At 41.7% G+C, this 142,835-nt stretch overlaps 4 protein-coding genes and 1 long non-coding RNA gene across 10 annotated transcripts; 4 read left to right on the forward strand and 1 right to left on the reverse strand.

Moving 5' to 3' along the window:
- The first annotated feature begins 1,409 nt into the window (after positions 1-1,409).
- Positions 1,410-50,062, forward strand: TFCP2 (transcription factor CP2). Of its 3 annotated transcripts, none has more exons than XM_052639589.1 (15): positions 1,410-1,641; positions 33,511-33,662; positions 34,224-34,300; positions 35,190-35,295; positions 37,153-37,259; positions 38,322-38,474; positions 39,189-39,299; positions 41,000-41,088; positions 42,941-42,989; positions 43,344-43,437; positions 44,297-44,387; positions 45,872-45,993; positions 46,433-46,575; positions 48,181-48,232; positions 48,635-50,062. In XM_052639589.1, the coding sequence occupies exons 1-15, from the start codon at positions 1,520-1,522 to the stop codon at positions 48,670-48,672; spliced, it is 1,506 nt and encodes a 501-aa protein (XP_052495549.1). In that variant the 5' UTR covers positions 1,410-1,519; the 3' UTR covers positions 48,673-50,062. The 3 variants fall into 3 exon arrangements, with proteins under 3 accessions (XP_052495549.1, XP_052495550.1, XP_052495551.1); XM_052639590.1 differs by having other exon boundaries at positions 48,638-50,062; XM_052639591.1 differs by lacking the exon at positions 38,322-38,474 and having other exon boundaries at positions 48,638-50,062.
- Positions 50,063-56,779: 6,717 nt separating this feature from the next.
- Positions 56,780-72,360, forward strand: CSRNP2 (cysteine and serine rich nuclear protein 2). The gene is made up of 5 exons (XM_052639989.1): positions 56,780-56,902; positions 62,309-62,546; positions 63,821-64,080; positions 66,997-67,293; positions 69,012-72,360. Exons 2-5 carry the CDS (start codon positions 62,396-62,398, stop codon positions 69,933-69,935), a joined length of 1,632 nt encoding a protein of 543 aa, XP_052495949.1. The 5' UTR covers positions 56,780-56,902; positions 62,309-62,395; the 3' UTR covers positions 69,936-72,360.
- A 1,368-nt stretch (positions 72,361-73,728) lies between these two features.
- Positions 73,729-81,204, reverse strand: LETMD1 (LETM1 domain containing 1). Its single transcript, XM_052639990.1, has 9 exons — positions 81,072-81,204; positions 80,083-80,234; positions 78,343-78,458; positions 77,621-77,703; positions 76,104-76,290; positions 75,880-75,981; positions 75,627-75,779; positions 75,095-75,191; positions 73,729-73,936 (listed from the first exon to the last, which is right to left on the reverse strand). Exons 1-9 carry the CDS (start codon positions 81,191-81,193, stop codon positions 73,866-73,868), a joined length of 1,083 nt encoding a protein of 360 aa, XP_052495950.1. The 5' UTR covers positions 81,194-81,204; the 3' UTR covers positions 73,729-73,865.
- Positions 81,205-81,658: 454 nt separating this feature from the next.
- LOC128048883 (uncharacterized) lies at positions 81,659-82,246 on the forward strand. The gene is made up of 2 exons (XR_008199409.1): positions 81,659-81,770; positions 81,957-82,246. It is a non-coding gene; the product is annotated as an uncharacterized LOC128048883 (long non-coding RNA).
- Positions 82,247-107,527: 25,281 nt separating this feature from the next.
- Positions 107,528-139,331, forward strand: SLC11A2 (solute carrier family 11 member 2). Of its 4 annotated transcripts, none has more exons than XM_052639689.1 (17): positions 107,528-107,612; positions 117,574-117,645; positions 119,369-119,520; positions 120,216-120,341; positions 121,123-121,242; positions 122,660-122,766; positions 123,296-123,366; positions 123,475-123,542; positions 124,799-124,954; positions 125,610-125,768; positions 126,621-126,707; positions 127,599-127,718; positions 127,873-128,022; positions 128,551-128,624; positions 129,442-129,595; positions 131,215-131,268; positions 137,644-139,330. In XM_052639689.1, the coding sequence occupies exons 2-17, from the start codon at positions 117,612-117,614 to the stop codon at positions 137,719-137,721; spliced, it is 1,710 nt and encodes a 569-aa protein (XP_052495649.1). In that variant the 5' UTR covers positions 107,528-107,612; positions 117,574-117,611; the 3' UTR covers positions 137,722-139,330. The 4 variants fall into 4 exon arrangements, with proteins under 4 accessions (XP_052495649.1, XP_052495647.1, XP_052495650.1 ...); XM_052639687.1 differs by lacking the exon at positions 137,644-139,330 and adding an exon at positions 132,274-134,066; XM_052639690.1 differs by lacking the exon at positions 107,528-107,612 and adding an exon at positions 108,120-108,171 and having other exon boundaries at positions 137,644-139,331.
- The last annotated feature ends 3,504 nt before the right edge of the window (positions 139,332-142,835 follow it).

Genomic DNA, 142,835 nt, shown 5'->3' on the forward strand with positions numbered 1-142,835 from the left:
AGTTATGGCGAATTTAAGGCTTCAGCCTCCTCTCCTTATTACAAAATGACGGTTATTAATACTTATATTTAGAATTGTAAATCTAGTTACAATTGTTTTCAGGATTACTGATAATGTAAAAAAGTTCCTTGTATATAGTTGATGCTCAATAAATAATGGACATTATTTAAACCTCAAAGGAGGAAGATGGAGCACGTGGAAGAAGGTGGAGCACGTATGGTTTTATCCCCGTTTTTCAAACATAAAAAAACTATATCTCGGTAAGATACTATTCTGGTCACCAAGCCAGTAAATGAAGACGCCAGCACAAACCCTCATTTTCAGATCACCACCTTTTAAAAACCACAACACTTTTACCTATCTCATGCTTTCCTGTTGAAAAGCATTAAAGGAGAATTCGGAAGATAAAAAGACTATCCGGGTAAGCGGAACTTAAGTAGATTCTTGACCCCAGGAGAGGTGAGTTTAAGAAGAGAGTATTTAGAAGCATACAAGCACTAGTTAGGAGCGTTTGGGTAACAACCAAGAATCAGCCAAGGCGGGGTGTAGGTTCAGTAAGACTAGAGTTAGAGCTCCACCCACGTCTTAGGGTTTTGACTAGCTACTTAGCAGACACCAGAAGCCTGGGAAAAACTAGGAAAGACGTTTAAACCCGGCCACCTGACGCACCCCAGTCCTCTCCCAGATAGCCCAGTCCATCTCAGGAGGCGGAGAGTCGTGGCGTCGCTAGCCTATCATCATTGCCAAGCTCAGCGGAGTCGATTCTTAATTGGCTACTGTTAGGGTGACGTCACACTCGCCGCTCCGGCGAAGGAAGAGGACGCCATGATTGGTTGGCGCTGGGACGGCGGGCGGTGGAGGAGCCTAGCTAGCCTGGGTTTCAAACCGGTGCTGGGCTGTCTCGAGCCATGTTTTGAGGCCGTGGGGGGCTGCGGAGGGCGGGGAGTCGGCTCCGTGGAAACCTGGATTTGGTTTTAAGAGCCGTGGAATTGAGAAGAAGTGACCGGAAGTGACCTTGGGACTGACCGGAAGCGAGGCCTGGAGGGGAAAGGGAGAGTGGTTCCCGGGAGGGAGGGGATTTCCAGCGGAAAGGGGCGGGGGAAAGGTGCTAAAGCGGCGTGGGAGTGCCGGCTAGGCAGCGGGTCGCTGCTGCTGGTTTGTTTGGAAAACAGCGAGTGACCACCGCGAGCTCAAGGGGAGATCCCAAAAAGAGTGCGAGGAGTCCAGGGTTGCCTCTGGATAGTCTGGAAGAGTTAAGCCAAAGGGCCCTCGTGCTCTAGAGACCTGGGTGCGGGGGAGGGATTTTGGAAGTCGGGGCAGCCGAGAGCGAAGAGCCAAGGGTACGGGAGATTAATTGTGTGGGCAGTGTGGGTGGGGCTTGGGGGTGGCTTGGTGGGTGCTGCGTGGGAGATCTTGGTTTGGAGTTTTCTACAGTCTTGCAGTCTTGCCCCGGTTGGGTAGAATCACGCTACTCGCCTTTGTACAAGAAACTGTCTCCTGGGGCAAGGAAGGAGCCAGAATGGCCTGGGCTCTGAAGCTGCCTCTGGCCGATGAGGTGATTGAATCCGGGCTGGTGCAGGACTTTGATGCTAGTCTATCCGGGATCGGCCAGGAACTGGGTGCTGGTGCCTATAGCATGAGGTGAGTGAGATTTTCCCAGACCCTGCACCTTCTGAGTAACAAAGGCAGGATAGAGAATAACGGGGGAGGAAAAGAGGTGTGTTGGGTTAGAGAAGCTCTCCGCGTTTAGAGAAAAGGAACTTGTTTCTCTTTTGAGTGGTGAGCATTGTGGTAGAAATGGAAAAAGAGATTATGGAAGTGTCAAGAAGAATGGCTCTTGATTAGCAACCAAGTGAATGTTGAGAGGCTGTTGTGCCAGTGTGGGTGATTTGGAGACTTGGGGGGTGGGGGGGTGTGTGTGTGTCTGTGTGTGTCTCTGTGTGTGTGTCTGTGTGTGTGTCTGTGTGTGTCTGTGTGTGTGTCTGTGTGTGTGTGTCTGTGTCTGTGTGTGTCTGTGTGTGTGTGTCTGTCTGTCTGTGTGTCTGTGTGTGTGTGTACGTACGTACGTACGTGTGGGTAGGTTGCACTGGACTTGTGTGAGTAAGAGGCCACATTGAACATGTGAGATGTTTAGGGAGTTGGGACTTAATGATAAATATTGGTTGACTGCTTTTGGGGAAGAAATGTGAGATCCTAAGTCCACACATCTGTATTTTAACCAGGTTTCAGGCTTTACTTAATTCTGGGGTTTCTGACTTTTGAAACATAAGCTGTGAAATGAAAAAGTGTCAACAAGAACTTTTAGATGCTTCTAGACCTACATGTATCAAGCCAAATGTTGATAATAAATAAAAATCTCCTGTGAAAGCAACATAACCTGCCATGTAATTTATTTGCATGCCTTAGGAACTTCATTCCCCCAATATAGTTTGTTTCATTTAAAAGATGTGCAAGAGCCAAGTCTGGAAATGTTGAAACATCTGCTTCTTAATGTTTGATGGAATATAACTGGGTTTCCAAATGGATAATAAGCTTAATCTAAATAAGTGAGTCAAGGAAACTTTAGAATTTAGCACTCTTAATTAGGTTTATGAGCTTATAATGGGAGGATGCCTTTTATGGTGAAAGTGGGCAAATTTTGTATTCTGTTAGTGAGCATCTTTGAGAATTATAAAAGTGAACTTCCTTTCTTTAACCCTGCTAAGCCAAAGTGAACTTTCCTCACTGAAGTAAAATTATGAGTTAGAACTTAATACTTCATTTTCAGAAATCTTTGCTTACAGTTAGAATAATGAAGGCCATCCTTGAATACATATTTTATTAATTTTCACGGAAATTTGAGTTCTATCATGCAGTGCTCTTAGCCTTGAGAAATTTAATTTTGTCTGTTCTTGTTAAAATAAGTCTTACCATAAAAATAGAGATTAACTTGGTCTGAAAGTAAATGTCCTGACCCTGAGCTTGTGCGTCAGTACTGACATAATATTTGACAATTTATGGAGGTGTTTGTATAAAGATTACTACCACAAAAAGTTAAGTTCCGTCTAGGTTATCACAGTTAAGGATGGAGATAATTGAATATAGCTGTACTTGGTATAAAAATAGTTTAACATCATTAGCAAACATTTGGGTATCAACTGTGTGCTCTCTCTACCATGTGACCTTACCTTACATTTATGAATGCTTTCCTATTCATACCCTGAGTGCTCCTCACATGTATTAGTAGAATGCCTTGTATATTTACATGTTTGGAATTTTTTCCAACATTAAATCCACAATAGTTTTCAAACATCACTTTGTTTTTTCTCAGTAGCACAATGTGTAAAAAATGTTTTTCAAGTATTCTTTTCTTTGTCCTCTTTCACCTTCCTCTTTTTCGTGCACTTTGCTATTGTCATGATTTTCTCTTGTCTCTAACATACATTTAATCATTTGCATTAATTTGTGTTAAATAGATATTAGTTCTCAAACTGTAGTATTTATGAGAGTCATCTGGAAACTTATAAAAAAATAGTTTCCAGCATCCCATCTTTGGTGATTGTCTGGGGCACAGACTAAAAATCTGATTTTTTACAAGCAAGTTCTTCGGTGATTTTGATGCATGTAGTCCATGGCTCACATTTTGAGAAACACTGATTGGAGGAGGTTTTATTCTCAAAGACAATGATTCTTTGCTCTCCCTTTTTCTTCTTTTAACTAAACTTGTGATTGCTTTTCCGAAATCTTTGTTAGGGAAATCTCTCTGACAGCAATTTTTAAAAGAATTTTTATGTGTTTATTTATTTTGACTGCTCTGGGTCTTTGTTGCTGTGGGAGGGCTTTTGTATTATAGCTGGGGTGAGCGGGGCCTACTCTCTAGTAGCAATGTGCTGGCATCTGTTTACGATGGCTTCTCTTGATGCAGAACTTGGGCCCTAGGGCACTGCAGGCCTTAGTAGTTCAGAGGGCAGGCCCAAACAGTTGTGGCCCACAGTCCCTGCTACCCCAAGGCATGTGGGATTCTCCTGGACCAGGAATCGAATCTGTGTCCCCTGCACTGCCAGGTGGACTGCCAACCCCTGGACCACCAGGGAAGTCCCAACAGCAGTTTGTTTTATAAAATATTTTCCTAACATATTTGTTTTACCCTGACTTGCTTATTTCTACTACATCTTAAAACGGTTTCATTTATACATCTGTTGGTTTATACTTTATAAATGATTTACCTTAGTTGGATGTTTTGATTCTTCATCTGCCATTGCATTCATTAACTATATTATTTTCATAAAGTGAAAGTGAAGTCGCTCAGTCGTGTCTGGTTCTTTGCGACCCCGTGGACTGTAGCCTACCAGGCTCCTCCGTCCATGGGATTCTCCAGGCAAGAATACTGGAGTGGGTTGCCATTTCCTTCTCCAGGGGATCTTCCTGACCCAGGGATCGAACCCAGGTCTCCCGCATTGCAGGCGGAGGTTTTAACCTCAGAGTCACCAGGGAAGCCCATTATTTTCATAAGTGGTCCTTTAATAGTCTCCATAATTTTTCCTTACGTCTTAATACATGGCACACACTTTATAATTAAAGGAAGTTCTCTGAAAACATGCTGAATAAAAGCAGCCAGTCACAAAAGACTACATATGATTCTGTTTCTTGGGAATGTCCAGAATTGGCAAATCTATAGGGACAGAAAGTAGATTAGTGGTTGACTAGATAGTGAAGGACAGGGAAGCCTGGTGTCCAGGGGGTTGCACTGAATAATATATTTTTGTATCAGTTTACTTATCCATTCAAATACTGAAGGGCATCTTGGTGGCATCCAAGCTTAGGCATTATAAATAAAGCTGTTATAAACATCTCTGTGCAGATGGTTTTCATCTTTGAGCAGATAGCAAGGAATGCCATTACTGGATCATATGGTATGAGTATGTTTAGTTTTGTAAAAAACTGCCAAACCATCCTCCAAAGTGGCTGTACCATTTTGATTCCTACCAGCAATGAGAGGGTTCTGGTATTACTCCACAGCTTGTCAGAATTTGGTGGTGTCATTGTTCTGGATTTTGGCCATCCTAAAAGGTGTGTAGTGTATACTTAACTTTTTCAAGATCTGCCAAGCTGTTTTACACAACAGCTAAACCATTTTGCATTCTCACCTGCAATGTACAAGGGGTCATATTTCTCTGCATCCTTATCAATACTTGTTTTCTGTGTTTTAAATTAAAGTCTCCCAGTGAGTGTGAACTAGGATCTGATATTATTTGTTTTGCATTCCCTTGATGACCATGATGTTGAACATCTTTTCATGTGCTTGTTGGCCATTCATGTGTCTTCTTTGGAAAAGGGTCCTTTGTGAAAGTGAAAGTTGCTTAGTCGTGTCCGACTCTTTGCAACCCCTTGTGCTATACAGTCTATGGAATTCTCCAGGCCAGAATACTGGAGTGGGTAGCCTTTCCCTTCTGCAGGGAATCTTCTCAACTCAGGTATCAAACCCAGGTCTCCTGCATTGTAGGCAGATTCTTTACCAGCTGAGTCACAAGGGAAGCCCATTTGAGTCCTTTGCCCAGTTTTAAATTGGGTTGTTTGCACATTGTTGAGTTGAAGAGTTCTTTGTGTATTCTGATTACTAGATCGATAGGCTTCCCAGGTGGCTCAGTGGTAAAGAATCCTCCTCCTATTGCAGTAGATGTGGGTTTGATCCCTGGGTGGAGAAGATGCCTGGGAGAAGGAAATGGCAACCCACTCCAGTATTCTTGTCTGGAAAATCCCGTGGGCAGAAGAACCTGGCAGACCACACTCTATGGGGTCACAGGAGAGTCAGGCATGACTTAGGGGCTAAACAGCAGCTACAGCAAGATTATTATCAGATGTGTGGTTTGTAGATACTTTCTCCAATTCTACGTGCTGTCTTTCACATTCTTGACAATGTTCTTTGATTCACCAAAGTGTTTAATTTTTAAAAAATGTTTATTTTTATTTATTATTGTTTTTGACTGTGCCGGGTCTTACTTGCAGTATGCAAACTCTTAGTTGTAGGAAGTGGGATCTAGTTCCCTGACCAGGGATTGAACCTGGAACCCTGCATTGGGAATCCAGATTCTTAGTCATTGGACCACCAAGGATGTCCCCAACTGTGTTTACTTTTTATGAAGTCCAATTTATTCCTTCTGTTGCTTTATGCTTTTGATGCCAGCTCTTAAGAATCTGTTGCTAAATTCAAGTTATGGCTATTTACCCTGTGGTTTCTTCTAGGAGTTTATACTTTATGCTCTTATGTTTAGGTCATTGATCTATTTTGAGTTAATCTTAATTTAAAGTGAGATAGGGGTCCAGCTTCATTTGTTTGTATTTGGATAGCCAGTTGTCCCAGCCATTTGTTCGTTTCCATTGAATGTTCTTTGTAGTCCCATTGAAAATCAAGTGGCCATACTTGTAAGGATTTATTTGTGGACTCGATTCTGTTGCATTGGTTGATAGATCTTTTTGCCAGTACCACACTATTTTGATTACTGTAGCTTTGTAAAAAAAAGCTCTGAAATTGGGAAGTGTGATTTCTCTTATTTTGTTTTTCTTTTCCATTATTGTTTTTTGCTATTCAGGGCCCCTTGTAGTGCCATACAAATTTGAAGGTAAGCCTTTCTGTTTCTGCAAAACAGGCCATTGGGATTTTGATAGGGATTTCATTAAATCTGTAGATAGCTTTGGGAGTATTTCCATCTTAATAATACCAGGTTTATCAGTTCATGAACATGGGGTGTCTTTCCATTTATTTCGGTCATCTTTAATTTCTTTAAGCAGTGTTTTGTAGTTTTCAATGTACAAGTCTTCCACATCCTTGGTTAAATTTATTCCTACATATTTTATTCTTTTAGAGGTTATTATATGCTTAGTTGCTCTGCTGTGTCTGATTCTCTGTGGCCCTATGGACTGTAGCCCACCAGACTCCTTTGTCCATGGAATTTTCCAGGAAATACTGACAGAATACAGCATTTCCTACTCCAGGGGATCTCCCTGACTCAGGGAATCAAACCCGCATCCCTTCCATCTCCTATACTGGCAGGCAGATTCTTTACCACTAGCGCCACCTGGGAAGCCCTGGAGGTTATTGGGATTGCTATTTTTTCACTTAGCATAGTGACTTCAAAGGTGGTTTTCAATGTTTCATGAAAGGATGTTGAATTTTGTCCTGTGCCTTTTCTATCAAAATGATCATATGGGGTATTACATTGGAATTTCCTTATCAGAACTATCCTTACACTTCTGAGATAAATTTCACTTAGTCATAGTTTAGAATCATTTTAATGTACCAGTGGATTCAGTTTGGTAGTATTTTGTTGGGGATTTTTGTGTCTTTATTCATAAGGGATATTGGTCTGTACTGTTCTTGTATCCTTTTCTGGCTTTTGGTATCAGAGACTGTTAGGAAGTGTTCCTCCCCCTTTTTGGAAAGAGTTTGAGTTAGAATGGTGTGAGGGACTTTCCTGTTGGTACAGTGGATAAAAATCGCCTGCCAATGCAGGGGACATGGGTTCGATCCCTGGTCTGGGAAGGTTTCACAAGCCATGGAGCAGCCAAGCCCATGCACCACATCTACTGAGCCCATGTTCTAGAGCTCACAAGCTGCAGCTGTCACTGAAGCCTGCACACCTAGAGTCTGCGCTCCACAGCAAGAGAAGCCACTGCAGTGAGAAGCCTATTCGTCTCTAGAAAGAGTAGCCCCTACTCACTGCAGCTGTGTCTTTGTATGCTTTGTAATTTACAACAGGGGAAGTGCAGTTGATTTATAATATTGTGTTTGCTTCTGGTATGCATCAAAATGATTCAGTTATACATATATATATTTCAGATTATTTTCTATTATAGGTTATTATAATGTATTGAATGTACTTCCCTGTGTAATACAGTAAATCTGTGTTGCTTATCTATTTTATGTATAGTTTGAATCTGTTAATTGCATACTCCTGATTCACCCCTCCTTCCTCCCTTTCCCCTTTGCTACCTAAAGTCTGTTTTCTTAGTGAGTCTATTTTGTATATAGATTTATTTGTATAATTTTTTAGATTCCACATATAAGTGATACCATACAGTATTTGTCTTTGACTTATTTCACTTAGTATAATATTCTACAGGTTCATCCATGTTGCTGCAAATGGCAGTATTTCATTCTTTTTTATGGCTGGGTGATATTCCATTAGTGTATATATGTATATATATATAATATTCCATTGTTTTATATATGTTTTGATATATATATGTGTGTGATATATATGTCACATCCTCTCAAACCAATCAATCATCTGTTGATTGGTACCTGAGTTCTTACCATGTCTTGGCTTTTGTAAACAGTGCTGCTATGAAAATTGAGGTACATGTGCTTTTTTGAATTAAAGTTTTTTCTTTTCTGGATATATGTCCAGAAGTGGGATTGCTGGATCTTATGATAGTTCTATTTTTAGTTTTTTGAGAAACCTCCATTCTCTTTTCCATAGTGGCTGCACCAATTTACATTCCCACCAACAATGTAGGAGGGTTCCTTTTTCTCCATACCCTCTCCAGCATTTATTGTTTATAGACTTTTTGATGACAGCCATTCTGACTGGTGTGTGGTGATGCCTCATTGTGGTTTTGATTTTAATATTTCTCATAACTAGCAATGTTGAGCATTTTTTCATGTGTCTATATGCTTTGTAATTTTTTGTTGAGAACTGGACATTTTGAGTATTATAATATGGTAACTCTGGAAGTCAGATTCTGCTCCCTCCCTAGAGATTACTGTTGTTACTGAATGAAAGCTGAAATTGTTTATTTAGTGACTTCTCTAAACTTTTTTTTGTAGAGAGTATATTCATTGCTCTATATAGTCACCAAAGTCTCTTCTGTTATGTCATTATGTCCACCCTATCAGTGACTTGACAAAGATTTCCTTAAATGCCTGGATCCAATAAGAAGAGAAAAGGGGGAAAAAAGAATGTTCTATCTTTAAATCTCTTTGTCTCATTTTGCTAGGGAAGCTACTTCAGCCATGGGCTGAGACAGTGGTGAGCCTCTTTGCCAGCTCCTCAGCAATCAAAAACAGTGATCAAGACACAAAACTCTGGGAGTTCCCTCATGGCCTAGTAGTTAGGATTCTGAGGTTTCTCTGCCATGGCCCAGGTTCAAGCCCTGACTGGTGAAATAAGATCTTGCAAGCTGAGCAGGGTGGCAAAAAGGAAAAAAAAAGACACATAACCTTGAGACAAGATCCATATTGCACATCCTAGCACCAGCAAGCTACAGTAGGATCTTGGGCTATTTATTGTTACCACTGCTTCCTGCCATGGGACTGGGAGCTGAAAAATGATAGGTACCATGCCAAATGCTGAAATTAACTAAAACTTACCAGCCTCTTTCTTCATCAAGCACTCCCTTGGATGCTGAAAGTGTTGACGAGATTCCAGAGTTTCAAAATAATTGCCTCAGGCATTTCTTGCCAGCTCAGTTCTTTTGGTGAAAGACCAATTCCTAGAGCTTCCTACTCTGCTATCTTCCATGACCCCTGTCCTTAATCTACAATAGCCTTTTAATTGGTTCAGCTCTGTTTCTAACTCTGCACTCACCACCATCCCCCCACCTAATCTGTTCTCTACACTGAAACCTTTGTAAGTGTGTGGGTATTTTGTTCATTTGAATAAAAAATAATTTCAGACTTGTGAAAGATTTGCAAAAACAGTCCAAGAATTTGTGCATACCCTTCAACCAGATTTCTTAAATGTTAACATTTACTAAATTTGCTTTATCTTTCCCCATCTCTCTCCACACACCTACAGTGATTTTTTTTCTGAACTGCCTGAGTTACAGATATGATGCCGCTTAACACCTAAATACTTCACTGTGTCATCTTTTGAAACAAGAAATTCTCTTACATAACCACAGTACAATGATCAAAATCAGGAACCTGACTCTGACACAATGCTATTATCTACCCATGAAACTTTTTCACATTTTGCCAGTTGTCTCAGTCATGTCCTTTATAACAGAGGAATATCCAAGATTATGTGTTGATTCAGTTGACTTGTCTTTCTTGTCTCGTTTAATCTAGAATGGCTCCAGAGTCTTTCATTGTATTTTCATGGCACTGACAGTTTGATGAGTACAAGCCAGTTATTTTGTAGAATATTCCTCAATTTAGGTTTGTTGTTTCCTTATGATTAAATTCAGTTTATACACTTTGTGGTTTAGTTGCTGAGTCATGTCTGACTCTTTTGTAAGCCCATGGACTGTAGCCCGCCAGGTTACTCTGTCCGTGGGATTTTGCAGGCAAGAATACTGGAGTGAGTTACCATTTCCTCCTCCAGGGGATTTTCCTGATCCAGGGTTCGAACCTGAGTCTCCTGCATTGGCAAGCAGATTCTTTACCACTGAGCCACCAGGGAAGCCCTCAGTTTATGCACTTTGGGTAGTAATACCTAAGAAGAGTTACTTATTGGAAAAGACCCTGATGCTGGGAGGGATTGGAGGCAGGAGGAGAAGGGGACGACAGAGGATGAGATGGCTGGATGGCATCACCGACTCGATGCACATGAGTTTGGGTGAACTCCAGGAGTTGGTGATGGACAGGGAGGCCTGGGGTGGCAAAGAGTTGTCGACTGAGCGACTGAACTGAACTGAACCTAAGTAGTGATGCTGAGTTCTCTGTGTATCATGTTACATTGTTGTTTTTTAGTTGCTAAGTTGTGTTTGACTCCTTTATGACCTCGTAGGCTATAGCCTACCAGGCTTCTCTGTCCGTGGAATTTCCCAGGCAAGAATACTAGAGTTGTCATTTCCTTCTCCAGGGGATCTTCCCAGGGATCAAATCTGTGTCTCCTGCATTGGCAGGCAGATTCTTTACCACTAACCCCACCTGGGAAGCCCCATCATATTACACAGCACATGCTTGATCGATTCTATTCCTGGCAGTGTCAACTTTGGCCGTCTCATGAAGGTGACGTATACCAATTTTCTTTTTTGGAAATTTATTGTCTTTTGTAATTGATAAATATCTTGTGGGGAGATACATTGAGACTATGTAACTATCCTATTACTTTTCAAACTTTCATCTATCAATTTTAGTGTTTATTCTTGCCTTAATCAGCTGTCGTTACGATGGTTGCTAATAGATGATTTTCTAACTGTGCCTTTCCTTCTAAATATGTTCGTTGGTTTTGTATGAAAGAGCTTTTCCACATACACGTACCCCTGTGTTCATAGAAGTGCTATTTATAATAGCCAAGACATGGACACAGCTTAAGAATGTCTTACAGGTGAACAGATAAAGAAGATGTGGTATGTATGTGCACAGTGGAATATTACTCAGCCATAAAAAGTGAAATAATGTCATTTGTGGCAGCATGGATGGACCTAGAGATTATCATATTAAGCAACGTAAGTCAGGAAGAGACGAATACCACATGATACCGTTTATATGTAGAATCCAAAATACGACGCAGATGAACAGAGGCAGGCTCACAGAGAGCAAACTTGTGGTTGCCAAGGGGACAGAGGCAGGGGGAGGGCAGTGTTAGGAGTTTGGGATTAGCAGATGCAAACTATTATATATGCTGGATAAGCAACAAGGCCCTACAGTATATATAGCGCAGGGAACTGTAGTCAGTATCCTGTGAAAAACCGTAATAGAAAAGAATATGAAATATATGTATATATCTGTATCACTTAAAAAAAAATGAACTTCTTATTTTTATCAGTATAGCCTCATTACTTAATAGATTGTAATCATTTATTGATACTATCACGATATATTTTGATCAGTTCCAGATTTGGCTGGAGGAACCCCTTCAAGTTGGCTCCACATAGCAGCCTTTTAAAATGAAAGTCTTGTAACAAGCCTTTTGTCCTAACGTAACTATTGATAGCACCCTCCTTCACTCACCCAAGTGTCCCTGTTTGAATGATAAATTATATGATTGTCTTACTTGAAATGTAGATCAGATTGTGCTACTTTTCTCCTAAAAACTCTCCAGTGATTTTGCATCTCACTTTGAATAGAAGGTTCAGTTCTGGCATTGTTCCACCTGTGGTGCCTCTGTATCTTGTCCATATCGACTCTTCCCCTTGCTGCTGACCCCAGCCACATCTAGCCTTCTTACAGTCCCTCAAGTGCTACGTGCACTCCCACCTCGGGGCCTTTTGTATCTGCTGTAACTCCTCCTGAGATAAGACTTATACATTCCTCACTTCCTTTAGGTTTCTGCCTGCTGCTGCTAAGTCACTTCAGTCATGTCTGACTCTGTGCGACCCCATAGACGGCAGCCCACCAGGCTCCCCCGTCCCTGGGATTCTCCAGGCAAGAGCACTGGAGTGGGTTGCCATTTCCTTCTCCAATGCATGAAAGTGAAAAGTGAAAGTGAAGTCGCTCTGTTGTGTCTGACTCTTAGCGACCCCGTGGACCGCAGCCTACTAGGCCCCTCCACCCATGGGATTTTCCGGGCAAGAGTACTGGAGTGGGGTGCCATTGCTTTCTGCCTAAATATCACTTTATCAGAGAGGCCATCTCTCACTACCTTCAAAGAACATAGCAGGCACCTCCTTCCTCTCACCAGCACTTTGCCTTCGCTAGTCGTTTTTGTCTTTTCCCCAATATCTGATGAGTTATTTATTTGCTTACCTCTTTCCCCGACTAGAATAAATGCTCCTTGAAGGCAGAGACTTTGTTCTGATTTCTGCTATATCCCTAGTACCTCAGAAGAGTGTCTAAAAAATAGCTGCTGATCCGTTGAGTGAATGTACTGAACTCACTCTCTTTTCTGTTTCAAAGGCAAGTTCAGTTCAGTTCAGTTGCTCAGTTGTGTCTGACTCTGCGACCCCGTGAACTGCGGCACGCCAGGCCTCTCTGTCCATCACCAACTCCCGGAGTTTACTCAAACTCATGTTCGTTGAGTTGGTGATGCCATCCAACCATCTCATCATCTGTCGTCCCCTTCTCCTCCCACCTTCAATCTTTCCCAGCATCAGGATCTTTTCAAATGAGTCAGCTCTTCGCATGAGGTGGCCAAAGTAGTGGAGTTTCAGCTTCAACATCAGTCCTTCCAATGAACACCCAGGACTGATTTCCTTTAGGATGAACTGGTTGGATCTCCTTGCAGTCCAAGGGACTCTCAAGAGTCTTCTCCAACACCACAGTTCAAAAGCATCAATTCTTTGGCACTCAGCTTTCTTTATGGCCCAACTCTCACATCCATACATGACTACTGGAAAAACTGTAGCCTTGACTAGATGGACCTTTGTTGGCAAAGTAATGTCTCTGCTTTTTAATATGCTGTCTAGGTTGGTCATAACTTTCCTTCCAAGGAGCAAGCGTCTTCAAATTTCATGGCTGCAGTCACCATCTGCAGTGATTTTGGAGCCCCCTCCAAAAAAATAAAGTCAGCCACTCTTTGCCCATCTTATTGCCATGAAATGATGGGACCAGATGCCATGATCTTAGTTTTCTGCATGTTTGGCTTTAAGCCAACTTTTTCACTCTCCTCTTTCACTTTCATCAAGAGGCTCTTTAGTTCTTCACTTTCTGCCATAAGGGTGGTGTCGTCTGCATATCTGAGGTTATTGATATTATCTGAGGCCACTGTTTCCATTGACACTGATTTTTGTTCTTTTTTGTTGTGCTGCTTTTCCAGTACTGTTTACTTTCACTTTTCCCCCTTCAGCTGCCTTCTAAATCTTCATCTCTTTGTCTTAAGAGTTGATCCCGCTCCTTTCCTTTCCCCTTCATTCTGAGTCTTTTATGATGGACATTGTATTTAGATGAAATCCCTTTATTTGTCACAAAATTTATCCACTACTTTTTAAAAAATGACCTCACTGTAAAAATACAAAGAAATGACTAAGCATGTTTATCTTCAAGTTTGGGATACTCTTGCCTCTTGGAGTTGACTGAGGGATATAACTGAGGAATAAACAGAGGGCTTTAACTATAAATACTCTATTTCTGAAGCTAAGTTGTATATACACAGGTATTTGTTGTACTTTTTTTTTTTTTAACCTTTTTATAAGTCTGAAGTACTGCATAATTTTGGGGAAAAAGTCTCTACTGCATAATCTGTTGCTGGCTAACTTCCCACATCTTTTAAAATTGTCCTATCCCATTTGTTGGTTTTGTTCCTAAAGGTCTGTAGATGTTTCTTTGCTGTCTTAGTTTTCTTGCCCTCTTTTAATTCTAATGGAAGTTGACCTACAACCCAATAATGTTGCCATTCCTTACTTATCCCACTTGTTACATTCCTTTTCTTTTTTCCACCTCCTCTTATCTCCTGCCTTTATCTAGCTTGCTGGCAGTAGTTTCCAGTTGTAGCCAGAGGTTGACTTCTACTATGCATCATCAGGCTAGAATCTGGGAGAAAAATTCATTTGGGACTGTTTTTTTTAAGTCTTTGTTGAATTTGTTACAATATTGTTTCTGTTTTATATTTTGATTTTTTGATGTTGAGGTATGTGGGATGTTAGTGCCCTGACCAGAGATGAACCTGCACCTTTTGTAGTGGAAGGCAAAGTCTTAACCACTGACCACCAGGGAAGTCCCCTTTTGGGACTTTTTAAAAGTCATTTTTAAAAATAATTTTATATATTTAATTTTAATTTTGGCTGCTCTGGGTTGCTGCATGCAGGCTTACTCTAGTTGTAGCTAGCGGTGTCTACTCTGCATTGCGGTGCGCCGACTTCTCATTGTGGTGGCTCTTTTTGCTCTGGAGCACAGACTCTAGGTGAGTGGGCTTCAGTAGTCACAGCACGTGGGCAGTTACCCCGCAGCATGTGTAATCTTCCCAGACCAGGGATCAAAGTCGTGTTCCCTGCGTTGGCAGGTGGATTCTTAACCACTGGACCACCAGGGAAATCCTCATTTGGGACTTTGGATACACAAATTGGTGTTCTGATTTTCCTTTCATCACTAGTCTTTATAGTAATTTAGAATATATTTTGATCGTCATCTTTTGTCTTTATTTGTATAGCTGTCATCTTCTCCCAATTTATGGCTTGTAATTTCATTTTATGTGTCACTGGTTCCAAAGGTTTTAATTTGGTATATTGTAGTTGATCAGTCCTTTCCTTTATGGTATATAATTTTAATGTCTAGGAAATTCTTCCCTAGTCTAAGGCCGTGGAGTTATTCTTGTTTTCCTGGCTGTGCTGGGCCTTCGTTGCTGCATGAGCTTTCTCTAGTTTTGGAGAGCAGGGCTACTCTAGTTGCAGCGCACAGGCTCTCCATTGGCTAGGCTTCTCTTGTTATGGAGCGCAGTCTCTCAGGCATGCGGGCTTCAGTAGTTGCAGTTCCAGGGCTCAGCAGTTGTGGCGCATGAGCTTAATTGTCCCCAGGGCATGTGGGATATTCCCGGACCAGGAATCAAACCCATGTCTCCTGAATTGGCAGGCAGATTCTCTACCACTGAACCATAGTGTTATTCTTTTTTATTGTCTTCTAAACATTTTACATTTTTGCTTTTTACACTTAAATCTTTAATCCATTTAGATATATATATTTTTGTCATACCACGTGGCTTGCAGGTTGTTTGTTCCCAACCAGGGATTGAACGCAGGCCATAATAGTGAAAATGCCAATGCCTAACCACTGCACCACCAGGGAACTCCCAGAATTGGTTTTTTTAAAATTGTATTTTGTATTGGGTGTTGATCCAATTTCATTTTTTCCCATGTAGATATCCAATTTTTCCAACATTGTTTATTAAAAAGTTCGTCCTTTCTTCACTGATCAGTGATACTAGCTCGGTCATAAAATAGGTTTTTGTATATGTGGAGTCAGTTAATGGATTCTGTATTCTGTTAGGTTAATTTGTCCATCTGATCAACACCATGCTATCTTAATTACTAAAGCTTTGAAATAATGTTTGATATCTGACAGGGTAAATCTCTTTTATGTTTTTTCTTCTTAAGGAGTAGCTTGGCTATTCTTGGTTTTGCTAATTGATATAAGTTTTAGAATCAGTTTGTCAAGTTGAATCTGTTAGGATATTGACTGGGATTGAATCTGTAGATCAGTTTGGGAAAAATTGACATCTTTAACGTATTCAGTCTTTCAGCCCTTGAACATTCTATAACTCTCTGTTTAGGTCTTACTTGAAGATTTCATAAATTTGAAATGTTTCTACTTTCATTACTGGTTTAGACTTTCATTATTATTTACCCAGACTGTTGCCTTATCTTTGAACTGATCTCCCTATCTATGCTTTTTTTTTTTTTTGGCCATGCTGTGTGGCATGCAGGATCTTAGTTACCCAACCAGGGATCAAACCTAAGCCAGTTGTAGTAGAAGCTCGGAGTCTTAACCACTGCACCTGCATGGAGGTCCTCCTGATCTCCTTATCTCTAGTGTCTTTTTACCAAGAGACAGTCTACCACAGTGAGATCTGGAACTAGATTTAGGAGTTTGAATTCTGGGTCTCTCAGGATTGGACAAGTTACTTAAGCTCTGTTGCTATGATTTAAAATAGAAATAATAATAGTACCTACCTCATGAGGTTCTTATGAACATTAAAAAAATTAAGACATGTAAAATAATTAAAACAATGTTAGGCAAGCAGTAAATGCTCAATAAATGCTAACTGTTATTATTGCTTTGATTTAAATTCTAGTGTCTAACTTCAGAGCCTGTCTTAATTCTTGTACTCCACTGAAGAGAAGATGAACTTAAGATACATTTTACAGAGAAAAATTGATAGGACTTGTTAATGGGCGTGAAGATAAGGAAAAAAGTATTGATCTAGGATGCCTTCAAGTGTTCTAGTTTGAGCATTTGGATGAATCATTTGCCGTCTGGTACAAGGAGGAATAGGGGGTGGAATGGTAGGTTGGGAAGGTTTGGAGGAAGATCGAAAGTTCGCATTTGGACCTGGCTCATTTGATATCCTGGAGAGACATCAAAGAGGCAATATTAGATAGATATTTAAATAGGGGATCTGGAGTTCAAAACAGAAGTCTGGAACTAGGTGTGCTTGGGAGTCATCAGATTACTGTGATATTTAAATATATGGGAATTAATGAGATCATCTGGGAGTGTAGAAAGAAAAGAGCCAAAATCACATCCTGAAGTTTTATGGAGGAAGGGTTGCTACAAGGCAGTTGAGGAGGCATTGCTGGTGAGGTGGGAAGAAAATTAGGAGGCCAGCGAGGAGAGTAGCCACTGTAGGAGTTAGATCTCTGTTGAATGCTGCTGAAGGTTGAAGTAAAATGAGCCCAGAGAAGTGACAGTTGAGTTTGGCTCCAAGGAAGTCATTGGTGACCACGACAGTCACTTTTTATGAGGAGTGAAAGCCTACCTGTCGTGGTTTGAGGAAAGAATCAGAGATGAGAAAATGGACACTGAATATATATAGATAATTTTAGTTGTGAAAGGTACAGAGAAGCGTAGTAGTAGCTGAAGGGAGATGAGGGAACATTTTTTTTTTTATGAATGAGAGCTAGTCAAACATGAGTATGTGCTAATGGTTATAATCCAATAAAAGGTGATTGATGGTACATGCATGGGGACAGTCAAAGGAATAACGTTTTTAGGAATTAGGAACATGTGGATTCTAACTCCATGGGTAAGGATTAGCCTTTTCCAGCAGAAAGAATTTTGCCTTCATTGTATCAGGAGCAAAAAAGAAGATGGTTTCATGAGTAAGTAGGTTTGTAGGTTTGGTTGTTAAAAGATGCTTAGAAATATTGCATGAGAGATTTGATTAGTAAAATTGTGTGTGGAGAGGCAATTGTAAGTAACATGGAAAGACTCAGAAACTCTTTGCAGGAGTGATGGCCAGCCAAGTGCTCGACAGCTTTTTTTAATTTGTGTATATTTATCGGCTGTGCTGGGTCTTTGTTGCTGTGCGGGCTTTCCTCTAGTTGCCGAGAGTGGTCGCTGCTCTGGTTGCCGCGCACGGGCGTCTCATTCCCGCTGCTGCGCCTCTAGCTGCTGAGCACAGGCTCTACGGCACACGGGCTCCAGTGGTTGCAGCCCGAGGGCTCGGTACTTGCAGTCCCAGAGCTCTGGAGCACAGACTCGGCAGTTGTGGTTTAGTTCACTCTTCAGCATGCGGGGTCTTCCTGGACCTGGGATCAAACCTGTGTCTTCTGCATTGGCAGCTGGATTCTTACTGCTGAGCCACCAGGGACGCCTGTCGATAGCGATTTCATAATAAATGATAGAAGCATTTTCTGGACTATTCATCCACAAGTATAACCCTGTCATGTTTGCTGAGTAGCCTAAATTATAAAGACCTGGATTTTCTAATGGGATTATTACTATTCCTATTATTATTGTTGTGGTACTCATTTAAACAATATTTATTGAGTACCTACTATGGCCAGGCCTTGTTAATACTAGGGTGACAAAACAAAAGAGGTCTGTGCACTCTTGGAGCTTGCATTCTTATGAGGAGGAGTAAATAGGTATATAGTAGCTAAGTAGGTAGACAGATAGACAAGGAAGTGCCTTGATGGAAATGCATAGAATCTATTTAGGTAGAGTGACCACGAATGTTTCTCTGTGGATGTGACAGTATAGCAGAGACCTGAATGATGCAAAACAGTCTGGAAGTTTAGTTTATGGACAGAGGAATCAACTGTTGTAAAAGCCCTGAGTCCTTTTAGTGAAATCAGTTCATTGATACTATCATTCTATTAGTATGACTTGCACAAATAGCCATGTGTAGAGTGCTGGTGTGCATCACCTTAAGAAATATCTTTGGATCACTGAATTGATTACATTTTCCTCAGGAATGTTTTAAACAAATGCAACTTTATGCCAGGCATTGAGTAATAATAAAGAAGGATAAAACTTGGATAAAATTTGCTTACTATTTCTTTGCTGCCTGAAATGGTGCCAGGCCTAAAATGCTCACAAAATATTGAATGAATGGATGAATAGACTTAGATTTATATTTGCTATTTTCTAGCCATTTAACCATGGGCAAATTTTTTTAACATTTCAAATTACTTCATCAGTTTCTTCAACTGGCAAATAAGGAGAGGGACACAGTTGCTCCTTGTGTGAATTAAATGCTAATTGACATGTAAAAAATCAGTGGTGGTAGTGGAGTTAGAGCAAGGGAAAGGAGCTATATTTTGTCAGCTGGAATTGTTAGAAGAGGGAAAAGAGAGATGAGAAGTATAATGAGAGATGAAACTGAACAAGTAGGCTGGATCCAGTTTGGAAGGGCCTTGAGTGCCCTGTTGAGCTAGTGTTTTATCAACATTTCAGTGGGAAGCCTCCGAAGCATTGTAAACAGAGTAGTGACATTTTAGATTTACATTTTTAAAGGTTACTCTTGACTGTAGATTGGGGGATCATGATAAAAAGCTAGGTATTGTTCCTGAAAAGGATTGAGGCTTAGTGAACTGGGTGTCTTCTGTTCTGCATATCCTTAGAACTGCAGTTTAATTCTCTATCTATCATGTTGTATATCCATCTATCTACATACTTACCTATCTGCTTGTCTGTCTATAAAAGAAAGGGAGCAAAAGCAGTTCTGCTTCAATTGCATCATCAGGCCTAACTTGGGACATTTCCAGGGAGTATGTGGCCCTTTTAGAAGAAAAGACCTTCATCAAAGGTGTGGTCTGAAGGATAAGGCAGAGAACTTTTCATAAGCCCTGCCACTGTAAGCATAAAGGGGAGAGAGGTAGCTAAAGTCTTTTGGCCATTTTGTAGGATAAGTATTGTGATACTTTTAGGATTTCCCCGAAAGTTATTAGTGGTTAAAGCATTAACAAACAGGAAAATGCCTGTCTTTCACTGCAGAGAGGAGTGGGGGACTAGCTAGGCTTGGTAGTGGGAATGGCATGGGCAAGGAATAAGAACCCCAGCAGTGGTGAGTGACGCTTGCTAATGAAAAGGGAGGGAAGTCTAACTGCATGCAAACAAGAAAATCAAAAGAACTGGGAGACATTTGGGACCTGAAAAGACGCTTTGAAGTTTGGCAGTATAAGGGGCTGAGTGTGGTTTCCCTTAGTCACAGGAAAACAAACAAAAAGGTCTTCACAGGTGGGCCATAGTGTAATGCTGGATATCAGATCTTTGAGTACTGAAAGTGGAGCTCTATTTTTTCTATCAAAACTGCCAGATTCTCTGGAATATATAACCCATGGTTGTCATTCATCACCTAAATGGGAAGAGTCAGTGATTTCAGAAATTTAATAAAAGAGCCTGGTACTAATCATGCCACAGGTGATGTTTTCAATTAGCAGTGTTTTAATGAGATTTGTAGGCTGTAAGAGCTAATCCTGTAATGTAGGAAAAAAACTGAGAAAGCAGGGCTATATCTGGCAAATCTCCTGAGGTAGGGCTTTGCTGATTCTGATTTCTTTGATTAAACTTTTAATATCTTACAAGCTCCCTGAAAGTAAATTTGATTCTGATATTGGTCAGATTCTTTTCCGCCTCTAAAAATAAGTAAAGCTTCTAGACAGATTTGAAATAAGAAGTTTTTAGTGACTAAGTTAAAGGAAGATAACACATTGCTAAAGAAGGAAATAAATGGTAATTGGCAAATTATTCAGCAAAGTAGAAATGAGGGAAATTCAAAGATTTGGAGGGAGAAAAGAAATTAGCTTCATTTGGGGGGAAACTTTGAGATGTACTTGATAAATGACAACAATTCAAATCTCTGATCTCTCCTAACTGTGCTGAAGAATGGTTTATTCCCAGAAGCAATTCTTAAAGCGCTTAAGGAACCTTAAGCCCAGTACTGAGACCTGGGAAAAAAGGTCTAGAAACACTGTTCATAAAGAAAGCCTGTTGGATGGTCCATCTCTCTTTCACAGACAGCATCGCATAAAATCCACTTGGGGTGGATTTATCTAGCTCACTTGTGTTTCGAGGTCACACCGAACAGTCTCTGTTCCAGGTTTGAAGTTCAGATTTGAAGTTCCAGAAGCGTAGAGTTAAGCTACCGAGGGCAGAATTGTATATAAAACACCTACTGTAAATGTAGTAGGCCCCTTTGAGTTATATAATCTTTATTTTTAAATAATTCATTTATGCTTCCTCAAGTGTTAGTCGTACTTTAAGGGCAATGAACTGGAATGTAGAAAAACGGTAGTTGTTTGTAGAACAGTAAGATTGTTGATGTGCAGAAAGAGAAATTTAGATGATAATGATGCTTTTTGCTCTGTAAGAGGATCTTATCTATATCGTGTTTATTACTATCTCTTCCACCTAAAAGAGGGCCCAGAACATAGTAGGTGTTCAAAGACTAGTGAAAGTTGCTCAGTTGTGTCCGACTCTTTGTGACCCCATGGACTATACAGTCCGTGGGATTCTCCTGGCCAGAATACTGGAGAGAGTAGCCTTTCCCTTCTTCAGGGGATCTTCTCAACCCAGGGATCAAACCCAGGTCCCGCATTGCAGGCAGATTCTTTACCAGCTGAGTCAAAGACTATTGGCTGAATAAATGAAGGGAAAAAAAAAGTTTTAAAGAAATTTACTAATTCAGTGTCAAGGTGAGTGCTTTCTCTCCAGTAGTGGTGATGGATTTGCACAAATCTGAACAAACTCCCTTACCCTTAGTGCTGATGTTTCAAGATGGCTTGCTGAGGTCCTCTGTAAAGTCGAGTCTTGGTGCAGAAAGTTGGTCATCCTAGATGACACTGAGATCAAACCCTTTTTTGGCTTAGACTCGGCACTAAGTAGATAAACTCACCAAATTCTCCCCCACCAGTTCAGATTTAGCTGGCATGGGATATGGCCTGGAAGGGAGTTTTAAAAGCTCCCCAGGAGATTCTTAATATTCAGCTAAGGTTGAGAGCTAGTGATGTTCATATGCCTTCCGTACAGATCTTTGATTTAGTAATGTAGTCTACAAATGTGATAGAAGATGACTTGAAAACTATCTTATATTTCCAATATTTTTTTCTGACTTACAAAGCAAGATTTGGACCACAATTTTTAAGGTATCTTCAGTGTGAATATGTTGGCTGTTAGATTTAGCAGTATCCTTAGTTGCTTTACATTGGAGAGTTATGTACTATATGAGTTAAAAAATGAGAGAGAGTGAGAGGGCCAAAAGTGACCCAATAAGGATGAGCTCAAAGAAGAATGATTTTTTGTTGAGTACGATCTGTTTACTCTCTGTGGGTATTTGTTTAACTAAACAAATTTAATTTAATTTGTTTATTAAAGTAGATAATATAGTATTTAAATGGCAACCCACTCCAGTATCCTTGCCTGGAGAATCCCATGGACGGAGGAGCCTGGGCTACAGTCTATGGGGTCGCAAAGAGTCAGACTGAGCGACTTCACTTTCACTTTCACTTTCAAGCAGTTAGATGAGAGTTGTTTTTTAAATAGAGCTATTCTAAGAAAGGTTGATTTAATATCTTCCTGTATATAACCACCACTACTATGAAGTTTTATTGTAAAGAATTCTTTAGAAACATTGGAACAAGGGCCTGTTCCTTTCTTTGTCTTATTGCGTAACTAACCACTCCCCAGATGGAGTGATTTGAAACCATTTATGACTTCTCACGGATCTGAGGGTTGATTGTGCAGATCTGCCTCATGTGGTGTCAGCTGAGGTTCTGTGGTCATCTAGGGCCTGGGCTGGAACATCCCAGTCTAACGCTAGGCTCTGTGGGACCCTGGGATGGCTGCATTACCCCCACCACTACCACATCCTACACCCCCACCCCTGCACCTGGCTCCATACGTAGCCTCAGAGCCTCTCTCTCCACTAGCCACTCCCTGTGATCTCTCCAGCAGGATGGTGGTGGTGGTTTAGTCACTGAGTTGTGTCCGACTCTTGCGACCCAGTGGACTATAGCCAGCCGGGTACCTCTGTCCATGGGATTCTCCAGGCAAGAATACGGAGTGGAGTTCCATTTCCTCCTCCAGGGGATCTTCCTGACCCAGGAATTGAACCTGGGTCTCCTGCATTGGAGGTAGATTCTGTACTCACTGAGCTACAAGGGCAGTCCAGCAGGGTAGGCAGACTTCTTATGTAGACCTCGTCTAACCAATAAATAAAAGCAAGGAAGGCAGACTTCTGGTTTATTTGTTGGTTGTGCTGGGTCTGCCTTGCTGTGGGCTTTCTCTAGTCGTGGTGAATGGGGGCTACTCTCCGTTGTCATAAACGGGTTTCTCTGTGGCAGCACGGGCTCTCGGGCAGGTGTGCTCAGTAGCTGAGGCTCCGGGGCTCTAGGGCGCGGGCTCAGTAGTTGTGGCACATGGGCTTATTAATAGTTGCTCCATGGCGTGTGGAATCTTCCTGGACCAGGGATTGAACCTCTGTCTCCTCCATGGGCAGGCAGGCGGATTCTTACCCACTGTACCACCAGGGAAATCTGGTAGACTTCTTACCTGGCGATTCAGTGTTCCCCAGAGCACAAAAATGAAAGCTGACAGTCTTTCTTAAAGATTGGCTCCTAAGCCAGAGCTGGCACACAGCTATTTCCTATACATTGCCTATGTTAGAGCAAATCACTAGCCCAGATTCAAGGTGTAAGGAAGCCACTGAAGGGTGTGAATACCCGGAGATACCCATCATCAGAGACCATTTCGGGAGATTAGTTACCAAAGGGACATTTAGCAGCCTAATTATGACATCTCTTCCAATTTTACTGGTTTGTAAAACTGAAGGCTACACTTGGGTTATTTAGATTTTACTTATTTTCATTTTTTTCACCAAACTCTGTTTCAGCAGTTGCCCTGTTACACTTAGATAGGGACTGTCTAGCCACTGTTTAGCTAAAAGTGAGATATAAATGAAAAGAACTTAATAAGTTGTAGACTGCTTAGGGAAAAGTGAGTACAGAATGGGGAATAATGTGATAAATTTTATGTTAGAAAAATTAATAATAAGTTTTCCAGCAAATTTGGAAAACTCAGCAGTGGCCATGGGACTGGTAAAGGTCAGTTTTCATTCCAATTCCAAAGAAAGGCAATGCCAAAGAAAGTTCAAATTACTGTACGCAGTTGCACTCATTTCACATGCTAGCAAGATTATGCTCAAAATCTTCAAGCGAGGCTTCAGCAATACTTGAACTGAGAACTTCCAAATGTACAAGCTGGATTTAGAAAAGGTAGAGGAACCAGAGATCAAATTGCCAACATCTACTGGATCATAGAAAAAGCAAAGCAATTACAAAAAAAATCTGCTTCTGCTTCATTGGCTACAGTGAAGATTTTGACTGTGTGGATCACAACAAACTGTGGAATATTCTTGAAGAGATGGGAATACCAGACCGCCTTACCTGCCTCCTGAGAAACCTGTATGCAGAACTAGAAGCAATAGTTAGAACTGGACTGGAACAACAGACTGGTTCAAAATTGGGAAAGGAGTATTACTCGTCAAGGTTGTATATTGTCATCCTGTGTATTTAACTTATTTGCAGAATACATCATACAAAATGCTGGGCTGGATGACTCACAAACTGGAATCAAGGTTGCCAGGAGAAATATCAACAACCTCAGATAAGCAGATAGCACTTTAATGGCAGAAAGTGCAGAGGAACTAAAGAGCCTCTTGATGAAGGTGAAAGAGGAGAGTGAAAAAGCTGGCTTAAAACTCAACATTGAGAAAACTAAGATCATGGCATCCAGTCCTGTCACTTCATGGCAAATAGATGGGGAAAAGTGGATACTGTCAGATTTCATTTTCTTGGGCTCCAGAATCACTGCAGATGGTGACTGCAGCCAGGGAAATTGACCCTTCCTCCTGAACCTCCCTGGTGGCTCAGATGTTTAAGAATCTGCCTGCAGTGTGGGAGACCCAGGTTTGATCTCTGGGTCAGGAAGATCCCCTGGAGAAGGGAATGGCAGCCCATTCCAATATGCTTGCCTGGAAAATCCCATGGACAGATGAGCCTGGCAGGCTACAGTCCATCGGGTCACAAAGACTTGGACCCGACTGAGCAACTAACACTTTCGTTTTCTCTTTCCTCCTTGGAAGAAAAGCAATGACAAACTAGATAGCATATTAAAAAGCAGAGATATCACTTTATCGACAAAGGTCCATATAGTCAAAACTATAGTTTTTCCATTAGTGATGTACGGATGTGAGAGTTGTACCATAAAGAAGGCTGAGTGCTGAAGAATTGCTGCTTTCGAACTATGGTGCTGGAGAAGACTCTTGAGAGTCCCTTGGACTGCAAGGAGATCTAAACCAGTCAGTCCTAAAGGAAGTCAGTCTTGAATATTCATTTTAAGGACTGATGCTAAAGCTGAAGCTCTAATACTTTGGCCACCTGATGCGAAGAACCAGCTCCTTGGAAAAGACCCTAATGCTGGGAAAGATTGAGGGCAAGAGAAGAGAGGGGGCAACAGAGGATGAGATGGTTGGATGGCATGGACATGAGTTTGTACAAACTCAGGGAGATAGTGAAGGACAAGGAAGCCTGGCATGCTGTAGTTCATGGGAGGGCAAAGAGTTGGACACTACTTAACGTCTGCACAACAAGAACAACAAAAGAGATACCATTTATTGACTGCTCTTGGGCTTCCCAGGTGGCACTAGTGGTAAAGAGCCCATCTGGCAATGCAAGAGACAAAAGAGATGTATGTTTGATCCCTGGGTCAGGAAGATCCCCCAGAGGAGGGCATGGCAACCCACTCCAGTTTGCTTGCCTGAAGAATCCCATGGACAGAGGGGCCTGGCGGGCTACATACAGCAGTCCGCAGGGTTGCAGAGTCAGACTGAAGCAACTTAGCACTGAAACATAAAAGTCCAAAAGAAAGAAAAAAATAGGAAAGAAGAAAAATAATTTTATTTTAAAAGTTGATACGTAGTTTTTAGTACTTAGAATAATCTGTCTGACGCTAGTAGATACTTAATAAATATTTGAATGAATGATTGAAGTTTTCTTTTTAAAGAGGGAGTTATCAATACTTCAGGAAACATGTTCTACTTGCTAGCTAGTTCATACATAGTTTAGCAGTAGAAGAGTGTGTTCCAAGTAGAATTCATTAGAATCATCTTTGGCCAAAAGAAAGTGTAGATTTTGTTTAAGAATTGAAACTCTTTTTATGTCTTTTACCAAGAATATAATTTTTAGGAATCATCTATGTTAGGGAAAACTAGACTGATGAGTCTTTGGATGTGTTATAAGGAAAATTTAGCATGCCTTGATGTTATCTCTGCCTTTATTATGATTTGTGTAGTACTTGTTTTGTCATGGCGAATACACAAAGGTAAAAATGAAAAATTGTAAAAATATGTAGGAAGGTTTATAAGCCAGTTGGTCTAGCCAGTAAACAGGCTTTATAGTTATCATTTGGTCATTGCTTTCTGTAGCAGATGATACAGAGTGATATGCTTTGGACTCTAATCGCAGTGAACCTGTGATGTTTCTTCTTCTAGAGGGCACTATATGCTGCATAGCCTTTTCTAATAACACATCGCCTTTCTAGGCCTATCCCAGTCAGCTTCTATAACTTGAGCAGGCTCAAGACATTTCATCCTTTTAGAATAATAAAACCATTTAATTGACTTTGTGGTTTATTTTTGATTGGCCTAATTTAATGTTTAAAATAAGGGCAACTCTGAACTGATCAGTCCTAAACTGATCATTGAATCTCTTGGTAGACCTAACAAGACTTCTTTGCTTCAAACATCATTGCCTTGACTTACTCTTCAAACAACATAATGTTAGATCCCCTCATTTATTCTCATCTATTTCCTTAGATTTTAAAAATCTTTTTAAAGTTCCACATTCAGAGCTAAGCACAGTTCTCAAGTGTAGGCAGTTTGCATAGAGAAGAAGGCCGTTTCCCTCCTCAGACTTTACTTTTAATGAAACATGATTATCAGCATAGGGGCAGCCATAGCACATTTTGTCTCACTGAAATAGATTTTTTTAAGTCCTAGTCTTTCTCACATATATTGAGCCGTTTTGTTGATGTTAATTCTAAGTGCATGACTTTATATTTATCCTTATTAAAGTCTATCCTGTTGGATATCCTGTTAGTTTACCCTGTTAGAATAGCCTTCTATTCCAGCCACTTAGGATTACTTTAAAAGTTGATTTTATCATATATGATATTGCTTTCCCATCCCAGATTCCTGTCATTTGCATATTTGATCATCATCCAAGTCATTTATTTATAAAAAAATGTTGCAGAGGACAGGTTTCCCTGAGGTCTGATGGAGTATCACTAAACCTTCTTCCAGACTTGCTCTCACTGTAGGTGCAGTTTGCATATAATAATTATCTTAACCACTTAACTTACAGAGTTCATATTTTTCACCTTCAACAAAGATCTCAAGAGACTATTTTATACATTGCTGAAATCCAGAAATATTTATGTTTATAGCATTCCTTTGTCCAACCACATTTAAAAAGGAAACTGAGACAGTTTGGTTATGGTTTCTGGCGGTTTTTGGTGCCCTGCCTGGACACTCATAAACTATTCTTTTAATGGGCTTCCCTGGTGGCTCAGCGGCACACAATCCCACTTGCAGTGCAGGAGATGCAGGTTCGATCCCTGGGTTTGGAAGATCTCCTGGATGAGGAAATGGCAACCCACTCCAATATTCTTGCCAGGCAAATCTCATGGATAGAGGAGCCTGGAAGGCTGCAGTCCCTGGGGTCTCAAAGAGTCGGACACGACTGAACAGTTGGGCATTCTTTTAATAACTGTTTCTGCAGTCTTGCCTTGGATTTCATATCAGATCACTGTGGTGTAAGGTGTGAAGAATATACTCTCTTTTCATGTTGAAAATTGCTACTACAGACAGAAAAAGCTAATGTGATGCTTGGCATTATCAGAACCATGAGATTTGTCTGAGTTTACATACTGAGTGTCACCTACAGATCTCATCTTCTCATTCTCTAATTTTCCTGGTATACCGTTTCATCCAGGTATATAATTTCATTCCTGGCACTTTTTGATAGTCTCTTTATGTATTGTGATCCATTAATCCCATATTTGGTCTTCTTTTTCTATTAAGGTGGTGTTTCTTTACAGAAAAGACAGAAGGAAAACCAGGGATCGAGATGTTCTCCTGTCTCTTTTTTATATTAATTTTGTGTCATATACAACAAAAAGTGGACCTGTGCTTTCCCTTACCTTTTTTTGCAGGTCTCAGCACAGTCTGGGCTTTAACTCAAGCTTGTTCCTTTTATATATTGTTGCCACTTTAAAAAAAATAATTTTTCCCTTTTATATATATATATATATTTTTTGTCCTTCTAATTCTGTGTTGATTGGTGAGCTTTCCATCCACTCTGTGTAGATACCTCCCTTCTTTTTCCGCTCTATCTCAGATAACATGGGATTGGCAGATTTCATTTTTGAGGACTTTTTTTCATCTCAGACCATGAGCTTGGGTCCTGTCTTCTTCACTGTTTGAACCCTGCTCTTAACTGTGTTCCTTATTCTTCTTCCAGCTTACCTGGCTTGGTTGCTTTCATGTGAGGCTCCCAGCACTTCCTCTTTTGCAATCAGTTTCTCTTTCTTGGTCAACGTAGATTCAGAATTATAATTCTTACCTCTTCTGCTGTCTGGCTGGTAAACAACTTGCCAGGCAGGTTTTTTTTTTTTTTTTTTTTTTTTTTTTTTACCATGTATGCTGCTTTTTAGTTGAAAAATTTTCACCAGTTGTTCAGGTAGCAAACATCTTTTATCACTTGTGACAGAGGGCTCTTCCCAAGAAAGTTAGCTGATTTCACCATTACTCAGTAGTTAGGGCATCTCACTGGCTTCAGAGTAAAACTTTCAGGGCCATCTCTCGCTGCCAGGTGTCCTCCCTTATCTGCCCTTCCATCCTTCCCACACATCCAAAGAAATCATTCTGCTGTCCTCTCCTCTTTAAAAGTGTCATAGCCAGTTATTTACTGGATACTTTCTCCCTTTTTATTTATTTATTTATTTTTACTTTTTTTCTTTTGAAGCTGACCTCAGAGTAGGGTGTATAGGCTTTTCGGTTCTTGTCCTTTCATGCTGTAACTAACATAGGAAGACTGGCATGTTTTCTTTCATGTTTTCTTTTCATCATGATGGAGTCTAAAGTATTAGGGAAGTTAGACGTTCATGGCATCTTACTGTCCCGAGTTAGTTTCTAATTTCCTTAGTTGCTGTGGACACCTTTCTGTTTACCTTTCTTACTCAAGGTTCAGTTCAGTTCAGTTGCTCAGTCGAGTCTGACTCTTTGCAACCCCATGAATCGCAGCACGCCAGGCCTCCCTGTCCATCACCAACTCCCGGAGTTCACTCAAGGTAAAGCTCATCAAACCTCTAGAAGAGGGAAGAGGGTTCAGGAACCAGCAGGCCTGAGGGAGAAGGTTAAACTATAGGAGTGCACTAGTACATTCAGAGGCTGCCTTATCTCAAAAGGGTAATTTATACTTCAGGGGACCATGAAGCAGCTCTTCATGGAATCCCAGTTACAAACAGGAAAGATCCTACCTGATACTGTTTCTGTTCCTCAGTGACTTCCAAGCAGATGCTTTCTGCTAGGCCTCTACACTCGGGAGTGGTTTTCTACTTAGTGGCACACATTTTTAACATGCAGTCAACTTGAACAGGTAAGGTTTCTGTATCCTTAGGTTTAATCAGAGATACTGTGAAATGTTGAAAATTCAAAAATGATCAAAATATATTAGGACTGGAATATTCTGGAGAATGCAGGCAAATAAACAAAAATGTAAATCATGTCAACAAGTATTTCAACACACCAAGGAGAAGTTATTCCCTTTAAACAGCTCATGTTTCACTGGAATGAATTAAGTATATGAGGCAGAGAATACAATAAAATGCTAAATTGGTAACAACCACTTAGAGTTCACTAGAGTTGGTTTTCCAAAGCTGCATTCAGTTTACATCAGAGAAGGAACAGACTTCTGTACTTCAAAATTGTTTCCTGCTGAATTGTTATTGTTGTGGGATAAGCAGGGGCCTAGAGCTGTGTTTATCAGTGACCTTTAGCCTTCACTTCTCAGAATGTGGAGCTGAATGGATTCTTGCTCCCACAGCAGAGTAAAAGCAGCTCAGTGTGGCAAGAACATGAGTGATTATATTCAAGGATTTTAGATTTTAAAATCTCTAATGAGAGAGTACTTGGGTTGGCTATACTGTTATGAGTTGATTTTAGGGGTAGCAGTTTTAGAATTCTAGCCTTAATTGACAGCCCTTTGCTTAGTCACGAGGGGCTAGGTGTAATGCCACATTATATTAAGAAGACTAGAAACTGTTGTTACATATTAACCTTACTAGGCACTGATAACTTGAGAAGAACAAAACAACACAGCCACCCTACTTTCATAGTGTTTCAGCTGTTGTTATATTGCAAAATCTGATTGGCCTTAATTTGATTCTCGGTAATCATCAGTCATCTTCCAAGGAATCATCAGGTATGATGCATTTGGGAATGATAAGGCAGCTAAGTCTTCTGAAGACTGACATCATGTTTCTTAATTTTGCTTTATTTTCCATACTGTTTGCTGTGGGAGCAGTAGTAGCTTCCTCATTTTCCTGAGAAGAACTGGGACAGAGTACTTTTCTAGAAACCCCAGTGCTTCTGTGTTTTATATTGTTATCTCAAGGGTACCATAGTACATCTCACCTGACATTAATATGGACAGAAAGGATTCCCTACCTTCTCCACCCTTAACACCACAGTGTGTGCAAAGCACACACACCTCCAGACCAGAGGAAAAGGAAAGCACAGTTTGTTTTTCTCGCCTTTTAAATTCTTTTTAGCTGTAAGAAACCTGTGTTTCATGAATACTGGTTTGCATCTTGGCTTCCTGGATTCAATTCATAATGCATATAGCCTTGCTAAACATCAGATGTCAGTTGAAAGAGAAATTTCTTTCTTTTCTAACCCTCCTTTTTTTCTTTAGCATTTAGACCATCAAATTTTTATTATACTATGTGTATTCTTAGATCTTGCTTGTTTTATATTCCAGTAAGACTTATGATGTTTATGTGATTTGCATGACTATAGTCATTTTTCTGTAAATGATTGTTTTTGCCTGAATGTAATAATTTTATAATGTTGGGGAATAATGTAGGCTGCTGAGGGATATAGGTACACATAAGGAATTGCCTTTCCATCTGTGCTTAGTAAAGTTGATATTGAGCTCTTTTTTATAATATAAGCATAATATTTAAATTATAGGTAAAAGTTTGAGTGTATTTCATTTTGAATGTGGAGAATGTTGTTAAGTCACTGCATCCCTGACCTCTAACCTTTTAGTTTCAACTGTTTATGTCATGTATCTTTTACCTTTCTCTTATATGTGCAAGTACACTGTGGCCTATACATATTTTTTCTATTAAAAAACTTTATTATAGAAAATTTCAAACATATATTAAGAAAATAATGATTTTGTATGTATCCTCTTGTACATATCCTCCAGCTTTAAATATTACATATTACGACTTTTTTATAGATTGTTTACTACCAGCACCACCTGGGAAGCCCCTACCATTTCTCATTCTCTGCTTACTAATTTTTTTTTTAGTAAAATTTATATATGTTAAAATGATTTTCAGCTGTACTTTACAACTGTGTAATCCATATACCTAACATAATATAGAACACTTTTATATTCTAGAAAGTTCCCTGGTTCCCTGGCATACCTTCACAGTTGATCCCTACCCTGGTAGGAATTCACTGTACTTTTAAATTTTGCTTGTTTTAGAACATCATATGTCATGCATTATATTGATATATTCTTGTTTTGATTTCTTTGGTTCAATATCACATCTGTGAGATTGAACCATTTTGTTGAATTCCTTGTTGCTGAGTAGTATTATATTGTATGAGTATACTGCAGTTTGTATTAATGATCCATTTTCTTAGTTATGAACATTTGGATTCTTTCCAGTTTTTGCTTGTATGCTATGGATATCTATGTGTAAGTCTTTGGCTGTTCTTAATCGTTCATTTCTCTTGGATAAATACCTATGAGTAGAATTGCTGGATCAAGGGGCCAGTGCATGTTGACTCTTGGAAGAGACTGCCTACCATTTTTCTAAAGTGGTTGCATCATTTTACATTCCTACTGGCAAAGGATGAGAGTTCTAGTTGCTCTACATCCTTGCCAATACTTGGGTTCTTCTTCTTCATTTTAGCTGTCCTAGTCAGTATAGGTACATAGTCTTTAAATTAAAGTACATTTTATTTTGAGAATTTTGTGGCATGTCTTGAGATAATAGAAAATGCTCTTTAATTTGATTCAGCTCTTAAAATCCTTTTAAAGTTTGATCTGTACTGAATGCTGATCACAACAGTTGGTCTCCAGGGCCCAGGATATTCTTTCTCACTAACCATGGCTAGAAGTTCTGAGGGAAAATTATTGGTAATCTTTTACACCCATTTTAGCCCCTTATTTCCGAAATACTTCCTCATATATTTATCCTTGACAGCAGATGTGGTTCCCATTTTATAGATGAAGCGATGAACACTCAAAAGAACTTGCCTAAGATTTGCCCCAGGGTTTTAGAGACTGAAACCCAGGACTTCTAGCTTGGTCCAGTACTGTTTAACTAGGACATCAGAAGGAGTACAGTTCAGTTCAGTTGCTCAGTGATGTCCGACTCTTTGCGACCCGATGCATCGCAGCACGCCAGGCCTCCCTGTCTATCACCAACTCCCGGAGTCTACCCAAACTCATGTCCATCGAGTTGGTGATGCCATCCAGCCATCTCATCCTCTGTCATCCCCTTCTCCTCCTGCCCCCAATCCCTCCCAGCATCAGGGTCTTTTCCAGTGAATCAACTCTTCGTGAGGTGGCCAAAGTATTGCAGTTTCAGCTTCAGCATCAGTCCTTCCAATGAACACCCAGGACTGATCTCCTTTAGGATGAACTGGTTGGATCTCCTTGCAGTCCAAGGGACTCTCAAGAGTCTTCTCCAACACCACAGGTCAAAAGCATCAATTCTTCGGCGCTCAGCTTTCTTCATAGTCCAACTCTCACATCCATACATGACCACTGGAAAACCATAGCTTTGACCAGATGGACCTATGTTGGCAAAGTAAAGGAGTAACATACTAGAATTCATCAGATCTGTGTGTTTGCAAGTTTAGATAAACTGATGGAAATAGAAGCTTTTTCTTGGAGGCGGTTGCTAGTGGGGATATCTCCATGTTAGTTGTATTCCATAGAGTGTGAGCTGACCTTGAAATATGTACTGGTCATTGATTTGTGCTCTTTTCATTTGGTTTCTTGGAATTTTGATTCTTGTTTAAATCCTTACAGTAGATGAGCTGATGTGGTTATAAAAATACTGTAGTTGGTGCCTTTCTGAGAACAAATACATCACTGAGCATCCTAAATTGACATTTTGGAACCCTGCATACAATTTTCAGAGCCGTTTTAGGAACCCCTGTCTGTGATTCCTAGAAACGCTCTTTGGACACTTAAGTGATTTTTAGCAGTGAATGTCTGTCACTGCCCACATTGTTGGGATCAGAGGGATATCCCAGCAGGTAACCTGAACTGGATGGTTAGGAAGAAACTTCATGGTGAGTAATGTTTATGGTTTTTGAAAGCAAACTGCAGTTACAGGTTTCAGTATAAATCTGCTCTTACACCATTGTCAGATGTTAAAGTAAGGCATTTGTTTTATTTTAGTGATGTCCTTGCACTGCCCATTTTTAAGCAAGAAGAATCAAGTTTGCCTCCAGATAATGAGAATAAAATTCTCCCTTTTCAATATGTGCTTTGTGCTGCCACCTCTCCAGCAGTGAAACTCCATGATGAAACTCTGACATATCTCAATCAAGGTTAGATGTGATCTTACTCATTAGTATTATTTATAGACCTACTGGATTTGTGATATTTAATTAGGTACACTTATGTGTAAAAAAACTATACGTTTCTAGTGTGACCTGTTAAAGTCAAAAACTTACTTTAGAAATTTGAGTTTCAGTGTTGTATTTGATAAATATTACTGGTTTCTTTCTTCTACCTGCCCATTTTAGTTCTAATCTCCCCTTTTCTAATCCCTGTTCCCTGAACATCCCCGTTTGTTACTGTCTGAGAAGTATTACTGTATCCAGCTCTTTTATTTACCAGTTGTGTGACCTTGGACAAGTTGATTAGACTCTACATTTCAGTTTCCTTATATGTGAAACTGAAATTGATAATACCTTAGAGAGTTGTGTCAATTAAATGATATAATTTATGAAAAACATTTAGCATTGTGCTTAGCATATAGTAAAGGATTAAAGTTGTTACTAATAATGTTACACTCTTGTGTATTCATCTAACTGAATTTTATTCTTTTTGAATCTTGGGAAGTTAACCTATGATAAATATAATATATAGTTACTTTTTCCTTCTAGGACAGTCTTATGAAATCCGAATGCTAGACAATAGGAAACTTGGAGAACTTCCAGAAATCAATGGCAAGTTGGTGAAGGTAAAAAAAAAACAAGTACTGACCCTTTTTGGATTAATATTTTTTCTTTCCTAAGGGGCTTGGTGGTAATCTCTCACCTACTGTAGTTTGTTGGCAGAGTGGTAAACTGCTGTGTTATTTCTTAGGGGCCAGAATGAACCCACCTATTCACCTGCATTTTTCAGAGCTGCTGAAAGAGAAAACTTAGCATACCAGGCCTGGAGAGTCTCATGACTCAGTGAAGTTCTTTTTGGGTGGAATAAAGTAGCCTCCTTGAGATCATTAGAGAAGTTCCAGTGTGTCTTTGGATACTTGGTCTAGTAGCAAGGAAACCAGGAGCTACTGTTGATGAATAGCAGCTTTCTTAGTCTGGACTGATAGTAATGAATTCACAGTATAATTGAGATGGAGGAGTTTGGTCAGCTGCTGTAGAAGGTGATGAGAAAGATGTCAACAGGCACATCCACAAAGTAAGAGTAACAAAAGGAAAGTTGACGGAAGCAGCCCCTGCCTACCCTCAATGTTTACAGGTTGTGTGGTGGGTTAGCAAGCAGGGACGTGGTGAGGATTTCATATACATCTAAAGATCTGAGCCAGACATTGCATGGTAACAGTGGACACATGTATTAATGCTTCCAGTGGGAGTTCTTTATGCCTAGTTACCAGTCAGGGCTGATGTTTAAGCCAAGTTTTAATTATGGTACTAGTTAACTATGAGGATTATATTTGAGCAGTTATCAAGTTTGCCTGGAAATATAGAATGGTTTGGGTTTTAAAGTAAAACAGATCTCAGGAAAAATAATTTTAGGTGTGTCTGGAAGCCAACTGGGGGTGACTCCTGCTAGTTTTCTTTGTCAGCACTAATTTTCAAGGGATGCTGTTATCATTTGATATTGTTGCTTTCTTTTAGAGTATATTCCGTGTTGTGTTCCACGACAGACGGCTACAGTACACCGAACATCAGCAGCTGGAGGGCTGGAGGTGGAACCGACCTGGAGATAGAATTCTTGACATAGGTAAGTTAAGAGAATCCATTGCTTAGGAAGTGCCTTTAACTATGGTCTGTGAATTGGTTTTCTTTACTTGACATTTGCCTTGACTCAGAATGCTCCAGGGGCTCAATTAACATGAACTAAGCATAAAATATTACTGGTGTAATGATTTCAGAATTCAAGTTGAAAGTGTAGACACTTCAGTTCTGTAACAACTGCATCCGTTACTAAAAAGTGCTTTTTGTTTTTGTTTTTTAAAGTTAGTTGTGGTAAAATATACATAACATAAAATTTACCGTTTTAACCATTTTTAAGTATACAATTCAGTTGCATTAAGTACATGCCCATTGTTGCACAAACCATCACTACCATCCATCTCTAGAATTTTTTTCGTCTCGCAAAAGTGAAACTTTGTACCCATGAAACAACAATTTCCCATTCCTTCCTCTCCCCAGCCCCTGGCAACCACCATTCTACTTCTTATCTGTATGAATTTAACTGCTGTAGGTATCTCATATAAATGAAATCATTATTTGTCTTTTTGTGCCTGGGATATTTCAGTCAGCGTAAACCTCAAGATTCATACATATAGTAGCATGTGTTACAGTTTCCTTCTCTTTGGGAACGCTTATACACTGTTGTGGAAATTAAGTTGGTATAGCCACTGTGGAAAACAGTATGGAGGTTTTTCAGAAAGCTAAAAATAGAACTATCATATGACCTAACATTTCCACTCCTGGGTATATATCCAAAAGAGCCAAAAACACCAATTCAAAAAGATAGATGCACCACGACATTCATAGCAGCATTATTCACAGTTGCCAAGATTTGCACACAACCTAAGTGTCCATCAGGAGTTAAATGGATAAAGAAGATGTGATACACACACACACACATACACATACACACACACACAAATACACATTCAAGCTCTACAGCGTTAGCCTCTCTTCGTGAATATACTTTTAGTTCTGGCATCTGTCCTTGATCTCTTATTGGTTATTATCTCCTAATGGTAAACATGGTTGCTAAACAGACCTAAGTATTACTAATTTTATCTGAGAAAACACTGGTTCTCCTACGGATATCTTGATATCCATTTGATAAACTGACTTTAGGATAAATCCAACACAGCTAATAGTGTGGAGTGGGACCCACTTAATGCTTTCTTGTTTGAATCATTGATATTAAAACAGTAGAAAAAGTAAATAAATAAAACAGTAGAGAAGTTATAGCACAGTTATAATAACAAATATTAGCTGGCCTTATCCCTCAATTTGAATTATTAATAGCAGTCAGGGAATAATATTTAAATACATGCCGTATGGAACAGAAAGTTCTAAAGTCTGTTCATTTTCCTCCTCTCTTGACTATATGTTGTGTCATTCTATTATAGGGTTCTTTGATGACTTCATGAGTCAACTGTTACGTTAAATTTACCCACTTATATTTGTGATGCAGTGATTTCTGTCTTTATTCAGACACTCTGCTTTATCCTTCTATAACAATCCTCTTAGTTTTTCTCTAGCAATAACACTGCCTTTAAAACTGTAAGTGAAGCAGATTGTAAATTAAATTTTTCATGACACTAGACCCAGCGCATAAACTAAATTTAAGTAGAATTCTGGCAAATTAAAAGGAAACTACTCATAAATTGTCTTATTTTTAAAACTTTTTAAAGTGGAAAAAAGATGTTCAAAGGAAAGTACTTAGGTCAGTTTTAGCTCTAATTGAACTCTTCTTTTGGCAAAAAAAAAAGTAGTTTAGGGTATGATACACAAAAATCTTGGTAATTCAGGACCAATGATAGAAGAATTGGTGCTTTCTTATTTAAACCCAGTAGCACCCAGAATTGTTCAATGATCACCATTTATTTCTCAGATATCCCAATGTCTGTGGGTATAATCGATCCTAGGGCTAACCCAAACCAACTAAACACAGTGGAGTTCCTGTGGGACCCTGCGAAAAGGACGTCTGTGTTTATTCAGGTAAGACGCTGTGGACAGGGCTCCAGTTTTTTTAAAAGGATTCAGGTAAGACACTGTGGACAGGGCTCCAGTTTTGAAAAGGATACCTTACCATGAGTTTGGTCCTTAAAGGATAAAAATGTATTGAATTTGAAATCTTTCCAGGTTGCAACCTGTAAACTTCTAAACAAATGCAGACTTCTCAACATGTGAAAGCAAAGAGGAGTTTCTGAGTTGCTCTTCTAATTTCCCCAATTTATTTATTTGTTTCTCTCAAAAATACTTGCTAATGCATGCATAATATTTTATTCTTGAGATAAACTTACCTAACAGTTGTCTAGCATTGAGATTATCCTCATTTTTCAGTACTACCAAAGAAGTTATTTTGAACATCTTCATAATTAGAATTTGATTTGCATATCTGATTATGTCCTTTGGGTAGACTGCCTGAAAACTCATATTTGTAGTAATGATAGCCAGTAGTTTACTGAGTGCTTCTCATCAGATAGTCACTGTGTTAACACTTTTTACCCATGATTTTAAGACTTTCGACAAGAATCCTGTGGAGTAAGAATATTCCTTGAGTCTTAGATAAGTTAATAACTTACCCAGGCTAGTATTTGGTCAACCAGGGCTCCACTGTGACGATTTGTCAAGATCTTGAACTTTATATGCAGTAGCCTAGCAAACAGTTTTCTTCCTATTGCTTGTGAGCTTTCATATTTACTATTCTCCCAGCATGGATGGTGCCTCTGTTTTCTAAAATCTACTGTAAATTTCAGGAAAGTTTCATTAACAGAAATCATTTCTCTTCTATGTTAACTCTGTCTTTTCTGAAATAATTAATGAATTCCTCAGAGCAGCTTTTTGTTAACATTAGACCTGTACATTTATTTTGTTTGCATTTGTAAATCATTGAAGTTTTCCTCATTTCCTCATGAGAGTGTAAACTCTTCATGATCAGAAAGAGAGTGTAAGGTTGTCTTGTAGGTGTTTAAAGGTTTTGCTGTTGCCCTAAAATGTTGCTGACCGGTTTGGCTCCTAATAGAACTGAAACCTGGCTGGATGGTGTATTCTTTTCAGGTGCATTGTATTAGCACAGAGTTCACCATGAGGAAACATGGTGGTGAGAAGGGAGTGCCATTTCGAGTACAAATTGATACCTTCAAGGAGAATGAGAGCGGGGAGTATACTGAGCACTTACACTCAGCCAGCTGCCAGATCAAAGTCTTCAAGGTATTCCTGGGCTTTGCGCTGGTCCTTGGACTTTTTTTCCTTGTCTTTCATTTGCAACATTAGTCACCAAGTGAGAAAGTCAGCTTGTCTCTTTTCCAAAACTATGAAAGCCCAGCCTAAATTAGAGTTACTGAAATAAGTACTGAGCTGCCCAGTAAAGAAGTTTAAATAGGGATGGTGGGAGAAGGGGAACTTGGAAAAGGGATCATAGGGATATCATGTGGATAAATATCTTCTCATTGCAAGACTCATTAACATGAAAGTATTTGGAGCATGACATGAAGTCCCTCTTTAGCACTCTTGCCCTGACCCCCAACCCCTCCCCAGAGGTAACCAGTCTCAGTAATTTCATATGTATTCTTATTCACTTCTAATTCACTATGTACACATGTACATAGATATACACATATTTTCCTTTCTTTGAAACATAAACAGAATTGTATTGTATGAATTGCTTTGAAGTGTGCTTTTTTCATAACTTAACTATGTGCTTTAGAGATTTTTCCATGTCTGAAGCTATAGATCTCATACTCGCCTTCAATTCTATTACACATTTAAGTATCCCATTTTCAGACTTAGATTTAATGATGGCTCTTGTCTTTACCTGATTGTATATACCTTTTTGTTTCACAAGTGATTATTCTAAGTTTGTAGAAGTAATGTTGAATCGAAGGGTAAGTACTTGAGTTTAAAATGGAATATTTCTCCTTTCAGCCCAAAGGTGCAGACAGAAAACAAAAAACAGATAGGGAGAAAATGGAGAAACGAACACCTCATGAGAAGGAGAAATACCAGCCTTCCTATGAGACAACTATACTCACAGAGGTAAAAGGATTTCTTTGGGTGACAGTTTCAATCAGTATTTTTTACTCTTAAATAGCCAATTATTTTGTAACATACTATTGACCCTTGAATAACACAGGTTTGAACTGCATGGGTCAATTTATACATAGAATTTTTTTTTCCCCTGCTAAATATGTATTAATACTAAGGGTTCCCTGGTGACACAGTAGTAAAGAATCTGCCTGCTGACGCAAGAGACCTGGGTTCGATCCCTGGGTTGGGAAGATTCCCCTGGAGGAGGAACTGACTACCCACTCCAGTATTCTTGCCTAGAAAGTTCCACGGACAGAGGAGCCTAGCGGGCTACAGTCCATTGGGTTGTGAAGAGTCAAACATGACTGAATACGTACACAGCTGTGGACTATAGTACTACATGGTTTGTGACTGAATACAGGGGTGCAGATACAGAGGACTGACCATCAAGTTATACCCAGAGTTTTGACTGTGGAAAAGGAGATGGTGCCCCTAACACCTATATTGCTCAAGGGTCAACTGTACACATATTATCGTTATGTTGTATACCTAAAACTAATATTATAGATATGTCAGTTATATTTCAATTTTAAAAAAAAATAGAAGAAACATCACTTCTAGTCTGATCAAAACTTATTTGTCCTCTTAGTTGTGAGGACTTATGAGGAATTAAGATTTACTAATCAAGATGTGCTTTTTGAGGGACTTCTCTGCCAGTTCAGTGGTTAAGACTCCATGCTCCCGATTTAGGGGACACAGGTTCAATACCTGATTCGAGAACTAAGATCCTACATGCCATACGGTATGGCCAAAAAAAAAAAGGTGTGCTATTCGACAAATGAACTTATCTACAAAACAGAAATAGAGTTACAGATGTAGAAAACAAACTTAGGGTTACCAGGGGATCAGGGTCAGGAAGGGAAGGGTGACTTGGGAGACTGGATTGACATATACTGTGCTGCGCTGTACTTGGTCGTTCAGTCGTGTCTGACTCTTTGTGACCCATGGACTGTAGCCCGCCAGGCTCCTCTGTCCATGGGGATTCTCCAGGCAAGAATACCAGAGTGGGTTGCCATGCCCTCCTCCAGACATGTACATACTACTACATATAAAATAGATAACTGATAAGGACCTTCTGTATAGCACAGTGAACTTACTCAGTACTCTTTAATGGCCTATATGGGAAAAGAATCTAAAAAAGAGTAGATATATGGTATATGTATAACTGATTCACGTTGCTGTACACCTGAAACTGATATCACATTGTAAATCAACTCTGTGTGTGTGCGTGTGTGTACATGCTTAGTCTCATCCAACTCTTTTCAACCCCATAGACTGTAGCCCGCCAGGCTCCTCTGTCCATGGAATTTTCCAGGCAATAATACTGGAGTGTATGGCAAAACCAGATACAATATTGTAAAGTAATTAGCCTCCAATTGAAATAAATAAATTTTTTAAAAATGTGTAGTTGAATTAAAAAAGAAAAAAATACTGGAGTGGGTTGCCATTTCCTCCTCCAGAGTATCTTCCCAACCCAGGAGTTGAACCTGCGCTCTCTTGCATCTCCTGCATCGATAGGTGGATTCTTTACTACTGTACCACCTGGGAATCCAAAAAAAAAAAAAAAAGATGGGCTATTTAAGTAACAGTGTTTTGGTGGAACTCTAGAGTCATGTACTTTCTGCCTGTAAATTGTCCTTTGTTTTTAGTGTTCTCCATGGCCTGAGATCACATATGTCAATAATTCCCCATCACCTGGCTTCAACAGTTCCCATAGCAGTTTTTCTCTTGGTGAAGGGTAAGTCTAGAAAGTGAAATTAGCTTCTGTTTGTCCTAAAGATATATTATTTCATTATGTCTCCATAAGCAAAATCTTTGCAAATCAGTAAGAACTTCTGTTTGGTCAGTCTTTGATGGACTTATATATTAACTGAGGTTTGGATTATCTTAAAAAGAGACTAAGTTTTATGTAGCCTTTCCCCCCCACCCCATTATTTTATTTATTTATTGGTCATGCCACAAGACTTACAGGATTTTAGTTCCTCAACCAGAGATTGAACCCAGGCCTCTGGACCTCCAGGGAATTCCCTTCTCTCCACTCTTAAATAGCATTATGATCAGTGTTTAGTGATTTGCGGACTGATTTTCTGGACTTTTCCCTTCTTCCTCTTACTGCTTATCTTGAGGTTATTTTACTTCCTGATTATAGCATGGTCATTGGGAACTGAAACAGTTGTACAGACACTAAAATCTGTTTGGTTACTTATTTAAAAATGGTCCTAACACCTAATTTATTATAAATCTTTGATAATTGGGGGAAGAAAGTAAAGGTGAGAGCTCAAATGAAGTTTTGGAATTATCTGTGGGATTTATTTAGTCTTGCTTTATTGTCTTTGTTATCAGAGATAATTGAAAGTTGGCATAGATGCCTACTCCAGTTAAAAAAAAGTTGTCTTATAGCCCCAGCATTCAACACATTTTCTACATAGGCCATATTGAAATTTGAAATAGGTTGTGAAATGTGTGACTAGTTTGATTGTAATGTTTGCTTTTGAGTTTATTTAGGCTCTGTGTTCATGCTGCTTCTGAAGGTATTTAATTAAGATAGCTTAGAGAGTTCCCTGGTGGTCCAGTGGCTGGGACCCCACACTTCCGCTGCATGGGGCGCGGGTTCAGTCCCTGGCTGGGAACTAGGCTCCTGCAGGCTGTGCAGCACAGCCAAAAAAAAGGGAGGACGGTTAGCTAAAATATTCAAAGTGTAACTAACAATTAAGAATGAAACTAGATAGCAGTTTCAGAAGGAGTAGGTAGATAACTAAGGCCCTAAGATAAGTTGATTACTAAATTTGAATTTTGCAGCAAAGGCCAAAATTTTAAAATAGAAAAAGATATTTTTTGAAAGAAAAATCTGTTACTACCCTATGGATTATACTTAATAGAGAATTTAAAATATTATGTAAAACTTAAGAGTTCTAAAATTTTCTCTTTGTCATGTAGTTCAATATTAGGCTCTAATTTTTCTCCCATAAAAGAAGTAAGCATTAGGGAAGAGGGACAAACTACTGAGCAAAAAGAAGTGTAGGAAAAACCCAAGGGTGTGGAGATAGCCCTTGGATAACAAATTAGCACTAATTTTTGAAGCTTTTAAAAAAATAATTATTAAGTGTTTATTACTTAATAAACTTACTTAAAAATATATATATATACTTAAAATATACTTATTATTAAGTATAAAAGTATGTGATCACATTTTAATTTTATACTTTTTATTCTAATTTTTCTTGTATCTATTTGTGTATATTTATATGTTTCACATAATAGTAATATTTTGATTACTTTTATATTTTGATATTTTTAGTTTATAGTCTAATAAGCTTATGTTAGTATTATTTATGCCATAATTTAATCAGTCCCAACTTATTGGATTTTTTTTTCAATTTCTTCGATAATAAAAAATGACATAGTTTCTACTGCTCCCCACCCCAAAGTCTTTGTGCTAAAATAATAGAAATGTTGGATCCAAGAGTTAAGAATGTTTTATGAGATAGTACAAATTCCTGTAAATCTCAAGACTTACAATGATGCAGAGTAAGACAACAAACCCTACAACGTTTCATGGACTCATCCTTTCATTTTAAATGTTTCTTTAGAAATGGTTCACCAAACCACCAGCCAGAGCCACCCCCTCCAGTCACAGATGTAAGTCCAAAGTTAAATGTCAGTTACTGGCCATGTCTAATAATACGTTGGTGACTGTGTGATTCAGTAGAAATTCTCAACTTTTAGAGAGTAGTATTCATTCTTTCACTAAGCAAACATTAAATTTTGACTAAGAACCAGATACTGTGCTGTATTTAAGGAACTTTTGGTCTAGTGGGGAGGATAAAGATGGAATTTCATGGATATCTTGCATAGTTAGAGGAAGAAGACCTGACGTATAAACAGCTTCCGCGCAAACTCCGTCTGAATGTGGGTGTATTTGGCTCTTGTAATGTTTACCTTTTTAAAGTTGAGTCTATTTGGTTACCAAAAAAAATACTTTCCCTTTTTCAGAACCTCTTGCCAACAACCACACCTCAGGAGGCTCAGCAGTGGTTGCATCGAAACCGTTTCTCCACATTCACGAGGCTTTTTACAAACTTCTCAGGTTAAATTTGCTTGTCCTTTGTTTTGCCAGCATGGGATTTCTTTTATACTCTAGGAACTCCTGATATTCCTGTGCTGTGTGTGTGTATTGGGGGAAGGAGGGGTGGCTCTTAATGCATTTTTCTGATTAAATGAATTTCATTGAACTCTTCAGATTTTCTCACCAGCTGCAACTGTGCTGTGAAATACTCAAAAAGAAAACCCTCTTAAACTCATTTTAAAATATTTATTCTATACAATACCTTTAAAATATATTATCCATACAGTATTTTATCAAGGAGCATTGCAGGTAGTCTGAAATTTCCCCCAATATTACTATCTTTTCTTTGCACATTCCACTTTTATTTAGCATCTTCTGTGTACCACGTATGGTAGGAATATATAAGTAGATAAGGCATAGTTCCTGTTCAGTCACCATCTAGTATCAAAGAAAATCCAAATCAAAATAAAACCTTGAAAGAAGGAAAACAAATAGTTGTGATGCATTAGATAAATGTAGACAAAGTGAAGCATTTGGAGAAGCGTCTAGAGTTAGGGAACATGTGTGATGCATGAGGTAAATCTTGAGGGCTGAGGAGGAGTCTGTTAGACAGCGGAAGAATATTTTAGGCAGGAGGAACAACTTACTTATTAGGCATGATCAGTATGATGAAAGCATAGGGTTGAATGAGTAAGTTAATTGTGTCGGAATTGAGAAGGGAGAGGATGCAGAGGCCAGGTCATGGAAGGCTTTATATACCATGCAAGAGATTATGACTATAGCTTACTGGTAATGAGGTGTCCTTGTAAGAGTCCATTTTAAAAGTCATTAACAAAGAGAATCTTTGCCTTTATCACCCATTTGCTTATATTTATTACAGGAGCAGATTTATTGAAACTAACTAGAGATGATGTGATTCAAATCTGTGGCCCTGCAGATGGAATCAGACTTTTTAATGCATTAAAAGGCCGGTATGTAATTAGTGTTAAAATATCAGTGGGGTTGGATTCCAAATGGATTTGGATTCAGGGACTCTTCACAATACTCTTTGTGCAGCTAAATACATCTTGTCAAAACATTCTATTTGAATGCCAGCTGTGTGCCAAATAAAGATGAAAATTGTCATTTCCTGTACTTGATCCAAGAAATTCCTCACGATATTTCATTTTTCATTTCCAGGTAGTTTTTTTCATTTAATTAAATATTCATTGTCCCTATTATGAGCCATTAGGTTTGGTGATACATTGATGAGCTTTCTGGAGAGAGAGAGAGAAAGATGATATACAATAAGTATTTTGAATAGTAATAAGTGTTTTAAAGAAAAACAAACAAAAACAAAGTTGTAGCTTGTAGAGTACTCAGAATATAGTCAGGAAAGACCTTTCTGCAGAGGAGATATTTAAACTGAGTTATGAGAAGGATGGACGCTTTGGAGTCATGAGGGAAGAAGGTTCTATGGAGAAGAAACAGCAGGTACAAAGGTCCTGAACTCAGTTTTACTAGAGAAGAGATCATTCTTAGGTTTCGGCAGGAATTCATGGAATGTCTGCTTAATACAGAGTAAGAGTAATGCCTGAGAGTAATTAAGCAGACTAATTAATGTCTGCTTAATTTCAAGTCTCTGTTTGGGATTTACAATTTAAAGTAGGTAGTAGTAATATTGATGGGAAAAAAATATAGGTCAGTGCCATAGAACCAAATCAGTGACTAAATAATGAAATAAGATTATGAAGTATTTTTGTTTATTATTGGAGATATAAAATCAAGTTGGAAACTTTTAAGCAAAGAGGTGAAATTCAAGGGTTGATTACTAGGCAAAAAAGAATGGATCATTCATTTTTAAATGTATTATCTACAGAGCATTTAGAAGTAGGAAGGAATAAGGTGATCAGAGCAAGAGGTGATTCAGTATGGTTGTCTATGAAGAAAGAACAGAAGAAAGGCTAAAGCTGACTGGGAGGCAGTCGTGAGGGAAATGAGATTTTTCTAGTCTGTGGCATTGGTGCTCTTAAGTAAAAGGTATATCTTTGAACCGTACAAAACAGTGGCTTACACATACTGAGTCCTTCTAACCTTTACATCAAAGGTTACAAACTCTGACTACAGAGGCCACATGTAAATGGGTGGCAGCCCAGTCTAGGGTGCACGGAAGAATGCATGTGCACCGTGCCTGTGGGACAGCTGATTGGGTTCTGTTTTGTAGAATGAGGACCTTGGCTTTTTCAAGGAAAACCAAAGATTCAGAGGTTGATGATGCCTTCTGTTGGAATGAATTCAGTTAGACACAGATACACACCAGTGAGGAGTAATAATTCATAGCAAATGAGCTACACTGGTCCAAGGGCTGCCAGTTTTCAACCTGTGCTCTATCGTATTAGACACAAAGGTTCTTCCGTAAAATGTGCTCACCATGAGAAATGTGACTGACGGTTGGTTTTTCTCTCCTCCTCCTCAGGATGGTGCGCCCAAGGCTAACTATTTATGTTTGTCAGGAATCCTTGCAGCTAAGGGAGCAGCAGCAACAGCAGCAGAATCAGCAGAAACATGAGGATGGAGACTCAAATGGTACTTTCTTCGGTAGGTCGTTTTGGACAGGCCAGGACAGATATGAAGAAAAACGAAGAGATGACTTATGAGCATGTCTGATGGGAATTTATCAGGCAGCAGAGTCAGTATTTGCTAAAAGTAATGGTAATTGCTCCAATGTTTATTGAGTTCCTAATATACACCGGGCACTATTCTCAGCATTTTTACAGGTTTTAATTTTTACGGCTGGTGTCTCCTCATTGCCATATATTTTATTGTTCTTCCCCAACATTCAGGTGAGGAAAATGAGGCTTAGGGATGTTAAGTAACTTGCCCCAGGTCGCACAGCTAGCAAGTGATTGAGCTGGGATTTCCGTTCAGGCAGTCTGCTTCTGCGTCCTTTAGAAAAAGTGGGCATTCATAGTGATGAGATTGCCTTTAAGAGCAGAGAAACTCTGTGCTGACTGTCTTTGCTTTCTCCCTTTTGCAGTTTACCATGCCATCTACCTAGAAGAACTGACAGCTGTTGAACTGACAGAAAAAATTGCTCAGCTTTTCAGCATTTCCCCTTGCCAGATCAGCCAGATCTACAAGCAGGGGCCAACAGGCATCCATGTGCTCATTAGCGATGAGGTAGATTGTTAGCACAGCTGAATCACCAGATGACAGTGATCTGTCTGGGCATATGACGGGAGCAGGAGCTGTTCCATGGGGGCAGCACGCTCTGCTTTCCAAGACAAGACGTTTTCAAACATTTTTGTTTGTTTACCTCCTAAGGTTTTTTTAAAACTGTGTATCCCCTTGCACATTTTAGGCTGACTTAAGTTTTTAAGTTTAAATAGTGGGGAAAATGTGTCCATTTGGGGTCGTATTATAGGACATATAAAAATGAAATGATTGCTTCACTTTTCTAACTATGTTTCATGTAACCTGAATACAAGAGTAATTTAATACCACTGTCATTTGTTTAAAAAAATACATGAATATACTTTTTAACGGAATATTTATATCATTTGTTTTCTTAAGCTGATATTTTCATTCACTTCCCCCATAGAATTTCATCTTACCATAGTCTACTTTTATGCTTGAATGCCTTTTATTAGTTTTTCCTACTATATTACTTTGAAACAAAAACTTGTTTCAGTAAAAATTTAAAATTATTTGTTCTGGATAGAATTATCACCATAATTATACAATTGATTAAAGCAACATAAATGTATTATATATTTTGATAAGTAATTGTTAAACATTAAGAAAAAATTTATTAAAAGTACATCTGGGAAGTTCCCTGGTAACCTCATGGTTAGGATTCCGGGCTTTCACTGCCAAGGCCTGGTTCAATCCCTGGTCCAGGAACCACAAGTCATGTAACTTGGCCAAAAATAAATAAATAAACACAATACAATGAAAGTGCATATATTAATGAGATGGATGAGATTAACTGATTCCTTACCCTTTCTCCCAGACACAATTAATTCATAGATAAATACTGCCTATTACTAGAATGAAATAGAGTTCAACATCAATTCCATCCTGTTTTTTTCCCCCTAGATAAGAAGTACTGTGGAATCTGATTCACATAAATTGATAGATAGGAATGGATGAAGTTTGCTATAATAGCATTGCTGGATTTTTTTTTTTTTAACTTCTGGGTTATGTGCCAAAAATTACATAGTGATGGTATCAAAAATTATTTTGAATCATCTGTCATTTGACAGTTTGTGGTTAGGTCACCCTTCAAGTCTGGTGAAAAGAATTGAAAACTTCGTGGCCCCACGACTGTATCACCTCGTCACTCTAGTTCTCATTTGCAGTTACACTTTTGCATGCTGCAGGCTTTTGTAGCCTAGGGCAGTGCATCTCCGTAAGCTTTCAGGAGGGTGAAACTCTTGCCTTTACTTTATAAAATGGGGAAAAGGAGTTTGAAAAGGGAAGTGAGAAAGGAAAACAAGAGGTTCTCCGGTGGTTTTAGGAGAGATATAGATGTGTAATTCCTCCCATATGGGCCTGTCTGGATCTATGTGCCCCTTGGAAAGTCTGGGGGTTAACCCAGGAAAATGTTTTCTCGAACTAAGAAAGCTATTTGAGCTTTTAAAGCTTTTGAAAACTAAACAGGAGAGAAAACAAAACAAAGGATTCTTTTTCATTTATATCTACTATAATAAAAAGCCACATAGGCAAAATAAATACAGAAAACCAAGGTTTTTAATGATCAGCAAAATTTCCTGCTCTTTTCAGATGATACAGAACTTTCAGGAAGAAGCCTGTTTTATTCTGGACACAATGAAAGGTAATAAAAATTAAGATAAATGCCTTTTTCAAAGGAGTCTGAGGGTTTTTTAAAATAGTAATTCTTTGAGGAGAGAGGGAAAATATTAACCACCATATTTGAGATAAAGAATGTGACATTGGAGATTGCTTCTTTGTGTGAATTGGCTTCTTGCCATTGTCAGGGCAGACGAAGTGTGACTTTCTGCCATCATCTTTTACCTTCCATGGACAAGTGATGAAACTGAGGCAAAATGTTGTTTTTCTAGTGTATATTTATTACATGTATTCTGTGATAATTAATAAGTATACTACACTTTGTCCTCCTGTTTTTTTCTTTCTCTAAAGAACCTTAGCACATATATTTTTCTCCTTCTGTGTTTTGGAGGTGACTAAAGATGACTCTCTTTTCTTTTTCTTACAGCAGAAACCAATGATAGCTATCATATCATACTGAAGTAGATATGGCTGCTGCTTCCTTCACCCATGGGAAATTCTCCTCTTGGAGGGGATCACAAATGGAGATTTGAACGGCTGTAGGAACCTGACCTGTCTGACTATGTGGGGGAGTCAGAGGCAGAGCCAGAACCCCAGCCATCTGTGTTGGGGCACACATGGATTTCTGCCTGACAGGCATTTCTGCAACTGTTTCTTAGTTAACATTTCTGGATTCTACTGTTGCTGAATATCAATAGAAACTCCACATCATTTAGGGGGTGTGTGTAGGGCATAATGATGATGAGAATTGTGTGATGTTTAATGGAAAGATGTTAAATTTTGTGGTATGCAGCCCATGTAATTTTTTTTCTAACATAAAAGCAAACATCTGTATTCCATAAGACCAGATCCTCAGTCTTTTTTGCCTGTGGAAACTTCATCAAAGAAGAGAAATTTGGAGAAAGAACAAAATTCTTCTTTTAATTCCCCCATAATTCGATGATGAATAGTAATTTTGGCTAACATTTATTGCACATTTAGTTGTGCCAGGCAGTGTGATAAATTCTTTAAATGGATTATCTTGTTTAAATCCTCTTCATAACCCTGTATGAAGTAGGTAATAATGATCCCTAATTGAAGATAAGGAAATGGAGTCACAGGGTGGCTAAGGAGCTTGCTGAGTAACAGGCAGCTAGTAGATAGTGACATGAAGTGCAAACCCAGGCAGGCTGACTCGTCTCACTGCTGCCCATGACTGCCACCCTCACAGTCCTCTGTGCATGCCATCCTTTCTTACTGTGGCTCCGCTGGTGAATCACACGTAACAGTGAGCAAGAACTGACAGGTTAACATCCAAAGGGACAAACCACACCTGAATGATGAACCAATCAAGAGATACAAAAAATGAAAACACAGACACTTTCAAAGCATTATTAGTTGTCAGAGTCACAGAATTTAAGGCAGTGAAAACCAGAGATTATCTGTTATTCCCCAAATTCACTATTCTTGAATGACCTCAAACTATTTATTAATGGGTTAGACTAACCTCTGCTGTCTCTGTCCCCTCTGCATCTTGTCTTGGGATAGGAAGTTCTTTTACTCATGTAGCGTTCTTTTATATAAGCTTTACAATTCATTCCCATCCCATTCACATTCTTACCATATACTTTAGTTCTTCTGATTGCAATTGTGTGCGCTTGTGTGTGTGCATGTGTAAGACTGTGGGTCATTTTTTCACATGTGAAGTTTTATCCAGAAATCCCTCTACGTGTTATACTGAGGTGAAAAATGATAATGTTCAAAAGATTCTGTATTGGATTTGGATCTCTGTGTGTGTGTGTGTGTGTATTTTTAAGCATTTGATAAAGTTTAAATGTTTTTATACAGAGATTTTTGTTGTTGTTCATTAAAATCAACCTGCAAAATGGTCTTGATTTCTTTTGATTTGAAAGAAATTGAAAATTTTGAAACTGGAAAATTAAGTCAGATGACTTTATTTAAAATTGACCTGGACAGCTTGACATATTAAGCCAAAATACTTTTTTAGTGACTGATTACTGGATGTCTCTATTTTTCTTTGTGAGGGGAGACATTTCTAATTGTATTATGTTCCTAAGACTGGTTCTCAGCCTCAAGGGAGTCAGCTGTCTCCCCAGCAGGATGCTAATTTTTATTTTTATTTATTTATTTATTCCAATCCTCTGAATGTTAGGCTGGGAGGGTTGGACTTTTAAGGTCCTTTCTAAATCTGAATCTGTGACTCTTGTTTACTGTAAATGATACACAGAATTCTATTAATATATTTACTATAAATTTTATACTTGCTAATTTTTACTTGGGGTTAGAGGATTTTTTAAGAGTAGTTCTCAGATTTATATAGAGATGAATTTATATGTTTGTAATCATAGATCCTCAAATTAACTAGAACATCTCTTAGGCTTTCTTTAGCTCCAAAAAAATATTTATAGTGCCAATGCTGTATAATTGGTAAGAATTGGTATAGTGATAGAACATTGTAATTATTCAGTTTCCTTTAAAAATTTTCATTTCTTCACTATCGATCTTTTCAATTAAGTGAAAAATTTAAACTAGCTTTTTCATAATGAAAGTAATACACAAAGTGATAAGTTCAACAATAAAGAAGTAACTTTTTCTACTTATAATAACTTTAATAAAGTATAACTTTTTCTACTTATGTCCTAGTCCCACTCTATAGAGGTAGTCATTGCAAAAAGTTTCTCTCTCAAACACACACGAACATACACAAATATGCAGATGGGCTCATGTAGTTTTAATGGTCTGCAGTTTTCTTTTTTGTATTTAACATGTCTTGAACACCTTTCTATATTAGAATTTATAGTTCAACATCATTCTTTTGAAAAATAGTCATTCCCTATGAACATATGGCATTTAGGCTAAGTCCATTTAAGCATATATTCTAATATTTTTTTGCATTTATTTCTAAAATACCTTCCAAGAAATAAAGTTGGCTGGATTTTACCTCTTTAACCATGTGATAGTTGGTATTTAAAATAAAGAAGATGGTTTAATATTTCCATTAGAGTGAGGCTATATAAGAAGGAGAAGAGTTAGATTTTAGACCCTCCTGAGAACTGTAGTAGCATCCTATTTGACTTAGCATTGTCAGCACTGTTCCCTTGAAGTATAATAGGTTCCATCTAGAAGAATCTATAGTATAAAGACTTTGATAGTTAAAAGGGAGACATTGGAAAGTAAAAGGATCATTGCAGAATTCTTAAGGATTGAATACCAGTCACAACTTAAAATGTGACTACTAAGTAATGAGGTCCCATATTATGCCCCAAAGATAAGAATGTTTGCCCACATAAATGATTTATTTAAGAAGCCATTTAAAGGGAGCAGAAATGGAGGTTGTCAGTTTGTCTGGAAAGAGATTACAATATGACAAATACGAGACAACTAGAGTCTGAGAGACCTGGGAAAGTGAGGTCCTCATGACGGGGCGGACGTGATTCCTGGAAGTCTGGCACCGTCAGGCACTGGATACACTGTGAGGGGCAGAGCATGATCTGACCACTGTGAGTTGGAGGAGCAAGGGGAAGCTCGGCAAGTGGAGAAGGCTTGGCATAGTGGAACTAACCATGTCTCATTTAGGCCTAATGATAGAGTGTTCTGAAAGCCCTTCGTATCCCCAAGTGTTCTGAGAAAGTCTTTTGTATAGGGTTGCTGCAGAGATTTGGGCTGTCTTCAAACTTCCATGAAGTATTGGCTGAAGCTTCAGCATTTAGTTTTGAAAGTAACACAAATTTCAGATGCAGATGTTTGAAGTCAGGACTGAGTTTTTCCTTCTCCACTGAAGCTTTTTCCTCTGGCCAATACCTAATAGTTCCAGGTAACTGGGGACCCAAGAGCTCAAACTGAGCCTTTGTATCATTTTTCTGAGTTTTCAGTCAGCTTTCTTGGCTACGGACGGGTGGTTCCTCTATGGCAATTTGATCTGTTATGGCCTCTGCTGGTCTGTTAGGAAAACTCGAGCCTCACCGGGAATGGCACAAATGCTCCCATCTAGCTGTATCTTTTTACTGATATACAAAATAGTCCTATCTCATTCTTTTGCTTCTAAAAACTGCTCATATTTTCTCAGTTGTGAGCTAAGGTTTTTCCTGCTAAAATATATTTATTTTTATTTGTGATTAAATTTTTGTTTCATTATACAAACTCCAAGACTTAAATGAAGAAGAAAGATGCTCTATGTGATGTGACGTTAATGGCATCGGTACTTGTTTTCTGTTTTAATATTTTATTTCTTCTCCTTGCTTCTTTTAATGACCTTTTATTTTACCTTTGACCTTAAACTCCCATCTATTTCTACTTCCTTTTTCCTCATCTTTCCTCTTCACATCCAGATTTCTTTTATATTTTTCTTTATGAATACTGGCCTGTTCAACAGATTAATTTGGAAATTGCAACTAAAGCTAGCATTTGTAAAAGTTGTTTATGGGCTTCCCTGGTGGCCCAGTGGTATAGAATCTGCCTACCAATGTAGGAGATGTGGGTTCGATCCCTGATCTGGGAAGATCCCACATGCTGTGGAGCAGCTAAGCCCTTGCACCACAACGAGAGCCTGTGCTCCAGAGCTGGGGAGACGCAACTGCTGAGCCCACTCGCCCTAGAGCCTGTGCTCCACAGCATGAGAAGCCACGGTGAGAGGCCTGTGCACCACAACGAGAGTAACGTTCCCTCACCACAATTAGAGAAAAGCCAGAGCAGCGCTGAAGACCCAGCACAGCCAACTTAAAAGAAAAGTTGCATATGAATTACAATTTTCAGTTGGATTAATATCAATTATAAGAAAACTTGGTATTTAAAAAATACTAATGTGTTACTTACTATGTGCTGTGCTGTGCTTAGTTGCTCAGTCATGTCCAACTCTTTGCAACCCCATTGACTGTAGCCTGCCAGGCTCCTCTGTCCATGGGATTCTCCAGGCAAGAATAGTGGAGTGGGTTGCCATATGCCCTCTAGCTCTTCCCAACCTTGGGATCAAACCCAGGTCTCCTGCACTGCGGGCAGATTCTATACTGTCTGAGCCACCAGGGAAGCCCTCGAGGTAAACAGCAATCTGCAGTGATTAAAGTGAGGAATGTGTACCTCACCCAAAGTGTACTATTTTGTATTATGTGGAATCTTTGGGGACATGGGTAATAACCTAGGTTTATTCTATGAATCTATGTTTTCATGTATTTGTGTAAGGTGAGGTACACATTCCTCATTTTAATCACTGCAGACTGCTGTTTTCTTTGAGTTTTTTTTTTTAATCACTGAATCACCAGTGAATTCCCTCTTTCTGAATTCTAATGTCTAATTTTTCATTTAAGGGTTTAATTAATATCTTTCCTTAGACATCTGTATAACTTTGCTTCAGCCTTTCATTCACCTTTTTTAGGTTTATTAAGCTTGCCTTCTCTAAATTCATCCTTGTACTCTAGCTCCTCAAAAATGGTTGTTACTTTGCTTTATTAATAGGTTTTTGTGTGTATTATACACTTAGGTAGATCAATTTGTGAATGTCTTGTTTTTTGAAACCTTCCTTGATAAAACATACAGCTTCTTATTTGTGCTTTTCAACTGCTATGGTCCTGTCTTTCTCCCAGATTTGCTCTACTGATCTCTTTTGGTTAGTGTGGAATTAGTCACAAAGGTGCCTGTCTCTCTAGATCTGGATTCTAATTAAATGTAAATTAGTAAAGTAACATACAGCCTCAGGGCTAAATCTACAGATTCCCTATCGAAAAACAAATAACAGTGGCTTGGATTTGTATCAACTCTTTTTCTCTAAGCATCACAGCGCATAGTATCCTCTGATCTATTCATTTTCAGCCTCCCAGGAGAATGTACTCTTTTATCTTTTGTTTGGTAAAGAGTGGTTGATAAAATGTATACTTTGGTGTCAGATGAACCCTTGTTCAAATCTCAAATCTTGCTCTTCCTGGATGTGACCTGGGACAAAACAATCTCTTAAACCCCAACTTTCTCATCTTAAAAAGGAGGTAATTCTTAATTCATAGGGTTGCTATGGAAATTACAAAGGATAATAAGTATAAAAGTTATATCTTATTGCAGTTTTATTCCCTTGCTTAATAAATTTAGGATACTATTGAAGGCAAGATCACCTCTACGTGTAGATATAATCAAAAGACAGACGTATAAACACTGACCAGGATATAAAATGTGACCTTTGGCTTTTGTCTTTGTTGTTCTTGATTATCTGTCTTTCCTTCCTACTTGAGTTTTTTGCCCCTAAAACCCACCCAGCCATGAATTATGCATGGTCTGGAACAAAACAGTCACATTTAGAGTTAGATGTCATGTCCATTGCTATAATTTACATATTAATGTTAGCGTTTCTCTTTTACTTGTCCTTATAACTTCTACTCTACTGCACTCCTAGTCATTTGACCCCCACTGGTCCTGCTTGGGCTGTAAGCAGAATCCCAATTATTATGAGTGAACTGGCACCATTGTAATAACTTACCTAGTGATTCTATCAAGACAATGAAGTACGGTGAATAAGTGGCTCTGTGAGAAGTGGTTGTGATGTTTGTTCTAACAATCCAGATGATCCTTTTGACTGATCTACAGCTTACTGGCAAACTGGATTCTCTCAAAGGATGTGGTAACTTTGCTTTGGCTGTCTTCTAATTTGGTGTCATTAACCAAGAAAGCTTGGGTATTGAGGCTGATGGTACTCTGATAAATTTCCCTGACTGACTGCTCAGATTCTAGATGTGTTGGTATATGAAACATTTTTAGCCTACCCAACATGGCCTTCGGGCTATTTTTTGTTACTCATCCCACTGACTCTAAACATTCTGGGGTCTTCTCTTCCTTTTTGATTCCTGCATGTCCAGGAAAAACAGAATCATATGAACATTTATATCACACTGTGTTGTCAATAGTTTATATCACTATTTAACCTCCACAAAATCCTATGAGATACATACTTTTATCTCCATTTTGCAGATGAGGAAGCCAAGGCACAGGGAAGTTAGTTACCTTGCCAAGGGTCACACCGTTAGTAAGAGGAGTTGGGGCTTGTAGTCAGGCCATCTGGCTCCAGATTTCATGCTCTTGGTTACATGTTATATCATGCCTAACTTTAGCAGATAGGTGGATGATCAGTACTCTAAGGATTGCTGTTTTGTGATCTGCTTTTTTTTCATTTTGCGGTATTGTATCTTGGTCTCTCTGAGTCTCATATCACATAGGAGAGAGAACTGGAATTCTTGGCATTTTTCAAATCACTTAACCTCTCAGTTCTAAAACTGAGATGGCTTGGTACCCGGTAGATCTTGCTCATAGTTCTTGGTGGCAATGTAAGTGCACCATGCTTTGGAACCAGCCTAACCAGAGTTTAAATCCTGCCATCCATCCATTTGATAAATAAAAAGCTCCTAAATGCCAAATACCATGCTTTGTACTTGGTGCTGAGGAAACAGTAAACAAAACAACTTCTTACTCTCATAGAATTTACTCAATTGATAAAAGACTGAAGGATAAATATACATCAAATAGTAAATGCTTAAGAAATATAGGGCAAGGGGATAGATACTTAGGGGAAGCCCCATTTTAGAAATATGGTTAAGGAAGTGTCTCTGATGAGGGGACGTTTGAGCAAGTATTAAGTGAAGAAGTAAGTATAGGTCTAGCTGGTGAAAGAGTGTTCCATGATTGTCCTGTTGCAAAGAATCTAGTGGGCCAGGGCAGTTAAACAGAAAGGGAGGGAAAATGTAAGAGACAAGCTGACATACAGGATGGTGGTTGTTCAGGCCAGAGGATTCACCTGTATCTTACAGGGCCTTGTAGGTCAAAGGAGAGACCTGGTCTTCCATTCTGAGCGAGACAAGACCAAGACTGGGTGTCCTTGGCAAACGACGTACCACATTCCGATTTCTGAGTCTTAGTTCTCGGTTTTAAAAATGAGTTGCAAAATTGTGAAGATCAGAAATCACGTCAGAAAATCTGGAAAGAAAACAATCCATCAATACACACTGAAGATTACTCTGCATTGCTTCTATTTTCTTTATACTCTGGGCAGGCTGCAGCACGTCGCGCTGCTTAAGACTTAGATCCCCTGAGCGAGGATAAGGGGGATTACGTTCCTTAGACCTGGAAGTGTGGGCCTGATGAAAGGAAAAGGGGAGTTTTAGAAGAGAATCTGTTTAGTCATCGAAGATCTGGAGCTGAGGGTCTCCCCTCATCCTCTTCAAAAGGCTGCAGCGACATCAAACTCGCTTTCCCAGGCTGCAGCGGAATCACATCCTTCTGAGTCTGCCGGCGAGTTTCGGCTCTGCGCAGGTAGCCGCCTCGTTTCGGCTCTGCGCAGGTAGCCGCCTCCAACTCCCGGCATGCCGCTGGGCGTAGGGCTATCACGTAGACTCCATTTCCCAGCCTGCCCCGGGGCTCGGTCCGGACGTGCCGGCGCCTATAAGAGCCAGAGCGCTGCGGCCGGAGCCTATTGTTAGCCGGAGCCGGGGCGGTTCTGGGCGGCTGCTGCCGGGGGGCGCCCGAGTTGTCGGAGCCGCCCGCCCTCTGCCGCCTGCCGGCCGACCTGCCCACCCATCGTCCCTCCCCGCCCTGCCGCCCTGGGAACTCCCAGACCGTCTGTGCGGCCCCGGGACTCGCTTTCTCCTCCCTCCTTCCACTTGGGCTAGGGCGGCGGCAGCGGGGGCGGCAGATACCATCACCGGAGGAGGCAGCTGCGGCGGAGCCGGTAATGGGCCTAGGGGTGGGGGGCGGAGGGTGCCTCCTCGTCCTTTCTCGGGATCGGCCCCCGGGCGACTGTGGAGGAGTGGTCAACCCAGAGCCGCGCGGATGGAGGGGTCAGAAATGAGGGAGGCACGGACGGCAGCGGTCGGGGGGCGGGGAGCTAGAGCGCCGCCGGGAAGGGAAAGAGTCGGGAGAGGTGTGGGAGCCGGGGGCACGGAGGACGCGGGCCCGGACTGCGGGGGCAGCTTAAGGGAGACCGACGAGCGGCTTAGAAGCCGGCAGGAATTCGGATTGCGGGTTGAGTTCGGAATGGAGTGGAGATGATGTAGGATGGAGGGAAGTGAAGGAAGGGGAGGGGGGAAATAGAAGAAAATGTGGGAGGAGTGGTTGGGAATTTGTGGGTAGCAGGCAGGAAAGGATGGGGAGCTGGGTAGGGGCTGCAGACGCTTGGAGTGAGCAGGAAGATTAGCAGGAGTCAGAGTGAAAAGGTACCCCAGCGCTGAAGGGTTCAGCGGGGGTGTCCATGAAGGGGAACTGGTGACTGGACATGTCCTTTCAACCCAGGTTCCTGAGGTCTCCCATTTTTTTTTGTGGTGTTGTGTGGGAAAACGAAAGCATCAGTTGCCCTAGTTGCTAGTTGGATCTTTTTTCACAGGCCCAAACACGCAGCCGACTGCCATCCATTCCTTTTAGTGCCGCGGTCTTGATGCATCCTTTTAAAGGGAGCTAGAGTGGCAATGTGACACACACACGGTTCTTAAGTATGAAACGTTAGAAGTTATCCCCGAGAGACACAGTGTCCCCATGTCTTGCAGTTTTCAGTTCAAGGTAAATCCATCGTTAATTCAGATTTTCCTTTTCTTTTACCGGCTTTCCAATTTGCAAATGTCCAGAGCCAGGAGGGTGTCGATGTGAGCCAGGGTTATAAACGACTGGAGATCCTTGAGAGTTCATGGGTCCTGCAGCACCACCTTCCAGGTCTCCCACAAAGATCTCGTGCCCTTCACAGGATGGGAGTTTAGACGTGGAAAGCCAGATCCTCACCTTGTGTCAGTGAAGGGATGAAACCAGAGGGAAGGTTGGAGGGGAAAAGCTTCCTTGAAATTCCTAGTTTTAACAAAATGTTTTCACTTGAGCACCTTGTTAGTTCATGATCCTGGTTATCACAAGGACACATGGAGCCACAAAATTCATAGTATTTGAGGAGCAGCTCACAATATTTTGTAAAAAGAGAAACAGGACTGGGCATCTTATTTAGGTTGATCCTAACACTTAGCAGCAAGCTTTCCTTCCTCTAATCCAGCTATACATGGTAGTGCTGACATCTTACTAGAGATTTTCGGCCCTTGACCTTTAGCAGAAGGTTGGGTTCCAGTCGAGTAGAAGTGGGATGTGAGAGGTACCTCGTCTTATTTTGGACTCATCTAGGAGAGAGATTTCATTACCTAAACTCTGTCAATACATTCTGCATCCACAGAATTAGGGGAGGGGCAGTTCCTTTCTTGCTAGTCTCACATATGCTGGGTTTTGGGGTTTGAGGGCGGTTATAGGAATCCTGACAGGCCTGAAAAGGCTTAAGCTTAGTACTAAAATACATATATGCTGTAAATCTGTTTTATTTGGTGCTAGCCTAATCTCTTCTATATACTGTGGATCTGAATCATTTTGTATACATTTGGGAAACGTTCAACTAGCAGAAATACTTAGGAAAAGGCAGTAAGGCATGCAGCTAGAAAGTGTCAGCTGACCTTTCATTTTAATGGCACAAAAGCTTCTATAGCGGTTTGCGTTATTTTCTCCAAAAGCATTTATTCTTTGAGTTGGTCATTTTGACAGTTAACTGTCAGTTATGACCTGCATTTTCAGTCTCATCTTGATTATTTCGGTATGGGTTAAGTGCTTGGAGTATAAGTTATAAGTGTTTTTCTTGAACATAGGCATTGATCCTCTGCCAAAGAATAAATAGTTGAGAGAGGTGGGGATGACTGATTTCTAACTGTGGTTGGAAAGGCAGTTGAATTGATAAATTGAAAAGTGGAACCCATTGTTGTTATTGCTATTTCAGAAAAGGATTTCTTCAGGCCACAGTGGAAGTAGATGGGAGGTTTCTTGGTGCCCAGTGGACATCTTTATCTCACAAGTCAAGTTCACTCCAGAGAGCTGGACAAGGAAAGCTGGGTTGGAATCTTAAGTTATACTGGTTCTTAGGACAGAATTTTTGGATTTTTTTTTTTTCTTTTTGATAAGAATGAGTTAATGGCAGAAAAAGTGATGCTAACATCCTGGATAGGGTGAAAAGAGCTCAGTCAGTGTGCACATTACTTACATATATTATTTTATATTACATATATTACATTACATTACTTACCCATTCAGATGATTCTCAGACATTTTAAGGAAAATATTTTTCTCCCAGGTTTTGCATCTTTTTTTCTTCTTTCTTACTAGCCTCCTCCTATCATTGCCCAGAAACCTCTTTTCCAGAAATGGGAGTGAGGAAGACGTAGAAAAAAAAGAAGAGAAAGCAGCCAGTAATCCTGGCCGCCCAGAGTGCACAAAAAGTGACCTGAAGGGAAAAGATACCCTGGGGGCAGCTGGGTTAAGACAGTGGAGGATTACATTAAAGCACCATCTTGGACCAGACTCAATCACACGCAGGGCTTAAAGAGGAACATTCAGAAGGAACCCACACTCCTGGAAGTAAAGGGTCACCAGAACAGAGGACAAGAGTGCACATTTGCTTACCTGGTGGTCCAGTGGCTCCAGACTCTGCCTTCCAACGCAGGGGGCATTGGTTCAATCCCTGGTTGGGGAACTAAGATCCCACATGGCACAGGATGCTGCCAAAAAAATATAAATAAGTAAATAAGACTTGTTTTAAAACTTCATTTAAAAACAAATCTATTACTCAATGGACATGAGTTTGAGTAAACTCCGGGAGTTGGTGATGGACAGGGAGGCCTGGTGTGCTGCAGTCCATGGGGTTGCAAAGAGTTGGACACGACTGAGCAACTGAACTGATGAGTACCTTCAGGCTTAGGAACAAGGCACTTTCCTAGTGGCAGTATTAACTGATTCTCAGTTAAAACTGAAGCTGGACTTCAGTCCTTTCTAAGAAAGATTTTGAACTCAGGTCAGCATTTTTATATGGTCAATAAGATTTTTTGGTGGGGAGGAAATGTTGAGTTCAGTGGTCAACATTGTTTTTCTTTTTTTATTCCTCCCCATAAGTACTCCATAGCGAGGGTCTCACCTCCTCCAATAATAGAATGAAATGAGATTTGAAATCTTAACCTTAAATAAAAGTCCATGGCTCTCTCCATTCTTACCCATGTCCTAGGAATGTCGTGACCCAAGATCATGTCCTAACCCAAGATCATGTCCTAAGAATGTGATCTCCTAAAATGGGTAACCTGAAGAACAAAATTGATACTTTGGGCTCATTTTTAAATTTAATTACAATTTGTATCTAGTACTTGATTTTTTTTTCTTTCAGGCCAGTTTATTTCAGGAATGTGCTGGTCTGAGACCTATGAGGACAGGTTTCTTAGGTGCATCTTGTGACTTGAATTTTTATGAGATCTGGCTAGGTAAATTAAGAAATACCTAAAGTACTTATTAGGTCTGGTTGACTGTGGAGCTGAACCAAGAGCCGGCAAATTGCTTCCAAAACACAGTCTAGAAAATCAGCACTGTAGCAGGCACCTCTTGACACCACAGTATATTCTGGGGAGCTGCTCTGCAGTCATGCCGCCCTGGCTTTCTGGGCAGTGTTGTTATTCCTGCTGCATAATTAGCAACTAGTGAGATCATAGTCTGGGGAGATTCTGGCATTACTGAGGCAGAGCAGGGAGCTTTCGCATCATCATATGTGGCCCCGGCTCTGACAGCGTTTCTTTGGAGCAGATTCTTATCGTTGGGAACTCAAGTCCAAAGATGGAGGAGAAAGATCTGTCCCTGGGAAATGGACTGTCCCAGACTCCTTGGTTGTGTGGCAGCACGTTGAAAACACTGCCTGCCATAATAATGTAACCAGAGTAAATCGTCACTTCTTTGCTATTTGTCATGCCCTTGCCAGTTTCTTTATAGAGGGCAAGGATTGTGAAGGAAAGTCTTCTTGCAGAGGGGATGATGGTAGGTCAACCGAGCCCCGGTTTATGGAGCAGTAGGCAATTGGGAAAGAGTCTGGGTTTTGAAGCCAGTACAGTTTCTAAATTCAGTCCATTCCTTCCCCCCATACCACCCCAACCCCCCTTCAGTCCATTCTTTAGAATCTAATTTGTCCTTTTCAGGAGCCTGGTGAGACACTTTACATTTGTGAAGATCTGAGTAAAGCATTTCCCTGTGTACTTTGAAATTGAAAGCCTACAGCAGTGTCTCCCAAAGTGTGTTCCGAATCCTTCGCCCTGTAAGATACTCTAGAAACAAAGGATTACAGATGTGCGGAAGCCCTGCCTTCTGTTTCCTCTTACCCTTCCCCAGGTTCTTTAACATATTAAAAGTCTCTAAAAGGTCTTTGTAAAAGCACTTTTCTTAAGTACTTTGACACAGCAGTCTTATTTCCATGTAAAAGCTATTAATATATTCATATCGTGTGTGTTGGGGGGTGGGGTGTGTGTTAGTCGCTCAGTTGTGATGGACTGTAGCCCACCAGGGGCTTCTATGTCCATGGAATTCTCCCGGCAAGAGTACTGCAGTGGGTTGCCATTCCCTTCTCCAGAGGATCTTTCCACCCCAGGGACTGAACCTGGACGTTACAAGCGAATTCTTTACCGTCTGAAATTCTTTACCTGGGGGCACCAGGGAAGCCCCCCACCCTACTCCTGTCTCCAATTTTCAGATACTATAAAAATTCACTTGTAGGAGGAAACTGAGGCACACTGACACGTGCCCCCTGCCCCCCACGCACACCCTAGGCCTCTATTAATTAATATGTGTGGAACTAGTTTATTTAGTGGGTACACTTTGGGAAATACCAGGCTATATTTCCAGAAAAATAATTGGATCTAGTATAGGTTGAGGCATAGCCTAATTCTGCCTTTGATCCCCAGTCCCTCCTGCGGGCCCTGTGGAGAGCTCTCCTGGGCAAGCAGAAGAGCACTACTGTTATCCCAGGGCTAATAAAGCCTTGAGCCCAGCTGGCTTGGAACCAAAGGCCTTCACTCCACTGGGAAAGTTGCTGCTGTTACTCATCTCATTATTCGAAGAGTGATTGAGGCTGGAGGGGCTAGGGAGAAACAGAAGGAGGGTGCTGACTGGAGTAAGTAAAGATATGACCTTGTCTCAAGAGAGCAGATGTCTGTGCCAGTGACTCCGGGGCCTGCTTTCTGCACTTGGAGAGCTGTGTGTATAGGCCTGGGAGTGGTCTGTCTCAGGACTGGCGTGCTGATTCCTCGTCTCCCCTGGGCAGAATCCTGATGCACCTGGCTACCTGCTGGTGAGCAGGGGCTTTGGGGCCGACGTGGTGGGCTCCCCCAAGGAAACCCCTTTGAAACCAATGGATGCATTCACGGGCTCGGGTCTCAAGAGAAAGTTTGATGATGTGGATGTGGGCTCGTCAGTTTCCAACTCCGATGATGAGATCTCCAGCAGTGACAGTGCCGACAGCTGCGACAGCCTCAATCCTCCTACGTCTGCCAGCTTCACACGTGAGTGAGCCGCTCCCTGCCAGCCTGCAGCCCCGTCCCCCAAGCAGTGGAGCCCTTTGCAGCTCTCACGACAGCTTCTGTCCAGCTTGGGGATTTGTCCTTAGTTGTAATCTCTCCCACTCTTAGCTCAGTCGTGCTCTTTGGAGGACCTCATTGCTCTAATATCATAGACTTAAGTGGGATTTATTCTAGCTGATTTTACTTGGGCTGTGATTTTTGGGTCCCCAGAATGGGTCGAATTAAACTGAAGAAGGAAGAGTCCAGGAGTTTACCCTTTCCCACCAGAATCCCATATAGTTACACAAAATTGTAGCTCTAGCAAGAAGTAAATGCTTACTGCCTGATGAGGCAACTGGGGCATCTCAACGCTTCTTAATTCTTACAGTTCAGTTAGTTTCTTGGAAGGAACTTCTGATTCTATAAATCAGGGATTATCTGTGGGCTAAATCTGGCCCACTGTCCGTTTTCATAAATAAAGTTTTATTGGAACACAGCCACAATACCCAGTGTCTACGGTGGCTTTCATGCTACAACAGCAGAGGTGAGTAGTTGCAAGAGGCCTTGTGGCCTGCAAAACCTAAAATATTTACTACCTGGACCTTTACAGAAGAAGTTTGCCATCTACTGCTATAGATCAGCACTGTCCAGGGAGAGTTCCCTGCTGGTTCCCTAGTGGTTAGGATTTGGCACTTTGACTGCTGTGACCTAGACTCAATCCCTGGTCAGGAAACTGACCTACAACCCGTGTAGGCTACACAACCTGTGTGGTATGGCCAAAACAAAAAGATGTGGTCCAAAAGAATTTTCTGCTATGATAGAGTGTTCTGTATCTGTATTGTCCAGTTATGGTAGGCATTAGCCATATGTGGCTATTGAGTGCTTAAAGTGTGATTAGTGTAACTGAGGACCTGAATTTTAAGTTTTTATTTCATTTTAAGTACGTTGTCACATGTAGCTGCTGTATTGCACAGTGAAGTTGTATAGATTGTTAAATCCCGAAAAGATTACCTACCTACATTTCTCTTCCTAACTGATCTCTAAAAATAGATTTTGTGGTCATCTGTTTGGCAGAAGTCAGCCAGGAGGCAGTGGTATGGACCTGGTGATGGTCAAGGTCCTTTCCAACTGTGCATTTAAGGTTTGAAGATTTGGAAGGTCTCAAGGTACAAGGAGCACCTTTGGAGAACAGTTGAGAGCCTAGATGGATGAGAAAGAATGAGGTCCTCCAACAGGCCCTCTCTGGGTTAATAAAACTTTCTGTGCTCCCTTCTCAGCCACATCCATCTTGAAGCGGCAGAAGCAGCTGCGGAGGAAAAGTGTGCGATTTGACCAGGTGACTGTGTACTACTTTGCTCGGCGCCAGGGTTTTACCAGTGTGCCCAGCCAGGGCGGCAGCTCTCTGGGCATGGCCCAGCGCCATAACTCTGTACGCAGCTACACACTCTGTGAGTTTGCTCAGGAGCAGGAGGTGAACCATCGGGAGATTCTTCGTGAACACTTGAAGGAGGAGAAACTGCATGCCAAGAAGATGAAGGTGCCTAAGGGGTCTGGGGTCTGATACTTCCCCTGTGTCAAGAAAAAGCAGAAAACCATCTAGGTCTATTGTGTTTTTCTTTTTTGTTTGTTTGGTTTGGTTTGGTTTTGGACTGTTGCCTTTGGTATGTAGAGATGCCACATCTTTCTAATGAAGAATCTCAGATTTGGAATCAAATCTCAGTCTGAGACACTATTGTCTGTGGTAGAGAGTCTTGCAGAGACTCCCTAGAATTCCCTACCCTTCCCCCATCTATCACTGTTAAAAATTTGAATGACTACCTGAAGACATTCAGGTCTGCCACCCCTGGACCTTAGGAAGCACAGTGTTTCCATTTCTCATCAAATGATTGTCCATTGGCTTGATGTACAGAACATGTGTTGAATCTTTTGGATGCTTTGAAAGGATGCTGCCAATTCTGTACCTCCCCTTGCTTCTAGATGATAGGTTTTCAGGTATAAACAATAGCCTTACCAAATAGTTATTTTGATTTGTGTAGTACTGGGCCTGCAGTCTGCTGCTGCTCAGGAGAGCAGGGCTGGAAGGCCCACCTCAGATTTCTCTTTAATAGCTCCACATTTGCTCTTTGTACCACCTGGCACTCAGCTGTGGTTTCCACCAGTCTGCAAAATATTGCCCCCAGAGTTCCTAGTTCCAAGCTTGGAGAACACTGCTTCAGGCCTGGCTGAGTTTCTTGTGGGCTCAAAGCATGCAGACCCATGTTAAAACAGGTGGCTGCTTTATTTCCAGGGTCATGAGTGAAATCCTGATGAGACACACAGTGCAGGAAGGTTGGAGAACCAGTGACAGAGGTTGTATATGAACTAATCTCAGTGCTCTGTCCCTTTGAGAGCTCTGTGTCTGCTGCCCGCAGTCCACGCCTCAAACCTTACACCTGTTTTTCTAACTACAGTGACATTCAGGCTTCCCTGTCTTCGGTCTGAGAAATTCCATCACTGACCTATCACCTTCCTGCTGCTATAGCAACAGCTGAGCAAATAAACTTGTCATCATTTGCCATGAAGGCTTTTTTCCTTCTGTGTCAAGAGAACACCCTTACTTTGGACCAGTTTACTATTTTCTTAGAAATCTTTCCTATCTTTAGCACTTTATAGAAGAGGCAGTTGTTCTCAAAAATAATACATTTTGCATCTCCCATATGCCATCTAATATTTGTTTTCCCTTCCAAGGACTTCCATCAAGAAAAACAAAAACACTGATGCTTTGCATCAGCATTAGTACCTACAATTTTTCTAACATTTTTATTACTTTCTTTGGCCTTTTAGCCATATGGAATTCATTCTTAACAAATAGTATGAATTGGGAATCTAACTTATTTCTTTTTTCCCGAAAGAATAGACAGTTATCCCAATACCATTTAATGACTAGAATCTTTCTCACTGATTTGAAGTGTTCTTCTGTTAGGCTATATTAAATTCTCCTGTCTGTCTACATGGTTTCTTTCTATTGCACTTCTAATCTCTTTCCTTTGATAGGATATCAAGGAGGGGAGGGAGGTGCTTCGGAGGAAGCCAACCCTGGTGAAATGGGCAGGAGCAATGCTCAGGTCTGCAGGAAGGCCCCTCGTAGTTGGCCTGCCTGCAACAGAAAGAATAGATGTGGGGTTCCCCAGAAGCGCCACTTTATTTCTCTCATTCCTCTTCTCACCTCCCACAAACAGACAAAGAGAGCAGGTTTGTGGCTTATTAGCCGGGTCTGTTGCGTCACATCTCTCCCAGGAGTTACTCCTTTACCAGCATCTTCTGACTGGCTGATGAAATGAGCCAGACCCGCCAGTAGCTTGGCTTTCATCCTGCCAGCAGCTTCCAGAGCCCTGGGGATCGTGAGGCCTCATTTTCTTTACCTGAACTCTCGAGTGGGTTTTCAGAACTCATTCAGCCACAAATTGTCTTCAGCCTGTCCTTCCACTCAGATCGCCCTTCCTGCCTCTTTGTCCTTCTTAGCCAGAGAACCCAGATTCCTTCCTGCAGAGAGTACATGCAGTATTATATTTGCCACCCTACCTCACATGCAGCTTTCCTTTGAAACCAAATAAAAAGGATTAGAAGTGAGAAAGAGGGAATTCCCTGGTGGTCCACTGGTTAGTACCTCAGCACTTTCACTGCTGAGGGCCCAGGTTCAATCCCTGGTCTAGGAACTAAGATTCCTGAATCCATGCAGCATGGCCGAAGAAAAAAAAAGGAAAAAGAATATATTTCTTTTAGGCCATGGGAAATGAGGGCTTTCGTGATAGCCGTTGATAACTTGGCTCACTTTAAAATGAAGCTCTTCTGTGTATGCTCAGATTATTACTCAGACTGTGAGGATTCAGGTTCATTGACAAAGACATGATAGGTAGCCTTGTACTACACCTTAATGTACTCTTCCCGGAATTGTGGTTTTGGGTCCTTCGGAGTGCAAACGAACAGGTGTTTTGCAAGGCTGTTTACAGCCAAGGAATGTCCATCCATTGAAGTGCCTTCTCTTCGTCCATGTATTAGATGGCAGGTAGCTGAGGGGCACCAGGCTGGAAATGGAGGGTGTAACTGGGGGGAAAATTACCTTCTTGGGGGGAGGGTGAGACAGATCTGGAGAAACTCTGAGCCAGAAAGGTGGTGCTGCAGAGTGCTCCTGCCCTCCTGCTCTAGACTCTTCTCTGGACTGACTGTCCGGCATGGTAGGCACTTGCCACACTAGTGGCTATTGAACTTAATTAAAATGGGAGAAAGGTTGCAGTTCACCTTGTCGGTTGCACTAGCCCCATTTACCGTGCTCAGGAGCCACGTGTGTGCGGGACAGGCTGCCTGGACGCCTGCGTGGAGGTTCGCTTGGCCTGACCTGCTCTGGTTGCGCCCGGTGAGGAGGCTCCTGCTGATCCTGCTCTGGCACCTGACCTTCCTTCCTGTCTCTTGGCAGCTGACCAAGAACGGAACGGTGGAGTCAGTGGAGGCCGACGGCCTGACGCTGGACGATGTTTCAGATGAAGACATCGATGTGGAAAATGTGGAGGTGGATGATTACTTCTTCCTGCAGCCTCTGCCCACCAAGCGGCGACGCGCCCTGTTGCGGGCTTCTGGGGTCCACCGCATCGATGCTGAAGAGAAGCAAGAACTTCGAGCCATCCGCCTGTCGCGGGAAGAGTGTGGCTGTGACTGTCGACTGTATTGTGATCCAGAAGCATGTGCCTGCAGCCAGGCTGGGATTAAGTGCCAGGTCAGTCCTCCCTGACCTGTGGTGGCATAGTGACCATAGTGTGGTCACCTGACCACAGGTGACCTGTGACCCCTGGCACCCCAGAGTCAGGGGTGTTGTCTGGTGTGGGTGCCAGTGAATGTGGGGGGGTCCCTGTGTAGGGGGTAGCACTCCTCATTCTGCAGCCCTCCTCCACCAACAAAGAAAACAAGTATGGCAGGATTCTTAGGCTGTGGAGATAGGGATAATTTTTTTTTTTTTCCTGTGTCTCTCACCTCAGAGATGATAAGAAGCAGTTGTCAGCACCTGGAGGAACTGGGTTAGTAAGTTTCACATTTAGTAGCTGTCCCTAAATACTGACTGATTCCTTGTAAACAGAAGCAAAGAACTGAGGTAGGCTTTAGATTTTATCCTACAAATACTTCCTCATGGTACCTCTAGTCCAGTTTTGTAAAAATCAGAATAGTCCTCAGAATCTGTAACTCAGAATCAGATTTGGGCTGAAATCCCCAGCATCCTGAAAGATAGCATCGTTTCCCAGAGAGCTTCTGACAAGAGACAGTTTGGAAGACAAATCTCAACTGGAAAATGGCAAAGAATATTTATCTGGAACCTGTATACTGAGGCTATCAGTCCTGAGTCCTTGGGGTAGAATTTATCCTAACCTTTTCTTATTTTCAGGTTGTATCAGATAACTATAACAGGTCTGACCAGATAATGCTTTTCAGACTAAGTGCCATAGCGAATTGGTCTGTTACACACAGGGCTGAGGATACTTCTAAGAAATGGACTTTTCCCAAAAAGTGGAATGGAGAGTTCTAGAAGTTGATAGCATAGGAAGACATTGTGTATTTGTCCATATTTATTGTCTGTTCGCATTTTTATTTTTGGTATGTGTGCGGTTTTTTCATCTGGAGAATTCAAAGGGGAGAGGAGGAGGGAGAAAGCATGTCTTTCCCAGATATCCCTGTTGTGTAAGCTGATTGTCTTGATGACTGCTTGCAAACCCAGCTGGCCAACCATCAGGGGAAAATGAAGCAAGGAGGGAAAACTGGCCATTATTTTGTTTGAACCATCACTCTAGCATCTTAGCCAACAGAGGCACTCACTTTTGCCTAGTTTCCCAGGAGTGTATTGCCTTAGACTGGATAGGTCTTCTACATCCTTTTCCATCCCTGTCGTCAAAGAACAGGCTTGGGCCCTGGCCTTTGGTTTTCTTAATAAAGTAGGTAAGTTATGGAAGAGTCTCAGGGGTCCCTGCATTTCATTTTCTCTGAGAATTGTCAGCTTTCAGAGAGTTCTCTCTGGACTTGTAACTGGAAGGGCTCTTTGACATGCTCTTTGTCTATTTTTTTGTTCAGAAGAAACAAAGCCCTAGGAGAGAGATGGCTTTCCTTGAGGTCACACTTACTAATTAGTGGCTGAGCTGGAATTAAAAGGCAGGTAGTGTGGTAGCTCACAGGGCAGGCTATTTTTTTTTTTTTAAGGTTTTTAAACTTTTTATTTTGTATTGGGGTATAGCCAATTAGCAGTGTTGTGACAGTTTTCAGGTTAACAGCTAAGAAACTCAGCCATACATATACATGTATGCATTGTATACATGTATTTATTCTCCCCCAAGAAGTTATGTTTTGAATCCGCTGTTTCTCTTCTAAGAAGACCTCAAACTCTGACACCCTGTGTCCGCCAGCTAACGTCTCCTATCTCATCTGGCCTCAACCACCTTGTCTTCTCCTCAGGTGGATCGCATGTCCTTTCCATGTGGCTGCTCCCGGGATGGCTGTGGCAACATGGCTGGGCGCATTGAATTCAATCCAATCCGGGTCCGGACTCATTACCTCCACACCATCATGAAGCTGGAGCTGGAGAGCAAGCGGCAGGTGAGCCGCCCGCCAGCCCCAGATGAGGAGCCCTCTCCCACCACCAGCTGCAGCCTGGCAGCAGCACAGGGTGCGGAAACACAGGACTTCCAGGAGTTCATTGCCGAGAACGAGACGGCGGTGATGCACCTGCAGAGCGCGGAGGAACTGGAGCGGCTCAAGGCGGAGGAGGACTCCAGCGGCTCCAGCGCCAGCCTGGACTCCGGCATCGAGAGCCTGGGCGTGTGCATCCTGGAGGAGCCCCTGGCCGTCCCGGAAGAGCTGTGCCCGGGCCTCACTGCCCCCATTCTCATCCAGGCTCAGCTGCCCCCGGGCTCCTCCGTGCTGTGTTTTGCTGAGAACTCGGACCACCCGACCGCCTCTGCCGTGAACAGCCCATCCTATTTGAACAGTGGGCCCCTGGTCTACTACCAGGTGGAGCAGAGGCCAGTCCTGGGGGTGAAAGGAGAGCCTGGGACGGAAGAAGGCCCACCCTCCTTCCCCAAGGAAAAGGATCTGAATGTCTTCTCTCTCCCTGTTACCTCACTGGTGGCTTGTGGCCCCACAGACCCAGCTGCCCTCTGTAAATCAGAGGTGGGGAAAACAGCCACTCTAGAAGCACTCGTGCCCGAAGATTGTAACCCCAAGGAGCCTGGGAGCGAAGACTGTCGCCCCTCCTGGTCCCCCTCAAGCCTCCCCATGTGCACGGACAGGGAAGAGGGCTGTGCAGTGGAGAAGACCCCGCCGCAGAGTGCGGACAGGCCCCCGGAGGAGCCTGCCCTGGAGCTCCCTCTGGCAGTGTGACGCATGGGCGGAGACTGCCTCCCACCCGTTCTCTATTTATTCCCTTATTTTATCTAACACCATTTCAAAAACAAAACTGTAGAAGCAGCTGCTGCTCCTATGTTATTTTATTGGGGTCACTGGGGAAAGGGTGGGAAAGGATTGTTTGTACAAGTATTTTTTAAAGGGCCAACAGAACCAAGGAGACCAGCCCCAGCTCGATCAGGGGACAGTCTTGGGGCAGAGGAGGCTGCATCCTGAGCTTTCTGGGCCTTCGGAACAAAGAACTAGGATCTCACAGGAGGAGCTGGGTAATTCAAGCAGCTATTCACATAGGGACCAGAACACGACAATTTAAACAGCATGACAAAGCCCCTTCCTCTCTTCTGAGCTCCAGGCAGGGTTAAGCTCACCTTCCTCAGCAGTTACTCTGATACCCCACTTTGGTGTATTGTAGTAATACAGTTGAAATTGTCAGCTGGTTGAGGCTAGAGAGGAGGGGGTGAAAGTGTCTCTGCTTCTGTACAAAACCTCTAAGATCTATAAGAATTGAACCTGCCTTCCCTGACCCCCCCTTATTTGGTAAATAAGTTAATATTTGACATTTTTGTTCTCTGACCTGTTCCCCACACTGGGGATTCCTGGTCTTAACTTGAAGTGTTTCTTTCACACGTTTTTAGGTACTAGAGTTAAACTTGTCTTTCCCCCTGCCCCCGCTTTGTCCTTTTTCCTTTGAAGGGAAAGAGCTAGATTGGCTGGGGATGTGGCATCAAGAGCCAGTCTTCCCTATGTGTCTAACCGCAGCTCCATCAGGCAGCTTTAATCTGGGGCTCACACATCCCATGGGAGGCCTATATGGAGCATTAACCTGTGTCCAGAGGAGGCAGCAGGAACAGGCTGCTGTCTGAAAAGATGACTTTCTTTGTGCCGTGCTTGCTTTTTCACCCTAACCCTGCCCTGTTCCCCACCCCTCCCCCCCAAAAATTAAGCTTTAAAGGAGTGTAGGATGTGGCAAGTTCACCAGCTAGTGTTTTTGTGTTACCTTTTGTGTGTGTTCCCTTTTTTGGGTCTACCCTCCTGGTCCCTCTTCGATATACAGGGTTAGAGTTCTTACATTCACATACTGTTCCCAAGAACTGCAAATGCTTATTGGCTCCCTCCATCTTGATATATAAAGATTGTAAGCCACACCAGTTCCTAAATGCTTCCTGCAGCTCCCAGGTTCTAAGAAGTCAAGTTCTAACTGTAACTTTTGAGGTCTATAGAGTGGAACTCAGATTCTGTTCGTACCTTTATTAGGGGGGACATGGTTCCTGTTCTCTCATGTCCAGTTTATGTTCCAAGATGTGCTCCACTGAACACTGAATTCTTTTCACTAGCAAAGTTATCACTGCCTCTGTTGTTTTTTTTTTTTTTTTATGGCTCTTTGCTTCTGTTTGAAAAGGGAGGCATTAGGGAGCAAAACACTCTAGCATCCTTCACACTATGCTTCATTACTGGTATGGTTTTTGACCAGGAAAAGACAAAGTATAAACCTTTTTTTTTTTTTTTTTGGTGGAGGAGGTAACTGTTCCTACTGTTTTGCTTATAAAGCCTTTTCTTGTGAGATCTTAAGGCCCCAGTGTCTGAAAGCAACCTTTATGTATGTATATCACAGTAGCATTTCACCTATCAAACCTAAACTGAGCCTGAAAGGCCTTATATTCAACATGGATACATCCTTTTAACTTATTTTGCCTCTCCTATTCATTCCTGTTTTTGCTGGTTTTACATTTGTAGGTGAATTAATAAGCCATAGGCCCTTATCTCTCCTCTAGGCTCACAAAACAGTCCTAAGCACCTGTGAAATAGGTGCTATCCTCAACTGAGCTACACTCTGCCACCTTAGACTGGTCCCCTCAGACAGAAGGTTGAACTTTAGTTGGGAATTTGACTCTGGAGATGAAGCTTTCTAGAAGTTTGTGTCAGAAGGGGAGGGTGAGTGCTGTATCTTCCCTCCTTTGGAGGGCGCCAGCCTAAGCTAGGAAGTGGATTCACCTGTTTAATAAGACATTTGGGATCAGACCAAGAAGCTCAAACTAATTAAACTCATTGCCAACCCCCAAGATAATAAATCCCTCCCTTCATTAACTACAGTTCTGACTCACCTGTCCCAACCTTTTAAATGCTAAATATTAACATTAACAATCTTGTTAAGCAAAGGGCCTTTTATGCAACCTAGTCCATCTCGTTTCTGGTGCTACCTGAGCTGGACAGACAGAATTACAGTGCATGGTTGCTAGAAAGGCTAGGCTGCTGACCACAAAAGCAGAGCTTCAGTGCTGCTTAGACTAGGTGGGATAAAAGAAATCCAGATAAATCACTCATTACAACTCTTAATATTTTCCAATTTCCTTTCTCACATACTGTACACAGGTAGTATTTTCAATGTGAATCCAAAGCTTGTCTGGTTCTCTGAAAAAAAAAAAGATTTAATTTTTTTTTTGCTTTTAGGTCCTTTACATTGTGATAATGCTGTATTTAAAGAAAATATTTAAATGTAATATTAAAGAAATATTCAAAAGAATGGTGTTTTCTTCTTTATCTTGGCAGACCACAATTCAGTTACTTGTTAGAGAAAAGATGCTTCTTTAGTACTATATATAAAACCAATTAGGTCAGTTAAGGATTAATGTTAACAATAGGGATGTTTTACAATGGAAAAATAGAACATTCTATGGAGCATCAAGAGCTTCACTTGCATCATGTGCCCTTAGGCGCCTCTTCAGCTGGAGCAAGTCTTGATCTGCCCTGTTGGAGCTTTTCTGACTCAGTCCCTACTCTTGGGGCCTACTTTTCAATTCCATGGCTTTATGTGTGTGTGCGTGTGTATATATTCCTGTTTGCTGTCTTAAAATCCAGCAAGAGCATCAACTTCACATCAGGTTTTTTTGTTATTTCCATCCCATCAGAAGGTTCTATTCCAACCAATTATCTCTCCGTTAGGTTATGAGAATCAGTCCTGTAAAAGGAACATTAGTAACTGGGGGATGTGTAAGTCATTTCCAGCAACTGGTTTCAGGCAGTCTTTACTTGAGTTTAAAAACAGTGCTTCATGCATTTACAATAAATTACTACAGGTCACTGATACACACAGAGAAAAGCTGAACCCAACTTACTGTCTCAGTGTAGACCTCTGGGGCTGGGCAGTGATTAGTACCTTAACAAGACTGATCCATGGGCCAAAGAAGGCAGCCACTGTCAGTTACAGAGGGATCGCTGCAACACAGTGGAGGTAGCAAAGAGTTTAAGATCCACAGCCCAGAAATTAAGACAAGGGAAGTGAAGGCTGTAAACACTTGGGGAGAAAGTCAAGAAGCACTTGCATTTCCTTTTATCTTTTCCATTAGAATGTTCCCGTAAGTTATTCACTTACAGAAAAATAAAAGAGCTCAAAAGGATTTGAAAAAACAGGAAGTGGTCATTCCAGTCCCAGTGAGGGGAACAACAGAAGCAACAAATCCCTATTTTTGGTCATGCCAAAGTGTTGGGGGGGGCACCCAAGTACATGCGTGGATGTAAAGGCTCCAGTATAAGCAGTGCTCCTGCCTGCACCAGCTGGGACCTGGCTTGAACAAAAGCAGCTGTGAAGATTAGCGAGTAAGTCCTAGGCCAAATGAGGATTTCCTCCTGGGATCTGAACTTAAAACACCACAGTTAAGACCAGTAGAGAGGCTGCTGCCAGCTCCAACGAATTCTGAGGAAGTTGGGATGGCCCCTCTCATCGGCCACCCCACTAAGAGGGTTTCTTTCAGTTCCAGCTCCCACGTGGGCACCACGCCGTGAAGCCCATGGCACAGGTTCCTCTGTCTCCCACACCTAACGGTGCACACAGACTTCGCTGACAAGTGCTGTTTGGTCCCACGCTGCTGGGCTGTGACTGCAGGACGCCGCCAGCCACTGCATGTCCACTCAGCGCCTTGACCCAACGTAGTTGATGGAAAGCAGGACCACGTTGTGTAGCAAGAGGGACAGCTCAGTTTCTGAAAACACCATCAACGTTAATGGTTTGGCCAGGGAACAGTTCGCCTTCCAGCTACCCTGTTGTGCAGAGCATGATACCAGAGGCGGGAAGCCAAATGCAGGGAGGTGAGACACTTAAGAAGCCATTGTCCTCGAAGCCCCACTGCTCAGCTCCAGTCCCTGCAGGTTTGCTTTCTTTCAAGTATACCTGTATTTACTTGATTCTCATGTGATGGCAGCAGAAAATTCATTAATGGTAACGGTACTTAACAGCACTGTCACCCTTAGGATTTTTCTGGTAGAAGCTGGTCCTCAAGGGGCATTTCTTAGCCACAAGGAGATTAGGAGGCCTACCTGGACGTTCAGAGGCTTAGAGAATAACTAGGCAAAGGTTCCAAACAGGAGCCCCACAAGCCTAACACCCATCCATGGATACTTTTCATTTAGCAAGGTGAGTGTCTTTGTTTTGAATTTGAATGCCTTTGGACTAGTACTTCTGTCCTGGAACAATTCTGCTCTGTACATGGCACCCCAATCCAGTACTTTTGCCTGGAGAATCCTATGGATGGAGGAGCCTGGTGGGCTGCAGTCCATGGGGTCGCTAAGAGTCAGACACGACTGAGTGACTTCACTTTCACTTTTCACTTTCATGCATGGAGAAGGAAATGGCAACCCACTCCAGTGTTCTTGCCTGGAGAATCCCAGGGACAGGGGAGCCTGGCGGCCTGCCATCTCTGGGGTCGCAGAGTCGGACACGACTGAAGCAACTTAGCAGCAGCAGCACTCCCTCCCTCCCCAAGTCACGTGGCAACGTCTGGAGACATTTTTGGTTGTCACCACTGTGTCGGGGGATGCTACTGGCATCTAGTAGACAGAGGCCAGGGATATCGCTATGTCGTTCTAGAGTGCACAGCACAGCCCCCAACAACAAAGCTATCAATAGCACCAGGGTTGAGAAAGCCTGCTTCATGCTCAGACTTCCACACTGCCCAGTCCTCCCTGTCTTGCACAGTCTACTTCATTAGCTGCCTGTAGGCAAGTGACTGCGCCCTTTCAATTAGACACACAGGTTAGATAAGGGTCTCACACTATTTAATAATTAACTCCCAAATTACCTTAGAAGAGAATACAAAAATGACTTGGCTTTTTGTTGCATTAACCGTAGGGATTTGTCTTACCTTTCAGGCTGCAGGAAATCTGTAGCCATTCTCCCAGCCAAGTTCGACACCTCTCTTCAGCAATATGGGTGGAATTCAGGCCACGAAGATAACAAGCCTATACCACTCAGAAGAGAAAACAATCCTTAACTATCACAGAGCGAGTATGCCAAGGAAGTGTGAACCCACAAAGAATCCAAAATCCCCTCTAAAAAAGTTAAAACCTCAACCCTACAAGAAACCTTTCACCATAGCGATATGAACTCTGATGGACAAGATGAGAAGTGGAAAGGCCTATATAATCTAAATCAGTAGATCTAAAATGTAGCATTCTTGATTTTTGAAGGACCAGAAGAAAAGACACATCAACCAAAATTACTGCAGGGAGTTTCTTCCCACGAGTTAAGTTCAGTCAAGAAAAAAGATGTAGAAATGAAATGAGAGAATGAAGAGCCTGGACTCTGATATAACGAGAGACAGGAGCTCCCTGGAAACTCCCAGCCCCTGAGAGCCCACCAAGGACTGTGGGTTGATACTTCAATGAAGCACTTACCGACTTCACCTCCTGAGCAGTCAGCTGGCCAACCCCCAGCTTTGCCAAAGCCTTGTCCAGTTGGTGGATTACAGTGGTGTGAGTCTTTAAACGGTGTCTCAATAAGACAGAAGGCAGATAAGGTGTGAGAAGCATGGCTCGACTCAAGGCTTTCTGTGACACAACAATATAGGGGAAGGAAGGCAACTTGGTGTTACTGTAAGACCTGGAGCGAGGTGAGGCCATGGAAGAGAGAAAGCCTCAAAGTGCTCACCATCTGCAAAGCACGGAGCTGGTCCACGCCCAGAGGATGGTTAGCGAAACACTCTCTCAGAGCCAGGATATCATGTACTGCTGGATGGGTACCACGTTGCATCTTGGAGAGGTAAGAGATGGGAAGACGTTAGGAAGGTCCTGACTAGCCCTTTTACCTAGTTTTAGTGCACACTGCATCTACCAAGATTCTTGGTTTGCAGGAAGGCTTAACTGGAGGAATACCTTGGTGCACAACTCTGTCATATGCCACTGGAGTCCTGCATCAGAAATGAGAGGGACAACTTTTTCTAAATAACAAAGGATTGCTGGGTGGGACTGCTTCCGGAGAGCATGATAGATATCTAAGAAATCAATTTGTTGCTTTGGGGTCCAGAAATGTTGGATCAGCAGTTGCCTAGGAAACAGGTACCTGAAAAGAAAAGGAATTACAAAGTCACTTGCTGAAACTAGCATCTTTCAAAGTGAGCTAAGAGCATTTAGCAGACATGAATGCTAGGAGGAAGAGATGGAAACACTTTTTCCCTACCTTACTGTTCTTTCCTGAAAATGAGAGTCAGATCAAGGTTTAAAGATACACTGAAGCCCGATTCAAGCAATATTAGTGAGGTTTATGTAAAAGGAAACAGTGTAAGAGACTAGCCTTGCACACAGCAATCAGACAAATGACTCCTTTTGAGCCAAAGCGTGTGAAGAACATATTTTGGACAGAGCTTCAAAGCTGGAGAGCATCACTGTTTGTGATGCTGACAACTTCAAACTGTTCACTGTCCCTGTGTGCATACAAAATGGAATTTCTTTAATTCATTTCTCTACAAATGTGGTGGTTTTAAAACATGGTCACAAATTCCCTGGCACTCTTCTCATTTGAGCAGTGAAGTCTAATATCCCTGGCTTTTAAAACACAAGTGACTGCATCAACCAAGAGAATAGAGCAGAACTCAGTCTTTGTGACTTTCAATTGGCTAAGTTTTAAAAGGTCATGCAGATTCTTATTTGCTGAAACAGTCATTCTTGGAGCCCTGAGCTGCCATGTCAGAAGTCCCACTATCCTGAAGCTACCACACTACAGAGACCACAGGTAGGCACTTGAGTTGACAGTCCCAGTCTTCCAAAGCCATCTCTGCTAAAGCACCAGGCCTAAGAGTGACCTTAGACTGTCCTGACTAGTCCATTCACCAGTTAGGTGTTACTGAGGAACCTCTGTCAACACCACACTGGAGGAAAATCATTTACCCACCTGAGCCCTGCCCAAATTCCTGCCCCATAAATTCATGAAAATGCTGAATGTTTCAAGCTTTTAAGCTTTGAGGTTGTTCTATAGCAATAAATAACTAGCATAGCATGTAAGATCATAGTTTAAAACTGTCATCTTTGGATATAAGGTAAAGTAATAAAGATTGATATCATCAGAATAAGAAATGCATTTTTCTCCAGAAGGAAAAAAAAATGTCCTAAGTTGCTATGCCTCTCAGGGAGTGAGTGGGCTGTGCCTCTAGGGATGATGGAAAAGATCATTATCTTATTTCACATCACACAGGAACAGCTAAGAGGCCAGGATACCTACTCCTACAGCCGTTCCAGTAACCCAGGTGGCTTTTATGAACTTTGGCCTAATGAGAAAACTGGAGCAGAAGTTTGATAACCTCTGCCTAGATTCTGAAATGGAAAGCTCTTCATTTGTAATTTTTAAAAAATCTACATATCTTCAACATGCTGGGGAGACAGAACTCTGTACTCACATTAGCAAGAAGACCAGGTAGTTGGCAAAAGGTGGAATGGAAAGAATACCTAGGAAAAGACACTTGGTGACGTCTCGACGAAACTAAGCAGAAATAAACACAGATGCAGTTTTAACCCAAGTGTTTGATACAACGGACAATCCCTCCACCCCACTATGCAGTAAACTTCTATTTTAGCCCAGATGAAGATCAAGGTTATTTCTATCTGCCTCTGGATAGAAATAACCTTGTTCCTTTAGGACAAGAAGCCCTGACCTGTCTGTTCACTTTTGTATTCCAAACACTGTCTAGTACAGGGCCTGACATTAGACCAAATCCCTCAATAAATTCTTCCTGACCTATAGAATGGGTCCTAGATTGTTATTCTCAGCTTCAAATCTACCAACAAGTCATCACCAAATACTACCTCCCTGCTGTCTTTTGGATCCTTCCGTGTAAAATTTTGTATGTTCAGAAACAAACTGGATTTTACTGTTTACAACTTTTACCCAGAAAGTGTGCCAAAAACTCTATGGAGCTGTGTTTGGGGGGTGGGGGTGAGGGGGTGGCGCGGCAGTGCGGTGCTCACAAATGAACTGATTTTGCCAAATGATCTGATCTCCTGGCAAGGGGCAACAGCTTGGTCAGTAGTGAAGAAAATAGGAAAGAAAAAACTTGAGATCTGGGTTAACTTTAATTATCTCACCATGAACTTCTGGTATCTGTCCTTGGTGCATACGTACCTGTCTCAAATGCTCCATCTCCCGGTATGGAAGTTGATGAAACTTTATATTATGCTTCCACATATTTGTCTTTATTCTTCTAGCCTTTTTGGCATCGGCCCATAACATCTGCAATCCTGCCTCATTAAAGGAGAGGACAGAGTGTGACATTATCCCAATTGGATTATCACAGACTTTTGCTCCACGTTCATCCACAAGACACACTTGTCCCTCCCTCCCTAACAATACTGTAAATCAAAGCTTTAAACTAGGTCACCTGAAACTCTTGTGAGGCTGACCTATATTTCATTTCTTATCCTTCTCCCTTCTGCCTCCTACTAATCTCTGCCCCCTATCAACCTCTGCCCCCAGAGTATCACCTCTCTTCATGCCAAGATGGTGTTCTGTGATCTACCAGGGAATGGTCTCCCCCTTCTGGTTCATTACTCACTCCCTTTTTAAAATAAAAATTCAGTGACCTTTAACCTCAGTAAGTCTTGCCTAATTTATCCTGTGTATTTCTCAACCAGATATTAACTCATTTCCTCTCTAGAACACTTTTATAATTACTAGAATTCAACACACTTCTAAGATTGCCTTTTCTCTCCATTCCAAGATAATCCTTACACTGATCTAGGACTTTAGTTTTTAAAAATGTTTTCCTATTTATCAATGAAATTGTATAATATCTAGGTTAGCTTCAAAGTAATACAGGAGAAAGCCAATGTATAAATGAAATAAGACTGGTGGCCAGGAGTCAATAATTGTGGAAGTGAGGTTGAGAATACGAAAGTTCATTATATTACTCTACTTCTGTGTATGTTTAAAAATTTCCAGAATATAAGGCTTAAAAACAACCAAAATGTTTTCAGACTTTTTTTTTTGTTTGATTCTAGTATAAACTGGGGAGCAGACAAAGCAGCCACTCTTATCTCCACTGTACAGCTTTTACAAGTCCATGAAGCTAGTAGTAATTATGATAATATTCAGGGCTGACAATGTGAAAGTTAACTATAATTGATATTACAATAGAAGTACAGAGTATAATAGTTATAGCTACACTTACTGAGTACTTACTATGAATCAGGTCCTAAGGAGCTTACATGTAAGAATTTATTTAATCTTCATAACCATGCGGTCAATGGGTAGGTTCTATTACTACCCTCATTTTACAAATGAGAAAACCAAAGAACAGAGAGGTTAGGTAACAAGTCCAGTCACACAGGTAGTATGACAAGCTGGGATTTGAACCCAGGCAGTCTGGCTTCAGAGTGGATGCTTGACATTATACCATCTCTTAGTAACTAGCAGAGCTCTGATTTTAACTCAGACATTCAGAAACCAAGTACATACAGTGCTCTTTTCACAACATGCCACCGAGGAGAGATCTGTGACAATATTAAACCACGTTTTCGTACAAGCCAAGTGAACTGATAAATCACAGGGCAGGTCTGTGCAGCTATGGATCTCTGCCTTGTGCATGACAAATAATTTCTATTATAGGCAGACATCTGGTTAAGCAAAGTGCAAAAATACCTATATTCCTCCTAGGTGTTGTGAGAAGTTGTTTCACATATTACCCTTCTAGAAACATCCTCAGGAAGCTCTAACTTGTAAGAAGTAGTTTAATGCTCAAGCATTTATGAAACACAAGACACACCAGCTCACACCCCCATGCAGAGCCGGAAATGATCTTACTTATTCTCCCTGACACTGCCCAAGAGCTGATCCAATAGATTTTTATTTTAGTTTTGTCTTTACCTTTCATGAAGATTGTATACAGGACATAGAAGCGGGGGAAATGACGACCCAAGAAACGATGGTATTTCCCGTTAATCACTTTTGTCTTGGTCACCACATAAGAGATCAAGCTCTTCACATCTGCCTTTGGAGAAAGATGAAGCTTTGAAGACCTACAAGGAAGATGAAAGAGACTATCTGGGAACCAGCCCTGGAACCTGCTTCTCCGCTGCTGCTGCTGCTAAGTCACTTCAGTCGTGTCCGACTCTGTGCGACCCTAGAGACGGCAGCCCACCAGGCTCCCCCGTCCCTGGGATTCTCCAGGCAAGAACACTGGAGTGGGTTGCCATTTCCTTCTCCAATGCATGAAAGTGAAAAGTGAAAGTGAAGTCGCTCAGCTGTGTCCAACCCTCAGCGACCCCATGGACTGCAGCCTTCCCGGCTCCTCCATCCATGGGATTTTCCAGGCAAGAGTAGTGGAGTGGGGTGCCATTGCCTTCTCCGTGCTTCTCCGCAGGGGTCCGTAAACGTAAAACACAGGCTTCAGAGAATGTATGCTAAGACCTGAAACTTCTGAAATCCAAGGAACATCTTGAGATCACGGAGAGAGAAGCAATTAGACTGAGAAAAACAGATAAGGCAGATAAGAGGCCAGACAAGAATGAATATCGGGGGAGTGGTGAGCGTGGAGAAAGCAGAAGGCCTGAGGGACAATTTGGGCAGCAGGCTAAAGCCAGAGAGGTGAGATCCAGGTAAGCAGCAGAAAAATCTTGAGCCGAAAAAGGTCGGCTCAGGACACGTGGAGAATTCAGGCAACACGCGGCGCTGAGAACTGAGAGGGTCAGGAAGCCAGGTCTCTAGCAGGGATACGGGTGCGACTTCTTAGCAGAAGAATAGAAATCCAGGGGCCAGGGCGTGGAGCCCTGAGAATTAAGACAGCATGCAAACAATATTGAGACACTGGCAGGGCCTGAACGTCAAAAATGTTTTTCTCTCTCCAAGTCCCTCACCGAGGGGCCCCCCAGGTCAGGCCAGAGCGAACAAACTGCAGCCTTCGGACGACATATAGTCCAGGGGGCACCGCCGAACCCCACAAAGCAGCCCGAGCCCAACACACTCTGGACAGCGCCATCTTCACAGCGAGGGAGGGGCAGACAGGGAAAAGTCGTCTTCAGGTCAAAGTTCCCGTACGCTGCGTTCCTTCGCCGACGCATGCGCCTTTCCTGAGAGCTCATTGGTAACCATAGGCCGCTCTCCTCGCGCGCCCCCGCGGCGAGCCGTGGACGCAAAGGCTAAGAGCGGAAGGAGGTTTGGGATTGGATGCCACCAGCACTTCCTGGTTTAGAGGCGCCAGAACCCGGCTATCCCAGAGAGAGCGAGGGAGTATCTGCCCTTGGTTGGGATGTGGTTCTGCGAAGTTCCCTCTTGGAGGGTCTGGTGACCCCTGGAGCAGCTCTAGGGCCTCCAGGTTTCCTGGCACCGTCGCCCTTGTTTTCTGTCCGTGTGGCGCCAGGCTTTGGGGCTTTGGCGCGGCAGGTGCCAGAGGTCAGTTAGGCACGGCCTCTGGCCACGGCTCCTCCTTGGTCCTGGGAGGACCCCCGGCGCCCTCTAGTGCCAGTCAAGGTCTGGCCGCGAAGGTTGGCGGTCTGGGAGCGGCCCCTGCGTGGACCAACCACTTACGCCGTTCCCTTTTGTGGGCGTTTTTCAAAGTAGGTCTGTGGGAATAATGTCTTTCATTACGTGCCTCCTGAAGACCAAGCTTGGGTCTCAGCCTTAATGGCACTTTTGTGAGAGGCTGGCTCTGACCAGAAGGACATGCATTTTCTCCCATTACCCCCCGTAATTTCTTTATAGCATTTAACCACATCGTTTATACGTTTGTTTCTTTTGACCAGGTGCCTGAACCAGCCTGAGGACAAGCACCTTCTTGCCTTAGTTACTGTTGTACTGTAACGCCACCGCTAGATGTCGTGCCTGTCGCCTGAAGTGAAGTCGCTCAGTCGTGTCCGACTCTTTGCGATCCCTTGGACTGTAGCCTACCAGTCTCCTCCGTCCATGCAATTTTCCAGGCAAGAGTACTGGAGTGGGTTGCCATTTCCTTCACCAGAGGATCTTCCCGACCCGGGGATGGAACCTGGGTCTCCCGCATTAGTAGTTGCCCGCCCAATAAACATGTTTGACTACATTCATTAATCCCTGAAATTGGGAGGGATTGGCAGAAGTGATGTTGCAGGAAAGGGGAACCCCAGCTAGGGGCAGAGAGTGGGTTTTCATCTAATAATCGGAAATGAATTGTATGAGGAGATACATATGCTGACAAAGCAAGATACTTTATTAGGTAATGGCGTCTGGACAGAGAGCAGCAGGGTAAGGGAACCTAGAACTGCTCTGCCACTTGGCTCAGCCTCAGGTTTTATGATGATGGAGTTAGTTTTCTGGTTGTCTCTGGCAGATTATTCTAAGGGTCCTTTCTGGTGGCACATGCATCACCCAGCCAAGATGGATTCCAGTGAGAAGGATTTGGAGAGGTTGGTAGGACTTATGTGAGGCAGGAAATGGATGGGCTTCAGTCTAGGCGTTTGCAGTTGGGCTACTGTTCAGCTTCCTGGGATGAGCGCCATTCATCACCAGCTGCCTATACATTTCCTGAAGCAAAAGACAAATGGGCTCTAGGACTACATATTTAAGACCGGAGTTCTATCTATGTTTTGAGATCTCAGCAACAGGAATAGGGTAAATAACCAGACATTAGGCATTTTGATGGCAGGGACAGAGTGGGACTAAACCCTATTAAAAGACTATTAAGAGGTAATCACACACCTCCCATCCTTGGGGCAAAGGAGATGTTTCACATGTGCAGAAAGTCTCCTTGGGGGTCAAAAGGAGGGGGGAGCGCCATTGCATAATATGTGATGCTAATACGTGATCCCATAGGCTCCTGGACTGAAATCTATCTTGGAAAAAACCTGCACACTCATGGTGGGGAGGGTCCTAAGGCAGGTCAGATGTGGAAAAAGAAACCAGGTAATTGGCTAAAGGTAAACGAAGACCTGGAAGAACTGACCTATATAAATGACTTAACTACGCCTTCACTACACTCCTCCTTATTCAGGGAGACACCCCACACCCTTTCTATCCTAGTATGCATCTCTGGCTTGCTTCTATCTTAACAAACTATTTCTCTCTGTGTTCTCCCACTTTTGGTTGTGCCGTATCTCAAAAATAAACTTTGTACCTGTATTTAGTTTTTGCCTCTGTGAGAAATACATTTTTTCATTGGGGGCAAAGTTCCAGGGAAAAATAGCTCTGCCTCTAGCCCTTGCTGGTTTGGTGGCTAGGATTCCAGATTTTCGTCCAGGCTACTCAAGTTCAATTCCTGGGCAAGGAATTAAGAGATCACTTTACACCACCACCCACTGCCTTGCCAAAATCATACAGATTGGCATCTCCTCTCTCACCTTTCCCAAATTCTTCTGGTTGGTAGTAGCTTGTAGTTCCACTTCCTTACCAGGACCTCCTGTTTTAAGATAACATGCAAGTGGTTACTATCTTTCCTGATCAGGTCAGTGGTTCCCCTAAAACCCCCCTGCTGAGACTTCATTCTCAAGATATTCTTTGGGAACTGGGGCACGGGTCTCTTTGTTCTGTAACTACTTCCTGCTGAGAGTGGGCATAGCCCTGCCTAGTAGAAATCTCTTGCCACCTGATCTAAATCAAGGTATTCTGTGCCTCAAATTAGCATTCATCCTAATAGTAACAGTTGAGCCTGAAGCTGTTGGACCCTGTCAGAAATGAACCATGTAAACAGTTGAAACAGACAGTGGCCAAGCATGAGGTCTAACAGGATGGTCATCGCTGGGCCAAGCAAAGGAAGGCAAAATTTGAGGCGAGGGCTGTAGGTTGTGTGACTTTTCCTCTGATTATTGGTGGCGCAGTTAACAAGGCAGTGCTTCAGGAATCTTGTGCTCAGCTTGACATTACCATCCTCTGCCTGGGTAGGGGCTCCAGTTCTGCAGAAGAACTCAGAGGTATTGTTAGGCATATTCCTTGAGGAGGAACCAGGACCTTGCCCCAAGGCTGTACCACTATTCAACTATTCCTGCCTGGTTTTTACTTCGCCTCTCTTCCCTGATTAGCAACTGTGTGAATTTGCCCTTTGAAGCTCAGGGAAGGTCCAGGAGGCTGAATGAAGTTTATATCCTACAAACAAGAAACAGGGGACATGGAAAGGATTTGTATTCTGGAGTCCCAGGGAGTTCTGACTTTTAATTTGGGAAACTGGGTGATGATGGCTCTGGCCATTTCCTGCTAAAATGAGGCATAGTCCTACCTCAATTTGGAGAATAGACACTGAATTGGAAGTATTTCTGAGTTCTAAGTCCTGGATCTGAGTTTAGTATGATTAAGATCTCAATCCCTTGGGAATTTAGGAGAATAAGCCTGAAACTCAGTCTGGGCTTGCACTTCAAGGGAGACTTGGAACCAGATAGCCAGTTATTTATTTTTTAATTTTTATTTATTTATTTTTGGTTGCACTGGGTGTTTGTTGCTGCGTGTGTGCTCTCTCTAGTTGCGGCAAGCAGGGGCCACTCTTTGCTGTGGTTCACAGGCTTTTCGTTACAGTGGCCTCTTGTTGTGGAGCATGGGTTCTAGTTGTGGCACACGGGCCCAGTAGCTCTGAGGCATGTGAAATCTTCCTGGACCAGGGATCAAACCCATGTCCCCTGCATTGGCAGGTGGACTGCTATCCACTATGCCCCCAGGGAAGTCCTGCCAGTTGTCTAATTTTACCTAAGTTTTAACTCCTGATGTAGTATTAACATATATATAACAGGAGCTATTGGCCATTACTTATGTCTCCCCTTTTTGATTAATATCTGATCTAAAACAATTTTATTCTCTAAAATATTTAATAGTTACAAGAGGATACTGTTAGGTAGTTAGAATAGGAAACAGGAGTCCAAAATGGGGGTGGCTAAAAGATAAGGAAAGGAAAAGCCCGCAAAAACAGAACAAAGCAAGGTCAAAGCTAGGTCCGAGGACCGGAGTGAGGACCTCAGGTAGAAGAAACAGCACTCCTGGCTAGCCCAGTTTACACAGGGCGGGCCCAGGGGGAGGAGGAAACATATAAAAAGAGGAGCCAAAGGGCTGGGGCTCTCTCTTCTCTTGGAGTCTTTGGGTCAGCATTCCCTCACGCCTCGAGGGTGTGTTTTCCTCCTGTTTTGTAAATAAAACTGAGCTGTAACACGGAGCTGTAACACTGATCTGTCTAAGAGCTATAACACGGTCTGTTCAAGAACCAAGAGCTGTGATGCACCGAGGGCTTAAATGTCTGTCGCTTCAAATTTTTGTTGAGATGAGACAGAACTGAGGAGATTACACTTGCCTGACAGAAACCTTGAAACCGTAAGATTGCAGCTACTAGTGGACACTGATTTGAGAATGGCTAATGCCATTCTAAACTAGTCTGACATAGCTGTTCTCAGCAATACAGGAACGTGTCTGAAATCTACAACGGTCCAACGGTCACCTAATTTTACCTTGAATGTCTGAACCAGTTACTCTGTTTTGACTTTCGAATGTATTTACATTTCCCTCCTCAATGGATGTCAAAGCAGATGTCACTGTTAACAGTCTCTGTGCCTTTCTAAATATAGAAGATGCAAGAACTTGGGCTCATAAAATCTTCTGAAAATAGTTATCTCAAGGTCTGTTCTGCCAGTTTTTCTCACAGCACAGAGTGCCTCATTCCTGGTCTCCACCTTGAACTCCTTTCAGGGGCTGTTGAAGGTCAGTGGCCACAGTGGCCATTGACTGACCTGTTTTGGTCAGTGGTTCCCCTAACAGTGGCATTCAGTTGCTTCTATGAGTTAATAATCCCCCTGAGTACATATGAATGTTCACCTACCATGGGAGGGTTGGCAGTGTAGTAGAAAGTCCATCCCATTTGGACCAGGGGTCTAGGTTCAAATCAGCCCTGCCGTTCCCTTTAGTGCCTGTGTGACTTTGGACATGTCACTTTAGTTATAAGTTTATTTCCTCTACAATGGTACCTATTTTATAAGACTTCTTTGAAGACCCAAGAAGACTGTTGTGAATGTTCCCACAGCGTGTATTGCTTTATGGGTCACAGAGCTTTATAGTTGCATGGGTTGTTTATGCTTGAACCACTCATGTAATCAGAGGAAATTTTCTATAAATGAGCGTATTTCTGCAAGATGGGGATGGGTGGGGCAGAAAGTTGACTAACGCATGGTTTCCATCTTCAGACAATTCCTCAGTCCTCTCAACAGCCCTCAGTGTATTTCTCAAGAATGTTCAGCTCTAGGACTTCCCTGGTGGTCCAGTGGTTAAGACTCTGCACTTTCAATGCAGCGCGCATGTATTTGATCCCTGATCACAGAAGTTCAGCATGCCATATGTTGTGACCAAAAAAAAAAAAAAAAAAAAATTGTTCAGCTCTAAAATTCTAGAATATCCCAGAAAGATGGGGCTAAGATCAATCAGAGACAGGTTTGTGGAAGAAATGAGAAGGAATTTTGCCTGGAAGGACGGACTAGAGAAAAGGTGTTTCATGTGGTAAAACAATATGACAGGCGCACACAGGAATTCATTCATTCCTTCCTCAAATATTTATTTACTATATAGTGCCTCTCCCTCCATACCCCCTCACCTTAACATGCACACACTAAGTCTTGTCAGCTCTGTCTTCTCTTTCTTCAGTAATCCAGCTTCCTTCTCTCTAAGTGACAAGCCTCTAATCTAAATTGCCAGAGCAGCCTCCTTACCTGTTTCCCTTTCATCTGTTTTGGCCTGCTTCCAATTAGTTCTCCATGCGGTAGCCAGAGAATGCTTTTGAAGTTGCAAATCTAAGATTGTCGCACCCTTTTGTAAAACCTTTCAAGTTTCCTCTGACTCCAAGGATAAAGTTCAGACTCCTTAACCTGGCCTACAAGGTCTTGCATTACTGATCTCAGCCTACCTTCTCGGCCTCATCTCATATCTCATGGTATCTCTTTCCCCTTAGCTTTCTATGCTAAGAACCATTGACCTTTCAGTTCTAGAATAGGCCAGACAACTTTATGCCTCTGGGCTTTTGCACATGTCAGTTCAGTCAGTTCAGTCCCTCAGTGGTGTCCGACTCTTTGCAACCCCATGGACTGCATCATGCCAGGCTTCCCAGCCCATCACCAAATCCCGGAGCTTGTTCAAACTCATGTCCGTCAAGTCGGTGATGCCATCCAATCATCTCATCCTCTGTCGTCCTCTTCTCTTCCTGCCACCTTCAGTCTTTCCCAGCATCAGGGTCTTTCCCAATGAGTCAGTTCTTTGCATCAGGTGGCCAAAGTATTGGAGCTTCAGCATCAGTCCTTCCATGAATATTCAGGACTGATTTCATTTAGGATTTACAAATGTAGCTCTCTGCTTAGCATTTCTTCCTTCCTTTTTCCTCTTGGCTTGTCTTTCAGGTTTCAGTTGAAATGGTAACAAAAGATAACATTTATTGGGTAGGTACTGTGTGTCATGGTTGTTCTTAGTGTATAAACTCATTTAATCCTCACTATAACTTCAAAAGGTAGAGACTATTGTTGTTGTTTTTAGTTGCTAAGTTGTGTCTGATTCTTTTCTCACCCCATGAACTATAGCCCACCAGGATCTTCTGTCCATGGGATTTCACAGGCAAGAGTACTGAAGTGGGTTGCCATTTCCTTCTCCAGGGGATCTTCCCAACCCAGGGATAGAACCCTTGTTTCCTGCATTGGCAGGCAGATTCTTTACCATTGAGCCACCAGGGAAGCCCTTTATAAATAAGGAAAGAGAGGTTAAATAACCTACTCAGTATTTGAGTTAAAATTTAAACCCAGACCAATTGGGCACATGAATTACTGCTGCCCTGTACATAAGCAGCATGATTATAGGAGACTTTTAACCCCACAGACTTAGATTCCCAGTTATTCATCTTGTAGCTAACTAAACTTATCCTTCATAGTACTTAAATAATTATAATTAATTAGTGGTGGCATTATACACTTAATGATTCCTCCCTGTGAGATTCTAAACTCATTATATTTCCAATTCCTAGCACAGTGCCTTGCACACGAGCAGTGCTCATTAAATATTAAATGAATAGATACCTTAACTAAAGAGCCTCTTGATGAAGGTGAAAGAGGAGAATGAAAAAGCTGACTTGAAACTCAGCATTCAAAACACTAAGATCATGGTACCTTGTCCCATCACTTCATGGCAAATAGATGAGGAAAAAGTGGAAACAGTGACAGATTTTATTTTCTTAGGTTCCAAAATCACTGTAGTGACCGCAGCCATGAAATTAGAAGACGTTTGCTCCTTGGAAGAAAAGCTATGACAAACCTAGACAGCATATTCAAAAGCAGAGATGTTACTTTGTGAACTAAGGGCCGTGTAGTCAAAGGTATGGTTTTTCCAGTAGTCATGTGTGGATGTGAGAGTTGGATCATAAAGAAGACTGAGGACTGAAGAACTTCTGCTTTTGAACTATGGTGTTAGAGAAGGCTCTTGAGAGTCCCTTGGACAGCAAGGAGATCAAACCAGTTAATACTAAAGGAAATCAACCCTGAATATTCATTGGAAGGACTGATGCTGAAGCTGAAACTCCAATACTTTGGCTAGCTGATGGGAAGAGCTGACTCATTGAAAATGACCCCAGTGCTGGGAAAGATTGAGGGCAAGAGGAGAAGGGGACAACAGAGGATGAGATGGCTGGATGGCATGACTTATTCAATGTACATGAGTTTGAGCAAACTTGGGGAGATAGTGAAGGATAGGGAAGCCTGGCGCACTGCAGCCTATGGGGTCGCAAAGAGTTGGACATGACTTAGCAACTGAACAAGTACCTGAACATAAGGTAATATTTTTCCTCTCAGATTAATTCCTCAGTGGGGCTTCCCTGGTCTTCCAATGGCTAAGAATCTGCCTTGCAAGGCAGGGGACACCGGTTCAATCCCTGATCTGGGCAGATCCCACATGCCACAGAGCAACTAAGCCCTTGCTGATCTTGCACTCTAGTGCCCTTGAGTCACAGCTACCAAAGCCCGTATGCCTAGAGACCATGCTCCCGTGCTCTGCAACAAGAGAGTATCCCCCACTTGCTGCAACTAGAGAAAGCATGCAAGAAGCAGCGAAGACCCAGCTCAGTTCAGTTGCTCAGTCCTGTCCAACTCTGCAACCCCGTGGACTGCAGCACACCAGGCCTCCCTGTCCATCACCAACCTCGGAGCTTGCTCAAACTCATGTCCATCAAGTTGAAGATGCCATTCAACCGTCTCATTCTCTGTCATCCCCTTCTCCTCCTTCTTTTAATCTTTCCCGGCATCAGGGTCTTTTCCAATGAGTCAACTCTTCCCATCATATAGAAAATGTTTTGGAGCTTCAGCGTCAGTCCTTCCAATGAATATTCAGGACTGACTTCCTTTAGGATGGACTGGTTGGATCTCCTTGCAGTCCAAGGCACTCTCAAGAGGCTTCGCCAACACTGCAGTTCAAAAGCATCAATTCCTTGGAGTATTTTTATAGTCCAACTCGCATATCCAGACATGACTACTGGAAAAATCATAACTTTGACTAGATGGATCTTTGTCAGCAAAGTAATGTCTCTGTTTTTTAATATGCTGTCTAGGTTGGTCATAACTTTTTTTCCCAAGGAGCAAGTGTCTTTTAATTTCATATCTGCAGTGATTTTGGAGCACAATAAAATAAAATCTGTCACTGTTTCCATTGTTTCTCCATCTATTTTCCATGGAGTGATGGGACCAGATGCCATGATGTTCGTTTTTTGAATGTTGAGTTTTAAGCCAGCTTTTTCACTCTCCTTTTTTACTTTCATCAAGAGGCTCTTCAGTTCCCCTTCACTTTCTGCCATAAGGGTGGCATCATCTGCATATCTGAGGTTATTGATATTCTCCCATCAATCTTGATTCCAGCTTATGCTTCATCCAGCTTGGCATGATGTACTCTGCATAAAAGTTAAATAAGCATGGTGACAATATACAGCCTTGACAAACTCCTTTCCCAAATTGGAACCAGTCTGTTGTTCCATGTCCACAGACCCAGTGTAGTAAAAAATGTAAACAAATAAATAATTTAAAATATTATAATTCCTCTGAAAGGAAGTTTCCTTATATTTCTTCTTCTTACAAAGTGTCCTATTGTAGGTCCATGATGTCCCATTTATATGTGTGTGTATATATATATATATATATATATATATATATATGTATATATGATATTTTGTTTTGAATCAAAATATTGCTTGGGAGGATGCAGCCTGATACAACCTCAGTCAGTGCTAGTTTTGCAAGCTTATAGAGGTCATTGGATGGAATCACTTAAAAAGACAGGAGTGGGAGTTCCCTGGTGGTCCAGTAGTTAGGACTTGGCACTTTCACTGCTGTGGCCTAGGTTCAGTCCCTAATCAGGGAACTAAGATTCATGCAAGCTGCAAGTGGGGCAGTGTCACCAAAAAAAAAAAAAAAAAAGCCAAAAAATTTAACACAGACTTAGTGAATTATCCTGGGGTTAGGACCTCACAGTTTTTAGATGTTGTTGCTAATAAGTCTTTAAAAGCAACAGAAAGAAATAAAAAGGAACAGGACTTCCCTTGTGGTCCAGTGGTTGAGAATCCGCCTGGCAATGTACAGTACATGCATTCAATCCCAGGTCCGGGAAGATTCCACATGCCATGGGGAAACTTAAGCCCTCAAGCCTGCAAACTGCAACTACTGTGTCCACGTGAGCTAGAGCCCATGCTCTGCAATAAGAGAAGCCACTTCAGTGAGGAGCCCATGCACTGTAACTAGGGAGTAGCCCCCACTCACCACAACTAGAGGAAACTCATGCAAAGCAGCAAAGACTCTGCCAAAAAAAATTAGTAAAATTTTTCTAAGAAAGCTCAGGATTAGTAGAGATGATTGATATTCAAAAATAATTATGTTCTCATGTAATAGATGTAACAGAGAAACGTCAAGGTACAATGAAAGTTAAAGGAAGGAGTAGTAAATTGCTAAATTCTGGTGGTGACAAGGTCATCCATGAAGACTATCTTTTTTGGGGAACAGGAGAAGCTCATTCTCAGTGGTTGATGAAGGGAAGGAGAGAAAAGAGAGGCATCTACTAAATTTTATATGTTTATATATATTTATGGGACTTCCCTGGTGGCTCAGTTGGTAAAGAATTCGCCTGCCAAGCAGGAGACCCAGGTTCAATCCCTGGGTTGGGAAGGTTCCCTGGAGAAGGAAATGGCAACCCATTCCAGCATTCCTGCCTGGGAAATCCCATGGACAGATGAGCCTGACAGGATACAGTCCATGGAGTTGCAAGAATCAGACATGACTTAGTAACTAAACCACCACCATATATATTTATAGAACAGTTTTGAAAACTATATATAGTGAATACCATTAGCCTCTGACCCACCCCTTTCATTCTAGCTGTTAATCTCCATGTCCCAAAATGCTTAACTCCTGTTGCACAAAGATATCCAATACAGTGCCCAACTCAGACTTTCCTGCATTGGGGGTTGGGGGTAGGGGGTACTCTGAGAGTATCCAGGAGAGGCCTGGGAAGGTGTGTAGTGTGGTCTGACATCAACAGCCAAAGATACGTCTTGTCCTCTGTCTCACCATGAAGAGAGTAAGATTTGAACTACATAGTGGAGGATAAATTGAAGATTGACTGGCAGACAATGGAGGAAGGACTTTCTGAGAAGAGGGAATAGATTATGTGAAGACCAAAGGCCAAAGCTTCAGGGAAAGGAAAATCTCTTTTGCTAGTGTTACAGCAAGATGAGTGAATGAGTGGCCTCACTCAGGAATGAGTAAGTGGCCTTTGTCACCACATACCTGTTGTGGCAGTCCAAACTCGGGTTGGAAAAGAATTTCCAGACATAGCGTATTGCAGAAAGGACTGAGTTTATTAAGAACAAAGAGCAGAGATAATGTGGGTGCTGCAAGAACTGCAGGCCGACCTCCTGACAGTCCAGGAAGAGCCGATGGCATGCTGTTAGAACAGTGGGTCATCTCAAGGGAGAGCTGACCCAAGGGAGAACAGAGTTCATTTCTGGGAGATACTGTTAGAACAGCAAGCCAGCCCAAGGGAGAGCCAACACTTTTCATGGTTTAGTAGCCAATTTTTATAGTTTCAAGACAGAGAAAATTCCTGTTGGAAGGGTGGCATTAGGTAATTGGTTAGGGTGCTATAGGGTAAGTACAGGGGTGGGTATTTTTGCCTAATTTAAGATCAGGAAGCTGACCTGTAAAAAGCAATGGGGCTTTTGGCAATGGTTACAATGGGGCTCAGTCAGTTCCAGGGACCTTAGTACTGGGCTTTGCTTCTGTGCCCTTGGTGTGACTCTGGTATGGGACTCCATAATACCAGCCCAAGAGGCCTGCAAGAGTTAAGCAATCTTGGTTACTTTTGAGCTATTACTACCAACAAACACTTGTAGCTGGACTTGTCCTTCAAAAAGCTAAACAAAGCTAATTGCTCTCTTGACGACATATGAGTTGTACTCTGTACCTGGCTTTCTTCTCTCCCCTATACTCTCTTGTAGCATTCTACATTTCAAAACAGATTACACACTGGTAGCTTTAGTGACACCAGACCCCAGCTGCTGAGTCGCCGGATGCCAGCTGTGGCTATTTTGAAACTTTGCCAAGAAGAGAAAAGAAGCAAGACCTTCATGAGGATTTAAAAAAACCTCTCCCTGTTACCAAGAGAAGGGGGCACCGTCTCCAAACTCCAAACGCTGTCTCTGTATTCCTATTTGGCATCAGTGGACAGGGAGACAATATTTTGGCAACACTGGTACAGATAATAGACACAGTGATTTGTCGCCTCTAGATACTAGTTTATTGAGTTTGACAGGCTGATTTCGGGCAGATTATTCTTCAGGCACTAGAAAAAAGAATCGCAAGATGAAAGAATTTTAATAACCATGGTTAATGCAACTTTATGATACTCAGAGCAAGATTAAAAACTTCATAATTCCATTTTTCCTTATGTGTTAAAAATTTTTCAATGAAAAGAACAAAGAATATAACATCAACATATCCACCACCAAAATGAATAAATGGTATCATATCTATTTTTTCCTTCCAAGTCCTACTTCTTTTCCTTCCTTTAAGTATCCCTTTTATATTGGTCTACTTCTAATGCTTAAAAAAAAATACATGTACTATATACTACTTGTGGGGTGTGTGTGTGTGTGTGTGTGTATGTATATATACATATATACTTGGGGATATATACTATATAGTATTTTTAAAAGTTTGTAAAATTCATATAATTCATTTAGTGTGACATTTTTGTTTTGTTCCCCTCAATTCTGTTTGCAAAATTCATCCACATAGACCAAGTTCATTAATTGTAGCTGCTGTGTGGTGTTCCATCACAGGAATACACTCCAATTTGTATATTTGCTGCTGATAGACATGTACTTCATTTTCAATGTTTCATTATTACAAACTCTACATTACAGGGAACAGGCTCTAATGTGTCTTCTTGTTTTTATTAATGAGAGTTTCTCTTAAACAGTGTTTTCAGAATGTTTTTCTATGTAACTGTAACTCATAGTGAGAAACATGTTTGATATCAAGACCCTGGTCATGTATGAAATAAATGTTTAATAAGATGATGCCTACTTTTGCTACATGCACTCTGTTTTCTGTTCTATTCCTTTTTTGTAAAATGCTGAATGTACCCGATACATTTATTCATGACCTACTAATGGATTGAAAAATACTGCTGTAAGGCAGCAGATTTTCTGATTCCAAAGATACGTGCATTTTCAACTTCAGTATATATGTATTGTCAAGTTGCTCTCCAAAGTGATTGTGTCTGTTCTGTAGGATACGAGACTCCTAGTTTCTTCACATCATCGCTAACACTTAAAATGGTCAGACTTTTAGGTTATTGTGAATCCAATAGATGTGAAATGAATCTCATTGTTGATTTTGCATTTTCCCAATTACTAGAGAGGTAGAGTAAGTTTTTCTATATATTATTGGTTATTTGGAATTCTTCTTCTGGAAATTATCTATTCATACCTCTGTCCATTTTTCTATTGGGTTGTTATCATCTTTATTATTGTTGTTGTTGCTGGTTTGTAGGAATCCTTTACATATATCCATCTTTTTCTAATATACTTGTATGTTGCAGATAACTTCTCCCCATTTCCCTGTCACTTATATTTTAACCTTAAGATGTCTTTTATGTAGGAGGTTTTAAATTTTTTACAGTAAATTTTATCAAAATTGCCCATTTTTTATCATTTGATTTAAGAAATTAGATCATGAGTATATTCTTTTTTTTTCCGATAATTTTGAAAGTTTTGTTTTACAACTTTAGGTCTTTCACTCACCTAGAGTTTATTTTGCCTGTGCTTTTTCTGTCTTCTGAAACTTTTAGTCCTCACCATTTGATTCTTCACCACATTTCTCTCTAGTGTGAAGTCTCTGACACTCTAGCCATCTTACCTCCTCCCTCTGAGTCTTTCTCTTAGAAAGAACAGAATGGGAACATAAGTGAGGATCCAGGTTTAGAAAACTAGCTCTTTGAAAGCCTGTAAAGAAGAAGGGGCAAAGCTGAGGTAAAAGGAGACATCAAGAGGCATCCCTGCAAAAGATGGTACACTGACTTACACTGGGTGGCCCCTTCTTCATCCTTCACACCAGGACTAGGAACCCCAGATTCCTGCAAGAAGAATTATGCCTGTGGGGAGAAAGAAGTGTTTCAGAGGAGGGGCCCTGAAAGAAAGGATGTGTAGACTTGAGACAGGATCCTATGTCCTATGACTTTTTAAAAAAACTTTTTGTTTTGTATTGGGATATAGCCAATTAAGGCTTTCCATGTGGCTCAGCTGGTAAAGAATCTGCCTGCAGTGCGGGAGACCTGGGTTCTGTCTCTGGTTTGGGAAGATCCCCTGGAGAAGGGAAAGGCTACCCACTCCAGTATTCTGGCTTGGAGAATTCATGGACCTTATAGTCCATGGGGTCGCAGAGTCAGACAGGATTGAGTGACTTTCACATAGCCGATTAACAGTGTTGTGATAGTTTTAGGTGAACAATAAAGGGACTCAGCTATACATACATACATACATACATACATACATATGTATATATGTATATGCATTCTCCTCTAGTTATGTCCTAAAGTCCTTCTACATCTACTTTCTTATTTTATCTCTCTCCCCTACCTTCAAACCCTGTGAGATTTTTTTTTTGTCTTGGACTAGAAGACTGTGAAAGTGAAGCATATAGAGTCACATAGAAGTTTTTGGTGAATTTAAGGAAGAGCCAGGTCTCCTATCATCCAACTAGAAGGTTTCAGGCAAGCCCAGCTTGAAACCAAGTTGTGAGAGAAGACTTGTAAGAGAGGAGCAGTATCCCAAAATTACAAGAAGTAACCTTTGATTTCTAGTGTAATCTTGGCAGTCAAAATCATCAAAAAGCCTTTATTGGGGCCTCCTTGCAATGCGCAATTAAGGTAGACACTGAAATAAATTTAGAACATATTGCTCACGAACATATTCTAAGAATCCACACTCGATGAAAATTAATATAAGCAGATAAGCAAAAGACATACCGATATGACAATAAAGAAGATGTGGACCAATGGGCAGTAAAGTGTCAACACTGAACATGTCAGAAGTCACTGCGGTTCAAGGAAAAGAGCCTTTCTGGGAGAAGAGCAGAGCCTGGTAGGTGATGAGGGTTCCAGTTCAGGGAAACTATTACCGAACAATTAGGGAGGGCAGGTCTCTTGCCTTCTGACTTCTTCCCCTCCCTTCTACCCATCACACACATGCCCCACCCCAAGCTTTCCTCTTCTAGGCAACATAACCCTTGCCAAGGCTCAAGATCAGAGGAAGTTTTACTTTGTGTTAGTCTTTGATTCTGAATTAGGGACCTTTACCCAGCATCGGTAGGAACCACCCTCAGGAGCCACTTTGTGCTCCCTGGCACGTCCACAGCAATTAGAGCAAAAGGACAGAGGTAAGGACACTCCTGGAGGGAAGGTCCCTCCACCCAGCTTTGGCAGGGTCTCCTGGGATCTCTACTGTTGGCCTTGATACTCACTGTGGCACATGGCTCATTACTCCACCTGCCCCCATTTGCTGAGTTTCTCCTGCCTTTGGTTTCTGTGGGAAAATGGAAGCCCTTGTTCCAAGGTACCCTCAGGGCAGGCACCTCTGCACATTCAGCAAGATTCATCAATGTCTCACATAGCTGAATCAATATTAGAAAGAGTCCAAGGATTTTGCAGTTTAATATCACTCTCAGAATATCACTGTCAAGTGTTCTAATGTAGGAAAATAAATAAAGGACTAATATGTTCACATATACATGCAAATATATATGTTACTAAATGTACATGCATTGCTCAGGCGGAAGTCATTGGCTCTGTCTCAGGGTCTTCACACTCTCTTTTCCCTCTGCCTGGAAGTTCTCCTCCAGATAGTTATTCCTGTGACTTGCTCTCTCACTTCAGTCAGGTTTATCCTTCAAAGTGAGGTCTTCCGTAATCAGTCCCTCTAAAATAGCCCTTATCTCCCACCTCTGGCTCTTACTGCTTCTTACTGTGCTCTTTAAATTTATTTCTGAAATAGAATTTATCACTGCCTGACATATACTTACTCACTTCTTATCTTTACCCATGTCCCAGAATGTAAGTTCCCCGAGAGCAGGAATTTTGTATGTCTCTTTTGTTTAAAGATTTTTTTGACGTGGACCATTTTAAAAGTCTTTATTAAATTTGTTACAGTATGGTTTCTGTTGCTGTTGTGTCCTGTCCCACCCTTTGCGAGGGGGCTAGCACCCCAGTCTCCTCTGTCCTCCAGTATCTCCCAGAGTTTGCTCAAATTCATGTCTGGTGATGCTATCTAACCGTTTCATCCTCTGCTGCCCTCTTTTCCTCCTGCTTCTGTTTTATGTTTTGGTTTTTTTTGGCCATACAGCGTGTGGGATCTTAGTTCCCTGACCAGGGATTGAACCCACACAGCCTGCATTGGAAGACGAAGTCTTAACCACTGAACCACCAGGGAAGTCCCTGTATGTCTTAACTGCTACTATTTTCCAGTGTCCAGAACAGTATCTGGCACAGAGTAGATCCTCAATGCTGTATTATATGGATGAAATGAAATGGAACAAACGTGTTTGTGTGTCCTCATTCTAATGTTGTTTGGTGACATTAAACAGGAGAGACTGAGATATCTTTCTAAACTAATCCTATTCGGCTTTGGAAACTTGGTCATTCTGAACCTCTGACCCTACCTCTTGAAAAGACTCCTCCCCAACCTCTTTTGAGTACAGGTGACTCACCCTCTAACTCCAAGGGTCAGCTTATATCCTAGGTACCCCTGACCACTATTTTTGGTTTAAGATGTGGCTCATAACCCAAGTTAGGTGTCAGACAGAGCCCTCCCTGAGATTTTTGCTGGAATAAGGGAAAAAATATCTGTCCACTAGTGGTGAGGATTCTATCAGCCCAGAGCAGATGGTGGCTGCCCTTCCACCATGCAGGCAGAACCTGTCTGAGAATAAACCATGCTGAGACTGAAGTAGAGCCCAGAGTGAGAGGGAGTTAGAAAGAAAGAGACTAGTGGATGGTGGCTTGGTTGATATTAGCTGAATCCCCAGATGAAGCCCTGTCCAAGTTCACTGTACTATTGGGTTATGTGTATGATTCACTTCTCTTTGAGCATGGTCTGAATTGGGTTTCTATCATGAGTAAGCAGAAACCAAAACAAGGGAATTTGCTGGTGGTGCAGTGGTTAGGACTCAGTGCTGTCACTACTGGGGCCTGGGTGCGATCCCTGGTCGGGACACTAAGATTTCTGCAAAACTCAAGGGGAAGCCAAAAAAAAAAATCTAATGCCCATTTTGCTGTATAATTTATATTACATCAATTTTCATTTGTTTACTAAATGGCACATGCAGGTTTTTACCTAAAACTTTTGACCATTTCTATGGTTTACAAAATAATCTTGTATATATGTACCACTTAATTTTAGCACAAGTATGTGAGGTTGGGTATAGATTATTCTTTTGGTTGGCTAGACTGAAGCTCAGAGAAATCAAGGAATTTACCCAATAACAAACAGCTAATAAATGTCAGAGCAAGAACTCTAAGTAGGTCTTTGTCTCTAAATCTAAGGCCTATTCTATGGCTTCTCAGCTACTTAAGTAACTGTAGACTTTCTTTCTGAATTTCTTTTTTGTTTCTCTATTTTGAAAAATTAAAAAAAAAAATTTTTTTAACCACGTTCTGTAGCTTGTGGGATCTTAGCTTCCCAACCAAGGATTGAACCCACACCTTTGGCACTGAAAGCACCAAGTCCTAACCACTGGACCACTAGGGAACATCCCCCTTTTTTTGGTCTCTCTTAATAGAAGAGACGCTCTCTTAGAGATAGGACATTGCTCTTCACCTTGAGTCTTTTAATCCCTAGGGCAGCTCGCTGGAATAAGTGGGGCTCAGGGTGGAGGGTTCATTCTCACTGAATGCAAGGGGAGAATTTGCTAGGTCTGTTCTCTCATCAAGGAGTTTGTAATCGGGCGCTGAAATAATGCATATGGATCACAATGGTGTTTTTCCACTTTTTTGGACTGCTACAGTAAGAAAAATATTTTACATTAACCCAGTATACACACACATATTATTAAAATAAAGTTTCACAAAATAATACCTACTTTAGTGCTTGTGACATTCTCTGATATTTCCTATTCCATTTTTTTTTACAAATTCTAATTGTGACACACTGAATTGATTTCATAATCCAATAATGTATTGAGACTGAAAAGCATTATTATAGGTCACATACGTATAAAGTCAAATCCAAGCTAAAGTTCACATCCCATGAGAGTCAGGAAAGGGTTTAAAAGGTGGGTGGCATTTGAGTTATATCTTGAAAAATGGACAAGATTTCAGTACTAGAAGCACAGGTGGGAGTAACAATAGGAGTCAAGCTGCAGGGTCAGGCAAGCTCAGGGTGTGTTCGGGACGGAGAGAATATGATATTCAACTGGAATGAAAGTTTTGCACAGTGGAGAGGTGAGAGATGGGGTGGAAAGAAGGCTGGAACCATGGGATGGGAAACCTTGAATGTCAGCTGAGAAGTCTATTCTTTATTTAAATTTGATAATGTGGGCGAAACATCTTCCACATGGCACTCAGTCAACCTGTGCTCCCTTCCCCTTCTTTCTCCTTTACTCCATAGGCAGTAGGGAGCCTTTGGTAGTTTCTAAGTGGGGAAGAGAAATGATCAGATTTACCAGGAGGATATGAGGTCATTGAGGTCAGAGCAGTGGAGGCCTAAGCAGGAAGGTGACAGCTGAAATAGAAAGACAGGAGCACCTGACCTGGGCAGATAGGCTATAGTCGTGAGCATCGTGTGATGAGATGATGAGGAATCAAGAGAGCTTTTCATTGCCAAAATTCCAGAAGCTGCAAATACAGGGAAATTGTTGGAACAAGATGGTGTGAGGAGAGAGGAGGATAGCTTGGGGTGCAGCAATGTTGACTTTCCAGCTGGATGTCCAGGGAAAGAGACAGAGGTGGCTGTAGTTTGGGGGAGGAGGCTACAGAGACTAACCCTCGGGAGTCATCCTCAGGAAGGTGAAATGCTTCTGGGGCTTTGAAGCAATGCTGCCAGTCTTGGAGTCTTCCCTAAGGCAGTGAGAGTGCCCAGGACAAAGTCCTGGCCCTGATAGAGGATTCTAGATAAAGAAATAGGCAAAGCAACTCCATGGGCTAATGCTACGGAAAAGGGAAGAATATAGTATAGGGTGACACAGAAGACACACTTCACTCAGAGACTGGAATTACAGAGGGTGTTCTGGAGGAAGGAACACCTATTTATTTATTTGGCTGTGCCAAGCCTTATTGCAGCATGTAGGATCTTTAGCTGTGGCATATGGAAACTAGTTCCCTGACCAGAGATGGAACCTGGGTTCCCTGCATTGGGAGCCTAGAGGCCCAGCCACTGGACTACCAGGGAAATCCCTGCTAGAGGAAGGAATATCTAAAGCGAGGCATCAGAAACTTCCCTAGTGGTTCAGTGAATAATAATCCACCTGCCAACGCAGGGGACACAGTTTCGAGCCCTGGTCCCGGAAGATTCTACATGCTGCTGAGCAACTAAGTCCGTGTAGCACAACTTCTGAGACCGAGCTCTAGAGCCAGAGAGTTGCAACTACTGAGCCCACGTGATGCAGCTACTGGAGACTGTGGGCCTGGAGTCTGTGCTCCGCAACAAGAGAAGCTACCGCAATGAGAAACCCGTGCACTGCAATGAAGAGCAGCCTCTGCTCAACGCAGCTAGAGAAAGCCCATGCACAGTAATGAAGACCCATGCAAAGAAACACACAAAAAGAGTAACTGGGCTTTCCTGGTGGCTCAGTGGGAAAGAATCTGCCTGCCAGTGCAGGAGGCACGGGTTTGATCCCTGGTCCAGGAAGATCCCACATGCCACAGAGCAACTAAGGCCATGTACCACAACTATTGAGCGCTGGAACCCAGGAGCTGCAAACCCTAGAGGCTGTACTCTGCAATAAGAGAAGCCACAGCAATGAGAAGCCTGCACACCGCAGCTAGAGGGTAGCCCCCACCCTCCACAACCAGAGAAAGGGCCGTGCAGCAACGAAGACCCAGCACAGCTAAAAATAAAACAAATAGAAAAATAAAAATATTTTTTAAAAAAGTAAAGTGAGACATGAATGGTGAGTAGGAGTTAGTCAGAGGATGGGCAGAGCCAGAATGCTGTAACATAGACACAATATGTGAAAAGACAGGGAGGTAAAAGAGAGCGTCGGTGCATTTGGGGAGCAAAAAATATAGGGAGTATCCTTGTGAGGCTGGTATCATACTCAGTTCAGACAAAGAAATGAAACAAAGTTTTAATAATTTATCCACGATATCTCAGTTGTCTTGACCTGGTATCCTGGTCTATTTTACCCTTAAGAGGCTGTTCTTACTCTCACTGCCCCATGAGTGTCTCTAATGCTGAGGGGGTCCCCAGTATTATCACACTGAAACTCCAGACAGATTGCTGAGAATTAGAAGACGACGAAAGGAGTGAACCTAAGGAATGCCCACATGTAAGAAGTAGGAGGAAGAAAAGTCCCAGTGAAGGTAGAAGAGACAATTCAAACAGAACAACTCAAACAGTACAGTGTGATGGAAGCCAAAGAGAGAGTTGTAAGAGGAATGGTATCACATTCCAAAGATGGAGAGAGTTGTCGAGTTAGTGGTTTCTGACCCTACTTGGCAATGATCTCATTTAGCTAATGAGAACGTAATTTCTAGGGGAGAATTACAAAAGGACAGAAAAAAATGAGTGTTAAGGAAGTAGAGGAGTGAAGACCACTTTTGCAGATACGTTAATTTCTGGATACAGGAAGTCCTAAGAAGCACAGCCAAGCTTTCTGCAGTGGCAGTATTGTAACCAATAAGGTTTATCCGAGGCACAATGATCACTAATTGAAGAAAATAAATAAATAAAAAGAAGGGACGCCAACTTCGAGATAGAGGCAGTCTGTTATTAGGAAGTGATCTTGGGATAGACACTAAGGGAAGGGAAGGAAGCAGTCTGCAGTAGAGAAGTTGAGCTGTGATGTAGGATAAAGGCTGAGCAGATCATCAGAGGTGTCCCTGGTTGGGGTGAGAGGGGTGAATCTTCACCTTCCCACATAGATCAGTCATTTGATGTGGGCTGCCTAAGAAAGGGATAAGACATGACTCTCGAGGCCAGTAGCATTCTCATTCCAAACAGAAGAGTTAAGTCCTTCATTCTCAAAGGGGAGACTTCCTGTGCATTCCAGTGTCATCAGGAGAAATATTTTTAGGATAAAGACTTCATTTTATCTCTCTTCCCAGGTGGCTCAGTGGTAAATAATCTGCCGGCCAATGCAAGAGATAAGGGTTCGATCCCTGGGTTGGGAAGATCCCCTGGAGGAGGAAATGGCAACCCACTCTAGTATTCTTGCTTGGAAAATCCCATGGACAGAGGAACCTGGCAGGCTACAGTCTACAGGATCTCAAAGAGTTGGACATGATTTAGCAATTGAGCACACATAAAAAAACTCCATTTTGGAAATAGATACACAAATATAAACAGATATAATATAATTATTCATCTTCATTGCTGGACAGCCATAACATATTAAAACAATGGGATGATACATTTATGGAACATCTTCTATGTATCTGGCCTTTGTTAGCACCAGGTGTACAATATAAAATAATTGCCCCTATTGAGAAGCTTACATTTTAGTGGGAGAAGAAAGCACAGAAACATTAATCCATAGGAGCTGTGCTTATCTTATTTGTACTGTATCTGTACCACCCATATTCTGCCTGATATATAATTGATTTTCAATAAATATATTCAGAATGAGTTGGTGCTAGAGTAGAGTAAGAAGTGTTTGGGTAGCAGACAGAATATAGGGCTAATGCTGCCTGGAGGAGGGCATCAGGGAATGCTTCAACAGAGGGGGATATCTTAATGGAATAATAGTAATGAGCTTCCCAGGTGGCACTAGTGGTAAAGAACCCACCTGCCAATGCAGGAGGCAGAAGAGACGTCGGTACCATCCCTGGATTAGGAAGATCCCCTGGAGGAGAGCATCACGATCCATTCCAGTATTCTTGCCTGGAAAATCCCACGGACAGAGGAGACTGGCAAGCTACACTCTATAGGGTCACAAAGAGTTGGACATGACTGAATCGACCTAACATACACACAATAATAGTGACAATAAAAACAACAACAGCAATAATGAGTTTTCCAGGTAGGGAAGGTATATGACTATTAACGTAACTGACACCATCATGCCCAAGATGGCGTCAGTTCCTTTTGTCTTTCACTGACCCAACCAAGGACTGTACTGTGCTGTGAATCACTTCTCTGTTGTCAAGTGTTTTGTAGTTAATAGGTACTGTTTAATAATCGTTAGGATCAGGTGGCCCCTATGCTCTGTTGATCCTCAAACAATGAAGCCTTTGCTGAGGTATTCCCATGAGACTAGTTACCCATTCATAAATCTTGCCTTGGGAATGCAGGTCCTGTTTTGAGCACCTACCCCCCATACTCTAGTTTAACAATAAAATTGTCCCAATGGACATTGTGGTGTGGAATGTAGTTTTAAAGGCTTCTGGATCATTGTTTACGCAATCCCACCCTGTGAGTAAGTTACCATATAAATGGAAATATGATTATATGGAACTGCCTATCTTGCTTTCCTGCCTCAAGATGCCATCTCAGTTTGATGGGTGCTTTTTGTTCCCTCTGTCCTCCAATGAAAAGGAAGTTGTGGAAGGACTCAGGAGGGGGCTTCCTGGGTGGCTCAATGGTAAAGAACCTGCCTGTCAACACAGGAGACACAGGAGATGTGGTTTCCATCCCTGGGTCGAAAAGAAAAGATCTCCTGGAAGAGGAAATGGCAACCCACTCCAGTATTCTTGCCTGGAAAATCCCAAGGGCAGAAAAGCTTGGCAGGCTATAGTCCGTAGGGTCCCAAACAGTCGGACACAACTAAGTGACTGAGCAAATATGCACGGGAGGAGTTAATATCGGGCAGTTGTTCAGGGACTACAAAAACGTGAACAAGAATAGTGGGAGAGGGGATGGGAGGTGAGCATGGAAGGAAAAAAGTCTCCTATTCAAATAAAAAGCACACATCGTTAGGATACAGATTAACATCTACACAGAAATCGGTTGGCTATTGTGGTAATGTGAAATGTTCAGTGAATTTACACGAATAGGATTTTACAAAAGATATCATTTCTGAGCTTGAGATTTGAATGGAAGGAAATTGTTTCAGGTGTGTAAAATGGAGGTATTATGGTATGGTAGTTGGGATGCTGGCTCTGGGATCTAACAAATTTTTATTCAAAGCCTGGCTCTACCACTAACTTGCTGTTAAACTGAGTGAGTTACAGTCATTCAGTCGTGTCCGACTCTTTGCGACCCCGTGGACTGTAGACTGCCACACTCCTCTATCCATGGAATTCTCCAGGCAAGAATACTGGAGTAGGTTGCTATTTCCTTCTCCAGGGAATCTTCCTGACACCCAGGAATTGAACATGGGTCTCCTGTATTGCAGGCAGATTCTTTTCCATCTGAGCCACTAGGGAAGCCTACTATTAAGAGACATTTCTAAGTATAAAGACAGGTTAACTTAAAAAGTATCAGCAAATACATGCTTGACTTTATCTTATAATCTATAGACAATACATTAGAATATGTAGTGAATCCATTCCTTTTCCAAAGGAATACTGGAGACAGAAGTAGCAATAAAGTTATAAATGACAATCAACAATAAGATGAAATAATTTAGATGAAGCTTCTCTCTCTAGAAGAGATGGGGGCTGGCAAGTAGTCAGGAAGGAAATATAATGTGCTTTTAATTTTGTATGAAAAATAATGTTCAGTTCCATGTTGCTGAACATAGTTCTGTTTGCCAAATAAGTCCTCTACTTCAAATTAATGTCCATATCCTTTATTAAAACTCTGCTTCTGGCCTTTGTTTTGGAACGTGTTATTTCTATTGCCACCTCCTGATCGCTTAATTAACTTTAATTAGTTAACCTCCTTAACGAACAAATTACTCTTGCTCTCTCAGACTTAGGTTCCTAATATGCAAAATAAAAGATAGAGTTCTTGCCTCACAAATTTATTGTGAAGATTAATTCTTGTTTATAGCATATCAAATATATTGTTTGAGACATAATAAGAATTCCATAATGTTGTCAGTTACTATAAGTGCATTGGGGACCTAGCAGGCAAGACTGGAGCGTGTATGTTGGAAGCAGCTCCAGAGTAAAAGCCACAGGAGGACTATGGTAGAGTCTCCTTGTAAAATGCATTTCTATTTTGGAAGTCCTAAACCAAAACAGGGTCTTTTCCTACAACAGGTTAGTTCTTGGGTAATTTCATATTTCTTCTTTTTTTCTTCTATTTTCCCATGAAGGGGGATAAACTGAGCCCAACCCAGTCTAAGGTAGTTCTGCCTTAGGGAACTTGCCTGCTGTAGAACAGGGACGAAGAGATAGGTCGGATAGTAACGAGATGACTTCTAGTCCTGGAATGAAAGGATCCTCATCTTGTGATGCTATGGCTGTCCTGTGTAGGAACTAGAGCCTCTTGGTGGAAGATGGATATGAACTGCTTGCTCTTTTCTTTCTTTTCCATTCTATGGTGTTTATATCTTTTATGCTTATTGCATGTTTTCATGGTACTAAGCAGATTTTCCATAAAACTGCCAGGAAACTTCCTGAAGGCAGCCAGTTCTTCCAGTAACCCCCTTATTCTCCCCACTCCCCTCCAATGCCTCTCCTTTCCATCTTTGCCTCTGGCTGGCTGACTAATCTAGGATATTTGCCCGAGGCAAGTTCCTCCACCATTTTTTTCCCCCAGATTGAGCAATCCCAGCTTTCTCTGGATATACATATCACACACGTATACATAGCAGCCTCAGGTGTTTTTTGTTTTTTTCTTTAACATCAGACACTGAGTCTCGGGTTTGTGTGGCTTTGTTGTCCGCCTGTTTATTACTGATTGACCTGGCTGATGCCAGCGGGTTCTTCAGATCTCAAGGGATGGACTGGGTGGTGTTTTCACCCATACTCTGAGACTTCCTATAATTACACTGGCACTGCACGTACCTATGTGGAAAATATTCATGGACTGTCAGGCTTGGGGTTAAGTGGTTTCAGTTTACGTCTCAGGGGTGCAGAGTCCTAGTGCACATGCAATCCTGGTTCAAGTGCCCAAACAAGCTTCACTCCAAGTGGGGGTGGCATCTGGGAAAGAAAGCAATTCCTCTTACGCCACCCCTTTCCACCACTGGGACACACAGGCTTGCCTCGAGCCCCCGTGAAATAAGACAGAGATGAAATCTTAGAATTAAAGTTTTCACATGCAATTAATTGTTACTTAATGTCCAGGAGTGGCAGATATATGATGCTTTCCTTTTCATGGCAGGTCAAAGATGAAATTTGATTATGCTTTGAAGGGTGTGGTTTGCTTCTCGAAATTCCCTGCAGTGTCTTTAACAATGTGTTGCCCAGAGCAAGGTAAGGGGCCTGTCTAACCAAGGGGAGGCGCACTTGTCTCCATATATAGAGGCAAGAGACAGGAGCAGCGCTGGGAGTCAGACCGAGCCTGCACAATGAAGAAACAGCTTAAGGAGGAGGCAGCCCCACAGTGTGAGCTAAGTAAGTAGCCAGCAATAAGCATATAATAGCCCAGGGAATCTACCCACCAGAGCAGACCTGGAACGCGATAAGAAGGCTCCAGCCATTTTATTTTCTAGTTGCAGTAGAAGTTCCCAAAGGAAAGGTTCTGTTCTGGAGGGACTTCATTAAGCCTTTCTGAAAATCCCCATACGTGTTGCAGAGAGATTTTCAGAACTAATTTGTACATTTTCTTTTCTCCCTAGGAGAAATTCGGTATGGAAACCAGCCTGTATCGGATCACTGATGATGCTCAGATCAGTTTTTTTTGGTCCCTGAATTTGTACTTTACTTGGATTTTCCTTCTTGCAGTTTACTCTCCTTTTCTCTTCTCTTGGACTCTTTAATCAACTAACAAAAATTTCTCCTAGCAGTTTTTACACGAAGAAAGATGTTGGAAGGTTTCCTTCTCTAGGTCTATGACTTGGTTAGATAAGCTTGGTTACCTTTAAGAAAAGCGGTTATGGGGGCGATGTGGGGGCCGGGAGAGAGAGGGGTCTAAGAATGTTTCTGGCAGCTGTAAAGGACATTGTAGAAAATTAGGGTGGTTAGTCAAACTATTTTCTCCTTTCTGAAGCACCACTAGCCTGGTCGTCATCTTCAGAGGAGGCTCTGGGATGTGCGATTGAAACTGGGAATGGAGCGGGACTGCTTTTGGGTAGGTGGAAAATAAAGTTTGGGAGAAGAAGCGACGCAGCTGAGTAGGAGAGAGGAAAACAATTCAATGCCGAGACTTGGGAGTAGGGCATCTGATGCAGTCGAACTGGCTGCGCTAGCTGATGCTTCGCGGTTCCTCCCAGGTGTGGGATGCTCTTGGTGGGGCAGCAGATACTATGATGTGGCTCTGGGGGCGGGAGGTGGAGCTGGAACTCTCATAGAGCCGTGTCTCGGAAGCAATGATCTTGTCTTCCAGGGCCTAACGAAGCCACGGCGAACTACAGCAGGAAACGTACTCGTCCGCAGGTTGCTGGCGGGGTGGGAGACTCCACAACAGCGTGGGTTGGACGAGCTCCAGCGCTAGCTCAGCCGCCGACAGCTCCCGCCCAGGCCTCCGTGGCCCCGCCCCCAGTCAGCCTGGAGTGGGCGGAGACTCGGGATCCGTAGTCAGCCTGCCACGCGCGTTGGCCGCTACGGCCAATATGGAGAGTCCAGCCAATAGGAACGTGCGGCTGCGATCCTGTCGGCCAATCGCGGGGCGTGTAGGGGGTAGGCTGGCGTGGCGCTGGCTCCAGGGATATGGAGCCGCTGGAGCCGGGACGGATTGTCAGGTGGTTGCGGAGCCGGTAAGGTGGGGAGCGGGCCAGGTCAGGGGTCACGCGGGCGCCCCGCTTTCCCGGGCTCCGGGCGGCTCGAGGGCCAGCCTGGGAGCAGGCGCCGCGGCCAGTATTTGGCGTGCGGGGCGCCAGGAGGGTTTGCGAGGGGCGGCGCTGGCTGGGAGGGCCTGGACGCGGGTTCCAGACGGAGCCGCATTCTTCAAAGGAAGAGCGAGAGGAGGGCGCCGGGAGGGGGAGCGGGAAGCGAACGCCGGAGGTCGCAGGGGCCTCGCCCCTTCCCCGCCGCGGCCTAAAGAGACCTCAAGAGAAAATGGCTGAACCCCTGGGCGGACCTGCCGCGGTCCCGGGACCCGTGGTCGAAGGTCTGCCGACCCCGCTTCACGCCGCGGGAGAGGCCGACGGACGCGGGGCAAGGTCCCCTCGGCCTCCTTATCTTCGGAGCCCTGATGCCCCGTCCGCTCCCTGGGCCTCCCGCCGCCGCACTTCAGCGAAAGAATTCGTTTTACTACAGGCGACATCCAAGAAGCGCCTCTACGTGTGAAGGGCCTGGACAGACCGCAGAGTCCTGGTGTGTAGATCGGTTTTAGGGCTGTTTGTGCAGCCTCCAGGCTCAGGAACTTTTGTAGGAGCGTTGTCGCACTCCGTGTGTGAGAAGGGTGGCTGGCTGCTCGACATCTGTTCGGTTTCATAGGTTCCTGCTGTTACAGCTATGTTTACTTTTGGATGTTCTGTTTTTGTTTGTTTTGTTTTCGATTGGTTTCCCCCAATTCTCTTCATATATCAGGCTATTTCAAAGAGCATCATTGAAGAAGAAGTTGAGTAACCTGGACTTGAGTTTTCCTGTGTGTAAAGATATTCTCATACCGTCCACTGCTTTCAGAAGAAGTGTGATGGAGTTAAGGGAGTGTGACACCTCTTTAAAGAAAAAAGCAAAAGCAAAAATTCTATGGAATGCGAGGCAAGAGGAGACAGGTTTCCAGAAACTTTTGCTGGCCATAGTTCTAGTGAATATTGCCGCAACTAGGGGACCTTGTGTTTCTCCCTTGACTCTTGTGGAATCTGAACCCCAACTAGTTTGCAGCACTTCTTGGTTCTCTAAACCTTTGAGCAGGGTTCTTAGGCTCTTTGTTCTTTTGTTTCCACATATTTAAAATGGGAATTGATAGTATCTTAAAGAGTATTAAATAGTGGTGAGTATTAAATGAATTAATACACATAAGGTGCTTAGAACAGTTCCTAGCATGTAGGAGCTTTTGTTATTAATATTATTACCTGTAATTAAGTGCCTTCTTTCCCCTAAAAGATTCCACACTAAAAGAATTCTGACCTTATTATTCTTTGTTCAGAATCCCCTGAGCCTATGGCCAGTGAACCCCTAGGCCTGTTTTCCATTCACGTTCTTGTGACTATAGACTCTCTGCTGGGTGTTTATCATTAAGTCAGGTTCGAAACTCCAGCTCTGCATTACTGTCTGTCCATGATAGCTGTGTTGGGTAAATGAAAACTTCTTTGGCTGTTTAGTTTTTCATTGAATAATATTTCATTTACAGTCTTGGCCTACAGACTGTTTTTTTTTTGGACCCACTACCAAAAAGGCCATGATTGCAGCACACTTGGTTCCTCAAATTTCCGGGATGGCCATGGGACTTGGGCGGGGAATTTCTGGGCAGCCTGGCTGCACTTCTTATTAGTGAATGGGGAAGCTTGATGCAAGTCTTACTCTACTGTTAGGAAATCAGCGGTGATCCCTTGGAATACGCCACAGAGCTAAGCAGCTTTGGTTCATTTTTTTTAAAATATTTATTTCTTTTGTTTAGTATTTATTTGGCTACATCGGGTCTCAGCTGAGATGCACTGAGCTGAGATGCGCTGAGTCTGCGGCATGGGCTCAGTAGTTGCCCCGCTGCACGTGAGATCTTAGTTACCCAACCGGGGGTCAAACCCACATTCCCTGCATTGGAGAGTGAACTCTTAACCACTGGACCACCCAGGAAGTCCTTGGTTCAGTTTTGACTCAATGAAGTGATGGTTAGAGGTTACATACTGGTGTTTACAAAGCAGCATCTTTTCTATTAATAATTGACTTTTAGTTCTAAAAGTTTGAGTGAGTGCTGTGAAGTCAAAGACATCTTTAGCCACTATCTCCTTATTGTGTATGTAGATAGAAATGTCTGCTGACAGGCTCTTTCTGTGAGTTTAAAAGTTTCTCTGAGGTTCTCTTGATACTATCTGGAAGGCTTTAATAGAAGACATTTCTGTCTTGCAGTTCTCCCTCTGCAAGAAAACTGCTGTTTACATAGGTAGCAGAATTGGAAACTAATCGCTAAATGAGAAACTTTGGATTTACAAAAAAAGAACATGGCTTACTGCATAAAGTATGCTGGCCTGTTTGCTAGCTTTTTATTAAGACAGTTTAGTATTTATATAGTGTTGAAATTTTGATGTCGGCTTTGTGCACGTGGAGAACATTGTGAAACCTTTGTGCTTTAATAAGGAGGACAGGGAGTGCTATCTTTAAAGAGTTCAGTGCTTGAGGCAGAGAGGGAAGCCTTTTTCTTTAATATTGTTGTCATCTTTATCATGTGAGTCTGGTTTGAATAAATATTTTGGAAAAGAGGACAGGGAGCATTTGAATGTGCAGAATATGAGGAGTTGGGAGACTGAGATCCTTGTTGTCTCAGCCATCCAATGCCATTTAGTCTTTTGATAATTTAACAAACGTATGTTGAACAGTTAACGTTTTTTGGCCCCTGGAGACATGAAGAGCCCTCCAGGTATCATCAGGAATATCATGGATATAATAAAACAACAAATATGAATTATAAACTGTAATATCAGAATGGAATGTCAAAGAGTTGGCCAGGAATGATAAAAATATATTTATTGTCTAATTCCTCTTCCACTTTTAAGATCAGAGTAACTTACATTTTTTAATGTAAGGATCAGTTCCCAGTAAAAACTTAGATTGGGAAATTAGGGTTCTCAGTCTTGTCTTTGTTCTTATTGCTAGTAGGTCATTCTGTGTGGGTATTTTTGTTTGCTTTGGTTCCATTTATTACTAATAATAGAGTGTCTATAAAATTCCTAGGTAATGAAAGGAGGCTGCAAGTTAACTATTGAAATTTCAGCAGGTTCCAAAGAGTAGAAGGATGTCTGGAGAATCTTATATATATTATCTGTTTTTACAGGTAATTTTTCTTTGCTTTAAGCAAAGAAACTGAGGAAAATATGTACTTAATATTGTTAAGGTCAGTCTGCATCGAGGGAGCCAGTATCTTTCATTGGAATAAATAAGTTGAATGTAATCTAATGGTAATCATTCCTCACTTCTGCCAGAGAAAAGCTACCTTAAGTATAAGGGCAAAATGTTTTTTTTTTTTTTTTCTGAGGCAAGAAGTGGGTATAGATTAGTTTAATAGACTTTCTTACTTGAGGGTAAAGCTGTCTCTGAAATTTTTACAATGCTTGGAGTTGTGTTCTGAGATAGTTGTGTCAGGCGCAGAAGGCCAGGTGAGGCTGTCAAAGGGAAATAGTGCTGTAAATGTCGGTCGATTGGGAGGAAATCAGGGGAAGCTTACAGTGAGAGTTGGAAGGAACAAAGACCAAGCTGTAGTTTCTGGAAGTAAGATGTTAGCAGCCCTGTCATGTAAGCAGGCAAGGAGGTTTGGAACCTGGCTAAGCCTCAGAGGGCTGAGCAGGGAAAGTGAAGAGCCCAGTTTAACAGATGCTAATTGGGCCCTTCTAATTCTGAAGTCTCTGGCTGATGAGTGATATTTTTGTCTAAAAGCACAGTGCTTCTTGACAGCCTGGCCACATTTCTCCCCACTGTTATCGTCTTTGACACCCAGGCAGCTGATGTTGTTATCAACTGTACTCTTCCCCCGGGTGTCTTACCCCCTCTCTCCTCTAACTGCTGCCTAACCTTTCTCTTCTTTCTTAATCATTACATGTTCTCCACATTAGGTTTTCCTTTCAACCATAAAACAGATTTTCAAAAGTCTAAGTCAGGTGGCAAACAGCAAACTTGGTGAGTTGAAATTGTGGTACTCTGATAGACTAAATGAGATGTGTCCAATTTTCAGATCATTACTATGACATAAAAAGTCAGTAACATGGGGAAAAAAAAAAAAGTAACACAGTCTGTGGACCTTGTGCCAGAGAGAGAGAGAGGCTGTGATGTAAGTGAAGCACCTTGAACAGTGGCAGCACTGTTTGTACTTTATGAACTGGTTGTGCTTGTGTGACTTTCAGCTTACTGAAATATCACCCACTAGGGTGGAGAGGATTAGAGTTTCAAGGCCTTTTTGTTACGCTAACACCAGAGGGGCTTTTCGCTTTGTTATTCTGTCAGGAAGTAGATGTAATCTCTTTCCAACCTGTCTTTTTTTTTCAATATGTCGATTTTATATCAAGTTCATTTTTATGAGAGAAAAATAGGATTATTTTTTAATCGAAATTTAAAAAGCAATTGCAGACTTCACATCCTCAATTATAATTTAGAAATTCACATGACTTTTCTAAGCTTTTCTCTCCCATCATCCACTTTGGGGGAGATTTTTGGAATCAATTAGGTGGATATCCTGATGGAAAGACTGAGAAATGGGTGCTTTATTGACCTGCAGTGGAAAAACAGAGGAAATTACCATTTCTCATTTTGAAAAATGGCCAGTAGTATTCCTTATTAAAATCCATAGGTTCAGGGACTTCCTTGGTGGTCCAGTGGCAAAGGCTGTGTGCTCCTAATACAGGGGGGCAGGGTTTGATCCCTGGTCAGGGAACTAGATGCCACATGCCACAGCTAAAGATCCTTGCACTTCAGCGAAGACCCAAAGCAGCCAAATAAGTACATAGATACTTTTTAAAAAACATAGGTTCAGACAGCAGTGAGCTCTGTGTGAACCATGGAATATTTCAGTTTTGTTGACTCCCAATCATACGGGGGCAGGAACTCACCTTCATGAAGAACATCTTATATAATATAAAAGCTAGATTAATAATAATGGTTTAGTAAGATTATCAAGTACTTTAGCCTTAAAGTAGACCTTTAGAGAAAAGGGAATTTTAGAAGGATCTAGAAATCTTTATGTTTTCTTCAAGCAAATGGAATTCTTTTTTTAATTTTTTTTTTTTTAATCACAACTCTGAGTATGACTTTTAACCCCTGTTTCTGGCAGTTTCCACCTTGTCACCAGCATGTTGAACACTGAGTATTGGCTGAGGAAGAAGAAGGGGTTTGCCAGTCAGCTTTAAACATTCCTGTTCATATTTATCTAATCAACTGATTCCATGCACACTTTTATGGTTGCCTATATGAAACTTCTTTTTCTACTAATGCTGTCTCTGATTTTATTTATATAATGGGGAAAAGACGAGGAGAATTATTAGAGGACTGTTCAAAAAACATTCCTCTCCAAAACTTAAAATTAATTTTAGGGAGACCTTTGCAACAGCTCCTAAGATCAATGAAATGGTTTGGGGTACCCTTGCTCTCTGTAAGAGAGTTTTCTAAGAAAAATATTAGTTTAAATTCAAGCATGTTTTTAGCTGTGGGGGGAAAAGTTGAAATTGTATGTATTTAATACTCAGTATTTCACACTTCCTTGGTGGCAATTTTTAAACCAGTTTTGGGCTATTCACATTGTTCTTCTTGAGTTCCTGTAAATGCCAAGAGAACACCTGGAATTACTGTGAATTAAATTTTCATAAGTTATAACTAGTAAGTGTTGGAGGATATAACTTTTTATTTTGATGTAATTTCAGACTTGCAGAGAAGTTGCAAGAGTAGTATCAGGGAATAAGTGCTTTCAGAATAACACGATATTACAGTAGTAAGCAGCACGTGCCTTGGGAACATGAAAGAGGGCCATTTAACCCATATTAGGGAGTGAAGAGGAGGATTTGCTGAGGAGGACTTTTTTATTTCTTTGGATTCAGGAGAAACTTCCAAATCACAATTTCAGAGCATGGCTGTTTGCGCACTAAGTCCAAGTAGTAGTAAGTTAAGCTTGAGGCTTCAGCTCTCTGGGTATCCACTGCAGAAGCTCCATCAGAGAGAATTGGTCCCTGAAGTGTTCATTGAGACACGGAAGGTTCCTGAGGTGTTTGTTGGGGAACTGAGTAAATCGGCATGATCTTTATGTTTTTAAAAAATAAACGATGCTTTTACTTGGCAATTCTTTTTTTTTAAATTGTAAAACTGCACACAGTGTATTTTCATGAGAGGTCCTCCTTTTGCCTGACCTCGTCTGGGCTCCTCCACTCCTTCCTCTTGGAGTCGGCATTACCAGTTTTGGGCATCTCCTTGGGCATCTCCTTGGGCATCTCCTCTGTACGTGTATTTTCTCAATATTTCTCTTTTGTTGCATAAATGATAGCATAGTGTTCCATAAATTATATCTTTAACTTCACAGTGTATCTTGGAGATTGTTTCCTATCAATCTATTTAGATCTGCCTTGTTTATGGTATTCCATTCTATGAGTGTCCTAGGTTGTTTTAGTCTTTTGACACTACAGACAGTGCTGTGGGAAATATTCTTGCATATGCTGATAATTCCTGTACAAATGTTTCTTCAGTATGCATTCTTAGAAATGGAATTGCTGGGTCAAAGGATATGTAGACTTTCGACATTTAGACAGAAAATGTAATTAGCATTCTTATTTTATAAAACAGTCTTTCAACTTTTTTGATAAGGAATAGGATAAAATAGTTATTACATTGACCCGTGAGTGCCCGTTTTCCCCCTGCTGTCGATGGCTGTTTGATAGGAGGAGACTTACTGGCTCTAAGAGAAGGTGATGCTTAGTGGTTGGGGGTGAGCTAGAATGTCAAGGCACCTTGTTAATCATAACTGTCCGAGCACTGCAGGGTTGAATCTTGTTGCTTGTGTCTCCACTTGATCTTTTTCTTAGCATAATTTAATGACTGAAGTGACCTGGGGGTATGGTCCTAGAGAGCAAAGTGGTTTTATATTAACTTACTGCTTCTCTATGGGTGTTGGATTTTCATGGAGACCTTAACATTGTGCAGTACCCAGACTGTACTGACTCTCCATGCCTTGCCCTAGTTATGTTCTCTAGACACTGCAAGCAATGGAGCTTATAGTTTGTTGACTCAGTGTTTCGATGAGAAATTTGGAATAGGGAATTCCCTGATGGCCCACTGGTTAGGACTCTGTGCTCTCACTGCTGGGGCCCAGGTTGATCCCTGGTCTGGGAACTAAGATCCTACAAGCTGCCTGGTGCAGCAAAACAAACAGACAAACACACCAGCAAACAGGTTGGAGTCTAGAACCCATTTTCTTTCTTGGAGAGAGATTTCACAGAGAAGGTCAGACTTCTTGTGTTTTACAAGTTCTGTAAGTAATTATGGGAGCAATCACTTAGAATACTAATAATAATTATTAAAATTTTTATCTTGAGATATTTCTGTGTAAAATTACTTAACTGTCACCTTTTCATACTTCATATTGGGAAAAAACACACTACTATCTCAACTGTTTGCTTTTTTAAAGATGCAAGGTTTAAAGGCTCCTTTTGGACAGGGATCGTCCTCAAATACACTGAACGCTTCTGTGCCTTCTGACACCGAGTGTCAGTCATCACGCAAAAGTAGTTGAAGTTTATTGATTCTTCATGAGTAGGGCAGCAGTTAGAAACTTGAGTTATTCTTAATAATAACAATATAACATTAATAATACTATTCTTTAAAAAATAACCACTCAACACTTTTTGGCATGTCTTTCCATTTTATTTATTTTATTTATTTTTTGGCTGTGCTGTGTGGGTTGCAGGATCTCAGTTCCCCATTCAGGGATTGAACTGAATCCCAGGCCACAGCAATGAAAGGCTAGAGTCCTCATCACTATGCCACCAGGGAACTCCCAATAATAATACTCTTTTTTGGGGGAGTAGGGTGAGAGGCCTGTGCTTTGTGGCTTGTGGGATCTTGGTTCCCTGACCAGTGATTAAACTTGCCCTTTGCAGGGAAAGCATGGAGTCCTAACCACTGGACCACCAGGAAATTCCCGATAATCTTAATAATAATGTTCTCAGAGCTGATTGAAGTATAAGGAAGTTGTCTCATAAATAGCCCATGATTTCCCGTGTAAGAGCTGTAGTCCCAGATCGGATTTGTGGTTTCTATTGTGTGTTATCCTGGCTTCTTAGAATTAAGTATAAGTATCTGTGTTGTGATTGGAATTCAAGTGGTGCCGCTGCTGAGTGGTCAGATTAAGTCCCATTTAGTTGACATGCTGGCTGAAAGAGGGCTGGGATTTAGTCAGCAGTATTGAGGTCTGCTGGCGAAACCATCTCATAGCACAAACTTGTAGGATGGACATGGCTACTGTTTATTATGAGTCTCCTTATTGGTGACTATAGAGTTGAAAGTTTATATTTTCTAAATTAGCAAGATTTAGATGTTGCTATGTTGTATACTCCAGAAAATAGATGAAATCTAATACCCCTTTCAGGTCTTAATTCTGTAATTTGGCAAAACAGATACAGAGTATGTTGATTTGTTGTTGTTTTAGTCGCTAAGTCATGTCCGACTCTTGCGACCCCCATGGACTGTAGCCTATCAAGCTCCACTGTCCATGGGATTTTCCATACAAGAGACTAGAGTGGACTGCCATTTCCCTTTCCAGGGGATCTTCCCTACCAGGGTTTGAACCCAAGTCTCCTGCATTGGCGTGAGGATTTTTTACTGTTGAGCTACCAGGGAAGTCCTAGAATATGTCGATAGATTATCTAAAAAAGAAAGTAGAGCACTGTTCACATAAGAGCAATAATGGTACAAGAGTGGAAAAAGACTAGTATTAAAGGATAGATAAGGGGAGGCTTCCTCAGTTTTTCAGGATGGTTGTTACTGGGATTCAAGGGGGGGTGGTTAACAATATTGTTTACCTTTCCCATAATTTCTAAGTCTAGAATTAACTAAGAAGTAGATTCCTTAATCAGTAGATCAGAATTTTTAAACAACCTTATTGGTGGAGTTGACTGGAGAATATGCCATAGATCCGTGGCCCAGTGGGCTTACTAATACTCCCTCTACCCCCTGTTAAACTTAGCCCACTTAAACTTAAGCCCTCTACCCCAGTTCACCTTAACCCAATAGGAGGCTGGACATCTGGAATACCCCCTCACTACTACACCCCCCTCACCCCTAACATCCCTCACTCCTCGTCCCCCCGGTAAGTTGCTTACTGCTGATAGAGAGACGTGCAGGTGGGCTGCTGTCGGTGCCCTTTTCTCCTGGTGCCTCGGCTCTCCTTGAGGGGAGTGTGGTCACTCACTCTTCTCTCGGTTGTTGAAGTGTTGAGGAATGAGACCTGAAACCTTAAAGCTGAAGTCTCTCTCAGGGAAAGATGAGACTGGGAAATAGTGGCCCTCTCTTACCCGTGTGCTGGTGAAGTCTTTCCCCCTTCCTCCCCACCCTCCAGAAACTTGAAACATGAACTTAAATTGTTAGTTAGATCAAAGAGAGTTATAGATCTTTGTCCTTAAAAGCGCATCAAAACCGTGGGAAGTCAGTCTTTTAAATATTTGGGTTAATTGCAGGTAAAGGGTGGGAGACTGGGTGACTGATTGCCCGGAAGCCTCTGTGTGGAGGCCTTCTTTGTGTTGTTCAGTCGCTAAGTCGTGTCCGATTCTTTGCGACCCCTTGGACTGCAGCATGGCAGCTTTCCCTGCCCTTCACTGTTTCCCGTGGATACTTAAAAACTACTTGCCCACTTGCCTGAAATACCTTTTGCTTCACTTTGGTTTCCAAGTGTTGCCAGTTATTTCATTTTTTCCCTTAAATATCTCTTAATCATATTATGAAAACTGTGATTGTTTTCAAGGTTATCTAATTCAGTAGAACGATTATTCTTTTTGCATAGTAAGGGTTCAGTCATACAGTGTCACAGAATACTGGTTGTGAACTTGTTTTAATTTGTTCTTGCTAATTCTCCTCTTCTCTCTTTTCCAGAATCCTTTTCTAAGAACTCAGGCACTCAGGTATCCACCATGGTGTTAGGTCCTGAACAGAAGATACCAGATGGTAATTTACACCTTTGTGTTATTGACTCATTTTTGTTTGAAATTAGGCTTAAGCCATTAAGAGAAATGTGCCATATTGTCCTTCTTGTCCTCTGTTCCATCAAAAACTGTCACCATCTCCTGTCCCCCAGCCAACTCTGTGGAGACTTGCTCCATTCAGAGGTGACTTAGGTGACCTGGTGACCTAGGCTGTAAATGAAAATGGATTTATAACCACAGAGACCTGCCTCAATTTTATTTCCAGTTCTGAGATGAGCCAAGATTAGCTACAAGTCTGGTTTCTATAGCAGTAGTGCTTGTAAAGGCAGTCTAACTTGCAGACCTGGTATAAAAACCTCTGGGGTGCTTTAGCTGCTGAAGACACTTCAGATAAGAGTGGAACAGGAAAATACTGAGCTAGCACCTTGTAGAGTATTTCATGAGACTTTATGCTTTGACTAATCCTTCCTGATTCTAAATTTCTCCTTTAGAATTTCCATTCCTTCTCTGTACATTTACTCCTCAGTTCAGTGTCACTTAAGGTGAAGTGGGTCAATTCCCTATGAAAAGAAAGCTTTTGTTTTTCTAGTTGGTGGTTGCAAGGGGTTCTTGGAAACCCTGAGATTAGAGCTTTGTGGTTAAAAATAGCCATTTGATGGTCTCAGCAGACTGGGTTTCCTAACTTTCTGGTGAGTGAGCCCTTTTCTGTCAGACCCTCGCCTGGCTCCCCTGCTGGCCGGATTTAAAATTAGCCCCGAAATGCAGGAGGAAGACTAATCACACTGGTGCTCAGTCTGTGGTGAGCCCTTCAGTCACAAGGGTGACACCTCCCCCTCCTCAGGCTCTTCACTGAAGGCCTTCACCAAACAGGAAACCTTTGTCAGGTGGCAAAGGGTTCCTGTTAGGTCGTTTCTCTGCGGCTACAGATTTTAGCCTGAAATATGATAGTGTTTTGTAAGTTAGTCATTTCTGGGGAAGCCTGATGGAGATACAGTGTCCAAGGATGATCCTTTGAGTAAATCCTACCAAATAATGGGTGGGAGGTGGAGAGAGTGTCCCGTTAGCCTGTTTCCTTCTAAAAGTTAATATTTAGGTTATCAGTGAGGCTAGTCTGGGGATGTTACATATTGAGCCCTGGACATCAGTGATTTTGGAAGAAAATGAAATGATTCTAAAAATTGGCAAGTGACAATAGAAGCGTGAAACTACGGGGAGGCCGGTTGTGAGATTAGTGTTGAAAACCGATATAGAGCTTGGTGACTGGAGAAGAGGGTTGAGAGGGAGCTTTTTTACTGTAAGCATTTTTGTGTTTCTCAAATTTTCAGCCATTCGAATGTAATGCCAATTCAAAAATTAATTTGAAAATATAGTACTGGAAATTGAGATGGAGTTAGGTAGATCTTGTGCATTTATTGAGGTATTAAAAAGATTTAACTTTAGCACTTCTAAAGATGATTGTTGATATTACCAACTGCACTGGGCTTCCCAGGTAGTGTAGTGGGTAAAGAATCTTCCTGCCAATGCAGGAGACACCGGAGATGCGGGTTCAGTCGCTGGGTCGGGAAGATCCCCTGGAGTAGGAAATGACAACCTGCTCCAGTATTCTTGCCTGGAAAATTCCACGGACAGAGGAGCCTGGCAGACTATAGTCCCTGGGGTTGCAAAGAGTCGGACAGAACCGAGCACCTTAATATTAGTGTGTTATATTCATTTTAATTCATTTCTTCTCGATTGTTTTAACTCAGAAGATGCTTCTGGAGACCATGGAGACTCTGCCAGTCTTGGTGCCGTCAACCCTGCATACAGTAACTCCTCAATTCCGCAGTCCCCCGGGGCAGGCTCAGAGGACCCCTTCACCACCTACTTTAATGAGAAGATTGCCATTCCTGAGGAGGAGGTTAGTGACAGGTCCTTGGGGGAAAATATTATTATCTAGGGAAAACCTATGTACAATGTCTGCTAGACAACTGAAGATCAGCAACCTCAGAGTCAATTCTGGCAGGCAGTCTCTGAAGACTGAATTTTTGTAGTCAGAGAAACTGTTAAGAAAACCAAGGTCCTTGAAAAACCATTGCCAAGTTTTACTGGTGAGCATTTTTTGATCCAGAAAACATGATTTTCATGTTCCCTTTTTTATGGTGCCTTTTGTCTCATTTGGGTAGTGTTTGAGCACAGAGGTAGGGGTTATTATTGCTGGGGTTTTAGAATGAAAGGCTGTTGGAAGGGCAGGTAAGAGAAGGGCTCTTATTTGTACAGAGAGCTAACCAGGTTGCTGATAAGGAATGGATAAAATGGAAAAGAAACTTGGACACACCCACGTCCAACTTCTGAAATCCTTTGTTCTTATGAAGCTGATATTGTTGCAAGTTAGACCAGGAGTTTGGAGGTGGTAATCCTTTTTTTCTCCAAGATAAATTTTATTTATTTTTATTATTATTTTTAAAATTTTTTATTCTGTATTGGAGTATAGCCAGTTAACAATATTGTGCTAGTATTGGGTGGATAGTGAAGGGAGTCAGCCATACATATGCATATATCCATTCTTCCCCTGGAGGTGATAATCATTTTGTTCTGTATTTCTCTCTTGTACAGTACTCTTGTTTTAGCTTTCGTAAACTCTGGGCCTTCACGGGACCAGGATTTCTTATGAGCATTGCTTACCTGGATCCAGGAAACATTGAGTCTGATTTGCAGTCTGGAGCAGTGGCTGGATTTAAGGTGAACATGGAGTCTTCCCCGCTTTCCTTTTTAAACACTTACAGCATACTTCTCCTCTGCTCTGCCTGTTGGATATCAACCTTGTGGGCTATGTGCTGATTCTGTATTGGCTCTGACACTTAAATGAAAAGTGCTTTTCCATCTTTTTTTTTAATCCCAACTAGGAATGAGAATTTATTTGTTTATTTATTCCTAGCTGTGCTGGGTCTTTGTTGCTTTGCACAGGCTTTTCTCTAGTTGCAGCGAGAGTGGGGGCTACTCTCTAGTTGGGGTGCACAGAGTTCTCATTGCAGTGGCTTCTCTTGTCACAGAGCAGAGGCTCTAGATGTGCAGGTTTCGATAGCTGTGTTTCCCAGGCTCCAGAGGACAGGCCCAGGAGCCGTGGCATACGGGTTTAGTTGCTCCGTGGCATGTGGGATTTTCCCGGACGAGAGACTGAACCCTTTCTTCTGCATCAGCAGATGAATTTTTTACCACTGAGCCACCAGGGAAGCCCTTTCCATCTGTTTTTTTAAATGTTATCGTGTAGTTGGTTTGTAGTTTTGTTTTACCCAGGTAGTTTCCTTGAACAAAAGCGCAACTGCAGATGGGAAAAACTAAGGCTCAGAAAGGTGCGAGGTGACCTAGCAAGTTCTGTGCAGAATGTGATACAGAACTCAGATCATTGGATTCCTAAGCAGAGCTCTTTGAGTGTACTATTTCCCATTGACATTGCCAAACAACCGAACTTAAACCACCAGTTATCTCATGAGTGTAATGGTGGGGTTTTGTTCTCCTCTAGCTGCTCTGGGTTCTCCTGTTGGCCACCATTGTGGGGCTCCTGCTCCAGCGCCTTGCAGCTCGACTGGGAGTGGTCACTGGGCTGCATCTGGCTGAAGTGTGTCACCGCCAGTATCCCAGGGTAAGCAGTGTTTGTCACCCATCTCATAGGTAACTGTGTGTCTAGACATTTGGGACTTGTTGCTGCCTAAGGCAGGAATGGGTAGACCCACTGTCTGTAGGATAGCTTTAAACTGACTTGATTGATCAGTCAGTTCAGTCGCTCAGTCGTGTCTGACTCTTTGCGACCCCATGAATTGCAGCACGCCAGGCCTCCCTGTCCATCACCAACTCCCGGAGTTCACTCAAACTCATGTCCATCGAGTCGGTGATGCTATCCAGCCATCTCATCCTCTGTCGTCCCCTTCTCCTCCTGCCCCCAATCCCTCCCAGCATCAGAGTCTTTTCCAATGAGTCAACTCTTCGCATGAGGTGGCCAAAGTACTGGAGTTTCAGCTTTAGCATCAGTCCTTCCAAAGAACACCCAGGACTGATCTCCTTCAGAATGGACTGTTTGGATCTCCTTGCAGTCTAATTCAAAAGCAGAGACATTACTTTGCCAACAAGGGTCCATCTAGTCAAGGCTATGGTTTTTCCAGTAGTCATGTATGGATGTGAGATTTGGACTGTGAAGAAAGCTGAGCACCAAAGAATTGATGCTTTTGAACTGTGGTGTTGGAGAAGACTCTTGAGAGACTTGATTGTTAGATAAGTACTAATCTATCTCTGGTTCATCCTAAATGTTTAATCTCCTTTCTGGCTGTGAGAGAGTATCCTTACCTGCTTTTTTTTCTTATATACCTCTCAAAAAAAAAATTGGTAACTCGTTTGTTTTAGCTTCTCTTTCTTCTTACATTTCTTACACGTCATGTTTCTTAGTTTGTTTTTTTTTCTGGCCTCAGTGTGCTAGCACTACTAAATTTCTCTCTGTTCGATTATTTGACCAGATTAGTTTCCAGATTTTATTATAGGACACCCAATTCCAACACTTCGCCCCAAGTCCTTTTGCCTATCTATCTTTTTTTTACTTGCTTGTGCATTATTACACTAAGGATGACTCCAACCTTTTCATGTGTGTTTTGTCTCTTCAGCTGTGGTCAGAATAGATATTTTCTTCTGTAGTATTTTATTCTCTCCTGAACAGTATTTTGACCATCTTAGCATCCTCATTTCCCCCTAACACTTTCAGGATTGTTTTTAGGCAAAAAATTAAGTGGAAATAATGAATGGAAACTCCATTCTTCTGTCAAGTAAAACAGAAGGAGAAGAAATTGGCATCAGCTCTGCCCTGACCTTGACTCAGGCTCTACCACAAAGAGCAACCTGGCCCTCTCCAGCAAGGGACCGAGTAAAGCTTGAGTTCTGGTCCTTCATCTCCAGACCTAAGGCTTAATAAAGGACTGTTTTGGATCGCTGCCAAAATATGTATTCCAAACTATGGAGGAAGTTCTTAGAAGTGGTTAATTAAGAACCATATCTTTCTGCTGTTTGGTGTTTAGGTCCCACGAATCATCCTGTGGCTGATGGTGGAGCTGGCTATCATTGGCTCAGACATGCAGGAAGTTATTGGCTCAGCTATTGCCATCAATCTCCTGTCTGTAGGAAGGTGAGGGGTTTTTCCTCTACAAATAATTGTTGTTTTGCCAGATTTCAAAGCAAGTGTAAAAAGAAAATCCCAAGTCATCTTCAGTTTTCAAGATTCAGCTCAAGTATTGTTTTTCCTGTGGAACCTTTCTGGAACCACCTTCTCTCCTGCCAGGTGGAGGCTCTCTGTCTTCCATGTTCTCATGGCAGGTTATGCAGACCTGTTGTTATCCAGTGTGTGGCAGTGTGTGTTATAATTTGTATCTCAGTTTATCCCACTTGATAAGTGAGTCCCTTGAGAGATAAGACCCCTACTTTTTAGCTTTGTGTCCTGAATGTCTGAAATTATAGACAAAATTTGAATGAATGTGTTACTTCACTTAGTACTGAGATCCTAAACTACCCAAGGTCTGGCCCCCTTGCTGCTGTTCCTGTTTCCCAAATCCTTAGTCCTCCAGGTGTCATGTATCTGGAGAGCTGTTGGAAAACTGGGAAGCGGGTCTTTCTCAATGTTTCTTTCCTTTAATCTCCCTTTTTAATCTCTGACCTAGGATTCCTCTATGGGGTGGAGTTCTCATCACCATTGCAGATACTTTTGTATTTCTCTTTTTGGATAAATATGGTAAGGACAGTGGGAATGGAGGGGTCACTCAAAGGAGCTGCTTCCCGTCATGTGGCTTATGGGGTAATCTGCCTTCTGTGAACTCACTGCTGCACTTTTCCCCTTTAGGCTTGAGGAAGCTGGAAGCATTTTTTGGTTTTCTCATCACTATTATGGCCCTCACATTTGGCTATGAGGCAAGTATTACAGGCTTATTCATTAGCTTTATTATTATTATTCTTAGCTTTTTAAAACAAGGCGTTTGTCCTTTTATTATGAAAGACAGTACATGCTAACAAAAGCCGAATTCAGCACTGGCCAATTTTAAAGGAATAAGGATATGGCAGAGACTAGTGTCCAGGAAGACCTTCAGGGACTCCTAGTTTAAAACTGTACTAGAATTTCTGGTCCCAAGTTATTCTCAGCAACAGAACAGCATTGGAGAGGGTTAGGAAAGGGGTTACAGGGTTATTCTTGGCTGTTAACATTAGAGGGGTTTGTTTTTGCTCATTCTAGTTGACAGTAGTTGCAGCTTGGACTTTCTCTGTATTGTAACAGTTAATGAACTACAGGGGATACAGTACATGTTTCCCAGTTTGTGCCCCAATCCGGACATTCCGTTGGGTTAAAAGTAACCCTAACCCTACCATTATATTCAGTAATGCCCCTGTCTGTGTCCAGTTATTATAAACTGATTTCTGCTTATTGTCCTAGCTAAGCTTTTGAAAATGTGTCTACTCTATGAGTAGATGATAGAGCTTGGTCTAAGGCTTCAAGAGAAATGCTGAACCAGGAAAAAGTGTTTCTGAGTGAGTCTCAGCAGATGCTAGTGGCAAGTGTTAGTGATTTTTCTATACAGAGGTGAACATGGAAGCATGATTAGTGTGGATAATCAAGGATCGACTATTCTAAGGTATGTCTCACAGGAGTTATTATGATAATAATAACAATAAGGCCCTTAGCAGCTGTTTTATTTCTTTAGAATATTAATTAGATTCTTAACACATCCAGGCTTCCCAGGTGGTGCTGGTGTTAAAGAATCAGCCTGCCAGCACAGGAGACACAGGAGACTTGGATTCTGTCTTTGGGTGGGGGAGATCCCCTGGAGGAGGAAATGGCACCCCTCTCCAGTGTTCTTGCCTGTGAAATTCCATGGGCAGAGGAGCCTGGCAGGCTGCAGTCCATGGGATTGCAAAGAGTCGGACAGGACTGAGCAGCAGCACTGCACATCGATTTCGTATATCTAAAATACAGAGTGAAGTGTCTGGACACCCCAGTCCTAAACTCTCTGACCTTGTGCGGCTTGGGTTTTTGGGTGGTTCTGTGTTCCTCATTTCCTATGTAGTTGTTGATGAAGGCGTTTAAGGAGTAAAAATGCAGTGTTTTCTAGTACTGTGTTACTCCCTAGTCTCATGTTCCAGAAAAGACTAATAGCTGTTCTGTTTGTATGTAGTATGTTACAGTGAAACCCAGCCAGACCCAGGTCCTCAAAGGCATGTTCCTACCATCCTGTTCAGGCTGTCGTACCCCACAGATTGAGCAGGCTGTGGGCATCGTGGGCGCTGTTATCATGCCACACAACATGTACCTGCATTCTGCCTTAGTTAAGGTGAGCAAGTTCTTTCTCATCTCAGTGGCCTGTGCAGTTTCATGGCCTCTTTTCCTTTCGCTGCAAGGGACACACACGTAGTTCACAGCTCTTGGAGCCCTGAAGGAGCACGCGTTTTTCCACAGTTGGACGCCACACTCTTGTATCACCAAAGTGACCAGAGATGGCACCAGGATGACGTAGAGAAGGGACTAGAGTCCTTCTTAAAAGATCTGAAGGGGCACCGTGTCTCTTGTGTTTAAATCTCAGAAGCCTGAATGGCCTCATGGAGGTCAGGAGAGGAAAGAGCCTAATCTGGCTTTTACCAGTTAATCCATCACAATCGTTTGTTGGAAGATTTCAGAGACCTTTGTAATTAAGGTGGTGTCCACATTAGGTCTGAAATCAGATTGTTCTCGTAGGTCAGCAGTTCTTCCAGTCACGTAACTGAGGGTTCAGCAGTCACTCATTCACTTTTTCCTCTTTGGGATGTGTGATTTATCAAAGGGCCATGACTTCTTACTCACTCAGTTAACCAGGATGTAAGTGGAGTCTCACATTTCATGTGGTCAGTTGTTTGCCCCCTAGGCCTTTCAGCTGACTACAGACTTGTGAAATATCACAAGGAAACTTGTTCCAGCTCGTCAAAAAGTGACTGTTGCTGTTACGTCTCTAGTCCAGACAGGTAGACCGGGCCAGCAAGCAGGAAGTTCGAGAAGCGAATAAGTACTTCTTCATTGAATCCTGCATCGCTCTCTTTGTTTCCTTTATCATCAACGTCTTTGTTGTCTCAGTGTTTGCCGAAGCATTTTTTGGGAAAACCAATGAGCAGGTGGTAAGTAAGCCCGGGTCCTGCGTAGTAGTGGATGTGAGGGTAGGGAGGAGGCTGCATTGGGGCAGGAAAACGTGACAGTGACTTCAAGCTCAGGGGACATAGATCTCAGTGCTGCCCCTAAGTCATGGCACTACTCAGGTTTACAGTCTGGGGCTGTGACCAAGCCCAGACTCTCCTTCGCGGCTTTAAACAGGTAAGGAAGTGTGCCTTAGACCAAGGTTGCCTTATGCTGTTGTTGGCGGCTTCATGTCTGTTTGGCTCTTCATCATCCCCTTTTGCTTCCTGTTTACCAACTACTGGCTGCTTGCCAGTCCTGCCATTTAATGATTACAGGCAGGAGGAGTCAACCAACAGAAAATAGAAGCTGTGGCTAGACAGGCTATCACACTGAATTCTCTGTCCTCTTGACTCCTGATTGCCAATCTAGTTTTGTTTTTTGTTTTTTTTTTGCCAATCTAGTTTTGATAACTCCTTTGTTTCCCACCCATAGGACCTCTGACTCCTGGCTTTGCTTTGAATAAGGCCACCCTGTTCTGGGTGTCCTCTCATATTTGAAGTCTGTTTAAGGGCCCTCACCTCCTATTATCATTTAAAATGACCCAGCATTCGTGTATTACCATGCACACTCTAACTCAAGGAAAAGCTTTTGGTGACGTGGGGGTGTAGAAAAAGTGAGGAGGCAGAGCTCAAGGACCTGCCACCAGCCTCTGCTGTCATCAGCCTGTGTCCAGTGTCTCACCTGCAGGACTCGTTTCTTAGATGATCTGTCTGTCTGTGAGCTGTCGGAGAGGTCTTCTTCTCTGAGTTGTGGACTCAAAATTAAAAGTTGTTCCTAAACTGCTTTGGTTCCAGGTTGCGGTCTGTAAAAACAGCAGCAGTCCCCACACTCACCTTTTCCCAGAGGATAACTCAACACTGGCTGTGGACATCTACAAAGGGGTAAACGTGTTCGGATTTCTGATCTCTGCCCCTGAATCAAGATTCTCAGCATAGTGTCTGGTCTTTTCAGTGGGTTCACTTCAGAGCTCAGCATATCTTCTGTGTAGTGTCTTTTTTTTTCAGAGGTCCAGATGCCAGACAAGCCTTTTGGATTATGTGGAAGGGAATAGGAGATCAGCTGACAAGATGATTTCATTGTATCAGCAATTCCCAAACTAATATGTTGATAGCAGATTGGTTTCTAGGTGTTAACTGGGGAGACTAAAGAAGTATCCCTGGTAAAGTGGTCTTTTGTGTGTGTGTGGCTGAAGACTATTTATTTATTTGAATTGCGCTGTGTGGCATGCGGGATCTCAGTTCCCGGACCAGGGGTGAAATTTCTGCCCCCTGCATGGGATCACAGAGTCTTAAGTACTGGACTGCCAGGGAAGTTGCAGTAAAGTGGTCTTTACTGGGGCCTCTCTGTCCCTTTTATGCTGATTACATTGTGAACCTCCAACAGTACACAATACACAGTATTTAACATTTCTGAAATTTATTGGAGGTTTCTTTCCATTCCTGTTACCATCTTCCAGAATAGTGTGTTTAGGAATATAATTTGGGAAGTGTGTTATAGTCATTTTTCTTTTTGATACTTAACATATGAGTTGAGGATAAAGGCTTTAAGAGCCTAGAGAAGAGAAGGGACTGGGCTGAGGAGGAATGGGGGCCCATCCAGCAGAATGTAGGTTGAAAGCCTCTAGAATGAGGTCAGGACCCGAGTCTAGCTCCTGGGACAGTGCCAGCACATTGCTTGGTAGAGGTGGGTACGTAGCCAGGAATGGGGAGAAGTGACATCAAGGATATATTTGGGGTGTTGTCTCAGGTGACCTCTCTCCCTTGCCTCTCCAGGGTGTTGTGCTGGGGTGTTACTTCGGGCCTGCCGCTCTCTACATCTGGGCGGTGGGGATCCTGGCTGCGGGGCAGAGCTCCACCATGACAGGAACCTATTCCGGCCAGTTTGTCATGGAGGTACATGCTGCTGTGACTGGGATAGACGAGAGGAAGAGGACATTGCCCTTTTGTCCCTTCTTAATTCTGTGCCTCTAAGATCTTCCCAAACCTCCCCAGACCTTTTTCTGTTTCCTCTTCCAGACATTCATCCTCCTTCTGTGTTTTCTTCCAGGGATTCCTGAACCTAAAGTGGTCACGCTTTGCCCGAGTGATTCTTACCCGCTCTATTGCCATTATCCCCACTCTGCTTGTGGCCGTCTTCCAAGACGTGGAGCATCTAACAGGAATGAATGACTTCCTGAATGTTCTTCAGAGCTTACAAGTGAGGAGGGAGCTGGGGAAACTCACATTCCATTGAGTCAGGAGGCATTCTGCATTGCCCTTAGGTACTAAGCCTAGTGTGGGTGTGGGGAAAATTCAGAGGAAGAAAGAGGCACAGTCTTGGTCTATGGTGAACGCATATGAAATCTCTGGAATCTAAAAGGTTTTTAAAAGTGGCTTGTTTTTTTCTAAACCTGTTGAATGGGAATTTTAAGCTGTAATTACACATAGAACACAAAATTATTCATTAACTGAAGCAAACATTAAATAATGTAAAGGAGACTGTTGGGTATTATGGAGATTAAGAAGACAAGGCAGATAGAAATTTTGTAGACACTATGAGCATAACTGATGCTGGGTTCATGCTATAGATTTCCACATAACCCTGTAGCATGTTGGGATGACAGGAATAATTTCTCACAGAGTGGGTGAGGCAGGGTCTGTGGTTCCCTTTTGCTAACAGTGCTGCTCTGTGGGGTGTTACAGGAACCCCTGGAGCCCCATCTGATCTTAGTTTTTTCTTTTGCAGCTTCCCTTTGCTCTCATACCCATCCTCACGTTTACGAGCTTGCGGCCTGTGATGAGTGAATTTGCCAATGGATTGTGAGTGTACTTCTTTTCCCCAAGATGTGGGGGAGGAAGGGTATCTTCATCAAACTGACCAGTCAGAAATTAAGTCATAGGGGGACTATGTGCTTTAAGACATGATTGCTAGAGCTGCCCCCTCACTCTCTGACTTAGAAAATAGAGACTGTTGGGGACTTACTGGTGGTCCAGTGGTTGAGACTGCCTTCTAGGCAGGAGGTGCGATTTCCATCCCAGGTCAGGGAACTAAGGTCCTACATGCCACAGGGTGTGGCCAAAAATTAAAAATAAATAAGCACAACATTGTGAATCAACTATATTTCAGTATAAAAAAAATTAAAGAAAATGGAGACCATGAATTTAACAATGGAGGGCAAGCACATTTTTTGTTTCTGGTGGGAAATTTTTTAGCTTTTAGGGCTTTAACTATTCAACTTCAGCCACTGAAGGTTAAAGTATCTTAAATCCATCTTAAATGATCTTAATGAGGGAGGCATAAGCTAATACCTTTTATATACATCTCTAAAGTACATGGGATATTTAAATGACATGTTGCATCTCTAGGGACTCATGACTGTTTCACTTGTAAGGCTTGTTGCATTTTTAGGGGCTTAAATAATAGGGATTATTTGATAGTGTTTTTTTTTCTTCTTCCTCTTTCTCCCTATCATTGTGTAACTTTGTCTCATTTAACCTAATCTGGGACATAAGCATTTTTCGGTTTATTTTTAAATGCCACTTATTCCTGTCCTGTGACCCAAAAGACACAGTGTCTTTTTCTGTTTGTGGACAGGTTGGACTATTCTACCAATAACTGTGCTGATTCTTTTGACAGAGGCTGGAGGATCGCAGGCGGTATCTTGGTCTTTATCATCTGTTCCATCAACATGTACTTTGTCGTGGTTTATGTGCAGGATCTAGGGCATGTGGTATTGTACGTGGTGGCTGCAGTGGTCAGCGTAGCTTATCTGAGCTTTGTGTTTTACTTGGTAAGTCCAGTTGGAAGGGGCAGGGGTGGTCAAGGGGGACTAACACTCAGAAGAGAAAGGACCCAAAAGAGCATATGGTTATCTGTCTTTAGGTTATTGACACAATCTATGTGAAATTGTTAAACCAGCTGGGACTAAAGAATATTTTTAACCATAAATTTTCCCTCGGTTCCTAAGAGCTATCATTTTTCTAAATCTGTCACTCTGTCTGGTTTCCATTCCTAATAATTCCTAAGAAGAGAGTGTAGTATGTTTGAAGAACTTAAAGAAGGTCAGGCATGTAGAAAGTAGAGTGGTATGAGATGAGGTTGGAGAATGGAGGTGTGTCTTGTGATTTCAAATCTCTGGAGGGAACACATGTGGGTTCACAGCACTGCCCAGCTCTACTGCTTAATAGCTGTCCAATGACGACTCAAGTAAAAAGTGATAATCTCTTGTTGAATTATTCTAGAATTACTAAAGAATGATGGTTATAAAACAAGCTATATAGAAAAGGAATGCAAAATAAATAATAATAAAAAGAAAAAGAATGCATAATTATAAATACCTAGATAATAAAAAAAATTGTCAAGAGTCTAGAGTAAATTATGTAAAATGGTAATAGTAGTTGCCTTTGGATGGTGGGGTTATGGATATATTCTTTTCTCTGTTTTCACCTTCTTCTGTAACATTACTTATATCAAGGAAAAGCAGCTATGCCAGCAACACATCTCTCTCATTATTCTAGACAGGTTTCTCTAAAAATCACAGTGGGTGAGGACTGGGGACAGCCGAGTTTATACCACGTCTACTGCAAAAAATGGGAAGACTGGATGATAGAAACCCCTGCTCGTCTGACAACCCCTAGCCCCCGTGTCAGGGTCTGCCAGAGGGTAGATGCTTGATTGGGAACATCATTTTAATGAATGTTGGGAAGTTGTGTTTTGGATGGATATAGCTCTGCTTTCTTCCTCCTCAGTGAGCCATGGGCACACTAAGATTATACTGACCCTACAATATATAAGGACTTACTCCCAGGAAACCCAAGGAACTCAGTATGGCCTTGACAGAAATTGTTTTAATAATTCGCTGTAGGGTGACCCTTGGTGGCGTAGTGGTTAGAATTTCTGGCTTTCACTTCAAAATCCCAGATTCAGTCCCTGGTAAGGGAACTGAGCTCTGCAACACCCCCCAACTCTGGCCCCCCAAAAAAGTGCTGTAGAACTTAAGGGGATCCTTCCTCATGCAGATCAGTTATGACAGTGCTGAGTCATTCTTAGTCACCCTGAGGCTGTAGAAAATGTTGAAGACCCATTTTCAAGGCTGGGGACTGATTCTAGATGAATTCCTACTGTTTAGTTCAGGAGACTGTCGCAGTTGTATTAGCCAGTCGGTCATTGCCCTGCATTGTGAGGAGTGGAGTAGGACTGAAATGGGGTAGTGGTCTTCAAGGAATTCTGCCTGAGAGTTAGATGAAAGAAACACACCACAAACACGAAGCAGTAGGAACAGAGGGAGCTGAGAATTGAAATTAGTACAGCAAAGAGGTTTGCATCTGAGCAGTGCATTTGTGGGCAGTGAGGGGGGTAAGTGGGCTCTCCAGACGGGTCAGCGAATGATGACCATATTTTCTCTTTTAGGGTTGGCAATGCTTGATTGCACTGGGCATGTCCTTCCTGGACTGTGGGCACACGGTAAGCATCTCTAAAGTCCTGCTGACTGAAGAAGCCACCACTGGCTATCCTAAGTAAACACTGTTCACAGGCAGCCATCAGAGCCAGTGTGTTTCTATGGTTTACTGTGTGAACATAGCCAAAGGTATGTGCTGTTGCACAGACTGCATTTAGGACTCGGCTGTTTGTTGGGAAAGACATTGTTGCATATTTGTTTGAAAGATAGCATTATTTTTCCTCCTGAACTCCTAACCTGGTAACTGGATTTAGGATCTTTGACAGCTTGATACCTGCTCTCAAACAGCACTGAATTCTTTCACTGTCCCAGGGTCAGTTGTTTTATTTTTATGTGAGATAGTTCTCAATGCATGATTCTTAACAAGACTGACTATATGTTAAACATATTTGGAGAATGCAATACAGTTTTCATAATACAAATTACAGAATAGGTATGCAAGTTTTATTTATCAAAAGATAATGGATTTAAAAGTCTGAGAAATACTTTCCTTATGCATACCCTTTGAATTAATTATAAAAAATAAAACCTCAATTAGGGTGGTTTGATTCATATTAAATATAAACTTATGAGATAGTCTACCTCCATCAGGTTCAGGATTCTTTTAACTTATTTTCACTTTAATTTCACTGAAAGTTAAGAGGGGTAAGAATGCATTAAAGAAGATGATAAATGGACAGATGGTAAAACTCACTTGTGGTCATGGTGACTAACACTAATCTCTTCTGAAAATCACTCTGATGATTTCCCTCAGAGATTGAGAGCTTACTGAAATGTTCTTGGGAGTCCCGACTTTAATGACTCTCATGTTAGTACAGAGCTCTCTTGATGGTATTTCTCTTTGAGCACTTGGAGTAGAGAAACCTTCCCCTTCCTCCTCCAGGAGGGTAGTGATAGAAAAAGATGGTAGCATTTATGAACTGATGTTCTCAAGAGACTTTGGGGTGAGGTGAAAAAACTTGAAAGAAGAGGAACCATCTGTTTTATTCCTGAAAAACACCTTCTACCAGAATCGTCATGTTTTTCTGAAGCATGCCCAAGACGACTTGCCAGGCAATCTCAGGAGCTCTGGATGTAAGCGTTGGAAAGCTCATTCCCTCTCAGCGAGTGCTTTGGTGTCACTGGTTGCCAAGTTCTCTCTGCAGGCTTGCACTGGGCTACCTCTCTTCAGCCATCCCCTCAGAGGGGAAAACTTTGAGACCAGATGGTGGAGCTCTGGAGTCAGAGGAAATGGGTCCTTTCAGCATGGAGCTGCTGCTCTTCAGCCACTTCTGACATTTTCACTTGTGGAGCCTGAGACCATGAGATTATCTCAAACCAAGTCACATTGTCCGGTGGAGATAGATAACCAGGTCTTTTGCAGCCACTGACTTGGTGAGAACAGTAATGGGAATGCAATCAAAGGACTTTTCATTTTTGGTGTAATTCCTGTTGATTGATGTTCTCTGTACACCTGAGCCCCTAAAGGCATTGTTTCCAGTACTTTGTACACAGTCTGAAGTGCAGACTGAATGGACTGTCGTTTACACGGCTTCAAGGGTAAACTTCTGTGTTCCACTGACCGTACCTTTACCTCAGCCCCTCCAGTGACGTAGCACAGCATCACGAGAGAGAAATTCCCCAACCGTTCCTCCCTCTCCCCTACCATCATCCCCTAAGCTGTTCACAAGGGCACTCTGGAGATACCGGGGACTGACCTCTTAAGTTCTCGTCTGGCCTCAGTAGGTGAGGGCCATGTTGACAAAATTCTTTGTAAAAGATGGTACACTAACATCATTTACCTTTGCCTGGAGTCTGGCTGGGTCCAGTCAGTCTCAGATTCACAAATATTTAGAAGCCCAGGTAAAAGCTGCTAGTTTTCTTTTCAAAGTTATGTATATGTCTTGCAGTGATGAAAATTTTTTCCCAGTTAAATGTCAGTTTATGTCACTCTGTGTGTAGTATTTTACAGTGTTAAAAGCACTCCCATACTGTGTTCCACCTAATGCTTTCAGATGGAAAGTACACTTTCTATCCAGCCACTACTCTGGGTGCAGTAAACAATGCTTAGAGCTGACAGCTCCCAGTGCCAGCATGCGCACGCTGCTTGTGTGAAATGTTTGAGGATACACAATTGTACTTTATGTAAGTTGGTCCTTGTTCTTTATAAATGTGGCATGAAATAACTGCTGCTATAGCATACTGGGAATTATCAGCAATGGGGAAGAACTGCAGTTTGGCTCCTGTGAGGTCCTGCTAGTGATTTTAGGAGTGGTTACAATGAACTTTTAGGGGCCATTTAACAATATGTAAACTTGGTTTGTAATTAAAAAGTTTTTTTTTTCCTTTTTCCAATTTGGTTTCCTGGATATTTTTTTAAAAACCTTGAAAATACTCTATGAGTGGGATCTCAACAACTTTGAAATACTGAAACATCAACTACCACCTGGATTGATGTACTAGATTCACACTGTTCATGATTTTTCTCTTTAGAAGGGATAGAGGAATACAGTTGACCTCCCTGGACATCTAGGTGTTAGGGATGTTTCATGGAGGCATGAAATAAAAATTCTGTGTGTAATTTATATCAGCTGTTCATGTGTATACTCAGCCTTTCATGTCCAGTGTTCCTCCGAATGTGATTTCATGTTCTCAGATTCATCCTGCTGGGATCATGTATTTCTGTCTTATTTACCTTTGGAAAAAAAATGTATATGAGGAGACTCTTGAGGTTCAAATTCAATTTGTTCAAGGCTCAACATAGGTTTAGTTCCCAGAAGGCTTGATGAATTATAAACACCAAGCACTAATTTCTATCACTGATTTAATTAGTTTTACCATTGCTAAATGTTACATCATTAAAATATTTAAAATTGAGAAAAAAACTGTCATTCTGCCTTTTTCTACTCTAAGCTGAACATTTTTCTGTCTGTAGTCTTGTTTCACCATTGAGGTAGGCGTTTATATTCTGTATATGCTGCCAATAAAAAGTATGAGTATTTGAAAGGTGAAAGGAAAATTGTTTAACTTAGAAATGAAAGCATATAAATACAAAGACCGGATAGAAATACAAAACTCAGACACAGTAAACTGCTAGTCTTGTCACCAAACACATGGCATGAAAAACTAGGTCAGCCCTTAATTTGTTCCAGGATTGTCACTCTGTTGCAAGCCTTCCCTGTCTGTCTTGCAGGAACTAAATCCTGTGAATTAACACCATAGATGTCATCTGAGAATTTTCTTTTCCATGCTGTCCTTCTCATTTAACTCACCCTTCTTACCTTGGTTTTGTTTTGTTTTTTTTAAATCTTTTTTTGGCTCTGCCACATGCCTTTGGGGATCTTAGCTCCTGCCCAGGGATTGACCCCATGGCAGGAATGGGGCTCATGGCATAAAAGCTTAGAATTCTAACCGCTAAGACCAGGCAACTCTTTATTTGGGTGTAATTTCATAGCTAACATAGGGTGCATCACAGTTTGAAGGTCCTGGTTTGAGACTTCCTTCAGCTCTGCCCTCTGCGGTGCTCTGTGTTCCTTCCTTGGGCAGGGCCCGTGAATCCAGATGTGCCACCTTTGACACCTTAGCTTGGGAACATAAAAAACAACACATTATTATGGTAGTTGGGGTCTAAGCACACTGTGTGTGTGTGTGTGTATGTGTGTGTGCGTGCAGGTTTAGTTGTGTCTGACTCTTTTTCAACCCATAAGCTATATCATGCCGGGCTCCTATGTCCATGAGATTTTACAGGCAAGAATACGGAAGTGGGTTGCCATTTTCTACTCCAGGAGATATTCCCAACCCAGGAATTGGACCCACATCTCATGGGCCTCCTGCGTCGACAGGCAGATTCGTTACCTCTGAGCCACCTGGAAAGCCCTCAGCGCGCACATGATCTCATGTCATTCTTACAGCAAAAGGATATATATATATATATATATATATATATATAAGGCAACTGAAGGGCCAGAAACTAAAATAATGCATCACTAATCAGTAGGCATTTGGCATTTGTGCCTGACTAGCTTAATTCCAGAACCCATGTTATTTTTACTAATCATCCAATACAATACGTAGTATACACTTAATAGTACACTTTAGACACCGAGCTTTGGTGTTAAGCAGCACCAAGAATAGTACCATATCAAAGATACTTCTCTTAATACTCTGATGAGTGCTAGAATATGTTTTAGGTCAAAAGTTGCCAATTCATAGACTAATTTTGTTTGGCCTGTGCTAAATTTTCAAAAGTACCTGAATGCTTTTTGTGGTGGGTGTGGAAAATGGGCAGGGCCAGCAATAAGTAAGAACTGATGGTTTATTCATTTGCGTACCTCTCTGCCCTTGAAAGGTTTAGCCAGTTCCTCTGCTATTTAGCTCCATTTCTCAGTGTCCCTGAGCAATACAACAAACTTTTCCAAGGAAGGAGTTTTCTCTACTAAGCCATGAAGTGATACAACCTGGAGGTCATGGAGCTAAAAATGCAGCCCTTGCTTACTACACGCCCACCCCACCACCTTAGTTCACTTAAGAAAAGGCCGCAGTGGATAGTCAGTATATCTGACAATTGCTCTTGGTTACTAAAACCTGAATCACAAAACCCTGAAGTGAAGGCTGAAATCTGAAGTGCTGTGCTTCTGCCCTAAGGCCAGTGTGACTCAGTAATTCCTAGCCTTCTAGTTGAGAATAGTTTTATCATGGGCCCCATTTTGTCCTCATCTTCACACAGTCATCGTAAACCTCTGATGGGCATTTTTAATGTCTAAAAATATTGCTGAAGACTAAAATGAGATAGGTTTCCCAGGTGGCGCAGTGGTCAAGAGTTGGTCGGCCGGTGCAGGAGACGCCAGAGGCATGGTGCAATCCCTGGGTCATGAAAATTCCCTAGACTAGGAAATGGCAACCCATTCCAGTATTACTGCCTGGAAAATTCCATGGACAGAAGAGCCTAGCTGGCTATACAGTCCATGGGATCAGAGTCGGACGTGACATCACACCCACCCCCACACACACAAAATGAGATAGTTTATTAATGTCCTTGGCATTTTAAAGTGCAGCATTTATTCCCGTTTTACAATTGAGTAGGATAAGGCTCAAGAAGGATACATAACTTGCTCAAGGTCATAGGAAATGGCAGAGTTGGAGCTTGATCCCAGTCCCAGTGCCTTTTGCACTATATTCTTCTACTAGAAGTATTTTGGTGAATTTATAGTGTGCATTTGGCATCCTGAGCACTCATATGATCTCATTTGATTCTTACAACAGAAGGTTCAGTCTCTATACAGATGAGACAACTGAAAGGCCCAAAAGAGGCTGTTGGTACCAAGGGGCAACAACATTGCTAAAACCCCTGGTACCAGTGGGGCTAAAAGGAGACTCAGTGATGGTCCCACGGTGAATGCAAAGGAGAGGAAAAGAGTAAGCTACAACTTCACAAATGCTGACACAAATCATCTGGATTAGGCCTCCTGGAGTGAGTCTGGCAAATATTTTTTTGCTTTGTTTTCATATTTATTTTTTGTCCACCTTGGGTCTTGGTTGCATCTCGTGGGATCTTTCATTGCCACCTGCAGAGTTCTCTCCAGTTGCTGCTTGTGGGTTCCAGAGCCAGAGCTTGCTTAGTTGCCCCCAGGAATCTGCAATCACAGTTCCCTGACCAGGGGTCAAACCTTCTTCTGCTTGGAAAGTTGGATTCTTAACCACTGGACCACCAGGGAAGTTCCTGGCAATGTGTTTTAAAGGCAGCTAAAGTAATTCTTACGAAGTCTGATACACGTCTGGGATCCTTTTCTCAGCACATGCCGTTTTATGTTTCTTTCTTTTGTTTAATGAAAGGCTTTTTCTGCTCGGGGTGCCAAAGGATAATTAGGGCCCAGACAATAGGGCTCAGAATTTAGACTATTTGAAATTTGATTTCTTTTCTTTTTTTTTGGGCGGGGGGGGCCGTTCTGTGCAGCTAATGGGATCTTAGTTCCCTGACCTGGGATTGAACCTGAACCCTCTGCAGGGAAAGCACAGAGTCCTAATCACTGGACCGCCAGGGAACTCCCTGAAATTTGAGTTCTAACACACTTAGTATTAAGGTATAAAAGCTCGCAGTACATTTGCTCTTAATATCCGGATCAGAAACACCCACGCAGAGGTAGAGTATGTCACAAGGATAGTTAAAGTGCAGATTTTGTATTTGGCATTAGCAAATCCTTGACTATTTCAGCTCCTGTCAGTTATTTTGTATATGTAGTAAACCATTCATGTATTTATAAGCCATTTATTTTCTGAAAGAAAATCAGTATAGCAGAACTGAAATAAGAGCTACTTCTACATGCTGATTATAGATACTTGAATGCCAATTTTAAATACTTATAAATCAGTCTAACCCTTTTCCATCTTCTTTTTGTCCTCAGTACCATCTGGGATTGACAGTTCAACCTGAACTCTACCTTCTGAACACCGTGGATGCTGACTCACTTGTGTCTAGATGACTGACAGCCGGAGGGACTATATAAGACCCACTTTCTCTTAGTCCTTTTGTGCCAAGTGTCCTGTTAACATTTCTCTCGTTTGTTCAGTGGTGAGTTTTGTTCAAACATTTTGAACAAAAGGTAAAAATTTCCTCATGGGAAGGGTGTTAAAGCTGACAGCTGTTAAGTGTAGGTCAGAGACCCACCCACCTCACAACAGTCCTACAACTGCCAGAGTTGAGTGATTAGCCTGTGATGGCCACACACCCCTATGGGCTTGTGTCTGGACTTTTGGAATTTATAAAAAATATATATGTGTGTATGTTTATGTAAACCTGAACTTACTGGTTTGGGTAGAGTTTTATATAAAAATGATATTCTGTATTTTTTAAACAAATTTGTTCAGATAAATCATATTTATTTTGTCTAAATCACATGTAACAGGAAAAAGAGCACTGCTCTTTTTCAGAATGAACTGGTCAAATAGACTGATTTTTAAAGTGATACTTGACTGTGGCCAGTTAAACTTGACTTGGATTTAATCAACCAACCCTTGGTAACTACTGGTACTAGCACATCGTTTCCAAAAGAAGACATTTCTTTTCTTTGGCAGTCTTACTTCATCCTGGTTGTCGGTGTGCTCTGTGATTATTGTTTTTCTCTGTTGTTGTTTTTCTTGAGTGTTTTTTTCAGAGAGATGATGGTATTTTCCAAAGAGCTTACTACCTAGTAACAATATCCAGAAATCATACTTTAACCAATAATCAGTTTTCCATGCTGCACTGTAACTCAGCCCATTCTAGCATTTTAGGTATAAAAAGAATTCTAACACTGAACTTTATAAAGCCCAACAGAAGATAATGGAGGTATTAGTTTTCTTTCTAATGTGTGTATAGTCCCACCATGTCTTGTCTTCCCCCTTTTCCCAATAATACTCCAGACACCATTTCTAGGCCAAAGTCTGTTTCCTGGAGTGGCTGCTGTTTCTAATGCTGACTCTCCGAGGGAACGCTAAGCATTTTAAGTTTATTTCTACCAAGTAGTATGAGATTAGACCCACACTGGGACTTGGAAGATTGGTCCACATGTTATAAACTGCCTGCCCACGTATGGATTATAGATATTTTGACTCTTCTTCCTAAGCAGAATTTTTTTCCATAACACTTTTATAATAAAACATTTAATACTTAAAACTTTCTGCAGCAAGTTTCTGCATATTGATCTGATTAAAAAGTCAGAACATTTTCAACACCAGGCTCACAGCCCTTCATGGAAGTGCAGTTGACTTACACTGAATGGCAGCTATCCATTTTTAATGGAATACAGTCTGTGCCTTCTCTCATTTCCTTCCAGCCCCAAAGACTTTGAGTTTGCAAACCCTGCAGCCTTTGTGTTTGAGCATCATTTTCCTCTTTGAGCATAAACCTCGCTGCCTTACTCTAAAACTTTGCACATTTCAATAAGACTTTACATTGCGTTGGTCATTTATAATGATCCTGTAAGTGGCATGGGTTTTTTTCTAAGATGATTCTTAAAATTCCCTCATTTCTAATTCATGACCCTTGAAACTTCTGATAAGAGCAATCGCCTTGCAACTCAGGTTAGAGACCTTCTGATCTTATAAGTAAAACTGAATTAACATCATTTATCAGCTTTTATTTGAAAAAGAGACTTAAAAAATGAGTTTCAGTGTTTTGGTTTCTTTATACAGAGACAGCAACTCTATATGAATCAGTTTGTTGCATTTTTTTCTCCCTCCCTGGGCAGTTCCATTTCTCAGTAGTTTCATTACCAGAGGATGTTTGGGAAAAGAAAAAAAAAAAAAAGCAGAAAGAATCCTGTTTTACAACTCATAAAAAGATAAGGTGGTTGGTTAAATAGAGATTAAGTACTTGAGGGGTTTCTATAGCTTTTCTCCATTCTTAAATTGTATCTTATTAGGAACAGACTAGAGTTTACAGCAAAAATTTATAAGTATACCTCTCAGGTCATACAACTCCTGTAATCAGAAAACTTTATAATAAAGCAAGCCGAATCGTGCTAAAACCAGTGGAGGAGACTGATGTCTAACAGTAAGTCTTGGACAGACTGTTTTGCTAAGTTAATATTTAATCATTCCTTATTTACAGTCTGGATTTCATGATACGTGTTTATATAGAAAACAATATAATCAGTCTCCCCGCTTTTTTTGACCCCACTGTGTGGAATGTGGGATTCTCCATCAGGGATTGAACTTGTGCCCCACCACTCCTGCAGTGGAAGTGCAGAGTCTTAACCACTGGACCACAAGGGGAAGTCCCAATAGAGTCAATCTTAAGATTAACCTAGATTCATATACCCACTCAGTTTCTGAGGTTTAACACTATGGAGTCAATTTGTAAAAGGGTACTCTGATAGTACATATCCAGGATATCAGAAAAATGCAGTTAAATAGTTGTTACTGAACAGCTGCTGCTGTATAACTGTGTGCTGGCCTAATAAAAATGTAGTCAGCGCATACCCAATAGTCAGGGAGGCATCAGAGGTTATAGCAGCCGGTAAAAATAGACTTCTGAATTTTAAACATTATGATATTAAGCAGCGAGCCTTTGCCCCAGAAGTATTGTGCACATTCAGGTTTGTGTCTGTTTATAGGGTCTTCCCTCAGTGACCTCCCTTTGTCCAAGCTAATGTGGGTAAATGGGCTTCTTGCATACTTTTCTCCATAAATGATTTTACGTTTTAATTTAAGCATAATTTTTGAGCTCTTATGTATAGCTACTTTTAATATTTTTCATTGCTTTTTTCCGAGCAATAAATACATTACTACTTTCAGAGTAAGGGTATCACAAAATTCTGGAATCTTTTGGGTTTTGAGAAGAGCCCATTTCTGAGTTAACACTTCAGTTCATCTATTTTTAATGCTGAACATGTTTTGGGAGAGGGGGATCTTTCTGATAGCCTGATTAGAAGTATCTTCATTGTGTAATCAACATGAAGGATGACATTTCTATGGCAGAGGTCTTAAAATTTCCTGACTTCATGGAAAATACTATAGCCAACTGCTGGAATGTTTACTATAGAGTAGAGAGTAGTTGCATTCTTTCCTCACCTGTTTTCTAAAGAGGACAGTGTTGATTGAAACATGTCTGTTTGTTGGTGGCACTTGAAGAGCCTCTTAGTAGGTGCAGATGGCAACTTTAAAAATAATTACCCTGAGCCAGTAGAGAAGCAGAGAAGGCAATGGCACCCCATTTCAGTACTCTTGCCTGGAAAATCCCATGGATGGAGGAGCCTGGTGGGCTGCAGTCCATGGGGTTGCGAAGAGTCGGACATGACTGAGTGACTTCACTTTCACTTTTCACTTTCATGCATTGGAGAAGGAAATGGCAACCCACTCCAGTGTTCTTGCCTGGAGAATCCCAGGGACAGGGGAGCTTGGTGGGCTGCTGTCTGTGGGGTTGCACAGAGTTGGACACGACTGAAGCGACTTAACAGCAGCAGCGGTAGAGAAGAGTATATAATACACAGAACAACGAGTTAATGTTTAGAATGCAGATATATTTTCAATACTGTTGCATCTTTCCCTTCTCCAAATACTAGACTTGACCTTCCAGTCAGAGTATTTCTGCACTACAGAAAACATAAAGAGGAGGAAATCATTACCACAGATCGTATTACATGCATTTTAGTGCACTTTTTGTTTTTTACCTTGCATTCTTGATTTTATCTCAGTGGGTACTTTTTTTTTCCTTTGGTTTTCATTCCCAGAAGTGCCTGGCAGGCTATACAGTCCATGGGGTTGCAATGAGTTGAACACAACTGAGTGACTAAGCACATTTCTTTCCCAGGCCTGGAGTCAGAATAAATCTGATGCATAGCAGGTATGACTTCAACAAAGTGGAACTAGTTTCTAGAACCCTAGGCTTACAGAGGAGCTTGAGATCTCAGGTATACTTCACATTTATTATCTTCTTTGTTTCTTGTGTTTTCTGCAGTGTCATGCCAGATTAGCAGTAGCACAAAGGGACTAAATCTTTCCACTCCCACAATACTGCCATTTGAAGGGAAAAGGGATTTGTTGTTTTTGGAATTTACCTTTGTATTCCCAGAAATACTTTCGAGAAGTATAAAGATGAATACACAAATATTTAAATATTAGACATTTATGTTTGTGGTAAATTAGTCAGGTTTCTGTATAAGAGTGAGGTGCACAGTGATGAACCAATTTTTAAAAGAAATTTCACTGAGCCTCAGGCAATGTGCTAACCTGCGTGTATCACTGTGCTTGTCTGGTAGACTCCCACATGCAGCCTCCGGGCTGAACCAAATTTAAATAACAATGTGGCCGTTCATTCTCCTCTGATGTGATTTTTGCCTATTCTAAAAAGGAGTTTATGAAAGCCTTAATTACCTTGCCCTGTTTGGAGAGAATTAAGTGATGAATAGAGCGTCATGTCTAATATGGATAGTGATAGTTTTTCTGTAGCCGTTATATAACTCCTAATTTTCAGATTGATTTGGCATAATATAGATTATTTTCTGCTGCTAACTAGAAAATAAAAATTTTTAAAGTCAGAAAATTATGTCCTAGGTTCTAAAGGACATCAACAAAGGTATTTTTGAGTTGACTATTTATGGTAGTTGATTTGGAAATCAGTGTCTTAAAAAATTGAAGGCTGTGAGAATTCTGACTGAAATTTCTGCAGTATAATTTGCTACATATTGAAAATTCATTTTTTGTAAGTACTTTTCAGAAGACTTCTTATTTTTCTTGTATGTGGCTTCATTTTTTGGTAATTCTTATAGAGTAGAGAACACCTATAAGCAAAAAGTTGTATATCAATAGAGTATCGATAGCAAACAAACACTGAATTTCATCACTTGTATTTTTTCTAAAACAATTAAAAGCAAACACCCTCTATCTTATTATTTTTTGGCTTGGATCATACAGCTGACTCCAGAACTGGGGAAAATAAAATTTAAGAGCCCTTTAGGATAACTATAAATCTGAGTTTATGATGTACTATGCCACCCTAAAGTTTGCATTTTAAAATATTAGAAGGGAAAGTGGGAAGATTTGGCAAGATCTTGAGATTAAAAACAATAAGCGCTTCTACTTAGCAAACATCTATTCATTATTGTTCTCAGTATTG

Source organism: Budorcas taxicolor, chromosome 5 (genome assembly GCF_023091745.1).
Source record: "Budorcas taxicolor isolate Tak-1 chromosome 5, Takin1.1, whole genome shotgun sequence".
NCBI classification, from domain to species: domain Eukaryota; kingdom Metazoa; phylum Chordata; class Mammalia; order Artiodactyla; family Bovidae; genus Budorcas; species Budorcas taxicolor.

Coding starts and splice junctions, on each gene's coding strand:
- CSRNP2 (XM_052639989.1), top strand. CDS start 62,396: ATGGATGCATTCACGGGCTCGGGTCTCAAGAGAAAGTTTGATGATGTG. Junction 62,547..63,820: donor TACGTCTGCCAGCTTCACAC/GTGAGTGAGCCG, acceptor CTCCCTTCTCAG/CCACATCCATCTTGAAGCGG. Junction 67,294..69,011: donor AGGCTGGGATTAAGTGCCAG/GTCAGTCCTCCC, acceptor TCTTCTCCTCAG/GTGGATCGCATGTCCTTTCC.
- SLC11A2 (XM_052639687.1), top strand. CDS start 117,612: ATGGTGTTAGGTCCTGAACAGAAGATACCAGATG. Junction 123,367..123,474: donor TCTCTTTTTGGATAAATATG/GTAAGGACAGTG, acceptor TTTCCCCTTTAG/GCTTGAGGAAGCTGGAAGCA. Junction 129,596..131,214: donor TGAGCTTTGTGTTTTACTTG/GTAAGTCCAGTT, acceptor TTTCTCTTTTAG/GGTTGGCAATGCTTGATTGC.
- TFCP2 (XM_052639589.1), top strand. CDS start 1,520: ATGGCCTGGGCTCTGAAGCTGCCTCTGGCCGATGAGGTGATTGAATCC. Junction 37,260..38,321: donor GGACGTCTGTGTTTATTCAG/GTAAGACGCTGT, acceptor TATTCTTTTCAG/GTGCATTGTATTAGCACAGA. Junction 39,300..40,999: donor AGACAACTATACTCACAGAG/GTAAAAGGATTT, acceptor CTTTGTTTTTAG/TGTTCTCCATGGCCTGAGAT.
- LETMD1 (XM_052639990.1), bottom strand. CDS start 81,193: ATGGCGCTGTCCAGAGTGTGTTGGGCTCGGGCTGCTTTGTGGGGTTCG. Junction 78,459..80,082: donor GTATACAATCTTCATGAAAG/GTAAAGACAAAA, acceptor TTAATGAGGCAG/GATTGCAGATGTTATGGGCC. Junction 75,780..75,879: donor AGCTCCGTGCTTTGCAGATG/GTGAGCACTTTG, acceptor GTTGTGTCACAG/AAAGCCTTGAGTCGAGCCAT.